Genomic DNA, 111,993 nt, shown 5'->3' with positions numbered 1-111,993 from the left:
ATGGCCAAATACCACCTTAATGCACACTTCCACATTAATAGATAGTTATTTCAAAGTTGTCTTTAAAATCCTTTGTGATTGTGGCAAAAAATATACTAAAAGAACCATTTTCAGTGTGGAATATATCTGATATTTTGTTTTAAACTTTCAAAGCAAAATCCCAAAGTAAATCAATTAAAACAACATTGTTCTAAAAAACATATTAAAAAAGACACTGTTTAATTTAACCTTGGAAATCAGCTGCACCATGCGACAACAATAACTGCATGAATTATGTACATCCAGAATATTGTATTTTTTATTTATTTTTTGTTGAATTTTTTTCATTTCACAGCACGAAATTTTATGTTTTTGGTATTCCTACACATAAACAATTCATTCAATGTTAATGTATAATTTATAAAAGGGCGTGCATTATGAATAAACAAAAAATAACATCTAAAGGATCTGGATATACTTTTGTAAAAAATATATTAATGCATAAAAGGCAATTCTATAGTTTATTATTGAATTAGAATCTTTATATCATTCGCAATCACTTTTAGATTTATCTCCCTAGCAATCAGCATCATATATAATCAACATTATATATTATACATTAAACTTCATCCAAAATGCTCAGACATTAGTACAAACATCACCAATTAGAACAGTGCTCTACATATTTACATACACCAAAATAAATACATCAAATGTGTACAAATAACACAATAGAGGTTTTTTCTTGATGTGCCTCTTTTCTTATTCCTGCTTTGTTCATCTGTGTTCTTCTATGCAAAATCCTGCAGTTAAATCTTTTTTTAAAAGATTCTCATTCAGATCTTCTGAGACTTACAGAAAACTGAACATGAACATAAATACTGGTCATGTGATACTTTCATGTAGTCATGTGAGGAAAAAAAAACAAATAAATAAGCCACTTCATTCTATTAGAGAGATTAATGCAGTGTGTAGTAATAGGTGATGAGATAAGTAATGTGGATAAATGTGTACAGATTCAGAAAGTTGGAGCTTGGATCAGATTAGTGCTAAACAGTTATCTTTACCTGGCACAGTGGGTGATGCTCAAAACATTACACAGTAATACTCAAAACATTTCTACCTGTTAAGAGTCACAACAGAATGATCTTAATTTACGTTGATGCTTCTAAAAAGTAAAAAAAAAAAAAAAGACAATAAACTAATAAGCATGGTTACAAATGTTGTAATTTGTATTATTATAAAAAAAAATCCAGTCTCTTTCCATGTAATCTTTATAAGTTACACACCAGCTTTTTTGTTGTTGTGAGATTTCCACCGCTTTGGGTTTTTTTTTCGCAACACATTTATTTATGACGTCCTTTCATTACTCAGATATGAAAAAAAATTAACTTCTCCAAAATTTGTATTTTTTTAATCACTAAACATTTGTTTTACTGATGTGCCAAGTTTTAAATTCAGCACTGAAATCAGCAATGATGCACACATCCGGCAATTAAAACTGTCTGTGTGGAAACAGAGCAAAAGTTCTTTTTGGTGTCCTGATGATTTATGTAGATTAAAACACCATAATTACTTCAAAACATTTGAGTTTGGTTTTACTAATAATAAACATACATTTGCATAAAGCATCCATATTTTTCCATGCCAATGTTGAACTTTAAGAAAACAAATAGATATGTGTAATTAAGTTGCGATTAATCACGAGTTAACCATCATGCAAATAATTGTAATTAAATTTTAGAATCAATTGACGGCCCTAATATATATATATATATATATATATATATATATATATATATATATATATATATATATATATATATATATATATATATATATATATATATAAAGCCACTGATTATTTGTTAGGACTGGACTGAATCAATATCAATTTATTTGCTAAAAACATTAGAAAAACATTAGATCATTAGATTTGAATTAGGGTCTGTGCTGGTGTTAGTAAATGTGAGTTGAGGTTGTACTTGTAATATTTCAAAGTGTTTGTAGGTTTATTATGTAACTATTATCCAACAAGACTGGTAGCCAACTAGCGTGCTATAAAAGTAAAATATATTTGCTGACTACATTATCTGAGGTTACTGAGCTGATTTAGTTACAACACATAGAGGTTTTATAAAAAACAGTTGAGTCCAGAGTTTCTCTGCTAGCTGGTGCAGTGTCTATAAGGAAGCAAATGTCTTGTGTTTTAGATTCTACAGTTTCGGAGGGTTTGCTGTCGTTCACTATCCAGAAAATACTAAAATATGATATGCTAAAGAAACCACCCTTCATATAAAACATCTTTTAAGACTGTAAGTGCCACCACAAGATTTGTTTTTGTCAGAATACTAATCAAACCCTGCATTTCTACGTTCACTAACAAAGGCAGGTGGAAGTCTTGCACAAAAAAATAAGCAACAGTGCACTTTAAATTCTCAAGCTTGTCTATTTATAGCATGCCTACATGACTGTAGCAGCTTTCACCTTTACGGCCTGCGTCACTGCTATAATGTAATTTCAGAAGAGAGGGGACGAGCAGATTGAGCTCAGATTTGACCTGTGAGCTGTATTCCTGTTGCTTGGTTTAGAAATAAAACTAACTAACTAGAACATCTTGCTAAAATGTTCATTTTTCTTTTGCGTGTGTGCATCTGTGTGTATATGTGTGTGTGTATGTGTGTGTGTTTGTGTGAACAAATCTTACCTGTAAATAAATATAATTATAAATATAAATTACACTATTTTAATAAATATAATTACACTATGCTGACAGACAAATGGCCATGCTGACTGCTCGTGCATGTATGTGTGTGTTGTATGTGTTTGTATGTGCATGACGCTCTAGTTTGGCTGTGCCTCCGTCAGATAAAGGTCAGGCATTCATAACCTCTCTGTCACTCTCTAGAGTACTTAGCAGGTTTCTATTGATAGCAATAAACACAGTTCTGTTTTCGAGATAAGCTATCCACAATACCGGTAGATTGTGATGTTCACACACAGACATTGGTCTGTTAATCCATTTGGCTTTTAAATCTGTGCATGGTGCTGCTGGACTGGGGCTCGGTTCGTCCTCTAGTAAAGCCGGGAAAGGCCCAGAGCTGAACATGCACATGCCAGGAGGACGGTGTAGCTGAGCAGAATGACAGTGCAGCCGGAGCGGTACACTGGATAGCCATGGTTTGGCTGCACTGGTCTGAAGGTTTTGATCATGGGCTTACCATCCTTAAACTTCAGGGACGTGAATGCAACGAGCTGTGCAGTGAGAAAATACATACATGGCATGTTAAAATCACTATGAAGTTGGATATTTCATTACTGCAGTAAAAGGAAGGCAATGGCACAATTGCTTAGAGGTATGCAAGATCATGGTTGGTGACCCCCCCTCAAGTGGTGCCCCTATGCACTGCATATACTGCATAACCTTTTTTTTAGCTCTAACTAGTGTGTACTTCATTATAAGCCTCCCACCTGCTCATTGCTCAGTGGAATGGGGTGTTCAAACACAGTCCATACCACCCCCTCGGTGCAGTTTGGGGTGGTCAGAGAGCCTTCATAACGATAATAATTGGTCATGTTCTCCTCACTGGGTAGGAGATTGCTCAGGGAGAGACCACTGAGCATTGTAGTTGCATCTAGGATGAGAAAAAGTGTCAGCTCTTATATAAATATATATAAGATTATCTAATCACTAGTTTATTAATTTCTTTTTACAGAACAGTGAACTGTATGTTTATTATTACTATTAAAAATAAACATACAGTTCACTGTTCTGTAAAAGGAAATTAATAAACTAGTGATAAGAAATGCTAGATGGGCAGTTCTTTCTAGCAAAACAAAGGCATTCATAGAAACGTTTTTGTCCCTCTTTTTTTTTGCTCAAATGTGACAAGCTAGAGTCCAGACAAACCATTTTTAACACATCAGGAATTAATGTAGCAAATGCTCTTTATCAACAGCATTTCAGCAATGTATAAATAGCCTTTAATAATGATCAACTTAAAATTACTTTTTAAAATCTAAAATTAAATGTAAAATGAAGTCTTGACAACTTATTTTAGTCGTTTAAATATCCTGATTTGCATTATGCACAATAAACATTGCAAACAAATTAAGAATATATGCATATTATAATTTTCTTAATTGATATTTGATATTTTATAATAGACACTTATTCTGAATGCCATTTCTAAATGTAATATTTATTATATATGTTTGTATTTAGTATAGACGGTTTATGACTACATAGCAGAGATATATAATACTTAATTCATTGTATAATTTGTACAATATTATATATGCATACTCACACTGACATGCATAAATTCCCAGAATATATATAAGTATACATTACTCACCAGTACTTTCCAATTTTGTCAAGGCTTCTATGAGTTTGCCATATTTGCTGTTCGCACTATTTGATTTCTGTAAGAGAAAAATATATACTGTACAGTATATATTTTCACAAGGCTGCACAATTAAATAAAAAATTGTACAATGATAGACACATACTTGTAAAATGCTTTATATATACCAAAAAGGCAAAATATAAAAAAAAAAAAAAAAAAATCCAAATCAGTTTCAGTACTACCGTATTTTTCGGACTATACGCCGTTACACTTTTTCCCCACGTTTTGAACCCCGTGCCTTAAACAACGAAACGGCTAATTTATGGATTTTTCCTGGGTTTTTCCCGGTTTCACAAGCTTCAAGCCAAAAAACTGAACCCCATAACATTGGACCAATAAAACTTCCGAACGGAAACGAAAAAACGCACCTCACCTGTGTTCTGAGCTGCACGGCATCGGGAGAAAAAACCTCCATCGGGGGATTTATAAATGCACGACGATGCCAAAAGATAAACTCCCAAAAGAAATAGTTGTGAAAGGAAGGAGGAAGACCGTGAACAATGACTTTCTTGGTCGGCTACTGTTTAGATACAAGCTGTTGTAACGCATTGAGTCTGGGTCATGGGAGAGCTCGCTAACACCAGTTGCAACAGAAATCATATAAGCACAGACAGCTTTCCAAAACTTGTGCTTTTTTATTTTTCTTGGCAACAGCGTTACGGGTTAGTCAAAGAAACTTAGAAATGAGCATCAGAAAATAATAAACACATAATCCTCAGTCTTACACACACGCAGTAATACCGGAAGAATGCAGTGCTAGGCTATTCCCAAAATACCGCTATGCTCCTAAAGGAAGCACAACATATTTCACCCGTTACACCGTGTGCAACGTGTCTTTTGTTAAAGCCTGTGTATAGTACATTAGTGTAGACTTAGACAGTGCGGCTTATAGACATGTGCGGCTTATTTATGTTAAAAATAAAAATATTTGTAAAATTCAGTGGGTGCGGTTTATATATGGGTGCGCGTTATATAAATTACGATATATGTTTCCCAGATTACTTGATGAAAATAATGTCATTAACACATCAACTTCAAGCAACTTAACAAATAAAATATGTTCCCTTTCAGAAAGTCGAGCTGCATCAACAACGCTTTCGAAACGCTTTCGCATTGACCACACTCTAAATCACGTGTGTAATCTGTCCAACAAAACGGCACAACCAGGAAGCTAGAAAAACTAATGTTTGTTCAGGAAGCGCTCTGTGTGTGTCTGTTCTATGAAAGATAAGGTGCGGTAAACTTTTTTAAAGGTGGATAGCAAGCAATGCTTCCGGCTGTCGATCAACTGCGAGCCTGATGACCTTAGTCAAAACCCAGAACTGACTGCTTTATCACGGGGGGAGATATGCACAGTTTGTGTGTTGCTTGCATTGGGAGTGGAGCATGCTCAGTCATCTCTCAAGGAGTCCTCTGCTCTTATTGCTGCCACATGCCCATGTGGATGCTCCGTTTTCCTCGCGGTTCTGTTTTCTGACTGAGGCCATCAGGCATGCAGTTGATCCAGTGCTCTCTCCCACGGTTCGAAAGCACGCCTTTTGGTGGTTTCTTCCCCCTGTGAAGAGAGCGCCGCGCTCCACCTCTCTTCCTCCAAGGAGTGGGAGGGGATGGATGTCGGTAAATCTGCTGACACCCCTTCTCAGTCAGTCCTTTTCAGGGAGCCCCTGGAGGTAGTTACTCCTGCTGTCGCCAAGCTAGATATTGCTTGGCCAGAGGAGAAGCAGAAACAATGTCCACTTGCTGGTTGTTTTCTACGTGCCGGGGTCTGCCCTTTTTCCCAGACCTGCACACTGAGTCACTGGCTATCTCTCCCTGGGTGCTGCATCGCCCCTTAAATTTCTGGCACTGACCACCAAGCCCTTTCAAACTTCCTCTGCCTTTGTGGACAAGGCTTACATGGCAGCGGGTCAAGCCACTGGCTGCCTGCACATAATGGCAGTGCTGCAGTCTTATCAGGCTGACTTGCTATGGGAGCTGGGCATGCACATCAGTACATTGTTTTTTAACCCTGCCACATGTCGTGTTCCAGGGCACAGCGATCTCCAGCGAGTGCCTCCCTCAATTTCCACCCGGGAACATATCGGATTAGGGGACTCGTTGCCTCTCAGATGGCCCATAGGGCAGCCGCAGGGCACCTCTCCGGCGGCGCTAGGCGTACCAGAGAGGAGTCTTGAGAGACTGGTCTCCTCTCAAGGAATTATCTGGCAGCCTGGAAACACCTGCAGGACATATCTCGATGGGTCCTGCACACTGTAGAAAGAGGTTACTTGATTCAGGCTGAGTCTCATCCTCCCTTGTTCAACTGGGCATGTCCCACTCTGGTGGGGACCCAAGAAGGCTCTGGTCATGGAACACTCTCTTAGGGATGAAGGCCATCAAGGTGGTCCCATCAACCAAGAAGAATGGGGGGCTAAGTCCCATCAGCCCTCAAACAGTTCTTTAATAAGACTCAGGTTCAAAATAACCCTAAAACAGATCGTGTCCAAAATCAGGTTTGAGGACTGGTTTGTCACGATAGATCTGAAGGACAATTATTTTTACATATCTATCATTTCCTTTCAGGGCCAAAGCTTACCAAAATTGGGTCACTCTCACCTTCACAAAGTGAAGACTCTAAACTATATTGACGACTGGTTGATATTAGCTCGTTCAGAGCACCTGGCAACCTGGCATCGAGATGTCATTCAGGAATTGGTGTTAAGACTGAACGCCAAGAGAAGTGTACTTTCGCTGGTAAAGAGTACCACCTATCTTGGCGTAGTGTGGGATTAAACCATTATGTTGGCGCAGCTGCACGAGTCAAGTCTATCCTAATGGCCGTTGAGAGAGTGAGATAAGGCCATCTACTCACTGTGAAGCAGTTTCAAAGACTGCTGGGTCTGATGGCAGCTGCATCCAATGTGGTGCCCTTTGGCCTGCTATACATGTGACCCCTACAGTGGTGGCTCAGGGACAGAGGGTTCTCTCAAAAGGGCAACCCAATCCACACAATCAAGGTCAGGTGGCAACCCTTACAGGCTTTAGACATGTGGCGAGATCCCGGGTTCCTGTTACAGAGCTCCGTGTTGGAGACTTCGTGCCGTCGCGCAATGTTAAGAACAGACGCCTCCCTCAAGGGTTGGGGGGCGGTCATGAGTGGCCACACCACCCAAGGTCTATAGAAAGGACCCAATCTCTTGTGGCATTTTTACAGCCTGAAGATGTGGCCATGCCTCTAGCGTTGAACCATTTCTTCTCAGACCTAAGGGACAATCATGTGCTGGTCCATATGGACAACACATCGGTGGTGTCCTACATCAAGATTTTACAGAACTTTTTTTTTTACATGTTTTTCCCCCTGTAGGGCTGCTCCGCCGGGATGGAGTCTGTCTCCTCCTGGTAGGCCCATGCCATGGTTTGCTGCCAACTTCTCAAACACTCTTTCTGGGACCTTTTCTCTTAGGCAGGGGAGGCTTTGCTTCACCTCTGCACCGAGCTGTGGAGGCTGTGGCTGTGGCCCCTAAGGGGGCACAGCTCTTAGCTACTGGTATTTCGGCTGACATTGTAGAGACCATTCTCCAATCCAGAGCTCCCTCCATGAGGAGGTCGTATGCCGCAAAGTGGCGCCTGTTCACTACATGGTGTGTAGGTCACCACCTAGAACCAGGTAATTGCCCAGTGACAAGTGTGGTCATGTGGAAGCATTCCCAAAGCGTTGTTGATGAAGCGCCTTGTTCCCTCAGGGAACCAGGGTTACATACGTAACCTATATATGTTTTTCTTGGTTTGTTAAACAATGTTACCTCATAAAAGAATCCAAGCACTGCCACTCCATGTTTGACCATTAGAGCATTTTTTAAAGAGTCAAACTCTTCTTTCATGTGAACAATATGCATCTAATGAGAGAGTGAGAGAGAGAGAGAGAGAGAGAGAGAGAAAGAGAGAGAGAGAGAAAAATGAGAGCATTATGGTTTTTTATTGATGTAGTAATGTACATGTTTTTTAAAATAAATTATACATCATACAAAATATATATGTAGATATTAAGTATTATGTATGAATTAAATATATACACACCAATATGTAAGCAAACTGTGTATTTAAACTTTTTCTTTAAAATCCTATTTTCATGGTCATCTACGTATTTTTTTCCCCACACAACAGGTGCCGTCTTTTTTTTTAATGAAATAACACTCACTGCTTGTTACAATGATAGGAATTATAGGACTTATGACTGGTATTTATGTTAACACCCCTTGTATACACGTAAGCTATGTAAAAATTACAAAAACATGTAAACTGTACTTTTTAACACATTGCATTTGAAGTGTATTTTTCATGTCTCTTAATTAGTGTGCATATAAGAGGATTTTACCTCCATGGGGTACTGCTCTCCATCGATAGTGTGTTCAGACCCAGCACTTCCATTTACTCCCCAGTGGAAGTGAAACTGCACAGCTTTGTAGGTGCTTTCGAGATTCCCACCCCTCACAGTGAATGATTGTGGCACAGTTGCAGTCACTAAAGAAGAAAAGGGTAAAACTGAAACAGCATCCGTCTCTGATCACTGTCTCTTAGTTCTTTCATTCAGAGATCCAATGCAGCTAATGTGGATGGTGTTGAATAATGTTACTAAAGCTTTTTTGGGAATTGAATTATGCATCAGCCGCAGTCATCAGTTAAGTTAAAGGACAAATCGACCTCAGTGTGCTACAGCTAGACAGCCCATAAAGCCTGCTGTGTTCTGTGACCTGCATATTGAATGCTATGGCATTTTATTCACATATCAGAGGAAATAACTTTGAAAAAAAACCTTAATATGTCTTTCAAAGTTTGCAGATTCAAGTCAGGGTTTTTTAATTGTACCTTCTGAACTATTAGTTTTACTGCAATTACTAAATAATGTATAGCTGTTCCTAAATAACCTGTTTTAACAGGTAAAAATTAATTTAATGATTTAATAGCTGTAAACTACTGTGTGCTTCATTCATTGAGATTTCTGTAAGGGCTTTTGTCTACGGGAGCATTTCTCTGCACAACAACCTCACAGATGCATCGCTGTGTCTCAGCAATGTGCAACAAAATGTGTTACAATCGAGGCTAATCAAGATGATCTTGAGTCCTCATTTCAGTCATCAAATGAAACCTAACTGGTCTTGAGGATTTGAGAGAAAGTAGAGAAAATAAGCACCATGGTATTCTCACTAATCTGAAAGCCATGGGGCATCAGGAAAGAGGTGTTTTTATTCCTGGGCTGATTGTGTGAAGAAGATGTGAGGGGGTTGGAGAGCGGTCAGGAAGAAGAGCTTAACACATACCACAGCAGCAAGCCTCAACTCGGTGTCACTTTGCACATGGTTTGACCTTTTTTCTGGACAGCTGCCAGCCTATCTTTTTAGCAGATGCACAGTTTATTTATAAGGGTGCTTTCTGATGCATTGCTGTATATTCCACCCATATTAATTCTATCATACGTACATTGTATCATACATACATTCATACATGTACATGTCCATATCATGTTATTTGAGGATATCTTCTGTCTATCTTCTGTCTATCCACAATATTTTCACAGTTATACTCTATATTACTATATATACCATATATTATTACCTACTGCAGCTCCTGTACATTATTCACTCCCACCCCTGTACATATGGTCCCATACCTTTATTTATCACACTGTTACTTATTGTGACTAGGCCACTTATGCACTTCTGGTTAGATGCTAACTGCATTTGCTCTGTACATTACCTTGCACAATGACAATAAAGTTGAATCTAATCCAATCTTATCTCATCTAATCTAATCAAGCCTTTAAACAGAACACGCCATAACTCATGAGAACACTTTTTTAATAAACCCGACGAGACTGTTTTAAATCTGCCAAAAATCCTCCATTTATTATGAACTAACTCAGAGCTTTAGAGTACACTGTAGATCTTACATAATCTTTTTCCAACCAACATGGCCTTCAAATCAAAACATCCCCCTACAAGTCTGTTTAAAGTGAACAGCACATGGTGAAGTTATTAAGGACAACCAAGAGGGCCTGATAAGCCTGATGAGGACAACCTTCTACAACATCTAATACACTTTATGTGTTTTCCAAACAGATGTACAAGGAACATCAAAAATAGCTTTCCTCTTGCAAATATGTCAATAGAAAAATTAAGAATATTAGAATTTTATGTCCAATGCATCACATCATTAAAAACTTTCTTTCGGCTTCTCCCATCAGAGGTCGCCACAGCGGATCATCCGCATGTTTGATTTGGCACGTTTTTACGCTGGATGCCCTTCCTAACGTAACCCTCCCCATTTATCCGGGCTTGGGACCGGCACTAAGAGTGGCTGGGGTTGGTTCCCTGACCGGGGATCGAACCCAGGCCGCAGCAGTGAGAGCACCACATCCTAACCACTAGACAACCAGGGACCATAAGGTCACAAAAAACACTGTGTTAGTGTAAGACTAAAGACATGAAAAGAAAAAAAAAGGCTTATTTGACTTATGCTTAGTCTTTCATTTTTAGCTTTCTCTTTCAAAAGTATTTTTTGGGGAAAAAGACAGGTTTAGCCCTGCCACGCTTATATATAGCAGCCATCTTTGCTGTTCTGTATTTCTCAGAATCCTATGCAATAATTTGCACAAATTCCAGCCATGTGCTGGACTGAAACCCTTACCAGTGTGTCCATTGTTTTTCATGGTGCTACTGAAAGCCTCTTGGTAGCCACTGAAAATGAACGGCGTGAGCTTGTGGTCCAGAATGGTTTTCCTGGTCACTATGTTAATGGGTGACTGTCTGTTTTTCTTGCAGTCTCCATTCAACTCGTGCCAGGAATCTGGTCCTGTGGACACAAAGGATATAAGATATTATTAACATTAGTGTTGTCCAAATAATAGCATATATAAACTCATAGTTTAGTTATGCGTAAGGTACGTCATTTTACCTTTGCATTGTGAATCACAGGTCACCTGGGTCTGATAGCACCAGTCAGCTGCAAAAGAGAGACACAACTCTGATTGGCACTTTGAATCGAGATGGATGATTGACGATTGTCATGGAAATAATTTGCATAAAAGTACAGTTTATAAACAACTAGTTTAGACAATCTAGCTGTTTAGATGTATACTTGTATATTCATCCTTCTCATGGTACTAATAATATATGCTTTAGATTCATTCTTCATGCACATATTATACACATTATACTGTATACTGATTAATAAAATATTTTTTGTTAACATCAGTCTTTTTTAAACTTGGATACAATAATAATAATTAAAAAATATATATATATTTTATTTGGGAACACTAAAAAGTCAACAAGAATGTAAATGATGTGGTCAAGTGAGACTTTTTTAATATTCAGCACCAGAATTATAGCTTTTTTTCCCCAGCAGGCATCAGTTATATCTATAATGTTCATGGATTTTATCTGATGGACTGTTTTAGTAGCATATGAATGCATACACAGCAATAACATGTTTCTGTCAAATTCTCAGTGTTTCATATTGCACTTATTAGCCATAAAATTATTATGCAATCTATTAGTTGATCTTGTAGCTATCCAATTTTTTTAAATATATATTTTATGAATATTTAAGATTTAAGAAGTTTCTCATGTAATGTTTATTCATGTGCCACAGAACTGGATGTTACACAAAAAACAAACATCTCTGAAGTTTCATTCTTTATTTTGGACGTCACCATTAGAAAAGAATTGAGGACATGCGATATATATTTGTGCAGAAATGTACTTTCTATGTAAGAGTTACAGATCTGGCTGTGTATGATATGAATATATTTAGACATGCAGTGTTCCAGTCTCAGTGTCCTGTTCACACAATTCCTCACAATCATGTGTGTTTAACTAGCTTACTTTGCTAACAGGTTCATCCTAATTTCTAATCTCTCTTGCAATGAACCCAGAACAACTAACAACAGAAAGCTCTCAAACATTTTTGTCACAAACTTCAACATACAAGACAGGCAGTGCTGATAAGTAGCTAAACCCCTTTCTCTGTTTTGCTCTAACTACACTTTGCTCAGTTAGTAGCCCATGTGTCAGTCATGCTCTTCGAAGATTTATTACCCCTATATCATATAAATAGCTTTAAAATCTATGACAGAGCTCAACCTTTGAAGGGTATACAGTATTTTGGGAAGCGTTAGCACTGACTGAGAATGCTAATCTGTGCGGCTGTGTTATGACTAATGCAACACTGCTAATATTTACTCTAACACATTGATAGATCCTGCATCTCTTGTGCAGTTTTTAAGTTGTGAGGTTTTCTGTGCTGTGCTTTCTCCAAAACACAAGTCGACCGCTGTATTAAATCAAAATGCTGTTCGATCTAAAGTGCAGCGTAAAACACTTGAAACAAAATGCTATCCACGCCCATGATTAGCCATCCCTCTTCCCAAGAGAACATGGACGACTCTGCTTTATCGCACTCCCGGGCCACAGATGTTTGTGTTTAAATTTGTGACCTCTGGATAACTCTTAAGCCGCTAAGCATGTGAAATATTTCAGCATAAGATGTAATAAAACAGCAACCACAACAGCTATGATGTTTTGCCTTGTTACTCTGATTACCTCATTACACAGGTGGATTGTGTGACACAGAGGCAGAGGTTCAATGGTTTTATAATTTTGATACAACTGACATTCCCCAATAACTAAGAAAACAAATTGGCCTTTAAATCATGTAAGCTTGGACCTAGTGTGGAAAGTTGAAGAAAATAACGTTCTGTCGTCCTAATAAATACACAAAATATTATTTCGTTGATTTATAAAACGTTAATTAAACAAACCTCTACTGAGAGCTCTGCAGAATTCTTTTTTTGTTTTTTAAGTTAAAGCAATCCCTGCCTATGAAATTAATTTTTTTTAATTATTGTTTAATATTTATTATAGGTTTATGTTACCTTATAAATCGTCCAAAGTCTGTTCCAGACAAATGCACTGATGTGTTAATGAGCAGACATTCGGTATTGAGTCTGTGCAAAGCCCCATTATCATTTTGATCTTTTGAGTCTTTCAGAACAAAAGAGAAGGCCAACAATACAGCCGACCGCTCAGCCAAATCCCTGCTGTCTGGGTAAATAAACCAAATTCCAAAGATCTAAAAACTATGCGACGTTCTGCACGTCGACCGTTCATGCTGTCTGTGCCGCACTCTAGAAATTACTAGCATTCTTTTCGGGCACAATACAAATAGCTAGTGTTTTCCCCTGATAATAAAAAAAATACATTAGCATCTTAATTTTAAATTGTCAGTACACCTGAACCACGAATTCAAATCCTGGTTTTGTACATGACTTCTTACTGAAAATACAATCAGTTTGGTTATTACATGTACTTTTTTTTTATTTTTTTAGAAAGATGTATGTTGTGTTCTCTTTAATCAGCTTTTCTAGTGAAGCTTTAAAAGTACATCCAAGGCCCCTAAATATTAAAATAAATGACCTCATTGTCAGTAAACTCTCATTACTTATAGAACCTAGTTTCCACACAGCTGTACATCTCATGTTGCAATACTGCTACACTGCACAAATATTCTTATCGTCCTACGCAGATTTCTTCATTAGACGCTGTCATACGATTATAATTCAGATAAACTTGAACTTTTCAACTCAACTGCAAAAAGAATTGCGTATTAACAGAATATGTTCCTCCTCTGGGGTTCTTGCACAATTCAGTAAAATTTGTTTATTCACGTTGACAGAGAGGTGATGAGGACCGGTGTTGAGTTTGCACAGTTTCACAGGACAGTAACCATTCAACTTCTTTCCATGTTCATGTAGATGTATGTAGAGCCTGTAACTGACTCTGTGTATGTACATATTTAATATAAAATGGCGTGCAAGGACCAAACACCAATATTAATTCCTAATACATTATTAAACTACACTCTAGACAAAAGTTTCGGTTCCCTGGTGGTCTAGTGGTTAGGATGCGGCGCTCTCACCGCTGCGGCCCGGGTTCGATCCCTGATCAGGGAACCGACCCCAGTCATTAGGGTTGCACAATCTCTCAGTGCCGGTCCCAAGCCCGGATAAATGGAGAGGGTTGCGTTAGGAAGGACATCCAGCGTAAAAACATGTGCCAAATCAAACATGCGGATAATCCGCTGTGGCAACCCCTAATGGGAGAAGCCGAAAGTAAGTTACTCTAGACAAAAGTTTGTGGACCCCTGACCATGTGCATTTTGAACATCCCATTCCACATTTATTCCCCATTTGCTGGTGTAACAACCTCCACTATTCTGGTAAGATTTTGGAGTGTGCTTGTGGAGATTTGTGTTCATTCTGCCACAAGGGCTTTAGTAAAGTCAGGTCCTGATGTAGGATGAGGAGGCTTTAGGGGGAGTCAGTATTCCAATTCATCCCAAAGGTGTTTCATTGGGTTAAGAACTGTACAGCAGGCTTCTCATGATCTTCCACTCACAGTTTTGCGTCTCCTAATTCTAGTGAAGGGAAAATGCAGGACCTCACATCAGTGAACCTTCTAGAAGTCATCGCACAGCTGTATAAGCTGTTTAAGACTGTAGAAAGAACAATCTTACATTCCAGTGCTCATGTTAGTTCTCACTCTCCACTCACTCTCCAGTATTGTTTAAAGATTTATGATCACACTCTTGATGTCACCCAAATGAAGATGGGTTCCACTTTTGAGTCTGGTTCCTCTTAAGGTTTCTTCCTCATAACATCTAAGGGAGTTTTTTCTTGCCACAGTCACCATGGCTGCTCATCAGGGATAAATACACACTATTCACCTTAACTGTTAAATTCTGTAAAGCTGCTTTGAGACAATGTCTGTTGTGAAAAGCGCTATACAAATAAACTTGACAGCTGTATAGAGGTATAGGACAGGTGCTTCTGGCTCATCACCACGTCACCTGTTTCTTTAACATGCCAGCTTAGAATGACTCGGATATGAGCTCAGTTACATTATGAGGACACAGACCGTCGCTGATTGCAAAAAATATCTAAAAAATTCATTAGATGAGCAATTAACGGGTGTGCAGACACGCCCTGGCCAAGCATGAAGCTCGCTTTATAGAAAGCCAAACGCTCCACAAAGCTCAAATGGAATATGCGCATGTCTTAAGCAAAGATGCGAATTGCGCAATCGGTACGACGTCCTTAAAACACGCAATAGCGTTTGAAATTATAATGAATTGAGCTGATCAATAAATTGTATCAACCTGAAATGCACCACTACCTTTAGTCTTGTATAAATAAAAAATATGGGCTTTTTGGCTTTCCACTGAGTCTGGAGAAGCGCGAGCAGTGTAGTCGCTGGATGCTGTTAGACCGTGCGATACATATTTAAGAGATTTTTCGGTTTGAGCGTAAATCCGTTACCCGCCGTGTGTGTGTGTGTGTGTGTGTGTTTTTGTCTGAAGAGCCGGTGATTAACGGAAGATGTTTCTTGCTGGACGGTGCCATGTGTCTGATTCTTTATGCGCGCTCTTAAGAGCGTAATAACGCTATGAAGCGGGAACAGGTTCAAGAGTCACAGAGAGCTTTAGAGTTAAACCTGATCGCCTGTGTGACTGCAGTTAGATTTAATAACCTGTAATTATAAATCTTATCTTTTCAGTACACAATAATCACATCAGTAAGGGGCAACAACCCGAGCTACATCTGCATGAAAATAATAATTTGTTATTATATTAATAATAATAATTTAATTAAAGGTAATATTGAATCATTTGATTATTATCTTCAGCATAATACAAGGCAAAAATATATATAACAATAATAATCATCAAAATAATAATAGCACCAATGGCATCATCATTATCATTAAATATTTGTAGATCTACCTGTCATCTGACTACCATGTGAGCGGTATCCTAAAGTGCAACTTCTGCTCTTTAAAACCCCTCGAACACTGAATATATCGTGGATTCATGAACACACTCACCTGCACCGGTGCACACGATCCAAACCGATACGAGGAGAAGACGCGTAACGTGCGCGCGCATTGTGGACCTTCAGCAGCCGCACCGACACACAACAGGACCTGTGGGAAAAAAATTGTTCTTGTGTGTGTGTGTGTGTGTGTGTGCGTGCGTTTTTTTTTCTCTCTCTTTATTATTTGATGGCGATCGGTTTTCAGGAGCGTCGCTTTTATTTATGAGCTGTTAGCGCCTCCCTTTTAATAAACACGCAGGCGGAGAACATGGCTGCTGATCGATGCGCTCGTGTCACGCACGTTCCTCATATTGTGTGTGCGTGCGCTCCGTGGATGGAGAGGGGTGGAATGAAGGTGAAGAATAAAAATGAAGGTGGTTTCGGCTAACGGGCCCTTACAGGTAAGTTATACCTATAGGGTCAACGGAGACGCGCGCGCGCAAGACCTGTGTGGGAATGCGCACCTGCACAGCGTGACGCTTCAGTGGAGCGCGTCAAGCGATACGCGCGCACACGCACACTTTTCTCGCGCGCTCCGATTACACTGCCCAAATGTTAAAGTGCATGAAATATCTAATCATTTCCAGCTAGTCTTTGCAGCACTGCGTGTGAGGGTGTTTCTGTTTTTCTGATAGAAACTATTTTGTTAACCTAGAAAACTAACCAAAAACCAGAACTACACACTGAGATTTTCCACTAGTTTTCTAAGCTTCTGACTGAAAAAACTGTGGAAATGTGGAACACCATTCTGATGCACACAGATATAAAAAAAAGTGTTAGCACTGTATTCTGGTTTTTGTAATAATAATATTACCTGATTGTGAAAATACACCCTATTCACTTTATAGAGCATACAGATCTGTAGTCATGTGTAAAAGCACAGTTGAGGATATACAAAGAATGCACTACATTATTTTAGAGAGCACGCTGGAGGGAACAGAGGGAAAAACTCATTTACAGACACAGAGCTGTGTACTTTAATAACCTCTGAGGGGGAAAAAGCGCTGTGCATTTTAATTTCTCTCTCATGTTAAATAACATTTTTTATAATGCAAATTGAATAAGCCATAAGGAAATTAACAGTCAATGCAATTTCCGCCTGTCTGAGTCTCTTCCCTCAGCTACTGTTTACCTAAGAATAACTGTCCCTTAAAGCTCTATCTGTTCGGCTCATTGCACTTTCATATTTTTTCCCATATTTAAGATTCAAAACCTTTTAGACAAGCACAATTCAGACTACTAATTCCCATAATTCCATAAGCATATATTGTATTGTAGAGGTTTTGGTGCAATAGAATACTAGTATTGTCCCACTCCTGACTGTGGTGCCTTTAGTAGACCAATACTTTCACACTGATTTCAAAATAACACCACTCATCACTATCAAATATTATAAAGTGCACAGAGACTAAATGAGACTAATAGAGATAGATTTCTAAATGATTGCATGAGAAAAATGAACAAAAACTTTCATAAAAAGAAATCCCATGCCATTCCCCATAATCAGCATATAGACAAAACTCAGGTGGGGCCTCGTGTGTGCCAATCAGTCCAGATCCATGGCAATCCTGTGAGATGTTATAACAGAGAAATCCGCTGTGTATACTGTGTGTATTCAGCCTAACCTGTTTCTTGAACCGTTGGTTCTACTGAAACGTTGCTGTAAGGGGTAAATACTGTTTTGAGCTTTTGCAAAAGGAAATTGTTCCAATCTTTTTGTTTATATTACTAAAGAATCAGAGTACATTCAACACACCCAGTATCGAATGTCATTACTGTCATCCTCTCAACTGCTTCCTGAGTCTGGAATCTTTAATTAACTCTCAAATTTCATATCGTATAACAAATTTAATAACTCTCAATTTATCACTAGTGTGGTTTTTATGAGCAGTATTGATTTTACTGTCTAGAATAAATGCAGTCAACAATAAATAAACTAATAAAATCCAAAGTTGTTTGTCTCGTTCTTTTAAAACATAAGGAAAGATCTCCCTGTGCCATATTTATGGTGTTCTTTCTTGAACACTATTTTACAAAATGCTTATTTGTATTGAAGTTACAAAAATCTTTAGATTAAAAAATATATAATAATGCTTTTAAACTGTGCTTTAAGACTTCAATGTTACACTGAAACATTCTCTAGCACAGAGTATCACTACACAATGTTTCTGTGTGTAGGATTCCTCTCTACTACAGCTTGTAGTATTTATAAGTGTCTGTTAAAGATGGTTTAAGAGGTTAATTGACGTTGTGATCCTGTGGCAGCTGTCACGCAGCGGCATACAAATCACAGCTCAGGAGACTCTTTAACGTAGTTTTACTGACATCTACAGGCAAATGAATGCGTTTACAGGCTTTAGAATTCAACCTAACTCATGAGCTAATTATTCAAAATAACCCTGGCTGAGACTGATGTGTTATAACAAAAAATAGCACTATAAAAGAAATCAACATAAACAACTGCACATAAATTAGTGTGCTGCCCAGTAAACAACTGTAGCTACGCAATCAAGCATGAACGAATTAGTTATTTAAGTGCATTAACAACACAAAAAGCCTTTTGGTTTTGCATTTTGGTTTAATAATTGTTTCCACATATACACTTACACAAATCACAAATTATAACCAATTATACGGAAACTTAGTGCTGATCTGTCAACGCCCAGTTCTGCACATGTGACCTGTAATTCTCAGAACCTCAAACTTATTCAAAAGCTGCAAAACTGCAGTCTGCGATGTAATGACCATGTTTTCTAAAGACTTTTCAGGTTTTGCTTTTAAACTCAACCACACCAATGAAGCAAACTTCTTTATAGGAATCGAATCTAAATCTTGCTAAAGCGCTTGTAAACGTATGCTCCAATGTTGATGCATGTTTATTTATCTGGAAGTATTGGAATAATTATATATAAATACAATTTTAGATAAATATATTTATCATTTAATGTAACAATTAATAATAATAATGTGTATAACATTTGATTTCCAAAAAGCTTTAAACCTAAGCTCTCTCAGCAAACAAACAAACAAACAAACAAACAAAAAAGAAGCAAAGAATCATTACAGGAACAGAATTAATTGTACACAAAGACAGAAAACACAAACCAACTGTTTTCAGTCATAAAACATTCAGACATTAAAACATATTCTAATATTTTGACAATTAGGCAAATTTGTTTGAATGAAATGAGAACTCATTTGTGTGGTAATGTCTGGCTCTAGTAGATCTGGTAAGAGCTCAGAGCTGTACTCACACACAGCCAGACGAGAGTAAAGTTGATCATTGCAACAGTTGTACCAGAGTTAGAACGATACACTACCCGCCCTTTACGAGGCTGCACTGGTCTGAAATTGTCCACCATGGGGTTGCCGTCTTTAAATTTCAGGCTGGAGAAGACTGCAAGCTGTACAAGAACACAGAAATAGAGAAATGCATATGGATATTACCCAACCTCACCCAATGCCTTCAAACCCACCATCACTCCTACAAGCACTGAGGTCTACTTTTTAAAATGTGGTGTTATGTCAAAAACCAGTGTCACCTGATCTTTGCTAAGTGGAATAGGCTGCATAAATACAGTCCAGATCACGGACTCAGAGCAGCCTGGTGTGGTCTGAGAGCCTTCATAACGATAGTAGGCCTTCAGCTTACTCTGTTGCAGGATCAGGTTGTTCAGGGAGATGAGTACGTCTGCCTGGCTTTCTACACAATGAGAAAAAACAAAACATTTACTTGCACATGAAGTTAAATTTTATCCAATTCAAGTTTAAATCTTTTCAGCCAATGAAATCAAATCGAATGATCTTCTGACCAGAACCACTGTACATGAAATTATCCAATTAACCAATCATGTGGCAGCAGTACATAGCATTAATTATATAAAAATTCTAATCTCACTGACTCTTACAGTGGCATGCTTGTTGGCCAACCACCTGGTATTTTTTCCATTTTTATTTTCACTGTACCCTCAGATTCCAGTTTCATGTTATGCTTTTCTTAGATGCTTTATGCTTTTCTGCCTACTATGACTGTAAAGTCTGTGTGCTTTAGCTCTATTTTGAATCTATTCTCTTCTGGAAAGGTAGAATTCTGACTTTTGTATATCTACTTAATTCAGTTGATTCTAGAGTTTTACCTTACTCACCAAGAGAAACAGGTAGAGGTGGTAGTACGGGTTTACTGTTGCCACAGAAATGTGTGTTTAACACCTCTTGCTTTGTCTTATCTAACCATGAGTCCAACCTCCTATCGAACAAACTTAAGTCATCCTGCCTTCTGTCTCTTTTGAATAGCTTCTCCTTGAGCAGATCTCTGGATCTCGGTACGCTTGGCGGAGGAGATATCGTCCTGGTTGTGTGCTCATTAACTAAAAATTAAACCCCAGCAAAACCGAACTGCTGCTCATCCCAGGTGATTCATCTCCAAGTCAGGATCTCAGAATAACTCTTCATAACTCTGTACTCTTCCCTTAAGCACTGCTCGCAACCTTGGGGCAACTATGGACAATCAACTGTCCTTCTGCTCACATGTTGCTAATGTCGCTTGTTCTTGTCTGTTCCTTCTCTACAACATCCGAAAGATTTGACCATATCTGTCCACACAGGCTGCTCAGGTGCTTGTTCATTCTCTTGTCATTTCGAGACTGGACTACTGTAACTCTCTGCTGGCACGTCCACCTCTGAACGCAATTCGTCCACTGCAAATTATCCAAAACGTAGCTGTGTGACTTGTGTTCAACCTGCCCAATTTCTTTCACACCACCCCACTGCTGCTTTCCCTCCACTGGCTTCCGGTAGCTGCAGGCATCTGATTCAAAACACTGATGCTTGCTAAAAATGGACTAGCACCTTCTAACCTCAGAGACCTCAACACTCACTGCACCATGCTGCCTGAGATCCTCCAGCACCTTCTCTCAGGGGAAGAGGTAAGTATACTTCAAGGCTCTTCTCTGTTCTGACACCAAGGTTGTGAAATAAACTTCCCCTAAATGTCCCTGGCTATCTTCAAGTGACAGGTGAAGACCTTCTTCTTCCTGAAACACTTTAACTAACACTTTCCAGGTTTGCTTTGTTTATATATATATATATATATATATATATATATATATATATATATATATATATATATATAAATCCTCTCAACACAGTTGTAGGCTGATTTATCTTAAGTTTGTAATCTAGCGTACCAGTGTAGATCTATTCATTACTAAAGACTCAAAGCAATTTTTTACGCCGCTCTGGACAAGGGCGTCCGCTAAATGCCACAAATGTAAAGAGTGATTATTTAAATGACTGCAGACTTCCTGTCAGCTTAAATCAATCTGTCCATTCTTCTCTGATCTCGCTCAGAAATAAGTCATTTCTAACCCCAGAACTGTCATTGCAGTCACATGATCGGCTGATTGAATGACTGCAGGAATAAACAGGAGTACAATATACCCAATGGTTGGTGTATATGTGCTTACGGTCATATATCATTTTGACAATGACTTTTTTGTTAGGTAATCAATTTGTAGATAATAAAGCTACCTCATACTCTTGGCCAGATAAAATAGCTATATCGTGTCATTATAACTCTGCTATTATTTACAACAAAGAAAGTGCATATAGACAAGTATACTGTAAGTTTTAAAAAACATGTCATATTGAAAAGTGCCTACCTGCATCTTGCACCTGAGCCAGAGCTTCAATGAAAGCACTATACTCCTTGTTTTCAGTTTCTGACTCCTGCCACAAAAAATTCCAATAATGAACATTTATGAATATGAAAACAAAAAGGGAAATATAGATGAGTGGCTATGACATGGGGGCATTTAGGCCTAAATGTCCAATTAAGCCAGGCCACTAAATGAATTTTGCCATCTCAGAACAGCTCACACTGAACCATGCAATATGTTGATGCAGGAGATATGTCACAGTGTATGATACCTCATGATGCAAGTGCTCACACTGCAAGAGTTAAATGATTGTGATTAGGGCTGAAACGATTCCTTGAGTAACTCAAGTAATTTTAATACAGAAAAGCATCAAGCCAAATTATTCGCTTTGTTTAGACCATTTAACGAAACATGGAGCACTGTGTTTCACCACAGACCATTATTACTGATGCACCGGCCACTAAACTCTGGAGCGCTCTTGACAGGGAGAAAGAAATCGAGGGGTGAGAAGAAGATTCAGGCCAAAGAAAATGACAAAGTTTTGGATAATTTCAAACTAAAACATAAAGAAAACCCCATACATTTATTTATGATTTCTTTTATTAATATATTTGTATTTGCATTTTGATGTAATATGGCAATTAAATGCACTAAATAGATTTAGTTTTCACAGATATTCTTTTATGCAATTTTAGCAACAAAATGTTAAAAGAAAAACAAATTACTTTTTTATTTTAAGAGGCCCATTTTATTTTCTCTTGTATATTTAGTATTTCTCTTTAATGAAGAAAAGTACTTTTCATTCGATTCCTCGATTAATTGATGAAATAATCCTTAGAATAAGTGATTACTAAAATAATAGATAGCTGCAACCTAAATCGTGTTGGCAGGCACATAGCACGATTCCAGTATGCCACCATCCACAAGCCTCAATAAACATTTTAATGAGTATGAAAATGATTAAAATAATCATCTACAATCATCACAATCACCAGACCTCACCCAAGCTGAACAGCTATGATATATTTTGGAGCATCATCCTAGATCACACGGTCTATCAAACCGTCATTAAAACACAGATTGGGGGAACATCTTCACAAAAAAATGGTTCCTATTCCTTCAGTGCAGTTTAAGAGGTTTGTAGAATGGGAGCACTGAATATTAATAGAACACTTTGTGTTGTTTATTCCATTGTCACCCATCTGTATTATGGTTTAACTGATGACTATAAAGACATTAAAAATAAATCATTCCAGTGAACTGACTTGAAATTACAGTAGACAGTGAAAAGCAAACCTCGAAGAAGAATCCCAAACTCGCTTGGCCCTTTGGGTCACTCAGTGCTTCTTCCACAGAAATGTATGTGTCCTTTATATGTACAATGTGCAACTTAAAGGGAGAAAGAGAGAGAGACAGAGAAAGGGTGCATAAAACTACTTAATGATTAGATAAATAAGAATATAATTATACTAGCATATGCCTATATTGGTGTTATTGTGTATGTTCAGATATAATGACAAATTTCAGATATATTATCGTAGATCATCCTTGAACTATCAAACCTACAATATTTTTCCCTGAAGTGAAAATACACAGTATATGTGGTATTCCTCTTACTCAATAAACCTTTTATTTGTTTTAAAAAAACATTGATAATCATTGGACTACTGAAAATCATCTGTACCTCCATGGGATATTGCTCTCCATCAATGGTGTGTTCAGACCCAGGACTGCCACTGTTGCCCCAGTGGAACTGCAGTTGGACAGCATTATAGGTCTGTGAGAGATTTCCCCCAGACACACTGGCCCCAAGAGGTATGTCCAGTGAAACTGACAGGGAAGAAATAAAGGTTTTAAATCCAGACATGCATTTTCTGTCTATGAACTGCTGTCTATGAAATGTGCTAAAAAGATTTTCTAAAGAGTTGTGACAGTCAAAAGGGGACAGAAAGAAAACTGGAAAAACTTTACAGGAATAAAACCAGGCTTTTTTTATGTGAGACATCCATGATTGCTCATGTAGCACTGAGAGATGATAAGATAAAAGAAAAGATAAACAGATTTTGAACTACAAAATATACATATACCTTATTTGTATTAAATTATGCTGCATATTTATAAGTTTTTTTAACATGAAAGAGACTAGACAAGCCTGGTATCTCAATTGTGAGAAAAAAATGCCTTGTTGTCCAGAAGCTTGCTGGTTTACAAGAAGTTTTGTTGTTCTGTTTGCTCCAGAAGACACAGCACCCTTACTGAACTTTAAGAATACACAATTACAGACTGCTAGGCAAATGAACAGTATGTGTCCTAAAAGAGTGCAATGTAACAAAACCCCTGCAGGCAATTTGCTCACAGAACTGATGAAGGACTGTTTCTCTGGAAAACTTCGATATACTCGGCTACATTTTTCGTACATCAACTACGCTATATTTAATTAAGTTTGTTGACGATGAAATTCATCTGTGCTTTTTAAACAGCCCATTCTTTTTAGCCCCTATTTGCTCTTTTAATACCCTACATTCTTTTACATTCTACAAGGCCGTTAGTAAAGTCCGGTATTGCTGTAGGGTGAGGAGACCTAGGTTGCAGCAATCCTTACAATTCAACCTAAATCTGTTTGAGGTTTAATATAGTTAGCCACGTAAAATTAGATGTCGTCAAATACGATCAATCGGCGTCGATAATTGATTGCTGGAGTTACCAGCTATCGGAAAAAATCCATATCGATAGTTTTTCTTGCTTCCGTCCGCTGTCATTACGAAATTCACCCTAGAGGTGAATCACTGACACCACATGCTGTTTGTTTTTTGCACGTGAGACAACACGCTGCACGAAGAGCGCTATATTTTATTTAAATTTTTAATTGATTCATTATATAATTGTATTTATTAATTTGTTTATTCATATTTATTTTATTTAGTGCATTTTCAGTATTCAGCACCTTTTTTATGCTTGTAATAACGTTCTGTACTATTTGACATGGAGTGTTTTTTTATTTTTTTAAACTATCGGCTAATTAATCGGTTATCGGCAAATACAATCCAACCTAGCTATCGGTATCAGTAAAATCGGTCAAACTCTTCTCAAAATGTTCTACTCCTATCCAGGTAAAAAATATCTTAATAGAGCCGGCTTTGTGCACAGGGGCATTGTAATGCAGGAACAGGTTTGATTCTCCTACATTAAGTGTAGGAAAAACTTATTCCAAAAACTTTATATACAATTGTGTGCCTTCAGTTTGGGGTAGAACCACATATGGCTGAAAAAAAAATCCAAAGTCATATTACTTTTGTGCATTATAGTGTACCACTTAAAATGGAGAAACTAAAAATTTGCAGATGTACAGAAGACGTTACACGGCCCACTCGGATTCCCTTTCAGGTGTTCCAACACACCTCTCAATCACAAGAGAGCACACTGGCTTTCCATATGGTCACTATTACTACTTTAATCACTCTAAAGCAACGGTCCCCAACCTTTTTTGCGCCACGGACCGGATTAATGTCGGACAATATTTTCACGGACCCGCCTTTAAAGTGTGGCGAATAAATGCAACAAAATAAAATGATACAACCATAAAAACTGGTATTTTCTAAATATAGCAAAATATCTTGACATGCATCAAGAGTGAGTCATGGACAGATGTGGCAGAAAGAATCCGGTAATTTTCCATATAAAATATTTTCCAAAAATTAAATAAAACAAATAATGTAAGTTATGTATTCTTCCGTGCGGCCCGGTACCAATTGACAAACGGACCGGTGCCGGTTTGCGGCCCGGGGGTTGGGGACCACTGCTCTAAAGTACATGAAGTATACAGAATGTCCAAGATTACCAGTTTGCCCGGTATTCTTCAGCCTGCTGGTAAAGATCTCGTTGTAACCAGTGAATCTGAATTCAGTGAGACTTGATGACTGCACTGTTTTCTTGGACACTATGTTGATTGGAGATTGTCTGTTACCACCACATGACTCATTCACCTCGTTCCAAACTACTGGACCTGCACACAACAGAGATTTTACAGGATTAGATGCACCTTTAATTTGTATGACTTTTAAGAGGGTTAAAATAAACCTGTTATATGTGAATTATTACCTTTGCACGGTTGTTCACAAGACATCTGGGACTGATAACACCAATCTGCATAAACAAAATGTCAGTATCAACAGGCAGATTTTGATTGGCTAACATATTTCAATTGTTACAACAATAATTAAGAATTTCATATTTAAGTTGCCATTGGTTTTACACTGTGTACATTATTTTGAAAATATTTCGAAAAGGGCTGCTAAACTTCTAAAACCCACCACAGGTTACGTTTTAAATTCTGCACATAAATCCATGCATTCATTATTGAGGCAGGTGCCTTACTTACATTTAGAAAATCAAATGTTTATATATGTGCACATCACTAGAGAGCAATGGCCCTCACTTGTTCAGGTCATTTGTGAGATAGCACGATAAGTTAGGGCAAGTCAGAGATACTTTGTGAAAACATACACCTTTTCGCACAAGTGCGACACTTTTACCGGTTATTGAACCCTCTTTTTTTTTTAGGTTAAATATACAAACATGCATGAAACTCTTTTGTCTTTCAATGCTTGCTGAGCTCTAATAAACCTTCTCAGTCATATGTTTACAAAACTGACTGTGTGCCCATAGTGGCAATACAAAATTTTTTCAATGGCACTTGAAAGATATACTCTTTTGTGTACATAAAGGGCACTCATGTGGAACGTACACCCCTATGCAGTGAACCTTGTCGTCCCTGATGGGTGATATAAGTTGGCATATCATTAACCACATTGAGAGTTTGTTCTTTGGTCCACAGTCAACTCTCCTATTGGCTGTTTATACATCAATTGTGCTTTGAAATTCTGAAGGGCACAAAAGTGATCCCTACCCAACGTACATTACACAAACTCCGAATTCAAGTATAAACAAGCAGTACAGTTTTGATGGCCTATAAAAATCTATTCAGATGTCGTCCGAGAGTCAATTAGTGCTTTCCAATTTCTTTCAACCGAAGTGATTTCTGTTGGATCGGCAAACATTCATTCGGTGTTTATACTAAAATATAATATTTGAAACTAGGAAAAAAGATCAATATCAATTCTTTGAATTCCCTGTTTGTAATGTGCCTCTAAAAAACCCTTTTATCACTTTGATTATAGATGTTGGTCCGCCATTTCTTTGAAAAATACAGTCTTTGTAGACATCGTTAAAAATTTCATTTTCGACACTTCACTTTTCACACAAAAGGTGAGGGACACAAACGGCTCAGACTAATGTTGTGTTGTTTGCAGACAGGTCTGAGAAGCAACTCACTATGCTGTATGTTTTTAGCTTTTTTGTATGTAGTATCTGACACTCAGGTGTGCGAATGAGGCAGGAGCACAGAAGGCAGAATCTGCCTCACTATTATGTATTAGAGAAGGAAATCGGTTGTCAAGATCAATAAGTATTAATCTTCTCAATGAAAACACAGCGGGTATATAATTAAGAATGTTAATTAAAAACTACCACTACTATTATTATTACTACTACTACTACTAATAATAATAATATCAATACAGGGATGCTTACACATTTGTAGTGCCTTTTTATTTAATTTTGACTTTATAAAATGTAATCCATAGTAATATTATTTTATAGGGATTTATTGTAGGATTTTATTCTAACAAAAAAAAAAAAAAAAAGCTGAAAACATTTCCCGGCAAAAACATTGATCTCTCAAATCTGCAGCCAAAAGAGTCGACTCTTATTAGTGAGCTGAGTCAAATGATCCGACTCAGTGCTCCGTAACCGGCTGCTATATTTTAATTAAAACTGAGTGAAAAATTAAAAAATCATACTTAGTCCTATATTTATATAGGTAAAAATAATATTGTATTAATTATAAATAAGTGAAAAATAAGCTTTAGTCCTAATTTTAACTAAGTAAAAGAAATTATATTTAGTCCTATATTTAACTAGGTGAAAATAATATTGTATTCATTTTAAATAAGTGAAAAATAAGATTTAGTCCTAATTTTTTATAAATAAAACATAATATTTAATCCAAAACTAAGGGAAAATTCCTAAAAGAGTAAGTATATTCTGGTATTAACTCTGGTGCTTGAACCCGAGCCTGAGGTAAATTAGCCTAGAAATGCTAATTTACCTCAGGCTCGGGTTCAAGCACCAGAGTTAATAACAGAATATACTAAAATATTCGAAATATCTATAATATTTAACTATCTATAATATTTACCTTCACAATTAAAAGTCAATTTTATTGTGCTACGGTGTAGTTTTGAATATTTAGAATTAGCTAACACTCGGTGAATTGGTGAACTCATGGAGCTAATCAAGAACAAAATGCAGATTGCACACGTTTCATTCACTCACCCTCAGAAACGCAGCACTTTAACACTAATGCCAGAAAATAATACAAAAACAGACGAGTCATGTTGGATAATATCCAAAATTTGGCACAATACAGCTATAACACACGGATCAGCAACCGGCAGATCAGCAGTGTTTTAAAGTAACTCTTTACAGTGTGTCGGCTCGTTAAGAGACCCGACTCTTAAATGAGTCGTTTGAGAGGTTTTGCTGTTTCCTCGATTTCTTTTAAAACATTTTTCAATTATAATGTTAAAATGTTGCGAAAGATGATTTATGAATCGATTTTACTCATAGTTTAGCCAGGAAAATGGAAAAACATGGATTTCTGTGAATGAGTCGGATCTTATTGGTTAGCTGAATCAGATTATATGACTCACTGAATCTCTCATCCCTCTATCACAGACTGTGATCAACAGCTTCGTTTTTCTGATTAATATGTAATTTATTTGAAGGCATTGTTATTGTTGTGTGTTCAATAATCATTTTATCCTCCTCTAAACTCTTCGAATTGTAAATAACATTCTGTACAACAGTTTGGTCTGGTATTTTATTATTGGTGCTTTTCAGTTATACAAAATAATAATTGGAAAAAAAACCCTATATAATATATTTATATATTAGGGCTGTCAAACGATTAAAATATTTAATCGTGAATAATCTCATGATTGTCATGGACAACTATGGATGCCTTATACAAATGCATGTTTATTTTAGTAAAACCATACTGAACATATCACATGAAGACAAAATATTCTTGTAAATGTTTAAAAAGTAACTACTGTATAGTGTTTTCACACAGATGGATGGTTTTAAATGCCGGATGTGAGCATCATGGCAAATTTGGGTGCTTGATTTGAGACTTAAACATGTGACTGAAACGCATCAGTAAAACAAATGTTTAAAAATAATTTTTCGTCGAGTTTTTTTTTTATATCTGAAAAGAAATGACCATTCCATATACATACACATGTCCCCCATAGGACATGTGTACATATATACATATATACACTGTCCTATGAAGATAACCAAACATACAGCCATTATTGTCTAAATAGCTGGCAACAAAAGTGAGTACACTAATTGAACATATCAAAACTGTGCCCAAAGTGTCAATATTTTGTCTGAGCACCATTATTATATAGCACTACCGACTTTTGTGATACTGTATAAATAATATATAATAAAACATGCACAAACACACACACAAATAGGTGAGGAGGCCTGGGGTGCAGTCAGCATCCCAATTAATCCCAAAGGGGTTAAATAGAGATGAGGTGAGAGCGCTATAGCAGGCCACCCAAGATCTTCCACTCCAACCTAATCATGGAGCTCGATTTGTGTACAGGAACATTGTCATGCTGGCACAGGGTTGGGTCTTCAAATTTAAGTGAAATAAAGTTTGAATGCTCCCACATACACCTGGGTGCCTTCAACTTTGTGGTAACAGTTTGGGGAAGAACCACATAGGCTGGAAATTATATTTTATATTTAGGTATATACATACACACACATTTTATATATATATATATATATATATACACACACACACCCCCATACTCTGAGGGGTGCCAATAATAAGAGTCTCTCAGGTTGAGGTTAGTAATCCATTAACTGCTCATACTTCTGCTTATTTGCTTTTTCATCAGCAGCAACCCTTACAACCTTCTACATTAAATCCGTTGAGTAAACTTACAAGCAACTGGGTAATACAACCTTTGAGACACCAGGACAGGAACCAGGACAGTTTTTTCATCAACTTGAACGGCTGCCACTCTTAATTAAAATAAACAAACATGTAAGTGCAGATGCAGTGAAGTTTTTTGAGATGATGCTCATTTATTATGTGCACTGTGATTTCTTGGTTGCAGGCATTTTTCTGTCTCCTTTTGACTTCCAGAGTGAGGGATTAAAAAAGAGCCATTGTGAGGGAACTGTTTATAACTGTTACAGTATAAATAAAAAGAGGAACTTGTTTTATAGATGTTCCACATTAAACACAGTGAATATTGATGCATGTGATTATAACTTTCTTTCGGCTTCTCCCATCAGAGGTCGCCACAGCGGATCATCCGCATGTTTGATTTGGCACGTTTTTACGCTGGATGCCCTTCCTAACGCAACCCTCCCCATTTATCCGGGCTTGGGACCGGCACTAAGAGTGGCTGGGGTTGGTTCCCTGACCGGGGATCAAACCCGGGCTGCAGCGGTGAGAGCACCGCATCCTAACCACTAGACCACCAGGCGACCTAAATAATATAACTGAATATATGATCTGAATTTTATCCTGACGCAAAAAAAAGTTTACTAATTGTAGCTGTCTATAATATTACAAAGCAGCCCTGCTGAATTCTCAGTTTTCTGTCAGTCTGTCAAATATTTCAAAATGTGCCAGGCTTTACTCCTTTTACACACAAAAAATAATAATAAATAATGGAACGATTGTTCACAGCTAATATTGTTCAACAATGTAGCTTTATCTAAAAAGTAAAATAAATCAAATTTAAAAAAATCTAAATTAGCATTATACACATCACTGTGGTGAATGAAGAAAAAAAAAACATTTTATAGACACATACTGCAATTCAAACACTATATATAAACACTTTACCTTGTTTTTCAACCAGTACAAAGAAAAAGAAAGAGTCAGCTGATCCCAAAGACATTCTTTTTATTTGTCCAATGGGATTTGACTTGTACAGTGCAATTCTTTACAACATTTACTAAGTGACGATTTCCAGCCACTAGTACGGATAACTATATATATTACAGTGGGTTTGGTTTTTTCTTTTTTTTCTAAATCATCAGTGTTCCTTCATCATCAAAAGACCTAAATCGTTAGGCTTAGCAGAACCTCGGAAAATACTCACTTGCTAAGTGTTCGTACCATTACACGTGTTTAGTCGTTACTGATAAGTGACATGGTGCATTCCAAGAGAGAAGGAACAGAAAAAATAACAAAACAAAAAAAACAAAACCCAAATGAAAATAAATGGCACTAGTATTTTAAGGAACACAATAAAACAATATGTACAGCTAGGAACCATTTCTGATAGAAAAATGAAAAAGAAAAAAAAAAGGTTAGCTTTTTTTTCATTTGAGGGTTTATGTAATGTTAATCTGCACGTTCCAATTTATACATAAAATGAAATTGTACTCGGGTCTGAACAATTCACAGGTTTGGATATTCGCTCGAATCCTTCGTAACACCCCAAAATCATTCTCTCCCTGCGTTCAACACTGTTTTTAAGGTGTAAGGTTATAGGTAGTTTCAACAGAATTGTAATTCACGCCACAGGCAACAATGCAGAGGGCTTACAGACTGCAAACTCAAATTAATTTATTACATTAAATTGTTGTTATATCAAATTGTGATCGAAATCTGGATTCCCCTCACATGGCCAAGAGCATGTTGAGAACAGTATTGCAACGAGAGAAAAAGTACAACATTGCTACAGCATCCTTTAGCATCCAGACTGTTCCTCCATTAAAAAGCAGAAACAAGCGAGCACATGACCCGTCGCGTGGATCGTGTTCATTTGTCTCCCTCTTCAGTAGAGAAGCTCATTCACGCATTTATAACTGGCCTCGTATCATATTCAAATGGCAACATCCAGCAACATCTCTTCAGTAACTTCCCTCAGAAATACACACACAAAATAAAAAAGATAAAGAAAAAAAAAAAGACAAACACTACATTCAAGTTCAGACCACAGAGTAAACAAACCGCATCTTTTCTCCCTTTCACCCTCGGTTTGGTCTTGGATTTCCCTCAGATTTACAACAGCTTAGAGTGCACAAAATAATGATCCAAAATAAGATTTTCTTTTAAATACTGTAGCAGCAGCATCATCATTTAAACGGCGAGCCTCTGTGTTTAGCACAAAAACTTTGGAGTAACTGGCTTCAAGGGCAGACGGGAGATTGTCCTCTAATGTACGTTTATATTTGTGGATGTATTTGTTATGGAGTTCAAGAGGGTTAAATCTGTGCGTCCATACCATGTCACACATTTCTACAGTTATGGATATAATGTGAATTCTTTTTGAGATGAAAAAAAAAAAAAAAAAAAAAAAAAAAAAACGGCTTTTCACATCAGGGTCACTTTAGCCACAGTGTCCCCTGGTGGTAGCCATCAGCTTTTCTCCCTTGACTAGAAAGGAGATAAATTAGTTCCGACTCCTCGGTGTTGTAAGAAGAAAAACTTCCACCTTTTAATCTCATTCAAGCTTTATTCAGTCATCAATTCGTTCCCTGACTCCAGTCCAGTTTTTGCTTGCGAACGAAGCGATTCAGCTCACACCAACCCTTGAATCCTCACTAACCAGCGTGGGTGTTGCATCTCTGCCAAAAACAGCAGGCGACTCTCATGGCACCTACGTAAGGGGGCCTGGGAAGCCCACGGGGTGGGAAACTGATTAGCACGCTCAGCTCGAGGCTGTGGCGATGGGCTTTTTCAGCTGCTGTGAGCGCAATTCCCGCGTTCGGCTCTCCAGCAGCAGGTCGTAGCACGAGTTACACACCAGCTCTGGATCGTAAAGCTGCTGATCGGGGATGGGCAGCTTCAGGTGGCAGCAGTCTTTACAGAACACGTTTCCACAGTTTCTGAGAAAACAGATGCACAGTTACTGTTAATTTAAATTTTACCTTTATTACAATCAACTAAAAGTCCTCAAAAATATATAATAAAACGATGCTGTTCACCAAAATCACAACCCTTTTTTTCCCCTCTCCACTCCAAGGTTTATTTAGGTGTGTCCAAACTTTAGGTGTGTATTTAAGATGTAATTATCACCATTATTCTCATGCTGTTCCACTGTCGCACGTCAATTAAAAACGGCGTGGTGCATTTCGGTTTAGACGTTCATACCTGCAGTGATGGCGTCTCTTAGCTATCCAGAACTCGCTATCACAGTTGAAGCAATGTGAGGCCATATGGTCAGGAACCCATCTAGTAACCTGTGTAAGGTTTAGGAAGAGATTGGGGCTCAGATTTCACATCCTAATAAAAGCATTTGAACTGCTGAACTTACGCAATAACAGGTTTGTATAACTAAAATGACACTCTTTGAATCTGACATATGTGCCCATACAACACGGCCATTATCCATCATTTTCATGAACGACCTTTTACCCTATGAGGTGGTATCAAAGTTTTGAGACTAGTTTTGTAACACGCCAACAGGAGGCAGCACAAGGCTGAGCGCATAGTCACAGGAAGCACCGACCTTTATAATTCAGTGTGCTAAAATTCATCGTGTTGTGTAAATAGGAAGCTGTGCAACTGGTGCAATTCTGAGCATGTGCGCGACCTGTCGCTGAGCTCTCCTCGCACGTGAGTTTCTCGACGAACACAACATGATCTCATTTCCGCACTCAGCCAGATTTGAACATGAAGATCCGGCTTGACACGCTTCGGGACATATTCCAGAAGTGGCAGGAACACTGTATTGCTGTGCAATGGGACTTTTTTTTTTAGGTGATAGTGTGTAAATGTAGATAATTGAAGTACTGTCTTGTAAACAGGGAGTGTCTCGAAACTCGTTGATACCACCTCGTATTCTTTCTTGATCTCACTAATGCTCTGCGATCATAAGATTTTTTTCTTTGCTTCTTTTCCACCATTTCCAAGCACTAATCACATTCCGATTCTTCCCAAAATGTGTGCTCTGCCCAATGCTAGAGAACATGCACCGCCAGTCACCGAATAAACTGGCATTAGGAAATATCAGTGATTGTTATTTCCCCCCTTCCCCCATAGATTTTCACCTCTGTATCTTTTCTCTCTACACGATCCCAGCTGCCTTCACTGAGGCGGTCCTCGCTGTGGGCCGATAGAGAGTCCTCTTCATCGCCATCATCTGACTCTCGGAGACATGTCTGCAATGAAACAAGAAGATGGGAGACGTTAGCGCATTAGTGATTTAAACATCATTAGCGAAAATCCTTCTTCTCGCAAGTCACTGGGGCAATCAAACTCACAATATCATCCTCATAGTAGATGTCTGGCTCGGATGGTGGCGAGCTGTGTGGTCTGCTCTCCAGTTTCATCTGCAGCTGCTTAACCTGCCGCCGCAGCACCTCCACCTCCTGCTTGTAGCTTGCCTCGATCTGGCGCAGACGTTGTTGCACGGCATCCAGCGGCACCGGCAGGCCGTCGTCGTCAACGCAGTGTGCCGCTGACGGAATCTGCCGTAACGATGGCCCCAGAGCTGAGGAAAAGGCCGAAGAAGTGCAGAGTGTGGTGTTTTTCACTGCTGACATCCAGCCGGGTTGGACTGGACTACTCAGATTTCGCGGAGTCTCTCTGTACCCTCCGCCGGTGCAACCAGACCCGACACGAAGAAGTTTCTTAACACTCTGAGCCCACTTTTCATCACTTGTGGCCAGGACTGAGACTTTTCCATTGTTGACCTTCTGAACAGAATGCAACTCGGCCGTGGTGCCATACTCATCCTTTATGGTTTCTGTAGACTCCTCTAACTGGACAAGAGTAGTGAGTTTTTTGATCTCTAAAAGCTCTGCAGCAGAAGGTGAAGGAAAGCCAAGTGTCTCAGTGGTGCTCTCTTCCTTCTCTGTGCCATTTGAGAGCGGAACATTAGGAGGATCTTCAGTAGTAGTGAATGTGCAGGTAGCATTAACAGTCCTAGCGTGCACTTCCTGTGGTAATGGTGGGAGGGTAGGGCTGGCGATTTGATGCAAAGTTTGGTGCAAAATGGGTGTGCCTTGTGACAGGGGTGAAACCGAATCCAAGGTTAAGGGATGGTTCAAGGATGGCAAAGGCTGTGTAGTGAGACAGGGTTCTGGCATGATATTCACACAGCTGTCCTGATCAGACTTTGGAGAGGGTGAGGGAGGTGTCTCTTCACATGTACCTACTTCCTCATCCGCACTACACAATTTGGTTTCAGAGGCAAACTCTAGGTTTTCGGTGAAACTGCCACCTTGGCCAATCATTGGCTCCAGAGGAGGCCGTCCCTCTTGGCAGTGCTTGTTGAGGTTGGGATCGCTGGAGGTGCGTGTGAGAGCGACGCCGTTTTCGAAAGGGCACATCAGGTTGTCCATGGAACGTGTCTTAGGAAGCCTGTATTAAAATAGCATTAGGTTAAACTGAATGTGAAGTGCTGATGTAACGTAAAAACATTGTGTTCAATCGATCCATATCCGGCGTATTATATTTACAATCGTGAATTTAATCCATGAAATAATTATCAAGTAATTTAAGGTTTACTTTAACAATAATGCACATTCTGTTTTACTTGCCTAGCTCGTGACAATTTCTTTTGCTATGCTACCCTAGCTTTCCAGAAGAGGGCATCATCATCTCAAAATCTGCATCCTGTTTCAGTTTTTTGATCAGCATAAAACACCACGAGTGACTGTTCTACTGACCTGTCGAGTGAGCGCGAGGTGAGCTCCTCTCCCTGGGACGAGGGGCTCAGGAAGATTTCCATAGTGTCCTCTGCTGCCGTGCATGGGGACGATGTGGGCAGGTACACAGCAGTCCATAACTGCAATGCCCGCGTGTGGCACACTGGCTGCAAGACCTGGTGTAGCGGTAAGAGGTATGAAAAAAAGATTAATCTATAGCCCAAGAGACGTTTTTTTGCAGACATGTCCAGACCCACACATGCTTCATTAACATCCTATTAATAACGCTGTATAATTGCAGATAATCTGGAACGTGTTAGTCAATAGATCGCAGCAAAGCCATTACTCAAAAAAAAAAAAAAAAAAAAAAAAAGTGGGCAATAAATCAACACAACACTGAATGTTCTTGTTAAATAGCTTGTTAAATGCTTCTTTCATGATTACCATATCATGGCAGGGGATGTAGAGGAAGTTTTGAAAGTTCTTGTTGCCGGCACGGAGCAGCGACCAGACAGAGCACGTCCGTTTGTAGACGTTTCGCGATTCTCGTTCTCGGGCATTATTGCACAGGAATGTTCCATATAGACACGAGTATGTGTGCTGCACCAGCTTGACCTGAAACGCACAAAATCCTCATTAATCCTGGTTAAGGGTTTGCATCGAAACATTTTTTCGTTTGTTTGTTTGAGATCATCATTTGCACAACACAGTGATATTTATATGATCTGATTTACATTTGGTGAATGGAAGAAAAAAGAAGAAAACTGAAAAAACAGCTAGGTAAATAATAAAATACTAGGATTAGAGATGAGGAAAAATAACGAACATGTAAATAAATGGCCAGCGTATACCTTTTGGTATAAAAAGCATAAAAAGCAGCCAAGGATCGATTGGAATACAGTGAGGGAACAAAATGGCTAAAATGATTGCATGGCTGCACAGAACACGCACCAGAAAGGCCTCTGTGAACTCAAACAGGCAGGGAAACTGTTTTAAGAGCTGATGGACACAGTCAAGCCACTGCAGGAAGACCGGGCACTGCTCGTTCACATCCTCGGCGTTCTCGCCATGACCGCAGCGGTCTGCAAACTTATGGCCGAAATCTAGCCACTCGGTTTCCACCAGCACCTGGAAACCCTGTCGAGATTAGAGAAACATGGTCATTTAATAACTAATATTTATACCGTTCCTTAATAGCATTACTGTTATTAAAAAATGTGGCAAAATGGACAAAAAACGCAGAAACACCGTGACGAGAAATATCTCGAATTTGCATTTTCTAAGAGAGAAAAAATAGAACATTGTTCATTCCTGTTTTAAACTTAAATGCGTTAGAACATTGTATTTCATATCGTTAAACTTTATATATAGATTTGAGACTTCAAACTAATTTTCTCTAAGATTTTTCGTCATGTTTATCTGCAACATGCCGTCTCAACCACTGGAAGGCAACATAAGAGAGGAGAGAAAAAGAAAGTCTCTTCTCGGGTGCTGGATTTCATCCAAATTTGAAGGAAGCATTGCAAAACTTCATTTGAAAACATTTTTGTTTATCCTCATGTACTGTGAGCTTAGCGCATATTACATAGTTTACTGTATTGTGCTGCACTCGTTTTTATTCTCTTGTCGAATTTGCGATTTAAGTGCATTAGAAAGTATCCTGCACTCTGGATTTTATTCCTCTGTATTTAAACATTATTTCATACCTCAATGGTTCTGTAGTAGGGGTCAAGCAGGACCTTGGCAAGAGCCACAATTTGAGGTGTGCGGTCCCAGCCGTCAGAGCAGTGTACCAGCACTGGACGTCCATCCCTTTCCACGGCAGAACTCACCAGAGTAGCTGCCTTCAGCATGACGGACAGGTGCTGCAACCAGCGTGTGCTCTCTAGGGCAGAGAGCCAACTGGGGACAGGAAGTAGCACACCGATCATTAGCATTCGTTCATATTAAAACAGGGGTCAAATGTATGAGTGCGCAAACAGTCAATCTATCCAGTTCTTACTGAATTCAGAAAAGCAATAAACATTATGAACAACTGATTAGGACCAGTTCCTATTACTGAAATTCAGATGCAAATGAATCTGAATATCCAGAAAATCTAAACTAGTTAATTCAAGACCAGTCAGTGAGTGCAATACATGATTGCATATTTTTATTATTATGAATGTGCATGTGTATTATTTAATATCTGTTCATCTCTAAATGGCCACCGTCGAAAACTAAAATAAATGATTACATTGAACTGTGTGTTATTCTTCTTACTGTTGAGTCTTCTATAAATAAATTAAATAGAAATCTTGTATCATAATCCTGTATCTAATAATATGCATATTATTTGAGCGAATATGATAGAAATAGAAATATGTGACTGTAACCTTTTGTTAAAATGTTACTAGCTGCAGAGTATGCTGCATGAGTTTGCTGTCTAATATGAGTGCATCAGCATCTCTCAGCCCAATTTAGACTTGACCCATTTAATCTGAACCATCCCACAAATGGAAAACACACTGAACAAAAGCTGGAATCAAATCTAAATATTGCCTGTTGGGAAATCTTCTTATTTGCTCTCAACCACAGATACCATGTTTTTAGTCTATCAATACTGTTTAAAAAGGACATGGAAACTGTAATTTTAGTCATAATACACAGAAAGGAGATCAAAATACCTCTGTGCCTAAATGTTTATGGGTTTCCTTTGTGTCATTTTTATTAGCAAACCGCAATAGAGATAAATATGGTGTACAAACAGCTTAAGGTTGAATTCTATAATATTTGTAATAATCATTTGCCAACCATTAGAAAAATCTAAGAAAATAATCTATTGGCTGTGATGGAAAGTTTCGATTTTTAACATACTGGTAAGTGGTGAAAGGAAAGCTAGTATGATCAGCACTGTGTACTCACTTGCCAGGATCAGGGATTTGACTGCACACAGCTCTCAGAGACTGGAAACTGTTCCTGATGGAGTGGATATTAGCCATGCCCATAAACATCACCTCACAGTTTGGGTAGTACTCTACAAACACACACACACAACATTTAAATAGACATGAGGAAACAAATTGTTGAAGTCAGAGCTTGAATGGGGAGACTAAACACCTTTCTGAAAACAATGGCGATTTGTAATTATTCATGTACAAATTAAAAAAAGTTCTGGTTGTGGTAGTAAGCAGAGATGCAACAACCCAATCTCTGGTGTCAGGACTGAACAATTACTGACCCAATCAGTAATCGGTGAAATCGCAATCCGAATGTTGTTTCGGATCAGTAGATGTTTGAGGCAGTTGAGCTAGAAATGCAAGTCAGCTGAAACTCGGCAGAGAGGACTTTAATTTAGGGCTTTCAAATAAGAGATTAATTATATTTCTACATTTATAGTCAATGGAAAGCAGATGAACAGGTAAAGCAACATGGGGCAGAGCAGCAGTAGGTGGTAAGGCGGCAGGTTTAACGCAGTAATTTAGTAGCCCAAATGTTTCCCTATGGTAATGCTGAGAGAGGCAAAGCAAAAGAACAATTGGTAGCCACTCTTGTAGTCTCTTTAGACCAAACTTTCAAAGCGACCTGCCTGACATGTTCTTCTTGTGCTAAAATTAGACCAGCTAAAAAGAAACCACTGGATTTGTCATATACCATGTTTTCACAGCATGGCAGCTAATAACTCACAGCACAGCTGTGCACCAACATGTCTCCACCCAGGAGGTGTCCCCTGTGTGGACTTCACACACACGTGTGTGTGTGTAGACTTCTGCTTACCTTCACACTCACAGCCACCCCCCTTGGCACGATTGGCCACTGCGGCAGTGTAAGATCGCGCATCCAGGATCAGCAGCTTCTGTGGTGCAGTGCTAGAATCAGGACCTGAACCCACCGCCAGGGAGGAGTCTGAGAGACACAGACACAGGAAAGAAATAAGTGAGCTGCTGCAGAAGACCTGCTTTGTGCTGTGACCTCACTGGGTGACAAAACATTTTAATGTATAGTAAGAGACTCTGGAAAAGCCTCTGGTAGTCACATCAACTAGCAAACCAGAGTCTGCAGCTGGTCTACACAAATAATAAAAAAAAATTAATAAAAAAAGAGAAAGAGCTTTACAACCACTAAGGACTAAGATATTAATGTTTTAAGGCATCATTTTATCACAAGGAGTTTGTTATTAAATAAACACGCACTAAGGATTGATTGAAAAATTACATAACCTTAAGGTCTATAAGTAGCTGAATATTTTATATTTTAATTGAAATTTAATTGGAAAGGAATACCGATACGTTTTTATTTAATGAAGTCTGAGTGTGGAAGAGGAAAGAAACTCTAGTGTGTGTGTGTGTGTGTCAAAAACAACAAAGATGACCCTTCCAATGAGACTCCCCAAATTTCCCGGCCACCACTTTCTCAACAGGGTCAGAAACAAAAGAGCCGTTTCAAATTCGCTCACTAGCATCCGCTCCAACTGGAACTCATTTGTCTTCAGTTCCCCAAAAAAAACCCTTGTGTGTGCATTCTTGTGTAACTAATTACAAATGGCTCCTCACCAAACAGCTATTCTTTCCTGAATAATCTATATTATATCGTCATCTGAGGGAACTGGAACCATTAAGCAAATTAATTGGCACGGGTGCTGCAGTTTAATTGCAGTTCAAATGCAGAATTGGTTGCACTTAAAAAAAAAATATGATCCTTGGCTTTCATCACCAATTAATTTACAATCAGTGAAAGAACAATGAACAAAAAAAATGACAGAACACATTTATTTAAATGTGGAAAATTTCCATCTGAAAGTGGGATGAATGGAGGGAGCAACTGTATTATTAAAAAGGATTTCATCTATAGAATAATCACAAAAGGTCTATAGCAATGGTCTTCAACGTTTTTCAGGTCAAGGACCCCCTTTAGTAAAAGACACATGGGGCAGGGACCCCCTGATAAAAAAAAAAAAAAAAAAAAGTGTCAAATTTAACCACTGAAATTTATAAGAACCAATCATAATTATGCTAGTTATATTATGGTAAGATAATTAGAACCATGTTGTTATTGAACATGCATCATGTCTGTACATTTTCATATATTTTTCCATCTTTCAAAATTATTTATGCATTATTTATCAACTTAAGTTATTAATAACTTATTTATTAAGCTGTTCACAGTTGTCTTTCTTTTTAATAGATTTACAGTTTCATACATTTTCCTTTTACTATTAGGTGGACAATTATACATTTACATGAACTTCAGCTTTAATTTTAATAGAACTTTTTTAATTTTAATGATTTTAATACTTTATAAATTAAATTTTTTTTATTTTTGATGTTTTTACCAAAGTAAAAAAAAAATTAAAAAAAATTGTGATTCGACATTACTTAGTGGAACCCTGCAGTACCGCCTTGGAGCCCCTAGGGGTCGCAAACCCGCGGTTGAAGACCCAAGGTCTATAATATAATCAAATTCTGGTTTACCTCACTGTAACTTATATTGACCCAGACCAGCCTGTTATTTTTGGGACAAGGATAATGAATAATGGATAATGCATGGTACTTTATGGATACAAATCTCAAGGCCCCTCCAGGTAATCTATTTAGTTCAATTTCTATTCCAGGTGCCACAATGTGATTATAAATCAATTCTTTATACACCAGGATTTTTCTTTTTTTGCCTACATTATGTTTGATTGATGGCCAATTTGTGCTTCATACAATGTTTTCCTCAATCATATAAAAGATTTGACTCATTTCTATTTAAAGTTACACTGACAAACAAGAAAAACCCGACATTTCGAAAACAACCCAAACGTGAAAGTCGGAAATATTACAAAGAAACCACGTCACTTGCTTGTTCTAATGAACACAAATGGCTGTCTATGTAGGGAAATTGCACCCTGCTTAGACTCCATAATGTTTGTAGGGGTACGTGTATCAAATTATTCCTGATGTGAGTAGAGGAACGCGTTACCGAAGTCACAGTCAGAAGAGTCCGCCCCGTCCACCCGTGTCCTGCAGGATGCTCTGGGTCCTGAATCCAACCCGCATGCTTTGGCGATGGATGTGACCAGGTATTCGTCCTCCGTGTTCCTCCAGCCCCACCAGCTGATCTCAGGCTGACTGCAGCGTGCTATAACTGCACCATTCTTCTGGTGCCTGAGACAGAAACAGCCAGAATTAAGCTTAGAAATGACACCAAATTTAACAACAATCGTCTCCAAGCTTTACGTTATAGAAATTATAGGAAGAGACTACAGAAAGTGTTATTTTCTCCAAAGCAAGTGGTATAAAATATTAATTTGTTATTTATTTAACTACTTAGACTATGATTCATTTAATGTATTTAAAAAAAAAATATGGGTCAGAAAAAGTTCATTATAATGATGCGCTAATGGCACAATGTATACTATTGCCATGTGCCTCACCTGTACACCACTACAGGAATTCTCTTCCAGGACCTGAAAGAGGCCACACTTTCCAGTTCTTTATCTGTGATCCACACTGGCACGAGTAGCTTCTGAGGATAACTGGAGCACAGTCTGAATGGGTCAAGAAAGGAAACGAGAAATGAGGAGATATTTGAGAAGGAAAATCCTGAAGCAATCACATTCATAGCCCTATAGATTTATATTTTCATTTATTCATTTGTGACGCTTTTGACCGAAGTGATTTACAGTCGAGGAATACAACAAGCTGATCATCATAAGATGCACATCATAAACATGATTAGTGCCCGTAAGATGTGCTTCCTCTTATAAGAGCCAAACCTCCACATCATTTATAACTGCTGCATCGCACAGCCGCATGCATGAGCTTTATAATATAAACTGACAGGAGAGAATGAGAGAGAATATGACATCTATTCAGAAAGCAAAACCAATTTCACTTTGTTCTTGGATAAGGATGGCTGTGGCTTCATTGAGATTTGAGCTCAAAGTTTCTTAAATACAGGGTTTTTTCTGCAGTGGCACTCGAAAGCCCCGAAATCATACTGATTTAGATTTATTATGTGTTGTATATCACTGGCAGTATTCGAGCATCTCCTTCCTTTACATGTACCTTATGAGCAATTGCCAAAGGCCACAATGTTTCCTTTCAAAACATCACATGAAAACTCAAATACAACGTTTCTGGGTGAATGTCAAATTCTGTACTTGACCACTGACAAAGAGAAACTTGTGGTTGTGTGTTCGCTCTCGCTGACGTAGACTGGGCTTGTGGTAGAAAGTGCTGGAGAGTTTACAGGAACAGCACCAATTCCATTCATTTAGATTGATGCCAACAGTTACTTCACTCTCCAAAACAAACCAAAAAGTATTCAGTCTACGATCAGGTTGATTTGCTAATTCCCACAAGGGGGTTCAGAAACGTAGAAATGCACACGCATCTTCCCAGACATGGAAGAGGTTAACATGTGAGAAAAACAACACCCACAGTGCACACAAACACACACACACACACACACACACCGACACGCAGTCTTCCTCTGGTTGTGGTGTGCTGCTGACTCACTGATCTCAGCAGGTCCTTGCCTGCTTTAATTATCCATCGCTATGGTGCTTCACTACAGAAATCACACACACACACACACACACACACACACACACCCACACACACCCTGACTGTTCATTCCATTCTGAATGATTATCTTTTATTTCACGCCATCGCTTATGGGGGATGTGGCTGCACCCCAGCTGATACACACACACACACACACACACACACACACACACACACACACACACACACACACACACACACACACACACACACACACACACACACACCACGTGAGCTGCTAGAAGTCTAGGCTCCGTGTGGCTTTCCTCCATACTGTTTGTGTATACTCTGTATACGCATAATAGGAGTGTGTCCTTCAAATGCCTGAAAGAGGCAGAAAATGTATTCCAAGCACAATTATCTTATTATGACACACACACACACACACACACACACACACACACACACACACACACACACACTCGCGCATCTCCAGTTTACTCTCGCCTGAAAGCCAATATGTTTACAGACACTGACGGATTAAAAGGAAAAAAAAGAAAGGAGGAAACATTGCCTTATGGGTTGAGGTGGATTTTACAATATATAAGCGCGTTCACTCATTTACCACAATCCAGAGTTTTCTTTTTTTAAATTCAAAAATGTAATTGAATTCACTTCCAGCAATTTAAAAATCATCCGTGATATTTTAGACTCGTGTATCGTGAGATACATTATCGCAATAACGATATTTTCTGTCGTCATGCTGTGCACCCCGACTGAAGCCTGCGGATCTTACTTGTAGTTGCTGTTGATTTCGGAAATTCTCCAGGCGTTCTGCGTGTCAAAGTCCATTCTCCTCACCTCCATCTCCATCCTGTGACGGACATGATCACCTGACACGGGAAAGACAAAAGTAAAGATGGATGCAAAGAAAAAGGAAAAAAAAAGAGGAGAAAGGAAGGAAATATACAGTCAGGAAAAAGTAAGGCATAAAAGAAAAGCAAAAAAGCAAAATAAAGACAAAAATATTATGAGCAAGAATAATAGACAAAATTAAAGAAGAAAAAAAGGAATGTAAAGCAGTTCAACCATGAATTTGTCTATAGTCTAATCACATGTAGAATTAAGGGATGGGCCTATATATTGTGTAAACGTTTTGTGTATGTGTGTGTGTGTGTGTGTGTGTGTGTGTGTGTGTACCTGGTCTGCAGAGACTTAAGTGCTGGTCTTCATCATTGGCACAACCCCCAAGGCTCCATGCGTGGTAGGCCAGAGCAAACAGATCTTCCAGGCGAGATGGGTGAGCTATAGCTCGATTTAGCCTCTTCAGCCACTCTTGACACTGTTTAAACGTGGAGAAGTGACACCTGACAAAACACACACACACACACACACACAATCAAAACTTCAATACATTACATAGTCTAAAACCGCCTGAAAAAATCTCATTCAGGAGAATCAGAAATAAAGAACCCACTGTACAGAATCGAATTCCCTTAAGTATTTCAATTACTCTAATCATCTCTAATATATAAATAATCATCTACATATTTCGTTTTGTACGGTTTTGTTTCGTGTGCCGTGTTACTCCAGTTTTCTCTCTTTGCTGTGTGCATGCAGCAGGTCAGATCTTACTGGTCTGTTATAAAAACGAAGCAATACTGATGTAGAACACTCACTGTGTCAGTCCTCCTGGGTAATAACGTGAAGTGATGTGTAATAACTGAACATAACAGCAGAGGATACAGTGCTCTAATCCAGAACATGAGTTAGGATTTAGATTGAGGCTTATTTAAGATACAGAATGTGAACACTACGGTTGATTAGAGGTAGTTTTTCCCCCCTGTTCTCTTTTATCCAGTGCCTGCGTTCATACTGCACAGTTATAAATATTTCCGACAAACAAATCGCGTTCTGAAACCCTTGGATTTATTATAAATCCTAATGATCTAAGATTATCGGACAAAATTGCTGCCACATGTGTCCTGCAGTTTTTTGGTAATTCTAATATAAAGAGTAGGAGCCGTGTAGGAAGATGTGACGTGATATTAGAATCAGACACAACAAACTACAGCTGCATCTCAGACTGCTTATTTTAGACAAGTCATATGTTTTGCTACAAAATAGTTTACAAAACAGCTAACAGAGGTTGTGAGCAACTGTATGAAAGCCACACCACATGTTTTCTCAAAGTACTGGATTGGCAAAGGTCAACCCCGAAAAACACAAGACTTTCATTTCCTGAAAGTGAAAAATCAGATGTTGTAAATAACTTGCCACCGTTTGTTTAAAGATTTTCCAATGATCATAAGCAACTGGATCATGTGACTGACTGGTATTACTTGTTGCCAAGTGTGCACTGCTAGATAGATTAAAAAAAACCAAAAAAAAAAACCACATAATACCTTTAAATATCTACTCCTGGTTTGAGCGCTAGGTTTGACAGGTGAAAACTGCATTTAAAGGTTAAAGGGGCTTTTTACTTGTCACATGTACATTAAAAACACAGTGAAATTTTTCCTTCGCATATCCCAGCCATGTTAGGAAGCTGTAGTCAGCCATCATACAGTGCCCCTGGAGCACAGAGGGTTTACGGCAATGTTCAAGAACCTAAGTTAAACCCCTGACCTTCCGATCAGTAAGCCAGAGCTTTAAACACTGAGCTACCACGTCCCCATGTTAAAAAAAAAAACAAACAAAAAAAACCCGGATAAACAAACATAGTATAGAATTGGCATTGGACTTGAAAAACCGAAGACTGTGAGTTTAAAACCCAGCCACATCCAGCTGCCTCTCCTGGGGCCCCTGAGCATGACCCCTAACCCCATAGCTGCTCAGCTGTATGCATTAGATAAATGTAAGTTGCGCTGGATGAGGGTGTCTATCAAATGATGTTAAATGTTAAAGTAATGTAAAATCTATTTTTCAACTTAACAGTGAAGAGAGTTTTAATGTGCACAATGATCCTGACTGCAACTTTGCAAACGTATGCAAAGTCACACCCATCTCTGATCCAATGATTTGTAATTCCTACGTAAGCAGTGTACAGGAAGTGCAGCATGCGGCTATTTATGTGAGAAACTTCAAAACCTATAATTGACATGGTTTTGGTACATTTTAAGTTTGGAGATTTGTGCTTATATTTGGTTGCGTGTGTGGTACACATGAGTTTAAGCAGAATTCTGCATAAATGAGATTTCAAACACAAAACCGTGTGTGTGTGTGTGTGTGTGTGTGTGTGTGTGTGCGTGCGCGTGTGTGTGCGCGTGTGTGTGCGCGTGTGTGTGCACGCATGCATACCTCACTACTTTGGAGTCCTTACAGATGATGTGCAGCTGGAACATATCTCTGCTTTCCACACCTTCAATCAGCCTGAGAGGCACCTACAACAAAACAAAGCAGAATGTTAATGAAATAAGCAGACGGGGCGAGAAAAAAAAACTTTCTATAACAGCAACTTTTAGAGGAAATGTACAGAGGCTGCTTTTGAATGAAAGAAACATGTTAATCAAATCCTGTCCTGTGTCCTGTCCTTGGTTTCCAGACATCAGCTAGAAACACTGGTCCACTGAACTACTGAAAGTCTTCTATTTCGGTTGTTTTTGAGTGCGTTTCAAAATCAAGTGATTAATGTAGAAAGAGTTATGAGCTGGGATTTCCTGTGGTCAGTGAAAGCCTAAATGGCACCAAGCAGCCTCGGTCCACTCAGCTTCCTGCTGAAATTACACTGGGTCCAGACAGCAATGTGGAATATATTGTTAGATACGGGGCAAATAGCAAAGTTTAAATAAATAAATAAATAAAACCCTGGAAGCCTTATTTTATTGATTTTTAAATGAATCATTTGATTTTAATGTACAGCCGTTCAGTAAATACCTGTGTTCTTCAAATGTGCTATAAAAATAAAAGTGTAAAAAAAGAAAATAATAACCCCAAGGAAGTTGTTTTTTGTCCCACGAACTAAACTTCAAAAGTGTATCTGCCTGCACACTAAACCAAATTCAGTCAATATACTCAAAAAAAACCTGCGAGTTCTAGACAGTTACTACATTTACTACTGCAGACTAATAAAATTAAGGTTCCCACTGATTTTACTCCAACAAAAATGTGGGGGTTCTGATCGATTTCACACAAACAGAACCTTGGCGATTAACACCAAAAGAACTTTGAGAACAAACGATTATAATTACAAGAATATTATCTTCTTGTCAACACGTAAACAAATGGAGGTGAACAGAATGTGCTAATCTAGGAAGAGGCTACACTTTTTAAAACTAATGAACAGGGCTATGAAAAAAAAAAAAGAAAATATACTAAATCAGCACGCTGCCTCTTATTTTATACAGCCTCTGAATTAAAAAAGTGGGAGAGAAGATGGACAGAATTGGAACGAAAGAATAAATGAAAATGGGGAGATGAGCGCAAAGTACTCACAGAGATCTCAGTGTCCACGCCTGGGTAGATCTACCACACAGCAGGACACAGACAAAGAGAGGGAGGGAAAAAGGGAGGAAGAAAAAGAAAGAAGGCAGGTGAGAAAATAAAAGAAAAATGGAAGACAAGAGCTGATAAAAAAAAGAGGGAAAAATAAAGAAATGGCTAAGCCAAAAAAAAAAAAACATGCAGTGGTGGGAATGAGTATAAAACCAGTATGAACAAAGAACTAAGAGAGAAGAGTTTATTTTACTCCTGTGGTTCCCTCAAAACTCAGATGGTCAAGTAATTTTCTAGAACAACAGAACCTCACAAGAGCATCAATTGGAGTTTAATTAGAAGATGCACCACATATTACTAAAACGAAGAACTGGCTAGTGTGAAGAGGGCATTTCTTGGAGATGTTTATTCTGCCTAGTATTTGGTAAAACACTCACGATGCTGTTTCTTTACGTTTTCCAGGAAGGGGGGAAAAAATGCAAAAAGTTCCTCTTAAGACCAACAACAATTATATAAAAAACAAAACTGAATTGTTTGCTTTCAAGAGTAATGAAACACTGTACATGCTAATCGAAGAAAATGATCACCTTTGTGGTGTTTATTGTGACACTGCTTTGAGTCAGGCCGCACACCCTTTCACTTCCCACCCTTTCAGTGCTAATTTCCCTACAACGGAACGTCCTGTTTTGTTTAGTCAAACAATGTACTAATTACTGAGGTAAGACCTGATCTATGCGGTCATTCTGTAACTTGTGCACCTGGTAGATTGCGGTATGATTGGCGATAATGTCTAAAAACTATCAAACTGATGTCGTGCTCTGGTGTCGGCAGTGTTACGATGGTCACCGTTCTTGTTTACGTGACTGAATCAGTAAATGAGTGTGTGTGTGGTGTTTATCGCTCCTTCACTGTACAAGAATGCAATTAGTGTCCCTGCTGCTGTTCAACACAGTCTACATGCACAGTTTGTATCGTTTTTTTTTTTATTACGTACATAATTAGTTGCAGGTAATAACGTGTTTATTTAAAGTCCCGACCTTGTTAACGTTTATTTATTTATTCATTTTTAAAAAGCATTTCGGGAATAACGTATGTGGCATGAACTAGGTCCATCTGGCTATGCCTACTTCTTTTGTTCCCTCGGCATTACAGGCGTCGAAAGGCAAAAGTGTATAGACGTGACAGGACGATGGAATAGTATACACGATTCCAAACACACCCAGAGTCCAGTGATGCTAACTGGGTCAAAACAGGATGCTGTCACTCAGATAAAGTCTATCAGACAGAACCTGCCTGCAGGATCATTTTAGGCCAAGCGGACTCTGGTTTTTAAAATGTCTAAAAAAAAATAAATAAATAAAATGGGGATGTGCTGTCGAGGTTGACAGTGAACAGACTGGTCTGGTGCCACTTAATGATTATCGAACTGACTGTCGGCCCCCGGAAGTCACAGTGATGAGCAGAAAAAAAAGAAATAAAACAAAACAAGCACATTTGAGGAGCTCGACAGCCTGCTATGTCTAGAATAGTCTGGGTGATGGTAATCGACACACATCAAAATGATAAATATGCTTGTGTGTCATGTCAAAATGCTCACGAAGCAACAAGTATGGTCTGCATAGCCATTTCCATCAGCAACTTGATAAATTGGATTGTTTATTAGTTTCGGAGCTGGTGAGCTCAGCATGACCTCATTTAACCTCTGGAGAGCCATAAACAAACTTTTAGATCTAAGGCGAAGCAAAATCGGGAAAATTCTTCCCTTTAACTGCCTTTAGATCAGGGGTGCACACACTTTTTCAGCTACTTATAAAATGACCAAGTCAAAATGATCTACCGACTATAAACAAATGCAAAAATAAATATCTATTTTTTTTTATGTCGTGCGATCTACCCACACTACCTTTGCGATCGACCGGTAGATTGCGATCGACGCTGCTTTAGATGAAAGTGTCTACAGGTATCTTCAAGTGAGGTGTAATATTTTGGATAACATAAAAAAAAAAAAACGTATTAATTAAATACATTATTATTACTTCTTAAATGTAAATGTCCCTATTTTAATGTTTGTGTACAGTAGAAAATGGTAATTAATTAATTCAACATCTGCTTGAAGACATTTCTTCGTGGTTTTTTTTTTTTTAAGCTAGCTAACTAAACTGTGACATAACAGCGCATTATTCACAACAGATTCGGTTGTCCTGTTTTTTAGAGGTTGAATATATGATGCAAACCAAACCTCTGATACTGAAATCCTTCTCGCCTCAATAATTGATGCTTGCCAGCAGTTAACCAGCCACCTACCAATCTAAGTGCAAACAGTTTCCAAATTCCATGTATATTCATAGATCCTGTCATTTTTAATGAGGCAAAAAGAGCAGAGCTCTTCCTAAGCCAATTTAGTCAATTCTGGCTATAGTTTTTGCAGGAAAACAGAGAGAACTTGGTATCTGATATCAACAATTGGGGTTTAGAATTCAAGTACTCAAGTACTTGAATTAAAAAAAAAAAAAAGTTATATATATATATATATATATATATCTATCTTTATACCAGCATTTTGTATAATGTATATGAATGTATATGAACTGAGACCTGTACCTACATAATGAAATGTTCTTAACAGTGAAATTTCACTTCAAAGTTATGAAAATGTATGTTCATAGTATGTGTCGTGTTTAATGTACAAAAAACTCCTTTTTTCTCTTCTCAAACAAAAAGCTCCGATCTGCTCCACGAGTAGCAAATACATCAGAGGAACAATCTATCAGTTTGTTTGATGTTTGTATGTGTGTGTGTGTGTGTGTGTGTGTGTGTGTGTGTGTGTGTGTGTGTGTGTAAGTGGGAAGCTCTTACACTGATAATGGAGTCTTTGAACTTAATGTGCAGTCTGTAGTTAGAAATGGCAATGATGGCATCATCAGCATGACCGAGAAACTCCACCCCTTCACCTTGAAGAGCTGGGAAAGGCACCTGCAAAACACATACACAAAAATTTAATTTGTAGTCTGTAACGTTTCAGTGTTAAATGCAATTCGATTTAAATGTCCAACCAAACCTCTTGTCTTTAAATAACACAGGCCTTCAAGTTTCTTTTTTCTTTAATAAAAGAGACTGAAGAGCTGCTTCAACTGGCTTTAAAATAGAAACTATATAAGAAACTAGAGTTGAACTCACTACAATGCAGTGTAGTACATCTGCTTTCCTAAGTGGAAAAGTCTCAAAAGAAATATGACAAATCACTTATTCATCCTTAAACCTAAAAAGCCTACACAAATGTGTGGTTGAAGTCACTCTTGCACTGTACACCATGCAGAACCCTGCCAGATTTTCACATTTATAAATCACGAAGAAAAAGGGTGCGTTTTAGGAAAAGAACGCCTACTGCATTTCCACAAAAAAACACGAATTCGAACACAAATCTGACAACTTGTGAATAAAAAAAAAAAAAAGAGGCTCAACAGCCAGTTTCGAAGGGACAAAAACAACTTTTAATAGCCAACAAGCCCAAGTTGCGAAACTCATCAAAACACATTCCATACACACTACAAAGCAAACATTTACATCCTTGCTGTTTGGACACATTTCTCTTTCAGTCTAGTGAATCTGGTGCTTCATTACCCGTTGCGACCCGATGCCATCCTTACCGTCAGCGGTTTATGAGGCTGGTGCCCCGATGGCATCGTCCATCCACAGACTGTGAGTAAACAGGATCCCAAGGCTTTGCCCATGGGGGCCTGTTGGCATGGTCTTAAGCAACCAGGCCTGCTTTTAAACCCCCCTGAACAGTGGAGTGCTTCAGAACTGTGTGTGCAGAACGGGTTACCTCAGAAGCAGAAGGCGGACCGAACAAAGACGCGCTTGTGTGGGGCGTCTGGCTCCGTAAACAGGGGCTTCTGAGAGTTTTGCGACTGAGCTTATAGAGTCTGCGGAACATTCGGTTTGGATCGATTCAAATTCATTTATTTCAACCACCTCTGGACAGATTTAACGTGAAGCCGCACAACAGCGGAAACATGTAACGCGAGTGGAAAGTGCTGTACACGACCCTCCGGCTTTCCGATAGAACTTTTCAATTAGTTCATACTAAACGATGCAGCAATACCTATAGTGGTGGAAACCTTGCTTTGAATTTCTTGAAGAAAACATGAGCACGTGTCCTTCCTTCCTTCAGTGTGTTCATTTTCGCTCTACGTTCGAGCAAATTGTGAGAATCGACAAGACCCCCACTGATATTGTGGTCCACCCTCAAGTTGGCCACCCAGTCAAGTAGCTGTGATACGTTCCAACAATAAGCTTTGTGTGCAGAAGCCAACCAAAGACAACTTTCAGGGTTTGTGGAAATGTGATTCTGCACAATATGGTTGGGTACAAAAGGTTTATGTTTCTCCAATCTATAATATTTCCATCTCCACCCCTATGGTGCTTCATCACAAAATCTGCTTCATCTCAACCTCTACAAAATGTCATCCAGCCTCCCAAACGTATTTATGATTCACTCAGCATGAAACCTTGAGGTAGAATTTTCTGTTGCTCTTATTGTGTACAATTATTTTAATTTGTTTCCCAGAATGCTCCATTTGCTATTAGATGTTATATTATACTAAAGAAAGAAAAACAAAATGGGGCAAACCCTCAGGCAGTGTTTAGCAGACACAAAAAGGAAACACTAACTCAGTTTCACACACACACACACACACACACACACACACACACACACACACACACACACACACACACACACACACGTAGATGCTAGAAGCAAAAGCCATTTAAATTGAGAGAAAGCCAGGAAAGTCTGTACATTGAAAAAACATGATTTCACTCCTTTTCTTTACTTTAAACCCAAAATAGCTTTAGGATGAGTCAGTGTTTAGAGAATAAAATAACTCAGAATACACAAAACCCTTATAAGTTTTTTTATAGCTATCCACCCACTCTTATCTATCCCAGTTTCTGTTTAAATAAAGTCCACTGAGGCAGGTGGAAAGATGAGACTTTCCAATGCTCATCAAATGAACATTCAGTGGTAAAGGAGCAGCAGACGGACTGTGAATGACAAGGTTTTAAAATCGATTTGGGCGCATTACAATCTGGTTCAGAAAACAATCTGCAAGCAAAGGGCACATATAAGTGCTGACAGAAACGTTTATGTTGTGCGATATTTTGCAAAGATTCATTGGCAAAGGATTATGAAATGGAAAAAAAAAAATGTGTAAGATCTGGCAACCGTGGTTATAGAGATGCGCGGTATACCAGTACTGGAAAAAATACCGGTATATATTATATTTCAAATGGTACGATATTATAATTTTGCCGAATTCTTTATTTCATACGCTGCTGTTCCAAAATCCAGCTGTAGGTGGCAGTGCTTCCCAAATAGCTGCAAAACTGTTAAAAGACTACAAAGATATGGACATGCATTAATTGTGTTCATTCAGTTGCATTTTTATTTTTTTCAAATTCTTTCAAAGTCAAAATGTAATCTGTCTTCCTGGTAGTTGTTTTGTCACATTTTGTTTGCACAAAAGAAATTTAAATAGATATTTGAAAAGATTTAAATATATTTTCACATATTTTGAGGTTGGTTATTTGTCACTTATGGTATCGATTTAAAACCAAAACATTCTGGTATCGGACTGAAGTCAAAATTACGATATGCGCCTCACTGGCAATGAGAAAAACACAGACAAGACGGCGACATAAAAAGAAGTTGACGGACCGCATACAATGACTATGTTGGTCCAAGGAAGTGGGTGATGGCGAAGTCAGTGATTATTTGATAATGGTGACTACTGTGAGCTGTGAGCTGTGCCCACGTGTTACAGGCACAGTGACCAGAGGCTGGTGAAAAAGCTGGGAGGTTTTATTGAAGCTCAGTTTTTATTTAAGCTCGGTTCTCAGTGGAAATAAAAACAGAAAGATTTCCATCGGTGACTCAGGCTTTAGTGCCACACAGCCAAAAGCAGCTCCTCTACCCCATCTGTTATTCATCAGCTCCTCCATGTTCAACTCCCTCCCTAAACACCTGCCCTGAAGTGTGTGTGCGGCTGTAAGAGACAGATGGATGCAAAGATGCCAAAAAAAAGGGCACTGGATGAGCACAACCTTAATATTCGAGAGGAACAAATGATGACTAATCGCCATAAAGATTCAGCATATTCATCAAGCTGATAAGGTCTCTCTCTCACACACACACACACACACACACACACACACACACACACACACACACACGCATAGTTGCATAGAAACATGAGGATGGACAGAGCGAGAGCGAGAGAGAGAGGCACAACAAGAAAGACATACAGAAATAGCCAGACAGATACAAGGAAAGATGTACACTCAATCACTTGAACACTCATAGGGATAGATGGCAACAAAGACACACACACACACACACACACACACACACACACACACACACACACACACACACACACACACACACACACACACACACACACACACACACACACACACTGAGATGAACAAGGACACAAGGCTCACACAAGGACAAACTCACATACTTAAGACACACATACAGAAATATGTAAAAGCACACATTTAAAAGACCACAAAGTAACATGTCTGTCCTGAACAACGGTCACACATTTATTGGCCAGACATTTATTGTCAGAAAATGCGCAAAATATTCAAGTGTCATTTTCTATGAAGAAGTAGAACGATGTTCTGTTTTAATAGACCAGAATGATCAACAACAACAATGCAATTACTGGCCAAATTATCAGAAGAATGAAATCTGAAAATGGACCCACGTACGTGGCTTAACGGGAAAACCAAAGTCTCCCGAATAGCCTCCTGAGCGGAACTGAGAGCTGAACTGCAGAGATTTATGCTCTGAACAGGAATTTCATGGCTCGTTTTACACCACAAATTGTTAGTGCACAAAAAAATAATAATAAAAATAATAATAAATCTAGCAGGCACACGGGTGTAAACAAAGGCTGGAGCAACCTTGTTCCACCTCATAAGAACGACAAGGAAGTATGAGGAAAATTCTCTCAAGGACTTCTTATAAAGCAAAATGTGAACGGAGATGACGCAGCTCTTCTGTCGTCATGTTTACGGAGCTGCTGCGCCGTCCCTGACGGCCTGAGCGATCTGCGGAAAAGCGCATTCATTTTTCATAAAGCTGCAGCCGGCGCAGGGAACAAGCCTCGAAAAGCAGAAAAGCTTTAAAGCGACCGGCTGAAACCCAGAGGCAGAAATATGGCTTTGGAGACACGCATGCCACAGAAGATCGACGTGTCCATCAAAGTGCTCAAAAACATCTGGCTGAATTTCGGAAAATTTGCAAGAATAAAATCTATTGTCAAAGTACTATTTAATGCTCTGTTGAACATTCGGAATCGAGAACGCACCAGAGGAACAATGATAAAGGCATAAATCTTAATTGGATTCGAATAAACCTTACGCTTTTATTCAGGTTTCCCCTGTAGCTACTGGCTCCTCATCGCTGCAAGCATCAAAGCCTAGTAGTGTCCAATTAGACAGCAGGAGAGACGATAAGCCTGATAGACAGACGGCTACTGCTGAGTAAAAAATGGGCAGGGAAGCTTGGATAAGAGTACACAGGGTAAGAAAGTTCCTACTGCTCCCAACACTGGCAGTGTGACAGACATGATGCTATTTGGTAGAAAGAAAATGTCAAAAATAATGAAAGCATCTGCCACACGTACAACCAGTTCCGGGACCAAACTAAAACCGTATGTGTACGGACATCTACTGTGAAACTGCATTTCTCATCCTTCCCTCGAATACCACACACAGTGTCCGTGGTCGATACATGTAAAAATGGGCTTAAGCCGAGTAAACGGAATCCTGGTGTAATCACACTCGAATGCTGACCAAAACAAACCAAATGAACGCTGAATTCTGAAGTATTTTGAGGTCTGAGCTTCAAGTCTCAACTATGCAAGCTTCTAAAGTGAGCCATGAAGCACAAATCAAAAGTCAGAGCCACATTTTAGACAAAATGCACGATCTATAAACTGGTAATTTATATAATTCGCTGATTCAGACATCCCAGAGCTTTACAGCTCTCACCAACACAGAGAGTGGAACTGATATGAAAGATATTTCCGCATGCGCGCTTTGACATCTGACCCAAATACTCGAGCCAGAAATATTGATTCACTTTGGGCCGCTTTGATTTTACAAAAAGACAAATTCGTCACACGGCCTGATGGGTACAGCACTTTACCGATCAGGTTCAATAATTCATGCTGTACTTTTGCTAGTGACAGATCAGATTCAGGTGAAGCCTCTCTCAACGTTTTAGACAAAAATCCTCAGCATTTCAGAGACATACCGCTTTAAACTTTTCTTTGCTTCAATTAATATCAGTCCTGTAAGTAGAGGTCGTTTACCCTAGGACTCGCAAACTGCAGTTTTTATCAAGTCCATTCCCAAAAAACAGCTTTAAAAAAAAATTCGCGCAAAAAATAAATACAACGCATTAAATCTAGGTCGGAAACGATTCCTCGCGCAACTCGGACCATTATTAACGCACTGGAGCTGTAAGAAAAAAACATTTTTAGAATTTTATAATAATAATAATAATAATAATAAGGATAATATTATTAACGGGAGAAAACGGTGAATGGGCGAGTAGACGATTTAGGCGAAAGAAAACGAGAAACATTTTCCAAAGTTCGGTATCATTTCGAAAGGAAACAAATAAAACACCATACGGTGCGGTTCCCGTTATTAAAGTCATTTTAAATTAACTTTTATTTGAAATGGCTGTAGTTTTCAACGCAATTTCAGCAATAAAATAAATTTTTCTAAAAAAGGAAACAAATGACTTCGTTCTAAGAGACCCGTCTTATTTTCACTTGTATGTTTATTGTTGCTCTTTTTGATCAATCCAATGAATAATTGGGGGAATATTCGATAGCTAAAATAATCGATAGCTGCAGCCCTGATATAATCAGTGCAAGTCATTAGCACATGTGGGCTGTTCTCCATGGAGCTGCTGTGGAATGTAAAGTCCTGCAATTCCCCAGCTAAGTCATGAGATCACCATTTGGATAAAATCCACGATTCTCTTTCTAACAACGTTTTTCTCTCTCTCACTTTATCTCTCGCTCTTTTTGTTACTACACACACACACACACACACACACACACACACACACACACACACACACACACACACACACACACACACTATTTAGCCCCAGTCCAATCCACCACTTCCATTCACCATCTCTCTCTCCCTCTTTCCCTTTCCCTCTGGATGACTGGCTGGCTGGCTGGATGTCTAATCCGGCCCATGTAATTGCTTGAGCTGTAGCAGTAAACCTTCAGCAGTGGGGGCTGAGGGCTAATAAAGAAGTGGCAGTCACTGAAATGTGTGTTCATGAATGCTGGCTAAACTACTATATTGTGGTACCGTGTGGAGACAAATAAACTAAGTGGTTCTCTTCCATGCTATTAAAGGCAGACTCTGCAATTTAGGTGGAAGCAAGAGAGACTAAATACAACAATTTAGTGTTCTCTTAAAGCCATGCCTCTGAAGAAAAGAAAATGCTGTGCAAAGTGGTGATCTACGAGGTTTAAACTTCTTTCAATTAAAGCATCCTCAATGGCCAGTCCCTTCCACATCGCCTAGAACAAGCAAGAAGGTTTATCTATGGACTATTGACACATTATAATACTATGTGCTTGACCCCTTTATTAGGTGAAAATTCTGTCAGATAAGATTATGACATAGGCGTACAAAGAAGTGCTTTCTATGAGGGACAAGTGATTAGTAATCGCTGTTCATGCAAAGACACTCAAGGACCTCTCCACTGAGGATCTAAAATACCACTTTAAAACATGGCAACAAACTCAACAGGGGAAAAAAAATGAATCCGGAAACAATCAAGTCCCTGCTAACACTAACACAATGTCTATCAGGGTCTTTTTTGGTTTCCAGTTTTCAGCCCAGTGTATCCTGAGCATCAAAAATGTTCATTTTGGTGCATTTAAATGTAACATAAAGAACCAACCTGCAGACTTTCGTCCTCTTTGACCAGCTCTTTCTGGGGAAACAGGTCCTTGGCCTGGATGTACTCCAGACTGGGAGGCCCCTCCTCACCCTGCAACACAACAATAAACACAAACTGTATTACAGAAAGCAAAAGCATTACAGCATGCTACAGCTGAGCGTAAGATACGTGCCTAAAAATGTAAACATTTCACTGAACATTTCATTCCTCATGCAAAATGTTTATGGGCATAATCATTCTAGAACATATCAGTGTCAGACTCAAGGCCCGTGGGATCTTTTTTTATAGATCTATAGTTATTGTTATTAATGTCCCGCCGATATGAAGCGCTGATAACACACACACTACAGCTCCCATAATGCAGCGCTTTAGCTGCCTTGCCGAACGCTAGGCGACCTGGGAACATTTCAGCGTCGATCAAGTCGAGCTTCTGTTGATGTTTTTAACCCTATTGTAAAGTTATTGCGAAGCAGCGCCCCACAGTGGTGAAGAGAAAAGTGGATTCTGAAAACAGAGCCATTTAAAACCGATGGGATTTTGAGTATATGTTTACTGACACTGGCGGTAAACCCGTGTGTTTTATTTATGGAGCGAATGTTGCTGTAATTAAGGAATTTAATCTAAGACGGAACTACGAGACAAAACATCAGGAGAAGCTGAAAAACCTGAATGCAGAGCAGAAGATACAGAAAGTAGAAGAGTTAAAGAAGAATCTGACTGATTTCAGTTTTTCACCAGAGCTAAATTTTCACTTTTGCTGAAAAGCACAAATTGTATTTATTTTCCTTTTTTGTTTTGTTTTGTTTTTCGCAGCATGTTTATATTTTGAATTTGTATAATTTTGACAGGAGATATTTTTATGGAGAGCAAAATATTTTTAAAGTTATTTCAATTTTAATTTATTTATTCTGGAATAATATTCCTGTCTCTTGTTATTCATATTTATGCTTAAAAAAAAAAAAAAACACATCTAGTTTTAGTGTGTTCAATAAATGATTTTCCTGTTCGGCCCGCGACCTAAAGTGTGCTTTGAGTATTGGCCCCCTGTGCAATTGAGTTTGACCCCCCTGTTCTAGAATGTACATTTTTATTCTATTTAAAGCATAACCCTTGTACCTCCAGTTCAATATTAAGAAGCAGACACTAATATTTCATGATGGCGACATTAACTGTTGATCATATCGTGCTCACATCAAATTAAAGCTCCAGTAGCTTCGGAGCATATTTATCTCTGCCCTGGAGGTTGACATGACAAGTTCAAACAAAGAATTGTTTACCACTGAACAGCAGGTTGCGTGCTTTGCACACTCATGCACGTTCAAAATCAGGAGTTTACGATTACAGATTTCTCGAATGTTTCTCGAATGGCCTAATGTAAAATGACATTTCAAGCCAAGTTTTAATCTGTGTTTGCAACCAACGAGGTCTCAACCATCACGTAGCGGATTAAACATTGACTGAGAAAGACCTTGAGTAATTGCAGGGTGAGGTGAAAGCCCTCAGCATGGCACTGGAATTAACTCTGCTGCAAACCCAGACAGTGCCTTGTGATCTCCTCACTGAGAAGCAACTGAAAGATGTGCCAGATGTCTAGCATCAGTAAGACAGACTACTGAATTTGCAGTGGTCCAATAAAAGCCTCTGTAACCACCTACACCCCAAAACCCACTCCAGTGTCATTATGATTTTATTCTAAACAAATAGCTCGATGGTGTTAAACACGTCTGTTCCAGTTTGCTACGTGCAGGCATGCAAGTATTCCCATGCAACTTGCTGAACCAGCATTTCTAAGAATACACTAAGATACACTAAGATACACACATAGCATTAGTCTGGACTTGCTGGCAAAGACGTGCCCAGAGTATGCACCTGATCAGAGTTCATGTCATGAACTGCCTAAAGGTCAGACTGTGCAAGTGTTTATAAGCTAATATGCAGGAGCAATGAAGCATGGGAGCAGAAAAACAGAGACACTCAACCGGGGAACAAGTTAAACAGTTAGCTGTTGAACAGTTCAAGCAAAAAAAAAAAAAGTTTTAAAAAATCCCTAATAAATCACTAATTTATTTTTTACTTTATTCACTAGTTGTTGGTTGACGAACATAAAGTTACTCTAAGAACCAGAACAATTTCACGTTTGTGTTACTTTTACACTTCCTTACAGATCTCATAAAAGCGATATTATTGCGTGAAAATGTAGCCTTTATCCTCTCCCTCGCATTTTGACTCCCTCGCAGACCCTCGCTGGCTGTTGCTCATCGCTGTTCTTGGAACTAGCCCCAGAGGAGGAGTTCCCACTGTGATTCATTGCTGTATATAAAAAAACTTGAGGTTTAATGAGCGATATTGGAGTTCAAATCCAGAAAGCCAGTAGTTGCTCAGCATCCTGCAACATCCTGCAGTTCAATAAACACAATTGCCTACGTGATATAATGTCTAAAAAAAAAAAATCGCTTTCTGATTTTGAGTCAACTTATGCAGTTGCATTCATTGGTTCAAGAAAAGGTGGAGACAAAAAAGGTGGAGACAATGATTGCCCAAACATTTTCTGCTCTATATCACTTCACATCTGGCAGGAAATGAACAATCCTAGAACATTAGAAACATCTTAAGGATGTATATATAGCCAGCACAATCCACACCCTTCTTCATCAAGCTCACCCAAACAACAGATGTAAGAGTGACAGACTGACCAAAGACAGACAGACAGAGGGAGAAAGAGAGAGAGCGAGCACAATCCAGATGGCAGGACAGAGGACAAACTGAAGCCGAGGGGAGAGTAGAGGAAAGATTGACCATCCAGAGGCCTCTGATAACCTCTGCAACTACAACTCTAATTAAACCCAGTGTAATTCTCCCAGTCTAGTCATTTCATTAAGTTCTAGCTACACTGCAAATGAGGTCATGGAGCATCAATATTGTGGTCTAATTCTTTCAAGATTATTGAATATTAAACTGCTTTTTATGACTTCCCCTGCTTTAGTGCGTAATACTGCAGAACAACCCAGGGCCACTCTGCCATTCGAAATGAGGACAAACAATGACTCAACATTCCCTGCATTGCCAAACGCAGGTTCTCGCCTTATCAACACAGCGGCCCGAGTTAACCTAGACGCCGAAGATGTGGGAAAAAAATCTACAGTGAAAGTGTGGCTGCTAGGAGAAACCCCTTCACCTTGTCAAATTGTGACCATATCCGTTATACGGATGTGGCGGTAGCGCAATGCTGAAAATCCAATAAATGCAGGAGAAATGCTCCCATTGATCTTTACATCGAACTTTCAGAGAGATTATATTTATCCGGGTGAATCTGACCTTGACACTCTGTCCCAGATGAGCCGATTTGAGTATTTCAGAACATGCCGATGTTCTGAAATACATCGGCATGTAAAAAAAAATTAAAAACACATCCAGCAAGAAAAGCAAGAAAAAAAAAAAACAACAATTGGAAATAGGAAAACAGTCTTTAGGCTTTAGGGTTCGGTGTATTTTGCTTTCTGAAATGTTTCCCTGCTCACCACATCAAAACAGTTCAGAAAGCAAAATACACCGAACCCTAAAGCAGATAAGACTGTTTTCCTATTTCCAATTGTTGCTTGTTTTTTTTCTTGCATTTGTATCTGCATGACTGTAATTGTTGCCACCAGAGGCCTGCTGATTGGCTCTGAACGGAATCACGCTTTTTCCAAAAATAACGTCTATATTGCCGAGCTACGAATTAACCCAGATGCGAAATTGTCTCCTTCCCTTATTCCCTCACAAATCTTAGCCATCATTAGCACCGTCTCCAAGGCAGGTCCCGAGCTCCCATCATCCATCAGCGCCAGTGTACCGACAGGCTGGAGACGGCAGGGCAACACCCAGCCCTCTGTGTAGCCAGACGAGCCAGACATTACCTGCTGAGCTCGTGGTAGGAGTCAAGCAAACATTACTTCTGAGGGTCACATAATCTCAACACTGCACATTCAAATTTAGAATCAATACTGGCCTTTCAGCACAACACTGTAAGCAGTGAAGGCATCAAAGAGTAATCATTATAGTTGTCTTCAGATTGCGGTGTTTTTTTCAAAAGGTTATCGAATAAAAATATATAAAATAAGCCATTTATATTCATCTCTCTTAGATTAATGAGAGAATCTAATGTCCTTACACATACATTCCTAACTTTTAAAATACTATCCAAAAATAAATAAATAAATAAATAAAACAGTTGAATTCAAATGTATGGGAAAACCTTTTTTCTGCAGGTTTATTTTGTACTGTATTAATTGTAACCCATTGACAAAGAATATATAGATATTGGTATGTGCATTTCTGAACAGCCCCTGCTACATATTTTCCTATTTAATTGTAATAAAAACCTCCATTCTTCCGGAAGACTGTCCAGTCAATTTTGGCGTGCGGTCATGGAGATTTGTGCTCATTCAGCCAATTCATCCCAAAGGTGCTAAGTAAGGTTGAGGTCAGAGCTCTATAGCAGTCTCCTCAAGATCTTAAGTCCCATGTAAACCATATCTTCATAGAGCTGGCTTTGTGCACAAGGGCATTGGCATGCCGGGACACGTTGGGTCTTCTAGTTCAAGTGAAAGGATAATTTATTGCTACACCAACAATTGTGTGGCCTACAGCTTTGTGGTAACAGTTTAAGGAGAAACCACATTTTGCTGAAAAAGTCAGCTGTCCAAATATTATTGCCCTTATAGTGTATCTGAGAGGGTTGAGGTAAAAACCGGAAAATTTCCACGGTTCTATCCAGCGCACTCATTTAACTGCTGAATTTAGAATTCGGCTTTAAAAGGGTATATGTTTAAGAAACGCTGTCTTTAAAAAAAAAAAGGAAATGAAGAGAAGAAGGTGAAATGAGTAGAAAGTAGACTGAACAAGTGAATTAGCTCATGATTATAAAGAAGAAAAGATGTCAACATGAGGCAATTACAATGCTGAACACAAGCATCGGTTTCTGATTCAAGAAACCACAGGGAAACACCACTGGTGCCATTTAGGGGCATCAATAAGCACTCCAAGTTAGCGTGTGCGGCTAACGTGATTAGCCACTCCGCATGAGCCCATTGGTGTGGTAATTGTTCGCTATAAATCCTTATTAGTCTGGTCCTCGAAAGAAGACTCTGAGGGAGACTCCGTGTTAAATGGAGAAGAAGAAAAGAAAATCAAATTTAGAGTGAAGGACCAATTACACTTGCCAAACGCACTCGAATCAGACACTACCAGAACAGAAGCAACCTGGAAAAACTAAATCACCCGAGACTAACGCTCTGAGACGAGGCCAATAGCCCTGTTAGATTCCCGTAAATGCCAAATTGACTCGATTAGTCCAACGACACATGAGGGACAATGTTGGTTTACGTCTTCTGCTGTAAAGCCTTAAGGCAGACATTTTCTCCATTTCTCACAGTTCTGACGTAACTTGGGCTTCCTCCATTTCTTCCCCTTTCTCTCTCTCTTCCTCTTTCTGATAATCACTGCACCTCTTTCCAAAAGGATCAATTACACTGATGAACGGAATTCCAATCTTTCCATTTTCACTGGGCATGATGCCATGGGGGGGACACATGGCAGAAAGTCAAGGGCTCGATTAGCAAATGGATCGTTACCCAAGCACGCGTATGGAAACGTTTCTTTAAAAACAGTGTGCTCCTGAGTGGTGCTCCTGAGTGGACCTGAGCAGTATTTTAAGGTAATTACTTTTCACAACCGGACTTTAAGGTGTGGTGGATAAATGCAACAAAATAAAACGATACGCCCGTCACAAAAATGGTATTTTCTAAATATAATAATAAACGTGAATCTACTATGTTGTTTATGTTCATTTTGCTCGCTTGGGGGTTTCAATTTAGCGGTAATGTATTATGTGTAAGCAGCCGGAGCAGCCCCTTTAAGAAGGTAGTGGATGGAGGTAAGACATGTGACCAAGGCATCATGACATGCATCAAGAGTGAGTCATAGGCAGATGAGGGCGATGGAATCCGGTGATTTTCCAAAATAAAACATCGTTCAGAATCAGATAATAAATAAAACGGAAATAATCCCAATAATCAAAGGATAAATAAAAAGGAAGACCTGTGAATAAAGAAAATTTCATTCTCCTTATGGTGTCAAGTAGGATGATTTGGATATAGATATAATACAGGGACACTTTTAAAGGGTTCTTCGTGTAGTAAAGTTCTTTCTTGGCTGTAGCATGTTTTTCTTAACATTTCTCCATTGAATGATGGTGTTTAAACATTTACACCGGGTTTAAAAATCTTTTCCTACACTGTACGTCAGCCATCAAAATTGCGTATTCTACCACCAAGTTCAGCTTTAACAAAGAATTCCTTTACACTGTATGATTTTTGTCTGATAAATTATTTAGTGTAAACCTGGCTGCATGTATTCAATCTATTAACCATGTTCCACCTCCCAACACACACGTAATTCGCATGTGTGCCTTTTAATTGTCTGTCCTTCTGTCCAATTGTTTTTTTCTGTTCCACTCTGTTTAATTCAGCATTTGAAATTTAAGTGAACCTGCAATATGCTGAGTCAGAATTCCAGGCCAATTTGGTCATTTTATGCACTCTGACATTCACATCAGATTGACTCAGCACTTAATTCACCCAATTAGATTAAGTGTGTGAGAAAATCTGTTAAGGTCTGGTCTCATGGACTGGAATGACATTTTGACATGTCAATTAAAGTTATTAAATAAAGTTCAGCTGGAATACTGCAGAATGTGAAAAGGTTTAAAAGGGGAAGAAATACTTATTGGGAATTTTTTGGTAAGAAACTTTAGTCTGTTCATCTCACAAGCAAAAACTACTTTCGGCTTCTCCCATTAGGGGTCATCACAGCGGATCATCCGTCTCCATACCCCCTGTCCTCTACATCTGCCTCTTTCAAACCAACTACCTGCATGTCTTCCCTCACCACATCCATAAACCTCCTCTTTGGCCTTCCTGTTTTTCTCCTTCCTGGCAGCTCCATCCTCAGCATTCTCCTACCGATATACCCCATGTCCCTCCTCTGCACATGTCCAAACCATCTCAATCGGGCTTCTCTCACTTTGTCCCCAAAACATCCTACATTCGCAGTCCCTCTAATAGACTCGTTTCGAATTCTGTCCTTTTCTCGTCACTCCCAACGAAAATCTCGATCTCACAAGCAATATGCTCAATCATAATTTTCAAGAGACAGAATGTTCTTTTTTAGATCGATTAAAAAGAGACGGCGATGTGCTATTGATCTATTAAATAGATCTTTTTTTGTTTGGACCACTTGACGTTGGACTGCATAGAACCTAGCTCGGTAGTTAGACATACAGGGCTTGTAGATATGCGAATGTTTATGTCAACGACATTGCTCAAATAATTAGAGATAACCGTGTTTTGAGAAAAAAAAAAGGGGGGGGGGGGGTGTTTATCTGGCACGAGCACCAAACAAACAAGCAGTGAAGTTAGAGGAAGAAAAATCAACTGCAGCCAATTACCTTAAATTAGGAAATGGAGCAATCATAAATTGGTACATGTTTAACAAGTCATGTGCAGCTGAAATGACTATGGTGCTATAGTGTGTCTTACTGACTCATGATGGGAATTAGGGGGGGAAAAAAACAACAAGAAGGATGGAAACAAACACCTGCAGCTCTCATCTGGTATTCTGGAAGACTCTCTTGCCCCAGACAGAAGTAATAAATATCCAAGTGTGAGCGTGTGAGATTTAAAACCAGCCTCTCGGAAGTCCACCATGGATATTCCGCATGTTTCTCCATCCGACACGCTATCAATCACCATTGTGTCCTCCCGCTATGCGTCCATCGAGCCTTCTACACGTCTCTGTGTACCGATGACGACGTCGTGCCGTGTTTCGGGAAAGCGCAAGTGTCGTATTACCGAAGTTTCGTTTATAACCGCTCTGTGCGGGTGTGTGATTATGCATGAGCTCTGAGACGGGCTGTGAGAGCAAAATGAGAGGTGATTTTTCACTTTAAACAAGAAAGGACCAAATTATGCCTGGAGACAAAATGAGAGTATTAAAGTCTAAAACTGATCCAGACACACTCCTGTACCAGTTTAGATTCACCATGTGGACAGAAATATTCGCAAAATCCTAATCAAATTACATTTTATTTGTCGCGTACCCATTCATATAGAGTACGACTAGTATTGGGACACCTGACTTTCCCAGCCATATGGTTCTTCCCCAAACTATTACACCGAAATCAGAGGCACACGGTTCTATAAGACGTCTCTGGATGAGCATTCAAATTTTCCTTTCATTTAAACTTGGAGACCCAAACCTGTTCCAGAATGACAATAACCCTGTGCATAAAGTAAGCTAATGAAGATAGGGTTTACATGGTTTGGACTGGATGATCTTGAGAGGCCTGCTATAACAGTACTGAACACTTTTGGGATTTCCGAACACCCTTGTGGCCGAATCAGCAGAAATCTCCACAAGCGCACAAGAGGTTACAACAGTCTTGTCGAGATTTCTCGGGTCATAATCTGTTCACTTCTCTCAAAGGGATGTTCTCTCAGATCACAAACACCATTGTGCAAAAACTAACTACTTACTGCATCTAGATTCTTAGCTTTGAGGATTTGGATATAGACTGTAGTTAATGTCAACAGTCTGCTACACTCAGGACTCCAGTTTGCATCTGATCACCATCACTGCACACCTCAACATTGTTTAGCTGTAATAAATGGACATTCTGTGCCACCCAGATGAGGATGACTTCCCTCTTGAGTCTGGTTCCTCTCAAGGTTTCTACCTTATGCCATCTCAGGGAGTTTTTCTTTGCCACAGTCACCACCGGCTCACTAATCAGGGACAAACTTACACTTATAGAGAACATCTTATTCATTCTATATCACTGCATTATCTGTGTAAATCTGCTTTGAGACAATGTTTATTTTTAAAACCGCCATACAATTAAAAATGAAATCTTTTTCTTCGCCACAGCGGATCATTCGTCTCCATACCTCCCACATCTGCCCTGTTCAAACCACCTACCTGCATGTCTTCCCTCACCACATCCATAAACCATTCCTCTTTTCCTCCTACTGATATACTCAATGTCCCTCCTCTGCACATGTCCAAACCATCTCAATCACACCTGCCTCACCTTGTCTCCAAAACCACGGTCTAGTTTTATTATGGGAAGATATGAATCTTCATAGATTTTTCAGGAACATGAAAGCTTGTGTGAAGTCGCAGGTGATGATCAGACACCTAAAGTGTTTCTACTTGTTAGCACCATAAACAGTCTGTTTAGTGAAATAAAGGGCTTACATTTGTGGTTCATTGGATGGTATGGTAATGGAGCACAACTGCAGCCAGGTAGGAGTGATATTAGCTTTACCAGGAATTTCCACCGTGTAAACAGAGCAGAGACGGGAAAAACGCGCATTCCGTTTTCTTATTAAACTTCACAGGCGTTTTTTTTCCCCACGTGCTGGATGTTTCACAGATTTTCCTCTGTTGAACGTGTGAAAGTGTGCGCACGTGTGAAAGCAGGCTGCAAACCTGCTTGAAAACCTAAACAGTCAAGAAACCTTTAACTGCGTACTGCACTGTTTTTAGACAAGTATTTTTGCTAATTTTTTTTATGTTAAATAAATACTTCGGTGATGAATAAACTGCATTTAAAATAAAGCGATACGATTCGTTTTTTAGTCTTTACTACAGTGAAACCTGAAGGAGCGATTCAAATCTTCAGCTGGAAGCCGCAATTTCTCGCTGTTTAAATCAGTACAAAATCATGCCGTACAAAAATACTTTGGAGAGAATCTCCTTCTTCTTCGCTCTGCATTCACTTTCACTTTCTTTCCCCTCTATTCTTTCCATCCACTCCCTAGGAGACACTGCTCTCACGATACAAAGATGGAGGCCACGCTGTTTTGCACAGTCACTTTCCTCCTCTCCGTCCTCCCCTCACTGTTTCCAAAATAGCCATTCCCTCGAGTAGGTCCTGTCTTAATAAAAGCTATGAAGTGATCACTTCTCAGTGTGCTTTACAGCCCGATGGTACAGAACAGCATTATTCTTAAAAGTAATAGCTTCAGTCGGCATCTGTGGATGCACGTTCCACGTTTTTCACGCTTTAACATGACAAAGGATGAATCCCGATTGCTGTTCTGCTGAGCATATCGTATACTACAAGCATATAGTGCACTATAGGCACAGAGAAATATCTAAAAACTGAGCAGACAACTGTTGTTTTCATGCATTAAAACCCAAAAACATGTCCAGTTTCACAAATTACTACAGGAAGTGAACGAGTACGACAGAGAGACAAGCGCAAAAATAGACACAGAGTGACAGAGACAACAAGTGACAAGAAAACAAAAGATGAAAGGAATAGAGAGAAAGCGAGAAAGACAGAGAAAGTGATAGAGTACATGTCGAGAGAGAACGCGAGATTAAAATAGAGAAAATGAATGACCAAGATGATAAAAGATGAATAAATATGAAATGTAGAGAGTTCAGACCAACAGACATGTGCAGACACACACACACACTCTGCAGCCCTGTTTCCATGGCAACGGCCCATGTTTTCCCGGACCCTTTTTTCTTTCAGAACTGGAATTCACACTCGTCTCGGCCTCCTCACATGTACTCCAGTCTGCTGGTTCTTCCTTCTCTATAAACATCACGCTGCCACGTGGAGCTGCCTGAGGAACCTAATCTGATCAGAGGCTATGCTCTGGATTAGATTATCTCTCATGGATTGGGACATCACTGTCAGCCCATGTTTCGCTCTTTCTTTCTCTCACACACACACACACACACACACACACACACACGTTATTGTACAATCACACATTATAATATCTTGCTGCATCTGGGTCCGGATGCTCTTCATTTATCCCACTAGGTCCAAGCTCACAAAAACTGATTTGATTTTAATAATCCATAATTGAAAAATAATAATATAATTTCCAGACTCGATAACAGCTTCAGATATTTGGAGGCCATTCTAATAAAATGAAATCAAAATTTTTAACTGCTCATCACTTCCACGTGTTCTTTTTTCCCTCCCAGGGAAAAGCCCTTTTAGTCAGAGCAGGGAAAAGAAAGTGATGTGTAAAAGAGAAAGAAGAGGAAAATAGCCACCATAACAAACTGGTGTTTATTCGCTCTCTGCCATCTCCCCTTTTTTTTTTTCTTAATTTTTTTTTTCACACACATTAAAATTTAACTAGTAGATTTTTTTTTTTCCAAATCAGAAGGACATGCATGAGCTCACAGGGAACGTCCTGTCCGATCTCAAGGGAAAAGAAAAAACAAAACAAAAAAAAGAACACACCGGACCGTTGGCCTTCTCAAAGCAGCTCCTGATTTATCGATCTGTCCTAATCAACTGAACAACTACCAATGCCTTTCACTCCAAGTGCACGAGTCGATCGCAGTATCAGTGATCACATTCCCGGATCGATTTTCACCATGAATTCCGACGAAAACAAAACTTTTAGAAGCACTGCAGTCGCTAAGCGCCTCAAGCGTCTTCGCTGGTTTGTGTTGTAGTTCTTTGTGTCTGTATATTAAAAGTACAGTTAGCCTTTAAATGAGAAACAAAAGATAAGTGTGCTCTTCCCGGAGGATTGCCGAAATGCACCGGCTCAGCTTCTGACCTAAATATGATCATGCAGATGTAATTGATCAAACAGACACGTGTGAGAATAGAGTGCCATCTTTGTTTTAAAAAAGAGAGAGAGAGAAAAAGACTGGTGATAAAAGTAGACTGCAGTGCAAATGCAATTAAAGGCCTCATGACCTTCACGGACAGACAGTGAAATACGGCCGATGCTTGATTGAAGACACGTGTATTGACTTTTCCTTAAAACAAAATGAACAATTAATCATTTACGAGAAGAAAATTAAGTATACAGACCCATAAAAAGTTGCGTGTTATAGGTTTGGGTGGTCACGGCAGAGCTCTAACTCACTAGCAATACAATCTATGAGTATTTAATCAATCAGTCTTGAGTTTAATCAAACCACAGGATTATGGTCATGTTTGAAAAGGAGGGCATTTTTCCTGCTCCATAACAAATGACCAGGGTTGGGGGGTGTTTGGGGGGCATTGCTACATGTCTTGTGTGACACGTTAATCCACATGCAGGAACAACACAGTGTGTAGTGTTGCCACCTCACAGCCAGGGGCGATTTCAGGTTTTTTCTTTTACGGGGTGGAACGGGGGGGACCAAGAACCTGTCATAGGGGGGCTCATGGTTAAAGTCATGTGCCCCAACACAAGTGGGATGACATAAAAATGGCACTATACAAGTGTCTGGACAGCGCATCTCTCTTTTCATAAATAAAAACCATAAAATAATAAAAAAAATAAAAAATTGTTCTCAAATACACTGTACTGCATCTACCTGTGTCTGACATGGTTTCTTCTTTAAGAAACCTTGAATGCATTGCTGCTGATGTGCCGAACTTTGTCTCCTTTCCTTTTTCTTCCCACAAAATTCAGTCTAAAAAATAAACATACATAAAGAGCATATTTAATTGCCATATTTTTTTTAAGTTTATTCAATACAAACAGGCATTTACTATTCTACATCTTAAAATTGTGTCAGAACGCTAACATTATTATAAGTCCACATTTTAGCGTTTACCACGTTACTGCAGACTATTTGGGAACGTGATGGCCGGAGATGGCAAAAGTACATCCCCTTTACTCAGTAGAAGTGCAGATACTCATGTTTTAAAAACTCTGGTAAAAGTTGAAGTTCTGACTACACTTTTTACTCAAGTAAAATAAAAATGTTTGGGCTCTGAGATGAACTTAAGTAAAAAGTAGCCTTTACTACTCCCTGTTTTAGTGTCACGCTGGTAACTGAACCTCACATAATAATTAAATAATAATAATTCAAAATAAAAGTTGTCCATCAATTAAAATATTTCCCTGCACATTTTTCTCTGTTCTAAATGTACCTTAAATTAATACTTTTCAAGTTTTTAATACTCTAATCAACATTAGCGTGGACAAATATGGATGCTTTAGGCAAATGTATGCTTATTCATTGCGGAACTAAACTCAACATAGAGCATGAAGACAAACTATTCTTGTAAATGTTTTAATGATGATTTTGAATTGAAGTAAATCACCAGGACACCTAACGGGACTTTTGCCATGTTTCCACACGGAAGGTTAATGAGGTGAGACCGGAAAAAAACTGTACCTCTTAACTTTCATCCGTTTTTTATTTTGGTTTTTTTTTATTTTTTTTTTTTAATACGTGAGTAATGAACGGACGGCGTGAATAAACGTGTAGCACTGAATCTTTTGATTTCGCCTCTTTTATATTTATTTATATCCTTAATAAAAAAAATATAAAAGAGGCGAAATTAAAACAAAGTAACGAACCTGTTTTAAAAATGTAAGAAGTAGAAAGTACAGATTTGTGTCATGAATTTAATTATAAATTGTAAAGTTGTAAAAAGTTGCCCGAAATATAAACGATGACATGAAGTACTGATACCAGAAAAATCTATTTAAGTACAACAAAGTATTTCCCACCTCTGGTGATTGTGCCTTTAATGTTTAAAACAGGAAGAAACATACCATAACCATCGCGGCTAAATAACACAATTAAGCACGTACGCTAAAGAGCTTTCAACATTAACGTATTTCAATATTTCAAATCATTGGCAGTAAACCAGTCAGTGAGTAGTGAGTGTTCTACTTCAAGGCGGAGCTACGCTGCCGATGAGCTTATGACATCAGCGCACGAGATTTTAAATGCATCCGAATTTGCACCCGCACTGTAAATAAATGTTCTACTCTGATCAGTCGATAAAGTTTAGGGGCCACAAGTGGGGCAAAGCATATTTTTTTGGGAGGGGCGGTGCCACCACCTTGTGCCCCCCCTTTAGACACGCCCCTGCTCACAGCTCCAGAGTCCTGGGCTTGATCCTGAGCTCTCACCGAGTCTGCTTGGTTTTCCCCAGGTTTCCTCACAGAAACAGGCAGATGGAGGGTTTTGATTTCTCTAAATCTCCCTTTTGGTGTGAACGAAGGTGTGTATGGAGAGTTACAAAATAACAAAAAAAAAAAGGCACACCTTCACGTGTGCCTCAGAAGATCCGCACCAATTCACGCCTCTGCTCTTCAAAGTCACGTCACTATTGTGAAAAAAAAAAGGCGTAAGAAAGGAAACCAAAACCTCCCTGCTTTAATAAGAACCAATATAGACCTTTGGCTGAATGTTAAAAACTTTTAGCACTGAAACTAAATCCAGTGATTTTTTTTCCTGGGAGAAATACGTTTTAATAATCTCGTGTAAACGCAGTAGTAACGTTAGTAGTGTCGACGAGTCGCAGCATCGTAGAGACCCGTCTGCTGTTTAGTGCTTCTTACTCAATGGGCAGCGCTGGACACTGTGCCAGCTCATAAGAAACGCAATAGGAGTTATCTCTCTCACACACACACACACACACACACACACACACACACACACACACACACACACACACACACACACACACACAATCCTGCATATGGAAGAAAGCAGATACTCGATAAGGATGGTGTTGCTGCTCTGATTGGTTTAGCTGAACTGTGTAAGAGCATCGGAGATGGAAAAAAAGGCTTGTTGTTCAATCAGAGCCATTTAGTGCTCCCTCTGAATCTAACACTCATTACTTATCATCTAAAAACAGCAACACTTCTCCATCGTTAGATGCCTATTAGCGGGGTTTTCTTTTCTTTTTTTAATGGGTAGGAGAGGTGTGTGGGGGGGGGTGTTAACACAGACAGTAAAGGAACAATGTAAACATAAACCTGAAGGAGGCTTGGAGATTCAACATGACCAGAAAAAAGAAAAAAGGAGAAGACAAATATATATATATATATATATATATATATATATATATATATATATATATATATATATATATATAAAAAGAAAGCTAATAAATAGGAAAGTGGGAAAAACAAACTAGAGAGGAAGATTCATGTTTGTATGAAAGAGAGAGAGAGAGAGAGAGAGAGAGAGAGAGAGAGAGAGAGAGTGAGTAAGCACTTTATTTGTAGCCTCTTTTTTTGCACTTCACCAGGGTTATACTATTTTTTTTTCTGTTCATTAAATTTGATTGCTATTCTGATCTGGATCGCTTTCAAATGCATCTCAGAAATCCATCACCATCCACCCAGACAAAGACAGAAACTGGATTAAAAGGCTCTTCATGAATAAATCTAAACTCACAGCCTTCTCAACCAAATCTAAAAAAAGGTACAGCCTGATCTCCTCCCAGAAAGCAATGAACACAAACCTCTCCGTTTCCAAAAGTCAGAAGTGTTCCTTATTATTTATTAAACATCCTCAGTTCACTCTCTTTATCAACATGGTGACTATTCCAAGAATCTAAAAGTACTACTCACGTCATTTAGGTCTACACACATCCAGTGATGGAGTTCAAACCTTCCACATGCCGTGCTGCTTTCATTAAGACTGCATCTCTGATCACTTTTAATTCTCAGAGTCTAGTACACTTCCAAGACCTGATAAGCCAATCAGAATCATTGAAACGTTGTGTCAATAGATCAAAAGATCACCTGTCAATGGCCAACTGTGCCACTGGATCCAAGAGCTGCTTTTTCCTCCAGTTACCAGCCCCTAAATCATCATTATATCCTCTAGCAAGACAGGAGTAAGGAGATCTACAGTGACTTCACACGCTCAGATGGAGTGAAGATGAAGTAGTTTAATGGGGGGGAGAAACTATTGAAAAAGTGGTCTTAGTAGCGATGATGGTAAGAAAAAAGAATCTGATGTGGTGGAACAAAACTGGAAGCCATGTTAAAAAAGAAGAAAAAAAAAAGCAAAAGGGAAGATGAATAATGAAAGAGAGACCAAATGACAAAAAAGAAAGAGACAGAAAAAAAAGACATAAAAGGCAAAACAGAACGCTAGAGAAAGTGCAGACGAACACAGAGAGAGAAAGGAAAAGAAAGAAACATACAGTCACAGAAGACAAAAAATTACAAATAAACAGAAAAGAGACGGAGAGAACAACAGAAAAAAAGAGACAAAATGATAGCAAAAGAAAGAAGCAAACACAAAGGAACGGGAAACAAAAAGACGAAAAAAAAACAAAACAAAACAAAAAAAAAGAATTGAAAGTTGACAAACAAAAAAAATAAAAATCCTCAGAACTTTCCTGGTTCTGTAAAAGGATCTGTGACGTCCAAGTCCTTCAGACCCCAGTGCTCATTGCTGGATACACAAACACCAACACAATAAAATCAAATGATCACATCTGCACGCCAGTGTGTGTCTCTATCCATGTCTCCCCATGTCTCATTCTGAGTCTCTGAGGTTCACGTGGCATGCCATCTTTTAGTGTACACCACTATAACACACACACACACACACACACACACACACACACACACACACACACACACACACACACACACACACACACACACACACACGAGAGTGCAGAGAGCACTTACGAAGCAGTTGAGCATGGAGCAGGAGACGCGGTTGACCCGGCTCATGGCGAGAGGGGGCAGGGCTCGGTCACCCCGGAGACATACACTCGCAGGAGCAGCGCTATCGGTAAAACCATCCTTCCTTCTCCCGCTGCTCTGGTGCCTTTCTCCTCGCTCTTTCATACACACGAAGTGCAGACACACCCCAGCCACCCTTCGCTTTTCTACACACACACACGCGCGCACACACACACGCACACTGCTAGTAGGTAAGGTGACGTTAAAAAGGAAAGAAAATGCGACCACACACACGCACGCACACCTTAATCCTGTCCACAGTGTTGATCAGACATTTGACAACACAGTCAGCGGGCAAAGGACGGGAGCGGTACAGGCGCCAGAGAGGAGAGAAGCGGCGGCAGGTGCCCTGAAGATGGAGAGCGACAGAGAGGCAGAAGGCGAAAGAAGCAGGGTATTGCCTGATGCTAAGATCCGCCTCTTGACAATCGCATCCTCTTTACTCGCGTGCACCCCCCCCCTCCCCGTTCACCCTTCACCGAGATTTCATCTGCGCTAGTCTGCTACCTCAGCAACAGCAGCCACACACACACACACCCCTTTTATCTTAAACACAAAACTTAACGCAGCTTAAACGCGTGACGCTCACTTTCAGTTTCAACAACGACTAACAATACTAATTATCCTCTTTCATAATTGCTCTTTACACACACACACACACACTACTGGAGGAGAGTTGTCAATGCTGCATGGCTAAAGGAGGAGGGGCAATGCATCAGCGTATAGTCACGATGGTTGAGAGAGGTAGAGAAACAAGAAGAAAACAGGCGGCGAGGGAGAGGAAGTGAAAGAGGGCGCCAATGAGCATGCAGAATGCACCAATGACACAGCAATCTCTCTCTCTCTCTCTCTCTCTCTCTCTCTCTCTCTCTCTCTCTCTCTCTCTCTCACAAGCACTCTGCAGCGTTTATGGCGCTCGAACGCGCTGCCACTCACGTTCATCTCTGGGAACACGCTGTACCAGTCGAATGCCCCCCATAAACCCTAAGCATCTGCCGTGCTGATCGTGACCTGGAACGCTGTACCTACGCATCAGCAGTCATCCTCAGGAACGCAGTGACGTAAATCTTACACACACACACACACACACACACACACACACACACACACACACACACACACACACACACACACGGCTTCTATGTTTCCTTCCAAAATCAACCAGGGGTCACATCTTAATCTCCGGAAATACGAGTCGTGAAGTAACGAGGTCCTGATTCTGCATGCGAGTTCCAAAGCGATTCAAATAAGTGATTAACTGAATTCCAAACATTCCCTGTTTTTAGTTGCATTTTGCTTTAGAAACAGCAGAGGGCATTTTAAATCTAATTCAGTTCAAATCAGTCTGTAAATAAAATTTAACACATTCAACTCAAAAGCCAAAATGCCCGTCTTCTGCTTATAGGATTCCACGTGTTGAAGTGTTTGTTCCCGAATAGGAGCAGCACACGCACGCATGCATTCACACACTAAAATAGCGTCAGTTCACTGACTAGTTACTGTTTGTATAAAACGCTTACATTAATCACAGTAAAAAGTGTGAACACCAGCGAAAAACAATGACAAAAGCATTCGTTTGGCCATGGGGTCTAGACGGGAGATTATAAATAGGAAATTCCCCACTATGGGTTAAAGCTACTTCTCACAAACACAATTTTATATTTACTGAATATCAAAAACATCGGTAGCAAAAAGTCCTGGTTGGCACACAGACACCATCTGCTACTGCAAAAAAGGGACTTGCCAAACTGCTAAATATAACTGAAACTATAATATAAATTCATTTACATTTAATAAAAATTGAACCATTGATTTGGAGAAGCGACAGTTTTCTCTGGATTGTTGAGGATGCTGAATTCTGTAGGCTAATAATCGCATATGGAGCTTCATTACACACAAAGGAAATGTCAATGTCAACAATTAGCACTTAATGTTAATGTTTTTTTCTCCATCTCTCTCCGTTACTTTCTTTCTCTCACACACACACACACACACACACACACACACACACACACACACACACACACGTATGTGGTTATTTTAGGAAAGGAGGACAACCTGAAATCTACTCCAGTGAACACAAACACGTTTCTTCACATGGCAAGAGACACGAGACGACTCGAACACACCACACCCAAAGCTTAAAACGAGTAGGAATTTGTATTTAAAGAGTCAATAAATGAATAAATACCCACTCTGCATAAATGCGATGCCTAACATATTGCATTTGGAATTTTTGCTTCTTGCAGTCGCAATAATGTAATGCAAACCAAAACATTTTTGTTAATTTACAGATCTTGTCCTATATGACTAACTTAATGTTTATTTTGTTTCACATCTGTATGTTAAAAGGGGCATCAATCTTTAAAACTGCCTCAGTTTTGAGTCAGAAACACAGCACTCTGTGGTGCAAAATTGTCAGTGCTGCTGCTGCCTCTAGTGGCCTCGCTGTGGCATTACAATATACAGTAAAAAAAAAAAAAGGTTGAAACGTGACTATGGCTGAAACGATTCTTCGAGTAACTCAAATAATTCGAATACAGCACTGCGTTTCCCCGTGGACCATCATTACTGACGCACCACCTGCTAAACTTTGGACCGATTATTGTACGCGCGTTTCCAGCCTCGTTTTGTGCGTACGCCATGTTTATAAATGAGACCCTTGGGCAGGTAAACACTGAATACTTGAATACAGAATGAAAAATGGAGAAACGGAGTGAAAACGGTGAGGGGGCGAGGAGAAGATTCAGACCAAAGATCACAAAGTTTTCAAAGTTTGGGATCATTTGAAAATGTTCAAACAAAGAAGAACACCATACAGTGCGTTTACCTTTTTAACAATAATCTAAAAAAATTCATTTACATTTTTTATTTTGATGAAATTTGGCAATTAAATGCAGTAAATGGGTTTAGTTTTCACAGATTGCAATTTCCGCAATAAAAATGTTAAAGGGAACAAACAACGTTCGTTTTAGGAGACCCGTCTTATTTTCTCTTGTATATTTACAGTTCTCTTTAATGAAGGAAAAATGACTTCTTGTCCGATTACTCGATTCTTCGATGGACTAATCGGCAGAATAATCAATTACTAAAATAGTTGCAGCCCTGCACCTGAACATCACACCTTACATGGTTCTTCCCTAAACAGTCACAAACTTGGAAGTAGACTATCGTTTAGAATGTCCTTGTATGCTGTAATATTACAATTTCCCTCCACTTTAACCAAGAGGCCCAAACCTGCTCCAGCATGAAAATGCTGTGCACAAAGCACGCTCAATTACGGCAGTTTGCCAATATTTTGTCGAAGAACACAAATATCCCTCACAGTGCACTGTCTCAACTCCACTGAACATGTTGGGAATGAAGTAAAATGCTGACTGTGCACCAGCGCTCCTTGCCTGACTCATAATGTACTTGTGGTTGAGTGAGGATAAAACCCGACAGCCACGCTCCGGTATCCTGTTATTATAACGACAAAAGGAGGACTAATCTGGAATGAAATGTTCAAAAAGCACACACTGTATGGGTTTGATAGTCAAAACTGCACAAGCGCAAACATTTTTGTCCATACAGCACAGACTTTTATAGGATATATAGTGTAAATAATGACTTCAAAATATAAAAATCCACACTTTCATAACTGACATCCATTATTCAATGCTGGCCCACATCATAATAGTTCCTCGAAGTTTCCTGGCAGCTATATTTAAACCTCAAAAACCAAATGAACAGGAATCAATCAAAAATGAACGTCACCAGACACAGAGTTTCCTGGCTGCATTCAGTATGTGTTGACCGGGTTATACATATTAAACACTTTTTATTTAACTGCGCATCCGTAGAACAGCTGTTCTTTGTGAAAGCCGTGTTTGAGACTCAGTTGCAACAACACACATGACTGGGTGACAAAAAGCATCAGCTTACGGGTGGAGCTCTCAGTTCATTCTTGAGCCGATTTAACATTCCTTCATTCCTTAGTGCAAAACAGCAGCAGCTTACATCTTGTTAGAATGTTGAGATTACAAGCCAGGAGCATGTTTGTAGTCGCAACTCTTTTGCCCATAAAGAGTAATTATTTTCAAAATTCCAGCTCAAGTTTGGAAATAATGAACTCCAAAAGCACAGCGAAGAAAAAAAATAAGTATACGTTCTGGGATTTTTGCCTGGAAAACACGTGATCAGAATTAAGGCACGAATTTAACATTACTGAGAATTTCTCCAAAAAGTTCCGGGGGAAAATTACCTGCTGCGTATAAAAGCACGACAACGTCCGAGAAGCTGGCATTTCAAATCAACAGAATTGTATGGAAACCCCCTGTGTATCCAAGTTCAACATTCACCTTGAGCAGAGATTCAATTTGACAAACAATAACCTGCTCTACATAATCATTCATTATTGACTAATCCTACCAAATACGTCTTTAATGGAATTACTGTCTCTGCTAGGCGTGGAAGATCATAAGATTTATTCAGGGGCAAAATGAGGAAATCGATTCCGTGTTAAATAATGAAGGTGATGAAGTTATTATTATTAATATAAAATAAAAATCTGGGAATATAAACAGTGCTGAATATCCCAGTATCTATGATTAAGATTCAACAATTGTGAGCTTGTAGAAAACAAGTTCTGTAATGTCTTTACTTTTTTTAAATGACACAAAAGGAATCACTTTAGCAGCCACATGGATTACAGTTACCCGATATCTGTAGTAGCTCTTTGTATTTGGCTTGGCCCATGTACTCTACACCATTCTTCATTCAATGATGAAAGTCCTACTCTTTGGACACTCTGTTCTGCCACAGCTGCCCTCAGCAAAGCCTCATCAGACCAGCATCCACAATGTCAAACAGACTTGGACATACACCAGGAGGTGAAAAGAAGAAAAGGTTGTACTGCCACTTTAGCTTAACTCGTACTTAAGCAAGAAATCTGAGATCAGACGTCCGGAAAAGCAGCAAAGATATGAGTGGCACGAAACCAGCGCAAAACTGTATGTATGACTGGTTCTTTCATGTTACTTCTTTCTAGTAAATCTAGATTGTAGTTGAAACAAGTTTAAAAAAAAAAAAAAAAGCTAAAGATGCAAACAAGACTCGTAACTAATATCTCATCCTGGCATTATATAATAGTCAAAGATCTTCAGCTTTGTTTAATATGTAAACATACTAATTACATTAATTAAAATCTACCCAGTTCATTGGCTTGTGCACTAGTTAAGTACCTTAAAAAACGTTTTAACTATGATTTGAAGTCCTCGAAGATATTATTCGACCCGGTTTGCATAATTACAGTCAGATTTCACAATGAGGTGAACGGTTAGATGGTGCTGAACTTCAGAATCATGCATGTGGAACTACTGATAAAAACAAGTTATGATGAAACAAGCCTACTTTCCCCAGTAGATAAATATACGTATATAAATGTATATATGCATATATACATATTTCTGCAATCCGCTTTTCTCAGTTGCTCAAGGTACCGATTAGTCCATCTCTGCTACAATATAACATACTGAGCTCCTCTGAAGTTCACACCCGGTAAACGTTGCTCTAATTATTTAGTTCGCATTGAAATCTAGCCATGAGTCAACATACCTATTCCAACTCCCACTCACTGCACTCCGTCTGAGAGGATGTGCACAAGAATTACGTCTTGTACCTTGGTACTGACTTCATTTTAGAGCTGAGCTTTGATTAAAAAACCGGACCCACTGATATGCAGTAGAGACACAGTGGCTGCTTTGTTTACCGAACGTGCAAAATGTTTAATGATCATTCCAGTGGTTCACACAGATTTATAAACTATGCAATTCATAAAAAAAAAGTGCATAATAAAACTAAGTCCAGGAGAGAGTCCAGTACTCAAAGAACACAACGAATCTGTTTATATGGATATATAAAAGACCAACACTTCTTATTAGGAATTAAGACTACAGGCAGGCAGATTAGAAAAAACAAACATATTCAGCAAGAGATATTTTTCCGAAGACCACTAGAGGGCATTAACCTTTGCGTATAGATGCGTCATGAGGCGCAGAGGTATACCAGGTTGCAATCTGGCAACAGAATTTTAAACAGCTGTTCTGATTATAAAATCGATTAAAAGAAATTGTTTCTTACTTCAAATAATGGTTAATATTGATAAAAATGGATTGAGGCAACACTGTTCCTTCTAATCGGTTCATAACTCAAGTACAGAACTAATTACGGCAATTATCTTACTATTAAAATATAATAATAGAGTAGATAAATTTCCATATATACACTGAATAAAATCTTTCTATAATTTACTTTCCATTTATGACCCCACAGACTTATCTACCACTTACATCTTCCAGTCCAGGTAACGTTACATTACGCGTAGACACGTGCCAAGAAAAGTGAACAAGAAGAGCAAAGAGAATAAATATCTTAATAGTTATTAGTAAGGATAATTGTTAATCATACCCCTATCCAGAGCAACCTGCAACTGGGCAACTAAGGGTTAAGGGTCTTGCTCAAAGGCCCAAAAGTGCAGCTTGGTGTTGCTGGGATTTGAACTTCTGCTCAGAAGTCCAATGTCTTAACCACTGAGCGACCACTTCACACATGATATGAGACAAGAAAAACTAAGAATAAACAGCATTACTGTGTTTAACCACATGCCATTTGATTTTTACGTAGCACATAACTAACACAATAAAACATGGTTAAAATCTACAAGATTCAAATCCACAGCAGAATACAGAGAGTATGTAAATTGAATGGATGTCTATAGTGTATAATTATGCAAGTGAAAATGAAAGTAATCTAAATTCTTCGCAGCGGTGGGCAGATAAAGGGGAAGGAGGTGGAGCTGCTTTAATGCTTTTCCTCTCATTGTACACACACGAACATTAAAAACAAAACTTGCTCAAAAAACAAAACAAAACAAAAACCCTACCCTATGGCTGATCTTATGAGCCAATCACATTCATCCAAAAAGCGAGAGAACCACGAGAAAACATCAACACTGACAAGAAGCAAGGTCAGGTCATACAGTAGCGCTACATTCTACTCAATCATAATAAAAAGCTGTTGGGAGGGGAAAAGATCTAGTAGGAACACAGTAAAGAAATGCACAGGAAGTGTACTACAAAGTCCTCTAGCAACAGTTAAACAGCTGGGGCGCTTTCCTTTATTAAACAAAATACCACTAGCTATTGTCTTAATGCGATACTGGATTTCTACACCTCATCATGTGTGTGTGTGTGTGTGTGTGTGTGTGTGTGTGTGTGTGTATGTGGCATAAACTGACTCGGTCATAGATCAAGTACATGACGGGAAGTTAGAAAAAACAAAAACACAGGAATCTACCTCATTCACATGATCTCAACGCAATGAGCGAGAAGCTGCAGTTTCACTTGCGCTTTGACCAGAAAAGTGTGGGCAGAGATCTTTTAACACACCAAAAAATAAAAATAAAAAAAAAATCGCAGGCTTGTTTGCTTGTGTAATTCAAGTGGGATAATCTGATCAGGTCACATGATACACCAAGCATTCAAATGCTACTTTCTGCATTCTCCCCATACAGATACTATGCAAGCAACTAAAGCGCTTAGATTTCTATTTATTTTTCTGTTTAGGCTTTTTTTCCTAAACTGACTATTTCCTAACTGCTATTAGGACCAAAGCAGAGAAAGTAAAGTACGCGTCAGTATAGACCTGGAGATAAAGAGACCCCGGGATTCAAAAGGACAGGTACGGGACATCTCGAGGTGTAGTGTAGTGTAGTGTAATGTGTAACATATAACTGCATGTCTTAATAGCAACAGCGTCCGTATGCAGCGCCTTAATGCTTATTCTCAGCCACACACACACACAAATGAGGGTGTGCCAGCCATAATTAAAATCCAGTTCACATAAATATGTTCTTGCTTTTATAATATCACTTATATAGAGCATATGAACTTGGGTTAAATTTGCACTGCAGGTTTGTATATAGATCTAACTAACAAAATATAACAAATGTTAAAAAACTCAATCATTTAAAATGAATATCTATTAAAAAAACGTAATTAAAACACCTCACGTGTGCACGTGTTCTACGAGTCTTGTGGCGAGGACGCTGTCAGACAGGGACGCCTCACTGAACCCAAACATTAACAATCTCCCCGAGCGCACTTTCACCACGGACATGCGATACTTGTTCCAGGACTTCTTAAAACCTCCCACACACACAATACATATAAACAAAAGATACTCCTACCATGTTTTCGACAGAGGTGTTAAGCGGGTTTTGACTCCTCCAGTGCTCCTGCCTGCTCCTCCTGTGGTTCTACGTCTGCTCCTGTTGAAACAGCAAACACAAGTCAGTCACACGCGCCTGCGCCACACACACACACACACACACACACACACACACACACACACACACACACACACACACACACACACCCACCCACCCACCCACCCACCCCTGAGCAGATTTGTTCATTAAGATGTTTTTGTTCGCACAAAACAGTCAAACAAACAAAAAGATTAGGGATGATGACAAACAAAAGCACTAATCATGTGATTTACAGAATACAGTTTCCATTGCAATTTTCAAATACAAGTTACTTGATGGGCAAATCCTGAAGCCCCGATGACAGACTCCTGAACATCTTCAAGACAATAACAAATGAATAAACAGGGGGTATCCGCTATTTTGCTACTCTTTTAATTCGAGGGCAAAAAGTCATAAAACAAGTAATGCAAAATTGTCTGAAACTACATTCAAACAAAACCATTTTAATTCAATTTCCTCTCGAATACGACATCTTTGGACGTTGTTCGCGTTATGTGCTAATTGAAATACATTAGATGGACAAAAGTATTGTGACGCCGGACCCTTTACAGCCACGCGCAGTTGGAAGCACACAGTTGGTATAGGATTTCTATGGATGCGGACACATTAAACTTTCCCTTCATTCGAACTAACAGGCCCAAACCTGCTTCAGCATGACAATACCCTGTGCAAGCAAACTTTCACGAAGATACCGTTTAACATTGGTTGGAGTAGATGATCTTGCTGTGGGTGGCCTGCTAAAGAGAAACCCTATTGAACGCCTTTTGGATGAACTGGCACACCGACTGCACCACAGTATCTGACTTTACAAACACCTTTGTGGCTGAATGAGCGCAAAGCTCCACGAGCGCACTCGAAAATCTAGTGGAACATCTTCACAGAAGAGTGGAGGTTACAGCTCATGTTCAGTTATATGTACATATTACTACACCTTTTGTATAACCTTATTTATTACACTGCCACTGTAAATAAGCTATCTATGCACTTCTGGTTAGATGCTAACTGCATTTCATTGGCTCTGTACATGTACCCTGCACAATGACAATAAAGTTGAATCTAATCTAATCTAATCTAATCTAATGTACATTTTTTTGTCCATATAGTGCAAGTAGGAATTGTGTCAGCTTCACTTAATGCACCCGAGACAGACCTGGCCAGGTCTAGAAAACTGAAGTTGCGCAATTTTTCTACTTTGCAGAATCTATTTAGAGCGAACTGGCTGATTGTCAGCGTTCCTCATGGGATCAGACATGCACTTGGCAATACCAGCTTGTTAGGAAGGTTTACTATCTGGCGCGAAGGACCTACCGTAGGGAAGTTTCACTATCTGGTCTGCACTGATCAGGAGGTTGTACTCGCCCCCGCGTGTCAGTAAAAACGTTACAGGATTCAGAACACTCAAACTGTACTGGGTGTGATGTGATTCTTGCTGAGTAGCCTAACTTCTGGTAGGTTGCGTATGTCGTAAATGCTCGATGTTCTGGCATTTAATGCTCTTGACAGAGAACATGCACTGTGATGTCACAGAGGTCACTAATCATGAACTGTGAATCTCCCTCTAGCGTTGAAGCGTGGAACTACAACTGAAGGGGAATCCTTTCCTACACCTGCTGTACCTGCACATAACTCCACTTTCATCTTCATTTTCTTCCGGCTTCTCCCATTATGGGTCGCCAAAGCGGATCATCCGTCTCCATACCCCCTGTCCTCTACATCTGCCTCTTTCACACCAACTACCTGCATGTCTTTCTTCACCACATCCATAAACCTCCTCCTTGGTCTTCTTCTTTTCCTCCTTCCTGGTGGCTCCATCCTCAGCATTCTTCTACCAATATATAACTCATGACCCTCCTCTGCACATGTCCAAACTATCTCAATCTCACCTCCCTCACCTTGTCACTAAAACGTCCTACATGCGCTGTCCCTCTAATAAACTCATTTCTAATCTTGTCCATCGTCGTCACTCCCAACGAAAATCTCAACATCTTCAGCTCCTGTCTTTTACTCAATGTCACTGTCTCTAAACAACATTATTGGGATGAGATCTGATTTAAAAGAAAGAGAAACTGAAAACTCTACAAGAGCCCATGTCTCAGGAGACACTTACAAAGCACATTACACAATTACAGTCCTTGTTAAAGAGCTTCACTGTTGTTGTTTTTGTTGTTGGTTTTTCTTATATAAGAAAAGTTGTACACTTCTGCTTACTGACTTAAACTAGAAATAAAAACTGATCTGGAATCCGCTTCATACCTAAAATCATTAGAGACTAAGAGGAAGAGCAAATCATTGCAGAGAATGCGAGGACTTCCCAAAGAGTCTCTCTTCCTCAAAACTCACAAAACCTTGTTAATGGCTTTTTAAACACGGCAAGACTGAAAAAAATAAATATATGAAGACATTTTATTTGCCCTTCTTTCACATTTTGACTCTAAACTTAATGTGTTTAACCTGTATGTTTTAGGGATTTAAGACTGTTAGTTAAGCGAACGCCACAAAAATAAGAATGCAATTAAAAACATGTACTGAAATGTAAACAAAAAATACCTGCTTCCGGAAACATCGACCAAAAAAAAAAAAAGTTAATTCCTCGCGCTTCCACTCAGCGCGCGCCCTCGTCTGCGTGTAGGTATGTGTGAATGTGTACTCGGCGTAGCACGTGCGCGATTAAACTGCTTGTGGATAGCCAAAAGAGACGCCCGTCTATTAAAAATAAATACAAGAACGTTAATAGAAATGTGTCAAAACGCCGATTGCGATCATTAAGGCGGTCTTTTTGGTGTGTTTCAGAAAAGCGTTAATGATTTTCTTCGTCAAAGAAGGGTCGAAAAAACTATTAAAAAGAGTTGTTTTGGCTTTCCACAAACAGGGGGTTGGGCTGCGTGAAGTACGTGACGGTCCCCCCGCGCGCGCTGTACTGCGTTCAGCCTCAGGGTGCAGCTCAAATCAAGAGATCTTTAGAGGGAACAATGGGGTTCAATGGGCAGCAGCCCTCCCTTTCCTCCACACACACACCATTTCACGAAGGCATGCAGTTAGAATGGTCAACTCATTCATGACCAAATAGATTACTTTAGATTATATTTAAGGGGTTTGGTAGACGCCCTCATCCAGAGCAACTTTCAATTACCTCCTTTAAACCTCTAAGCAGTTTACAGTTAAGGGCCTTGCTCAAGGGCCCAGCAGTGGCAGCTTAACAGTGCTGGAATTTTTAAACTCATGACCTTCAAATCCAAAGTCCAGCGTCATAACCACTGAACGACAACTTCCCTGCCACTCTGCCAATCAATAGGTTCCCTGGGTCTACTTTACACAGGAATACAGCTACATTTAAGGGGAACTTTTCACAACCTGTGAAAGCTTGTAACCTTTAAAAAAAACAACAATGCAAAAAGGAAATGAAAACACATTTCCCTGAACACAACAGTGTCCTTCACTTTGTACAAACGTTTAACAATTTCCTTCCTTACAAAAAATGATAAGCAACAGAAATACTTTAAATAACGTTTCATTTTATATCCAAACCATTTTTGTACTGAAATACAGACAAATGTATGATGTTATCATCACTTTTCTTTTTCTTTTTTTAACAAATCATGTGACAGGAAAACAAAATTGAAAAAGTGGAAGTCAACACTGTGCTACAGTGTTCATGGAGGAACCTTCACCACCATCAATTTGGACGGCTTTGAAAAAAATACCATTAAAACCTATTTTGGGTAAAAAGTTTATTAAAAAAAAAAAAAGTGTCAAATGTTTTGTCCACATGCTTAAGCCAAAAATGTTTGGATATATTCCAGAATCTAACTCATTCATTCCTTATACAATCCTAAAAAAACAACAACATCCCACCAGTTGTTCTTCGAATGTTCTTGAGATCGTTTTTCGAACGATAATCTTTGATAGATCACAGAAATCGTAACGCCTCCACCACCTAAAAATAAAACCTCTTGCAGTTCTGAAGTAATTCTAAAATGATGTACCCTGCCCAGTGGCTAGTCTCTGGTCTAATGACGTACCTTCAGCTAAATAATGAAAACAGCTGTAGAAGATGTGCTGCAGAAGCCGCAAAGGTTCATGCTTACCACAAAATATTTTTCATAAGCTAATCTGCCCCACAACAAAATTTACCCCCACTTAACAACCCCTGATGCAGTGTGTGAAATATGCTAGTTCAACTCCTTAGTGCTCAATAAGAGCCAAATTGTCACATATCCAAATATTTAGATGGTCAGTTTAAAATATTACAAGTTAACCAAAGGAATGCAGTGCATGGATTCTTAATATTTAACCACCCAAATAAATCAACAAGCAGCTACAGACCAGGCCATTCAGGATAATATTTCACTTAAAACATCTTCACAAATAAATTTAATTCGATTCGTCTTTCTTACAGATTCCTCAGCTAGACAAAAGTCTGTAATCACTCTACACCCAATATACAAACACGGTTTACCTCGATTAAACCCCAAAAGCCTAGAGGTAAAGATATTAGAATATAAAAATACACAGGCCTGACAAGGAGACACATGCTCAAATATATGAATGCACAATAATAAACTGTAGAAGGAGCCTAAAAGTCGGTGTTATTTTCTTGACTTCGGTAGTAGAGCTCAGGAAACACACACACACACACACACACACACACCCCTCACTGACACACCCCCCTCCAACCACACTCAAACTTCTACTCTGTTCAAAAATGTTTTACTTTTTTTCATCCATACTTGTTTCAACCACCAAACAAAATGTGAACGAATTCAGTACATTCTCTGAGAGTTGGTTCCTACCTGCTCAAAAAAAAAAAAAAAAAAAAAAGGATCGTCTATGGAGTTCAATTTCAACCGGAAAGTCTACCAAAAGGAATAGCTTGCGCAAACTCTATACACTTGCTCTAGTACTCGGCTTCCAAACAGCCAGAACTCACTCCTCCCCTGTCCACTCCCACTGACAATCACACTCTCTCTCTCTCTCTCTCTCTCTCGCTTGTTCATTGTTTATTTCTTTTTCCACCCTTCGGCTCCTCACCACCGGCCCCTCACCATGTCTCCACTGCTCTCACTACTGTTTGACAGAAGATTGGAACATGCTTCAAATGCTTTAAACAATTCTAGACTTTTTCAAGCTAAAAATAACACACTGCGCCCACCCTCCCCTGCAGTCATACCAAATGTAAAACGTTGAAGTTCATTAGGTAGGAAAATATGAATAAATTAAAAACAAATTGGGGAAAAAAAAAAAAAAAAAAACACATTACATAGCATTTCAACAAATACAACCACCTCTGGGGTCCAAGCACTAGTTTGTTAGTTATAAGAAAACATAACACAGAATTAAGTGTTAATCCACCAGCCTTAGACAACTTTCAATCCCTCCACCTACCAACAAGACGTTTCATTTTTGGTTACCATAAACTTAATTTCACAAACTAAACTAAATGAAAAGCCCAAGAGATACAATCTTCTCCAGAACCAAAAAATCTTTCAGAACCACCCTTCTGAAAGATGCCTTTTACTGACACAGTCAATATTTTTCTATGACAATGAAAACAGTTAGCCATGGCCAATGGTAGCCTCTATATAGAAAACCCACATGATTTTCTATAGATCACAAATACAAGATTGTGCTAGCATGAGAGCTGTAGGAAAGCTCAACACTGTACTTTATATTACTCAGTTTTTCCATATACCTGCATGTTCCTGATTCTCGAAAGGTCACGTTATTCATGCAAGCAATAATACATGTAATAAAAGAGGATACTAACCTTAGTGTTCGGAAAGTGCATCATTGTTTACCAAATAAAAGCAATTTGTTTTTCGAAGGTCTATAGCAAATATCGAGTCCATTTCTTCACCGAGTAAAAAATAAGCCCATAAAATATCATATATTTGTTTACTCCAATAATAACTTTTCCCTACTAAAATCTTACATTTATATAAAAAAATGTCCATCTTATGAGAACAATTTTTATTGGGATGCTATAGCACCAGTTTTATGGAATACTTGCATGCACTTTGGTGTAACTCTTAAAAAAAATGGTCCAAGGATTCAGCATACCAGGTTTGACAAATTTGTAAATTTTTTGTACGAGAAATCGCCAATCAAGTTAGTGAATGTAAACCACATCGAGTTTCAGTTTCGGGGTAATTGTGCGACATCTTTGTTCATACAACTTTTTTTCTAAAAGCTTTACAAACTTTTGTACTTTTTTTTTTTTTTTTGACAAATGCAAAGTGGGTGGGGTTTAACATTTCATGACTTTTTTCTCAATTGAACCGAGGGATTTGCAGGAGCAGAACCCCGGACCATTACAACCACCAACTGCGATATGCTTCCATGGCATACGCTTGGATCTTAAATGAAAGGTTTCTCTACAAGGTGTGTTCCTTTAATGCTGGCTCAGCATTCACATTCCCTCGTCCGCACCCTCTACGGTGTAAAGCAGGTGTTAGTGTTAAGATGGGCATCACACTAGTTCTCTAAACGCACATTTCTATGTTGTCTGTTCAGTGTCTATATGATCTTTACGATGTGATTATGTAAGGTACACGGAATGTCTTTGTCTGGGCGAACGCAGCTCTGGTTACCATGTCTTTTTACCCAATCAGGAACAGTTTTAGCTCAAATTTTTACCAGTATGTATATATACTTCTTTATTATGTGCATTAAATGAAGAAGAACACATGCGCCATTTTGCGTGCCGTGTAATTCTTCCCTGATCAGAAAAGACATCGAAGACTGCACAGGAAACTCTCCAAGAATTAAGTTTTTAGATGATAAAACAATAAACAGCAGCTTTGTGATTGTATTGTGCCAACAATAAATTGACCACATGAGCTCCTGATGCATAAATACTCGCTGACGCTTAGATCATGCCACAAATTCTAGACACCATCCTCACAACCTTACAATCCTGGGAGTAGGAATTAATAATGAAGAAAAAAAAAAAAAGACTGTTAATTAATGTGTGTAATGAAAATACGTGGAAAAAAAACATGCTCAATGGTGCCACTGTGTAACAGCCTCAATACACACCCACCATGTTACTACTGAACCGAGTTATATAAACTATATTCACCCAGCAGTCGATTACATCATGAACTTTAGGATTTGTAGAAACAGATTGTAAATGTCACCATATTTGGGCACTACTTTCACTTCCTAATAAAAAAGAAGTAAGCTTTAATTCTGATTTCTTCATGCAATGATTTTAAATGCTTAATCTCACTATCAAACCATTTTTACCCTCTGCATAGCACAGGTTGGGTTTCAAAGTTCGAGCCACGATAAAAGGCTAAAGTGCAAAGATTGCATAAGCAGTAGTGTTGCATATCGTTCAAGGGAGATGCACGAGGAGACCTCTTCACATTCTCCACAACACTGGACTGAAACGCGCTAAAGAAAATGTTCACAACACCATTACACAACACACAAGGGCTGTGTGTTTGAGAGTAAAATTGTAATTCGGGAACGACTGGACCCTGCATCCATGCACGTTTACGGTTTTACATCAAGTTCTGACATCAGGTGTCGAAAGTTGGCATGCAAAGATGTGCATGAGTGCAGGATAGCATTTCCAAGGAAAGCTGCCAGGTTTTTCTAGGCCACAGATATAATCTGCTTGCGCCGACTCGTTTCTCCTTCCTTAGAAGACAATTCTCCTTCTGCACAAATCAAACACTATTTCTGAACTGTGCCACCACGTGCTAATGGTGGTAATGTGAAGAACAAAATAAATAGAACATCAAAACAACTTAATCAATATTTTGAGTATCTGAGACTCAGATCATAATACAAGCCAGTTCATATGAACCTCATATTTAATGCTTTTGCAAAAGCTCATTTATTACAAAGTTCAAATATCAGGAATACCAATAAGAGAAATGCATGTATCTTTACTCCAATAATAATCTTAACATTTTAAAATCTAAAACTTAAAAAGTGGTTTCTTTCGATTGGAAGGCCAAACGTTCAAACCCCAGCACTACCAAACTGCTGCTCCTTGGAATCTGAGCAAAGGCCATAACCCTCAACTTCTCCGTTGTATAAATAAGGAAGTAACTCTCTTTGGATACGGGCATCAGCCAGATACCATAAATATACACGGAAAAGAAAAAGAGTGAATAAAATGCATTTAAACGTTTAATTATGACTATGACAGAGAACCATTGCAGATTTTTGGACAACCAGGCTATAAGTACTTTAGTAATTGATTAGACATACCTGTTTAACACGACGCTATAAAAACAACACGATCAAAGCTTGACATTCACTATTTGAGTTAACGACACATCTAGCTAACCAATTTTTAGACCTTTTTTTTGGTTGTTTTCACCAGTGTGTTGGTCAATCTGACCCACACAATATGAGCTTTACATGGTTTAAAGATCAGTTAAATCAATTTTCTATCGGTCAAGTTAAACATGTATTTATAGTTTTGTATATATTTCAACGATTCAGAATATAAAAAAAAAATGCAGCTCAATATCATTTCGTTTCATCTACCATGTACTGTTCATACTGTACTACAACCCATATTACACATAATATTATAAAATGTAAAAAAAAATTTGCCCTGGTTTAAAAATCTCTCTTTCAAATATATATTGTGATATAAAATATCTTATCTTAGGAGCCTTATATGGACAAAAGTTTTGGAACACCTGACTTTTCCATCAAAAGTCCAAAGTTAGATGGAGACACACAACAGTATAGGAGGTCTTTGGATGCATTAACAATACATTTTCACTTAACTTCAACTAATAAACCCAGATTTGCTTCAGCATGATGATGCCCCTGGGCACAAAGCCAGCTTAATGAAGATATAGTTCACACAAGGGTTGAAATGGAAATCTAAGATGAACTGGAATGCTGACTGCATCCCAGGCCTCCTCCACAATCACACTCCAAAATCTAGTGGAATATCTACCAAGAAGAGTGGAGGTCAGTATAACAGCAAATGGGGACTAAATGTGGAATGGGAAGTTCAAAAAGCAAATAGAAATTTTATAGTTAGGTGTCTACAAACATTCTGCCACTTCGTCTCAAAACTTTCTTTAAAGATTGGCCTGACTGATACGAGATCTCCAACCAATCACTTTGTTCACACGATCGTTCAGAATGGTACGCACAAACGATAGGTCCAAATTGTTGTGCGTTTCACTGTGGGAAGGAAAACAGTGTGAGAACCTAATACGCAAGCTAATACACACGTTCCTCTTTAACTCTGAAATGTAACCGCTGGCAGTTATGTTCGGGTTATGACACCTTTTGCTTCCCAAGTGTGAGATTGTAGACACGCTTACACAGACACACTACAGGACCCATTACAGCTGCTTGGTAAACATCTTTTGACTAATGGGTTTCTCTTGCGTTCCAGACAGCATGTTAACTTTTTGTCGCAAGCACTTATTCTTTTCAACAAGGGCCCTAAGAGCCACTCAGCCAAAGCTTTGAACAACGAGCCACTTCTTATCCCAGCCCTCTAACCATTGGTCATACACGTAGGGAAGAGAACAACAGCAGCACACAGCACATGTTATTACTATGGAGAGATACAAACATACCCTCATGGAGCATGCAAGCCCAAATTCAGAGCGAGTCATGTGGCTATTTAAGGTGCAGCCCTGACCTGTAACATGATCGAGGCACATCAATTAGGTATTTCAGGACAGGCAGTGGAGCTTTGCGGGTTCTTGCTGCTGGGGCAGAGTAAACGAGGGAATCAAATGGGTGCATGAAGAGAGAGAGAGAGAAATATATACTTACACAATACAACCAGCAAGAGAGTACCAACAGGTCCTTGTGTAGTATTAGCAAATACGAGACGTTTCATGCACACCGTAGTCACCAAATTTGGAGAAAAAACAGATATTACTATTACAACTCATCACTAACCTGGTTGGGTTTTTTCCCCCCATTAATGTACAGTTTAAACTGCTTTAATCCTCAACATTGGTTGACTGGAAGCTTATAAATTAATAACTCTTTAAATTAAAATAATACATCCATGATTATGTACTTATGGTATTTGTTTATAAACAGTAAATCTACATTTAATCAGGCTTTCTAATAAAACCCCAAAGAAACATTTAAACAATTTCAATTTTCTTTGTTAAACTTCAGACCTTGACAGGGAACTTGTATCACAAATGTATCATCAGTAGCTTTTAATCCAGAGAACGATAAACAATGCAAGCCCATCACCAAAAAATCCATACACAAGCATGCGTTCACGTATAGGGGTATTGATTTTGGCACTATTTTCGGAGGTAGAAGCGCATGTGGAAATATAACTAGAGCTTAGGCCTGAACCGCAGAAGCTGCGAATGAATGTCCTGCTACCTTCTGTACCAGAGGTTACAAAGAAATCCTGATTACTTCCTGCACTCACCAGTTTTGATGTTATTTGCGATAAATAAATTTAAGTACAAAGGTTGAAAATCTGTAACGTGTCCAGGGTTTGTAGAACAGAGAAGGAATAATAATAAAAAATAGCTTCACATAATTATGTATGGAAGTCAGGCAGAATCTCTGCTCCTTAGTGAAAAGTGAATGATGAGATGAGTGTATTGAATTTTTGAATAAAGGAATTTGTTAATATCAATACTATCATTAGTTTTTCATATGTGATCCTGTAATAATAGACTTTTAGATGAGTGAACTGGTCAGAGATCAGAGGTCAGCCAGGGTAACCAGGGTGGGAAACAATGTTGCCTGTCGGCCACCCCGTGTAACCCCTTGTGGCCACGCCCCTGGACACAATCAAGCATCTTATGGTGATGATCAAATCAACTCGTACACATTCTGACAAACACAAACCGGTTCCTGTGATGCAAGATCAACTCCAGTCACCTGAGCTCCACTGCTAGACTAACATACACTCGGGCTTTCCCCAACAGAACACGCCGATCAGTGTTTGCAGTTGGCTCGGATAGCATGCTATTCTTTTAGGACCCAGCCGCTAGATTCATACATAATCGTACAATCAGAGAAAGCGGAAAGTTCTAAAGCTCGACCCAATAAGATCGAGTTTCGGCATCAGCATGCTTTAAAGTTTACGGTTGAAACGCGCATTTAACGAAATAAGATTTGGTCGAGACGAGTTACTCACTCAGAAACAATCAGCTGACCCAACGGTGACTCAGTACAGCCCACACGACTTCCGCATTCACTCGCGATGACCTCACGCATCAGCCAATCATGGTCGACTTGACGCGGTCGCTCGACCAATCGCAGGGGGAAGAATGGCTCACATGACGTAATCCGCTCGAGCTGCATAACCAATCTGCGTTTACGACTGTGGGCGAAGCGGTCGCCTTAATGTCGGCGTTTGAGGCGCGAACACACCCACACAACGGCCAATCACGCCGAATTGCCGCGGCATAAAACCGACCAATAGAAAATCACAGCGCGGCACTATCGGGTCACGTGTCCCGGCGCGTGTTTATTTAAAGCGACGGCATTGAACAAGTCGAAATATTATGGAGAGGGTGGAGAGGTGATTAGATAGATAGATAGATAGATAGATAGATAGATAGATAGATAGATAGATGGATGGATGGATGGATGGATGGATGGATGGATGGATGGATGGATGGATGGATGGATGGATGGATGGATGGATGGATGGATGGATGGATGGATGGATGTTGTAGGAACAGAAAGAAAAAAAACTGGTTTCATAAGTACACATGCCTTTTTCCAATGGAAAATATGACTGTGCTCAAAATTATAAATCACATACAAACCCATGTTAAACTATGTATCATACACTTCATGAATGAACTGATTCTGATTATTTCCAGATAAAAAAAGCAGTCTTTTTTTTTTTGTTTCATCTGCCTGCTAAAGCCATTGTTCACAAAGAGCTCAAAAGGCATGTATGGAATCTCATTGTCAAAACACATTAATCAGAAGAGTGTTACAAAGAAATTTCCGAATGACCCCGATGTACCATGGAGCACCATTGTCAGTGAGTGGAGAAAATAGGGCAACACTTTTACCAAGAACAGGAAGTCCCTCTAAAACTGACAGAAGGATTTACCAAGCAACCAATAGTAATAGACCATCAACATTGAAGAAGCTACAGGAATATCTAGCAAATACTGAAAAATCTCTGTATGTAACAATAATCTCTTATAATCTTACATGTCTGGGTCATGGAGAAGCTAGGCTAGTCAAAAAAACTTGGACTTAATGCTAAAAAATTGACTTAATGCTAAAAAATGTATCGCTACGAAGCATGGGGGATCATTTTATAATACATGTTTTTCTTTTGTTTTCTTAAATGTTCTGTTTGTTTTTTCTGAAAAATCTATCTATTGTTGTTTGCCATTTCGCAACTGTTTTATCTTGTATTCCTTTTTTCTATACATAAAAAAAACATGTATCAAAGATATGCTAACTTTTTATATTGGTTGTAAACAGGCGAGAACACCAGAACAGCAGCAATCATACCATTCACTGAAATGTTCACATTCTCTGTGTGTGGGATGTGAGATGTGGGGTTCAGTGTGAAGTATTCGAAAGTGTGCAAAAACATTTGTAGAGGATTAAAAATGGTCACAGAATGAATAAAAAAGCTTACTAGAAACTAGATCATTTCTTTTTATTGTGACTATTTATTGTCATGGAAAGTACAACTTCTTCTTTTCCTCTTTTTTTAGAGCTAGTGATAATAAAAGAATACATTTGCATACTATTAATACTGAAACTTATTTGTGAATCATATCAGGTCTCATGTATATGAATTGCATCTATATGGTATAGTGATCATTTAAATGAGTATAAAATGTCTTGATGGAGTATATTTCATTCTTTATTAATGACTTACCTAATTTTTAAATCAACATATATTATAAGCTACAAAGCATACAAATATACAAAATAATTGTTTTGATCTGTTACAAACTGTTTCCACTTCTTTTTTTGGCTGCTCCCATTAAGGGTCATCACAGCGGATCATCCGTCTCCATACCCCCTCTACATCTGCCTCTTTCAAACAAACTACCAGCATGTCCCTCACCACATCCATGAACTTCCTCCTTGGTCTTCCTCTTTTCCTCCTTCCTGGTGGCTCCATCCTCAGCATTCTCCTACTGATATCCCCCATGTCCCTCCTCTGCACATGACCAAACCATCTCAACTTTGCCTCCAAAATGTCCTACATGTGCTGTCCCTCTAACAAATTTCTTTTCTAATCCTGTCCATTCTCGTTCCTCCCAATGAAAATAAACTTTCTAAATATTATGTTAAATTTTGTATAACTATTATTATTGCTTTCAGCTACTTGAATTAGGTTTGATTAGATTTATTCTTAGATACTGTTAACGTGATGATGAAATTAAACATCATGAATAATGATTCTTAATTTTCTTGATCAATAAAATGTGGATTTTGGGTCAAATAGGAAAGCATCTAAAAATATAAAGCAAGTAAGATCTTCCTCTTCTATTAATAATTACGTCAACCCAAATGTATGTACTTGAATTAAAAATAAAAAGAGAGAATTATATAATAAGTTCATCAACTAGTTAAATTTTGCCTCATAGCTTTTCACAAACTCATTATCTTATCTCATGGAAACTTCCTCATGCCACTTCCTCATTTTTAATATTGTCAGAGAAAAATAATTTTATAAGCATGTGTAAATGATGTTTTTGGTGGTTTAGCAGGCTGCAAGGTCATTTACTCAGTTTTAACATAGTTCCAGCAGGAAAACTATAAATTTGTCTCTGCTTCAGAAATGTTTGTAATCCACTTCATCTCAAATCTCAAAAATAAATCTAAACAGAAATAATATTGTATGGGGACACCTGACATTTCCAGCCATATGTGGTTCTTACTCTAACTGTTACCACAATGTTGGAGGCACAAGATTGTATAAAATCTCTTTCAATGCAGTAGTATGTTCCAGCATGGCAATGCCCCTGTGCAGAAAGCCAGCTCATTGAGTATATAGTTCTCACTCTCCAGTGTTCTGTATTGTTGAAAGATTTATAATCAAACTCTTGATGTCACCCAAATGAGGATGGGTTCCCCTTTTGAGTCTGGTTCCTCTCAAGGTTTCTTCCTCATAACATCTAAGGGAGTTTTTCCTTGCCACAGTCACCACGGCTGCTCTTCAGGGATAAATACACACCATTTACCTTAACTGTTAAATTCTGTAAAGCTGCTTTGAGACAATGCCTGTTGTGAAAAGTGCTATAGAAATAAACTTGACTTGACTTGACATGGTTGAATTCGAAGATTTTGAGTGGCCTGCTGTAGATCTCTGATCTCAACCTTATTTGAAGACCGTTGTGAAGAACTGAAAAAGCTGACTGCACCCCAGGCCTTCTCACCCTACATCAGTACTTGACTTTACAAGCTTATGGCTGAATGATCACAAATTTCCCCAAGCACACTCCAAAATCTAGTTGAAAATCTTCCCAGAAAAGTCGACGTTATTATAAGAGCATGTGGAATATGATGTTCAAAAAGCACATACACAATCTTATAGACAGGGATCTAAAAAAACCTTTGTCCTATAGTGCATGTTAAAGGTTGGAAAGTGGCAATTTCTTACCATTCATAATTATTTTTAGAAATTAGAAGGAAGTTAGTAATTTTGTCATAAACCTATAACAATGGTCAGATAACCTGTGATTATATTATCAAACATTTATACAGTCCTTGATAGAAAATGTTGTTTAAATGCATTAACCATTAATATTCATCATGACTTAGCATGGTCCTAAGTGGAATTTATATTAATTCATCCACTCCTGGTCAAAATGCATGCTATTAATTCAAAAAGCATAGAATGCATGACCAACCAACACTTCAAAAGACTTTTCAGACAACACTATTAAAGGTTAATTATCAGGTTATCTGCTTTATATTGTCCTTCATAAGAGCAAAGCAGCAGCTGAGGAAATTGAATTGTTTCATGATACATGCAAGCCTGCAATATTTAATCTGGCGTAACATGATTGCCACACAACTCTATCCACGGCAATTATTAACGTAAGACAAACAGAGATGGTCTTAAACAGAGAGGTTATTAGGTGGTGCGTATGTGTTTTTAGTGGGTGTTGGCTCTATGTAGAAGATTACTACACATCTGTCTCTTTCGCTCCCTTCTTACACACACACACACACACACACACACACACACACACACACACACACACACACACACTTGCATTTGCATGAAAAATCTGTTTGGTGTTCAAAGATTGTTGCTCATATCTTTTAATAGAAATCTTTCAATAGATAGTATATAAACGGTATAAGTAAAAGTATTGGGACATGACATGAGCTTTCCAGTCATTTGTGTTTCTTCCATAAACCACAGAGTTAGTTGCACTCAATTGTATAGGATGTCTTTAGATGTGGTTGATGTAGATTTTCTCTTTACTTCAAATTGGAAACCCAACCCTGTTCCAGCATGAAAATGCCCCTGTGCACAAAGGAACCTACAGGAAGATATAGATTACTTGGAGTGGGAGATCTTAAATGGCCTGAAATAGAGCTAATTATTATTAGAAAAAATAGAATTTGCCAAAAGCACAAACATATTTAATCTGGTATGTATATACTATAAACCAGGGGTCATCAACATGGCGCAAGGACCACATGAGTAGCCCGCGAGCCTTTTCTAAAAAATAGCTGTTTCCTACTTTGTTAAATCATTGTTGATAATTATTGTGAGAAATAATTTCCATGGTCAGTGTCTTCACATAGATGAATATCATTAATTATTAATAATAACATATAATAAAAGGTAAATTGAGCAAATTTGTTATTTCTGATCAAAGTGACAACTGTGTGTATCAAACTCGTAGCCCTTCACATTAATCGGTACCCAAGAAGTAGCGCTCAGTTTCAAAAAGGTTGGTGACCCCTGCTATAAACATTCATTTGAGACTTGAGAAACAAAGTCATTATTGTCATGTGTGTTTTTCACTCTCACCTGACATTGTAATAGCATGCATTTAGCTCATACTAGGAACTACATCCACATGTTTTAAGGACAGGTGTACTACTATGTGGGACCTGTTGACACTGCTCTCAGCTAATCCTCCAGTTGAACCTGTTCATACCTTGAAAACTATGGCCACACCAAGCTTTTATATGGTTCAGTGAAGACAGATTATATGGAAAGGTAAAAAGTTGAGTAGGAAACAATAGAATGTGGGGGTGAAGAAACCTTTCTCACTTCTGCTGTGATCTTTTTTTTTTTTTTAGCAGAAATTAACAAAATGCTTTCACAAGTTTTTGGATTTTATAGCGGCAATGGTTTGGAAATATCTTTAACAAATGTAATATTACAATTTCAAATTAGCAAAAAGAGAGAGGGAGGGAAAAGCCTTCAGATACAAACGTGGCACTACTTTATTAAAATGAATACTAGTAAGATTGCTCCCTCTAATGTTCAAATATCAAAAGACACAGTGGTCCAACAGTCTGAGAGCATACCTAAAAATGCTTTTTTTTGCTTTCTTTGCTTTTCTATATATATATATATATATATATATATATATATATATATACAGTACAGACCAAAAGTTTGGACACACCTTCTCATTCAAAGAGTTTTCTTTATTTTCATGACTATGAAAATTGTAGAGTCACACTAAAGGCATCAAGGGCTATTTGACCAAGAAGGAGAGTGATGGGGTGCTGCGCCAGATGACCTGGCCTCCACAGTCACCGGACCTGAACCCAATCGAGATGGTTTAGGGGTGAGCTGGACCGCAGAGTGAAGGCAAAAGGGCCAACAAGTGCCAAGCATCTCTCAGGGAACTCCTTCAAGACTGTTGGAAGACCATTTCAGGTGACTACCTCTTGAAGCTCATCAAGAGAATGCCAAGAGTGTGCAAAGCAGTAATCAAAGCAAAAGGTGGCTACTGAAGAACCTAGAATATGACATATTTTCAGTTGTTTCACACTTTTTTGTTATGTATATAATTCCATATATAATTCCACGTGTTAATTCATAGTTTTGATGCCTTCAGTGTGAATCTACAATTTTCATAGTCATGAAAATAAAGAAAACTCTTTGAATGAGGAGGTGTGTCCAAACTTTTGGTCTGTACTGTATATATTTGCAATAGAAAATATTGTATATATATTTTCCATTGCAAATGATATTATTGACACCAGCTTGAGTAAAAAGAGAAATATATAATAACATGAATTTTAGAGGGTATAGTATTTGATAACTAACCGTTTTGCTTTATTCACAGTGTACATTCAAGCAGTAAAAGCAGGTTGAGGTAGAGAGTGTTGTGTAGTAAGAGCAGGTTGCGGTAGAGAGTGTTGTGTAGTAAAAGCAGGTTGAGGTAGTGGGTGTTGTTTAGAAAAAAGCAGGTTGAGGTAGAGGGTGTTGTGTAGTAAAAGCAGGTTGAGGTAGAGGGTGTTGTGTAGTAAAAGCAGGTTGCGGTATAGGGTGTTGTGTAGTAAAAGCAGGTTGAGGTAGAGGGTGTTGTGTAGTAAAAGCAGGTTGCGGTATAGGGTGTTGTGTAGTAAAAGCAGGTTGAGGTAGAGGTGTTGTGTAGTAAGAGCAGGTTGCGGTAGAGAGTGTTGTGTAGTAAAAGCAGGTTGAGGTAGAGAGTGTTGTGTAGTAAAAGCAGGTTGAGGTAGAGGTGTTGTGTAGTAAAAGCAGGTTGAGGTAGAGGGTGTTGTGTAGTAAAAGCAGGTTGAGGTAGAGAGTGTTGTGTAGTAAAAGCAGGTTGAGGTAGAGGTGTTGTGTAGTAAAAGCAGGTTGAGGTAGAGGGTGTTGTGTAGTAAAAGCAGGTTGAGGTAGAGGGTGTGTAGTAAAAGCAGGTTGAGGTAGAGGGTGTTGTGTAGTAAAAGCAGGTTGAGGTAGAGGGTGTTGTGTAGTAAGAGCAGGTTGAGGTAGTGAGTGTTGTGTAGTAAGAGCAGGTTAAGGTAGAGGGTGGGTGACGTGCAAAAATATGAATACAGATGTTCTCCTGGCTGAGGGTCCAAATTGCCTGGAGGAAGAAGCCATTTTCTTCATTCTCTGAGAGTGTTGGGCTTCAGTATGTCATCTGAATACATGCTTCAATAATAATGCTTAAAGGAAAATCTGATTCTATGTCAAATGAAGTTCAAACTAACAAATGTAAATAGTGCAGAATATCAAATCTTGAATACTCAAATGAGATTCAACAGTTTGTGCCTTAATGTAACACACACTTTAACAAGCTAGCTAACAAGTTTCATGTGATTTGTTTCATGTGATTTGTTTTGTATTATTATTATTTGTTTTTTTTATTTTATGTGATTTTTACCATTTGATTGATTTTAGTCATGTGATTTATTTTTAGGTCATTAATTTATCTTTACATGTTCTGTAGTAAATGCCTTCATTAGATTGTCCTTGGACAGACAAAATAGTCTAAATAAACAGCCGTCATTCAAGAGACTAACAACCAATCAAAGTCAGAGGATCAAATAGCAAATAGCAAATAGCACATGAAAAAAGGAATCAACCCTTGAGCTTGTTTAGAAAAACAGTTCAGTTACATAATAATTTGTATTAATCAGAATAGACCTGGTCCCAGGTCAGCAAAAACCGTTAGGTGTGTGTGTGTGTGTGTGTGTGTGTGTGTGTGTGTGTGTGTGTAAACCATGACTGGTTAGAGAAGAGGGTGAAGGGGTGTTGAACTGATGGCCAATCACTGTTTCATTTCAGTCACGTACTTATCTGTAGATGAAATTGTGAGAGAATTGCTTTTGACTGACCGTCCTTGTGAGCAGTGCCCATCGAGAGCAGCAACATGGTGAGTGTGAAGCCAAATCAACAGATTTCCATTATGGATTCAAAAACTCCAATTTAGTCAAAATTAAATGAGACGAAACACAATGTCAGATTTATGTCATTAAAGAAAAAAATATGAAATATAAAGTATTCTAAATGAGTAATACCATAGTGTTTTTGTTTCTAGACAAGCTACAATGACAAAGGAGAAAAGGTAATATAATCAGTTTTACTGTCACATATTGATTCTTTATATATAAACACTTTGGGGAAAAAAATCCAGCATTGCAGAAGGATAGTTATATATTAAAGACCTGTTGGAACTATAAAAAACGGGATGTTTTTGTATGTGTTTGTTACAGCCAGAAAGAGGCAAATTTGTCCGGTTCCACCATTTGACATTCTGGGTGGGCAATGCTAAACAGGTATGTATATCATAGAGAAGCTTTCAATGGCATATGTGCAAGCAAAAAAAGAAATAATAAAATTGTCAAAATAATAAGCTTTTAATGATCACTCATTGGTCAGAAAAAAAAAGCACTCCCGAGACCTCCTGTGTCCCTGTTTGCTAATTTTCTTGGACTTTTTGGGGTCTAAGAAAAAAACTAGAAATGGGGAAACTCTGCATCTATAGATTTCTTGAAAGGCAATTCATGATGACCAATAAAATGTTTGATTTAAAATGATGTAAATCTAACACATGTCTGGGATGTATATTAGTTCTGTTAAAATATGTCATTAGTTAGACTTGAAGCAGTTCTTCATTGGCCTGATAACAAGCTCATAAATTGAACCAGTTTGGATAGAGCAGGGAAATCTAATTCTTGCTAATTTTCTGAACAGGTATTTGTTGAGACCATTTAAAGCTTAACAGTTTGCCATTTTGGGTAAAAGTAGTCTAGTCACCAATAAATGTCATTATAGATGTTTTTTGCATGTGTTTACACAGTAATCGATGGCTAAATGCACTGACAACAGTAAGCTAAAATATGAGCTGAGCTACATTTTTATTTTTTGTTGGGCGAAAATGTACACAATGGCTAATTTGGACAAAGAAATGGATCACGGCATCGTTGTAATTGTACAGTTGCTGGGTGACAAGCTGACAGGTTTGGACCTGCTTGTGCACATGCAGCTATGGCCCATTAATCATAACTTAAATGTGCCACAACCCCACACTTTCCCAGGTTATTTTAGCTTTCCGAAAACTTTATTTTACAATAAGATAAGTATTGATGAGCCACTTGCGAAACTCACAGTATGTACACAGTAAATATATCTGGTAAACAGCATGCCGGTTGGACTTCCAGGTCCACAGTAACTAGAAAGAAAACCTCTAGGGCTTTTAAGCATTAAAAAGTACTACAGAGTCATGATTATTTACCTTTTAAATAATTAGTTCTTTTGAATACTACATATCACAATCCATTGAACATCGACCATCCCACATTTAGTCAACATTTGCTGTTATAATAACCTCCACACTTCTGGGAACATCTTCTACTAGACAAGTGGACATTTGTGTTCATTTAACCACAGGTACATTAATAAAGTCAGTTACTGATGTAAGATGAGGAGGCCTGAGTGTCAGGGTCAGTGATGCAGTTAATGAAAGGGTTAGGGTCAGAGCTCTACTGAAGGTCGCTCAACTCATGTAAACCATGTCTTCATGTAGCTTGCTTTGTGCACAGGGGTTTGGGTCTCCTAGTTCAAGTGAAGGAAAAATGTAATATATCAACAGACATCCTATACAATTGTGTGCCTCCAGTTTGGGAAAAAAATCACATATGGTTAGAAAAGTGTCCCAATTACAAAGTACTATTAATTTACATTGTCAATTTTTATTGATATAATATTTGTCAATTTTTTAAGGAAACAATAATAAACAAATAAATAAATAATAACCGGAATGACAAAAAAATGTAAAAATGTACACTGAGATTATTTCCTTAATCAAGCATGGCCATAAATTGATAGTGTGGTTACAATTTTATATATTACAGAGCAAGTGTAGCCTAAATTCTCGAAAACAAATCTTTTTAATCTGAACAATGTGGCCACTGAACCATAAACATAACATGAACATAACTAAAACGCAGTGGAGACACAATTGCTGATATTTTGATATAACTTCAGCCCAATGTGCCTTAATTTGGTTATCAAATTGATTAGAAGTTTTTCAAAAAAATAGTCTAACTTCCCACAACATATTAAATTTATGGACCTGATCAGGATTTTTTGACCAACAACATAATCATTGGTGTCAATGAGAAACTTTGCTTGTGCCCTTAAAATATTAAGCTTTTGTAGTTACATTTTTGGCCAGGCTTGATTAAAAAATTTTACATCAGAGACTGGTAGAACAGAAAATGAATGAAACCAGTAACTGCAGAAACATCCAGGTTTATCTTGGTGCTCCTCTAGGCGGCAGCCTTCTACTGCGATAAGATGGGCTTCGAGCCTTTGGCCTATAAAGGCTTGGAGACGGGAAACAGAGAGAAGGTGTCCCATGTCATCAAACAGGACAAGGTATGTGTATGGACAAAAACACAAACACAATTTACTGGACAAAAAAAATATATATTCCAAATAAACCTGAGAATAGCATCAGTCACTGATACAAAAAACACAAATCTTATAAATGAAATGGTAACCTGCAGGATTGAGCAACTTTTAGAAACAGATGAGGATAATTCTTATTGAAATGCATATTGACTCATTACGTTTCCCTGCAGATTCTATTTGAATTTGTGTCTCCTCTGAATCCTGGAAATGAAGGTATACAATTCATTTTGGTTTTCATACATTTTCATTACACTTTTATAAAATCGGTGATTTTTTTTTTGTGTGTGTAATTCAACTTTTGTGTAATATATTTTTCTCTCTCTTCCTAGAGATGGGCAAGTACTGCATAAAACATGGAGATGCTGTTAAGGACATCGCATTCCAAGTAGAAGACTGTGACTTTTTAGTCAAGGTAAATGCTATAAAAAAATCCCACGGTGTCCAGATAACAAAAGAAATATGTGACGCAGAACTACATCGATGTTGATGACAGTTTTGAGATATGTCTTGAAATTCCTGCAATTGAATAGAGAAAGTTCCTTGTATTTAGGGTTGGTTATTGCAGGAATTTAAAAGAAACCTAAAACCTGAGACCGGGTTTTTTTTATAATAACCATTAGACCACCACCTTTAAACACAGATCTCCCAGCCCACCATAGAACTCCAGCCTCCCATTAAACAAACATGACAAATATTTAAAAACAAAAAAAAATAGTAAACATTCAGACCTTAAGATAAGTAATATCTCAGATTAAGATGTTGTCTATTCTAATGTACTTCAAGTCTATCACATGTGATCAATGCCAGAATCATATGTGCATCAAGATACAGTTTGATAGATGAATTTTTCTGAATGTGGGTGTCTTGTGCTTGTTAACAGAAAGCCAAAGAGAGAGGAGCAGTGATTGTTAAAGAACCATGGGTCGAACAGGACAACTTTGGGAAAATTAAATATGCAGTGATACAAACGGTAATCCACAAACAGCAAAACCCTGGTATGTGCTTTAATTAATGTGTTAATAATAACACACTAAGATCTCCGCCTGACTTTTTCTCTCAGTATGGAGATACCACTCACACGTTTGTGGAGTATCTGACTCCTTACAAAGGCCTGTTTCTCCCTGGATACCATGAACCTCTCTTTAGGGACCCACTGCTCCCCAAACTGTAAGTGTGAATGCAGATCAGGCATAAAAAGTTTAATAATAATTTGGAATATTTTTGTGTTATATTTATACTGAGTACTCAAACACAAAGGGATGCATCATTAATTAATGTCATTTATCTACTTTTTTTATTCTAATTTCACTTTTAGGCCTTCAGGCGGCCTGAGCTTCATTGACCACATTGTTGGAAACCAGCCAGATGATCAAATGGTGCCAATCTCAGACTGGTGCGAGTCTGCACGCAGCTCACGTACTGCTGGCAAAATCCCAGAACAAGCAATCAATAATAACTCTTTCAGAGAAATAACCTGGCAGCAAGTGCAATGTTGATTTCAAGTGAAGGCCAAGTTCTGTCAGGTTGCACATTTGAAATCAGACCGGCCTGTGCAGAGGATTTTCACCTCCATAATTATAACCTTCCATAATTCTTTTTCGTAATGGCATGATAAATAGACGAAGCACAATAAAGCAACCTTGCATCTGCTTTGTATAACATTTCTCCCATTTATTTTATATATATATATATATATATATATATATATATATATATATATATATATATATATATATATATGTCTCCTTTTCTCTCTCTCAGGTACCAGAAATGTCTAATGTTCCACCGGTTCTGGTCCATAGATGATAAACAGATCCATACACAATACAGCTCTCTCAGGTCTATTGTCGTGACCAACTATGAGGAGACCATCAAAATGCCCATCAATGAGCCAGCACCTGGGAAGAAGAAATCACAGATCCAGGTTTGAAAAAAGAAATGCATGCATCCAAAATTCAATTGGAATGATTGCTTACTGGCTTAAATTTGCACTTTGCAAGACAAAGACAGACAGACAAGCATAGAGACAGGCAGATAGACAAATACACATATAGACAGATATGAGACAAATGGACAAATAGATAGATAGATAGATAGATAGATAGATAGATAGATAGATAGATAGATAGATAGATAGATAGATAGATAGATAGATAGATAGATGGATATATAGATGGATAAATGCACACTGTGTTCACTGTGGTTTGTACTTTCTGTGTGTTTGTGTGTGTTCAGGAGTATGTGGATTACAATGGAGGACCTGGAGTTCAGCATATTGCCCTTAACACTTCAAACATCATCCAATCAGTGAGCACAGGACAAGTCAACAAGTCATGTTGATACATTTTCTTTAATGTTTGCAGAAATACAATAATAATCAACTCAAATTCATTCCCAAGCACTAGCAGGGTGTGTTACACTGTTGTCATACTGTAATCACAGTTTGCATGCAGACAGCCAATAAACAGTCGATAACATGGCCTTACACGCTTGTGTGGCCTTTTATAATATCAAACAATGTGGCAGACACTCGGCTCATATTATGTCATGTAGCCATGATAAATGTGTTCTCTATTTTCACTCGGAATCAGATTGTGAACCTGAAAGCCCGGGGCATGGAGTTCCTGTCCACTCCAGACAGTTATTACGACACGCTGCGTGAGAAACTCAAGACGGCCAAGATCAAAGTGAAGGAGGACCTGAAGACCCTGCAGGTGAGACTACAGAGATACAAGTTGCTGCTTGTCTGGATTAGTTTTGACCTAGATCTGAAAGAGACATGGTAATTGTATAATATGGAGAAAATATGGCATAAAAGAACCACGTTTGATTCTGATCTTCCATGTTAGATATGTTTATCATAATTTAAACATTTTTGTTTGACCAATTAAAAGGTTTTTTTAAAGAACTAATTTGTTATAGCACAGATAGCACAATAGACCAAAACACTTGTTTTGATGAAGTTTTATGTTGAAATAATTACATGTTTTAATACAAATATAATTATTAATTATACCATAAAGTAAAATGTTAATACAGTACATAAAATAGCATTTTTGGGGTGGCATCTGTTCATCACCCCCCCAATAAACAGGATATTACTGTACATATGTTTATAACAGCACTGTGTTACAGTGTTTAATTATAAATTTTACTTTTTTTTTTTTTTATAGGAGCTTAAGATCTTGGTAGACTTTGATGATAAGGGTTACCTGCTTCAGATCTTCACTAAACCTGTGCAGGACAGACCCACTCTGTTCCTAGAGGTCATCCAGAGACACAACCACTTTGTGAGTGTTCATAAAAACAGATATTACATACAGAATTAAATAAAGGTATCCTATAAAATCTCTAGCGTTCTCAAGAGATTAAAGTTCAAAATTCTGCATGGTGCAAATAAATATTTCCTTTTTTCATTCATATCATATTCATGCACGCAGAAAAACAAGCTAAATAATGTGAATGGACAGCATAAATATATCTAAAAAATGTATCTATTTAAGACAAATACTGATCACAGGTTTTCCTAATGAATATATTAACAGGAATATTTTTCGATGTTCCTTGTTTTTAGGCATCAGCAGCAAATTAAATAAGCTTTAGTATTTTACAAGCTAAAGTGTCCAATGTCATATCAAAAGTTTATTTATATGGCATCTTTTATAATGACCTATTGACAAAGTGCTTTACATTAAAATTACTAATAAAATACAATTAGAGCATTCACAACCAAGTACCAGCCCAGAAACACATAATAAAATAATAATAATAACTTCCTTTAAGAGTGAAAAGTTAAAGAAAAAAAAGAGTTTTAAACAAAGATTTTAAAGTTGCCAGATTTGAGGCACACCTTATATCAAAAGGCAGATTGTTCCACAGCTTTGGAGCAGACACAGCAAAAGCTCGATCACCTGTGTACCTTTTGTACTTAGTCCTTGGTACATATATAAGAAGCTGATGAGAGATTTTAAGTAAACATGATGAAGAGTGTAGCCATAATAAGTCAACAAGATATTTGGGAGCTAAATTATTTAAAGACTTATAGACAAACATTAGAACTTTGAAATAAACTCTGAAACGAACTGGAAGCCAGTGCAGTGAAGCCAAAACAGGGGGGTATATGTCCTTGTCTATGTGTATTAGTCAAAATGCAGCTTTTCCACTTTTGGACAGATTTTTGGTAAGATTTTGTTTTTTAAGCAGATTGTAAATTAAATATTAGGCAAATGTGTATTAAAATTGGTAGAAAATAGTGTTAAAAACCTAAAATACCTGTGAAACCAACACACACTTCTCATATAAGTACCCTAAAAATAAATACAGATATGTTTTACATACAAAGTATGTTCTCAATTCCAGGCTCTCAATTCCAAATTCCAATCACTACAGGTGTTTTTCTATAATCTAAGCCAATTTTTTGCAGATGACTTAATAAATGCCTTTAACTACACAAACAGCAATGTCGGGTCTGGTATTTTAACTAGTCTTAAGGTGGTCTAGTGGTTAGGATGCGGCGCTCTCACCGCTGCGGCCCGGGTTCGATCCCCGGTCAGGGAACCAACCCCAGCCATTAGGGTTGCACAAGCCTTAGTGCTGGTCCCAAGCCCAGATAAATGGGAAAGGTTGCGTTAGGAAGGGCATCCAGCATAAAAACATGTGCCAAATCAAACATGTGGATGATCCGCTGTGGCGACACCTAATGGGAGAAGCCGAAAGAAAGTTCATGAAGCTGTAAGTTAGTAAAGAGAAAACCGAAATTATAGTTAAAAAGGTGCTACATACAGTAAAAGCTGTTTGATTTTAAAAGAAACAACATATTCATCCCAATACTATTTAAAAATGTAGGTAAACTAATGCCTTTAGTATTACCAGTGATGCTTAACACCACCACTGAGTTATTGAAGTGTTTAAGTGAAACTATGCAGAGCACGAAGGTCCTCAGGACTGGTAAAGATCCCGTAGTTTACTCTGTTTGGACAGGCCCGGCGATTAACTAGGGGCCTTTTCAGCCGTATGAAGTAGAGGAAATGCCCGAAGACAGGACATTTCTGCCCTAACCACACCAAAGAGGTGCTAAGACTTAAAACAGCGACTTTGACATTCAAAACATTCATTGCAGTTCCTTTGAAGGGGAGAATTTTCCAAAACAGCCCCCCAATGCCTAGACACTCTTCATTCCACTCATTTATTGTTTAAAATAGACAAAAAAATATTTTGAACAGTAATGTAAATACAAAAGTAAGAATGAATATTTAGCTTTTCCTCAAGAAGAGAACATTTCTGTCTCTTTATGACTGTTTTGATTTTTTAGGGCTTTGGCGCTGGCAACTTCAAATCACTGTTCGAGGCCATTGAGAAAGACCAGGATGCCAGAGGAAACCTCACTGTTCTTACTGCTGATGGCAATCCCAAGATTTTTAATTAACTCCCATAAGATGTCTGATGCAAACAAGTCATGCATAAATGAACACATTACTTAATATTGCATCAAATGCATTGAAAAAGAATCTGAGGAAGCCACCAGTTCACACACTTTAACCTCACAAAGTTTTTTGCACTTGCAGTCAAACAACTGTAAGATCTTATCAATAAAACAATAAAATTAAAAATGTGTCATTTATTGCATGCCATGTAGAGACTAAAGATGTGTTGCAAGCATATTGGTTTTTTATCAAACAACCATTCAGTACAGTATGTTGATTTAGCTGAGAAAATGCTGAAAGTCCAGTTTGGCACCAAATGTTTACTCTGTCAGGTCAGTTTGTGAAACACGGTGATCCAAAAAACCTAGTTACTCTAAATCATCTATCAGTGAATGAAGAAAATAGGTCATAGGTTGCTTTACTTTATGTTAAAATGTCCCTAAGTATTACATTTAATTGTCTGAGGACTTTACAACAGGGTCATTTTAAATTATGCCCAAACGTATAATCTATACAGAATTCAGAGAATAATATTTTTGAAAATGTATTTTAAGTGCTGTTGAATTCTCAAATCTGATTGGTAAAATACATTTTTAAATTAAATTTTTAAACCTGTATGGCTCAGAGATTATTTGAAAACTTAGCAAGTCACATTTATATTAAAAAGTATGGTTTCTATTATCACATTATTAACTGAGGCATCCTGAGGTCGCACCAGCTCTAGTCACGTCCCACCTCATGAAGACTGTGGATCTTTATCTTAAACATCCCGAACCATCTAGAGACGTACCAGCGCCATTTGGATTCCACTTCATGTAGAGTTTGGACATTGGAACTCTTTGTGTGTTTGAAGGCTCTGGCATGGAGAAGTTGGTGTTGGATCAATGATGATCTCAAATGTTGAGCTATTTTATGAGTTGCTCAGTAGCTTCTGATTCCACAACGTCAACTGACTGTATAAAGGACATTATTCACAATCTTACATTCCGGTGCTTATGTTAGTTCTCACTCTCCAGTGTTCTGTATTGTTTAAAGACTATAATCACACTCTTGATATCACCCAAATGAGGATGGGTTCCCCTTTTGAGTCTGGTTCCTCTCAAGGTTTCTTCCTCTTAACATCTAAGCGAGTTTTTCCTTGCCACAGTCGCCATGGCTGCTCATCAGGAATAAATACACATTGTTCACCTTAATTCTTAAATTCTATAACGCTGCTTTGAGACAATGTCTATTGTGAAAAGCGCTATAGAAATAAACTTGACTTGACTTGACTATAGTATCGGTTCATTCACAGATCTTGGCTTGGATTCCCTTTTGAGTCTGGTTCCTCCAAAGATTCTTTCTAATGCCATCTCAGGGATTTTTCCTTACCACAGTCGCTATTAGCCTGCTCATTAGGGACAAACTTACAATGAAAAGGAGCAAAATTATATATTCTTTTTTTACTGCTTCATCTGTTTAAAGCTGCTTTGAGACAATGTACATTGTTAAAAATGATATATGAAAATGGATTGAATTCACTGTTTATAGCTGTTATATTACAGAGTGGATGTTCCACAATGTTAAAATTACAACGTGTGTCAGTGTTCTCAAATTACTGTAATATAAAGAGGAGTTAAAGCTTCAGAACATGTGGTCACAAAACAAATTAATTTCAGGGTGGCAACAGAAAGACCACACACCAGGGTACAGCACTCTCCATAACAGCATGCTTCACTGAGTATACTTAATACATCCATTTACAGAAAATCTGCTGTAATGTTATAATGGTTTGAACTTTCATTTTAGGGAAAAATGTTCAATTCAGCATCCTTAGTGGTTCTTCCATTTGCCTGTTTGGGGCAAGTCTTACAGGTTATATGTAAAGTTCCATGACCATTTTCTAATTTTAGTGGCATTATTACAAAAGTGAAATAAAACTGGTATGAGAAGTCATTAATCTGCACAAAATACCCCATAATACTTCCACATTTTCATTGCCATCATTGCTACTGTCTTGCTCATTAGAGATAAAGTAATAGGCACAAATTAATTTTTTTTTTATTTAAAATGCAGTATTTTCTTATCCTACACTATATCATCAAGAATATTGGGATATCTGCCTTTTCCAGAAATATGTGGTCATTTTCCCTTCACTTGGACAACTAGGAGACCCAAACCTGACAATGCCCCAAGCACAAAGGCAGCTCTTTGAAGATATGGTTTACATGGGTTCGAATGTAAGTTCTTGAGTGGCCTGCTATAGAGCTCTGACTTCACCTCTATTAAACACCTTTGGGATGAATTTTGAACACTAATTGCACCCCAGGCCTCCTTACTCTACATCAGAACCTGACTCTACAAAAACCTTTGTGGCTGAATCAGCAAAAATCTCCACAATCACACTCCAAAATCTCCAAATCTCAGAAAAGTGGTGATTATCATGACAAAAAATGGGGACAAAATATATAATTGAATGTTTTAAAAGCACATAATTTTAAATCATTTTTATTTGTATAGCGCTTTTAACAATGAACATTGTCTCAAAGCAGCTTTACACAGATAATGTGGTGATAAAAAAATGAATATGTTCTTTATAAGTAAGTTTGTCCCTGATGAGCAAAAACTCTCCGAGATGGCATAAGGAAGAAACCTTGAGAGGAACCAGACTTAAGAGGAAACCCATCCTCATCTGGGTTGAACCGAATGTCCATTTATTGCAGATATACGATATTGGGGGGTACAGTGATGGTGATCAACATAGGAACCTTAGGTAAGGTACAAACCTTTA

The 111,993-nt window shown here is 38.5% G+C and overlaps 4 protein-coding genes across 17 annotated transcripts; 1 reads left to right on the top strand and 3 right to left on the bottom strand.

Annotated features, from left to right (window-relative positions):
- Positions 1-280: 280 nt before the first annotated feature.
- Positions 281-16,606, bottom strand: LOC124379322 (carbonic anhydrase 4-like). Its single transcript, XM_046839584.1, has 8 exons — positions 16,307-16,606; positions 11,319-11,366; positions 11,052-11,216; positions 8,743-8,888; positions 8,171-8,263; positions 4,338-4,404; positions 3,451-3,614; positions 281-3,234 (listed from the first exon to the last, which is right to left on the bottom strand). The coding sequence occupies exons 1-8, from the start codon at positions 16,365-16,367 to the stop codon at positions 3,055-3,057; spliced, it is 924 nt and encodes a 307-aa protein (XP_046695540.1). The 5' UTR covers positions 16,368-16,606; the 3' UTR covers positions 281-3,054.
- Positions 16,607-18,854: 2,248 nt separating this feature from the next.
- On the bottom strand, positions 18,855-28,509 carry LOC124379184 (carbonic anhydrase 4-like). Its single transcript, XM_046839339.1, has 8 exons — positions 28,347-28,509; positions 26,052-26,096; positions 25,792-25,956; positions 23,638-23,783; positions 23,250-23,342; positions 21,957-22,023; positions 19,839-19,999; positions 18,855-19,700 (listed from the first exon to the last, which is right to left on the bottom strand). The coding sequence occupies exons 1-8, from the start codon at positions 28,405-28,407 to the stop codon at positions 19,515-19,517; spliced, it is 924 nt and encodes a 307-aa protein (XP_046695295.1). The 5' UTR covers positions 28,408-28,509; the 3' UTR covers positions 18,855-19,514.
- Positions 28,510-30,997: 2,488 nt separating this feature from the next.
- On the bottom strand, positions 30,998-93,829 carry mtmr4 (myotubularin related protein 4). 14 transcript variants are annotated; one of them, XM_046838962.1, is made up of 23 exons: positions 92,250-92,331; positions 92,113-92,179; positions 82,401-82,481; positions 71,721-71,781; positions 70,029-70,127; positions 57,642-57,731; positions 50,477-50,593; positions 47,621-47,650; positions 46,487-46,569; positions 44,387-44,553; positions 43,983-44,079; positions 42,112-42,225; positions 41,658-41,842; positions 39,471-39,599; positions 38,619-38,730; positions 37,421-37,616; positions 36,666-36,851; positions 36,159-36,329; positions 35,736-35,890; positions 34,326-35,427; positions 34,113-34,223; positions 33,214-33,302; positions 30,998-32,948 (listed from the first exon to the last, which is right to left on the bottom strand). In XM_046838962.1, exons 1-23 carry the CDS (start codon positions 92,314-92,316, stop codon positions 32,771-32,773), a joined length of 3,687 nt encoding a protein of 1,228 aa, XP_046694918.1. In that variant the 5' UTR covers positions 92,317-92,331; the 3' UTR covers positions 30,998-32,770. The 14 variants fall into 14 exon arrangements, with proteins under 14 accessions (XP_046694918.1, XP_046694916.1, XP_046694919.1 ...); XM_046838960.1 differs by lacking the exons at positions 92,113-92,179; positions 92,250-92,331 and adding an exon at positions 93,595-93,829; XM_046838963.1 differs by lacking the exons at positions 92,113-92,179; positions 92,250-92,331 and adding an exon at positions 93,336-93,581.
- A 7,324-nt stretch (positions 93,830-101,153) lies between these two features.
- hpda (4-hydroxyphenylpyruvate dioxygenase a) lies at positions 101,154-109,409 on the top strand. The gene is made up of 14 exons (XM_046838588.1): positions 101,154-101,257; positions 101,423-101,449; positions 101,598-101,660; positions 103,660-103,764; positions 103,971-104,013; positions 104,130-104,212; positions 104,681-104,770; positions 104,861-104,967; positions 105,116-105,193; positions 105,562-105,724; positions 106,036-106,107; positions 106,392-106,514; positions 106,974-107,090; positions 109,112-109,409. Exons 1-14 carry the CDS (start codon positions 101,255-101,257, stop codon positions 109,223-109,225), a joined length of 1,188 nt encoding a protein of 395 aa, XP_046694544.1. The 5' UTR covers positions 101,154-101,254; the 3' UTR covers positions 109,226-109,409.
- The last annotated feature ends 2,584 nt before the right edge of the window (positions 109,410-111,993 follow it).

This window comes from Silurus meridionalis, chromosome 25, assembly GCF_014805685.1.
Source record: "Silurus meridionalis isolate SWU-2019-XX chromosome 25, ASM1480568v1, whole genome shotgun sequence".
Lineage (NCBI taxonomy): Eukaryota > Metazoa > Chordata > Actinopteri > Siluriformes > Siluridae > Silurus > Silurus meridionalis.
This window is presented reverse-complemented; position numbering and strand designations above follow the sequence as displayed.

What these genes read in the sequence shown, in the direction of transcription:
- LOC124379322 (XM_046839584.1), bottom strand. Translation starts at nt 16,367, where the DNA reads ATGCGCGCGCACGTTACGCGTCTTCTCCTCGTATCGGTTTGGATCGTG. An exon ending in GAGAGCAGTACCCCATGGAG is followed by an intron (nt 8,264 to 8,742) that starts GTAAAATCCTCT and finishes CTCTCTCATTAG; the next exon opens with ATGCATATTGTTCACATGAA. An exon ending in TGCTTGGATTCTTTTATGAG is followed by an intron (nt 4,405 to 8,170) that starts GTAACATTGTTT and finishes TTTCTCTTACAG; the next exon opens with AAATCAAATAGTGCGAACAG.
- LOC124379184 (XM_046839339.1), bottom strand. Translation starts at nt 28,407, where the DNA reads ATGACTCGTCTGTTTTTGTATTATTTTCTGGCATTAGTGTTAAAGTGC. An exon ending in TTGTGAACAACCGTGCAAAG is followed by an intron (nt 25,957 to 26,051) that starts GTAATAATTCAC and finishes TGTTGTGTGCAG; the next exon opens with GTCCAGTAGTTTGGAACGAG. An exon ending in GGCTCAGGTGCAAGATGCAG is followed by an intron (nt 20,000 to 21,956) that starts GTAGGCACTTTT and finishes CTCATTGTGTAG; the next exon opens with AAAGCCAGGCAGACGTACTC.
- mtmr4 (XM_046838959.1), bottom strand. Translation starts at nt 83,968, where the DNA reads ATGCCAGAACATCGAGCATTTACGACATACGCAACCTACCAGAAGTTA. An exon ending in CTCTTCTGACTGTGACTTCG is followed by an intron (nt 39,600 to 41,657) that starts GTAACGCGTTCC and finishes TGTGTCTCTCAG; the next exon opens with ACTCCTCCCTGGCGGTGGGT. An exon ending in CAAATCCCTGATCCTGGCAA is followed by an intron (nt 37,617 to 38,618) that starts GTGAGTACACAG and finishes TCCTGTCCCCAG; the next exon opens with TTGGCTCTCTGCCCTAGAGA.
- hpda (XM_046838588.1), top strand. An exon ending in GACCCACTGCTCCCCAAACT is followed by an intron (nt 104,968 to 105,115) that starts GTAAGTGTGAAT and finishes TTTCACTTTTAG; the next exon opens with GCCTTCAGGCGGCCTGAGCT. An exon ending in ATGGTGCCAATCTCAGACTG is followed by an intron (nt 105,194 to 105,561) that starts GTGCGAGTCTGC and finishes TCTCTCTCTCAG; the next exon opens with GTACCAGAAATGTCTAATGT.